The 144,179-nt window shown below is 36.2% G+C and overlaps 2 protein-coding genes, 1 long non-coding RNA gene and 1 other non-coding gene across 8 annotated transcripts; 3 read left to right on the top strand and 1 right to left on the bottom strand.

The window, feature by feature from the left end:
- The first annotated feature begins 33,215 nt into the window (after nucleotides 1-33,215).
- LOC121737338 (diuretic hormone receptor) lies at nucleotides 33,216-120,255 on the top strand. Of its 5 annotated transcripts, none has more exons than XM_042128997.1 (10): nucleotides 33,216-33,327; nucleotides 46,186-46,279; nucleotides 56,098-56,200; nucleotides 63,562-63,642; nucleotides 65,931-66,010; nucleotides 71,132-71,257; nucleotides 72,420-72,608; nucleotides 97,017-97,183; nucleotides 115,996-116,110; nucleotides 119,188-120,255. In XM_042128997.1, exons 2-10 carry the CDS (start codon nucleotides 46,226-46,228, stop codon nucleotides 119,233-119,235), a joined length of 963 nt encoding a protein of 320 aa, XP_041984931.1. In that variant the 5' UTR covers nucleotides 33,216-33,327; nucleotides 46,186-46,225; the 3' UTR covers nucleotides 119,236-120,255. The 5 variants fall into 5 exon arrangements, with proteins under 5 accessions (XP_041984931.1, XP_041984930.1, XP_041984935.1 ...); XM_042128996.1 differs by lacking the exon at nucleotides 33,216-33,327 and adding an exon at nucleotides 33,655-33,732; XM_042128998.1 differs by lacking the exon at nucleotides 33,216-33,327 and adding an exon at nucleotides 33,757-33,867.
- LOC121737343 lies at nucleotides 53,426-54,325 on the top strand. Its single transcript, XR_006037128.1, has 2 exons — nucleotides 53,426-53,613; nucleotides 53,848-54,325. It is a non-coding gene; the product is annotated as an uncharacterized LOC121737343 (long non-coding RNA).
- An 11,428-nt stretch (nucleotides 120,256-131,683) lies between the features above and the next one.
- Nucleotides 131,684-131,756, top strand: Trnav-aac. The gene has a single exon. It is a non-coding gene; the product is annotated as a tRNA-Val (tRNA).
- A 5,898-nt stretch (nucleotides 131,757-137,654) lies between these two features.
- Nucleotides 137,655-143,869, bottom strand: LOC121737334 (cytochrome P450 6k1-like). Its single transcript, XM_042128990.1, has 5 exons — nucleotides 143,224-143,869; nucleotides 142,027-142,251; nucleotides 141,569-141,843; nucleotides 140,649-140,829; nucleotides 137,655-138,136 (listed from the first exon to the last, which is right to left on the bottom strand). Exons 1-5 carry the CDS (start codon nucleotides 143,867-143,869, stop codon nucleotides 137,961-137,963), a joined length of 1,503 nt encoding a protein of 500 aa, XP_041984924.1. The 3' UTR covers nucleotides 137,655-137,960.
- Between the last annotated feature and the right edge of the window lie 310 nt (nucleotides 143,870-144,179).

The raw sequence follows: 144,179 nt of genomic DNA, 5'->3' as shown, positions 1-144,179 counted from the left end.
ATAAAATAAATAATAGTTTAAAAAAAACTAAAAAAAACACGTTTTTTTTTTTCAAAAATTATAACCGATTATTGCATTGTCATTAGCTCTTATTACGTGTGCAAAGTTTCGAATTAATTAAACTACTGGAGATAGGAACAATCGTGCTCAAAGATTCCGTTACATACATACAGCCCACGCTAGAAAAACGTGTAAATATTTGTTACAATGTTCATAAATGCATGAAAAAGGCCTAACGATTACGTCTCATACACGCCCTTGTGAGAGTAAATATTTATGTATGTATGTACAAACAAGAAGGGTATATTTACTCCGGTCAAGTGGGAACACGAAATTCGGTCGTTGGCCTTTGGTCGCACGATTAAGGAGTGAGCACACTGAAACGGGCCGTGCCGGGGCTCAGCGTGCCGGGGCTCATCGCAAAAATCCGCCTACATACAATTTGTATGGAAGCGGAAATCCGCTGCGCCCCGACACAGTGTGCGATACGCGCATCCGCTTCCATACAAATTGTATGGAGGCGGATTTTTGCGATGAGCCCCGGCACGCTGAGCCCCGGCACGGCCCGTCTCAGTGTGCTCACTTCTTTAGGGTCAATTTATATTGCGCGACGAAACAGTGCGATGCAAATTGATTCTTGAAGGACTTATTAGAACAGACAGCCCAGAATAGGAAGGTATGTCAACTTAATGTATGCTATTGTTCATTAAATTAATTTCAGAATGTCTCATTTAAAAATATAGCATATTATAGCATCGCCGCATCACATTGCAATGTGAACTCGCCCTATTCTAGAAACCAAAGGTTGACTTAATTTTGTGTGACTACTTGACCAATTTAGTAGGAAATCTCCTTGTGTTGTTAATGATATTGTAAGCATACTGCGTACTACAATTAACATCCCCTATAGCACATCGCGTACTTTATGAACCTACCCTGTTATAGGGTATTTTTATAAAATAAGGGGGCAAACGAGCAAACGGGTCACCTAATGGAAAGCAACTTCCGTCGTCCATGGACACTAACAGCAACAGAAAAGCTGCAGGTGCGTTGCCGGACTTTTAAGAGGTAATAGAGTAAAAGGGTAGGAGAGGGTAGGGAAGGAAATAGGGTAAAGGATTAGGCCTCCAGTAAACTCACTCACCTGGCGAAATACAGCGCAAGCTGTTTCACGCCAGTTTTCTGTGAGCCCGTGGTATTTCTCCGGTCGAGACGGCCCATTCGTGCCGAAGCATGGCTCTCCATATACGTTGCACGCAATGCTACCTGTAGCTCATGATACAGGTAGCATTGCATACTACATGAACACCCCGTCTACCTCAAATTGGGTTAAACTTGTTAGGCCCACGGCGTATGAGCTGCATGCTCATAGTAACTTAGTTACACATCAAACAGACGGTAATAAGGGCGGAGTATGTAGCCTAAGGGCCCACGTACAGAACAAGTAAATATTAAAAACACTACTACGTAAATTATTATGTTTCTTACCAGTCTTGCAGGTATTTTAGAAGATTAAAACGACAATGACTTCATTAAGAACAGGGTGTAAGCTACGCGGAAGTAATTTTTATAGTGCCCAAGTATGTGTGTAATTTTTATAGTGTCAAGATAATATAATTACATCAAAAAACGATATATCAGTTACGGCGTAGACCGTACTGCTACGAAGCTCTACGCATTGCCAAAAGAACTTGACTAACAGAACTATCGAGAAAAAAATAAAACCAGTATTGAATTCTTCAGTATGATGATTAAAATGAAAAAATAACCAATTGAATCACTGAAGTTGCTTCCGCCAAATAGTCCAAATTTTCCACCCACCCACCCACCCACCCACCCACCCACCCACACACACACACACACACACACACACACACACACACACACACACACACACACACACACACACACACACACACACACGCACACACACACACGCACACGCACACGCACACACACACACACACACACACACGCACACGCACACGCACACACACACGCACACGCACGCACGCACGCACACGCACACACACACGCACACGCACGCACACACACGCACACGCACACACACACGCGCACACACACACACACACACACACACACACACACGCGCACGCACGCACGCACCGCACACGCACACGCACACACACGCACACGCACAGGTTCTACCAAATAGTTTTACATGTTTCTTCCATAACGAACAAAATACTATGTAGCTTTATTTACTAAGCCTAAAATTTTAATAAACGTCGGTGAATTAATGAAAACTTTTAATAAGCCGTGTAAGCTTAAGTTTCCAAGGCCTTTATTAATGTACAAATTGTAATTTTCTACCAAAACTTTACATACACGTAAATACAATATTTAATTTTATGATGTAGATAAGTTGCCACATTTTCATTTGACTATAACGAAACCAACAGAAAGGATTTTTTCAATCTTCGTATGATAATAATTTATGTAAGTATGTTTCTTTCATAGTTGGTAACGGATAAACTACAATTTTTACTTAAATTCTGCAGTACCTGGCACAGTATACGGAGGAGACGAAAAATCGGAAATTTTCTATTTTCTTCAATTTTGAATAGGCATTAGTATAATGAATGCGAGAGTAGAACACCCGCGTGTCAATTCGCAATAGTTTTGATGCTACGAGCTACCAAAGTTTCGCGATTTTTTGCGGCCCGGAAGCGAAAAATCCATATTTCTCCAAAATGTTTACGTAATTAATAAAATTTTGTATTCCACCTGAAAGCCTATTAAATAAGGTATATCCTATAATAAGGTATATATATGAGTTCCCAGGGGTGACTTTACAGTAAAATGATTTCTAAATAAATCAGAAATTTGGCATTTAATATATTCGTATTTTTCCATAAAGCTCTAAAATCTTTTGCAGAATGATTGGTTGCCAGCATGCCCATTTTTAATTGCTCTTGTCTATTTTGACACCATTTTAATTTCCACTTAAAAATTTTACGCGTCCTCACCATTTCTTCATAATATATTATACCACTAGTTGGTTTTTCGCTAACACCCATCTCTGAAAATTAACTCTAGCTTCCCTATGAGCGCCGGCTACGTACTTGTTCCAGCCGGCTACATGTTTATTTTTACGCTTTTTAACAGTATAGTTTTGTTTAGCTGCAATCGATAAAGCATTTACAATATCATTATACAATATATCTATAACTATATGATGATCAGTATTTTTACATGATATGCCACTGCATTGTTCTAACTCTACAGGGTAATTAATGTCACGGAGCATTGAGTGACAGATTTCATTATATTTACGAACTTGGTTTGGCTGCCTTTCCCCCCAAATAATGTTAGCATACTCATTTTTAAAAGACGACTGAATTTTTTCGTTCAGCTTATTTATGTTGCATTCTATCATAAGTGGGAAGTGGTCAGACCAAAAAACATCGTACTTTACCAATATATTATTAACTGTTGCCCTTGCTGACTGGGTAACGATGCAATGGTCTAACCACCTTACACATCTGTGCGCATCACTACGAAAAGTAAAACTACCAGATTGCGGTCCTAGAAAATCTATATCAGCACAATACAAGTGATTATCAGTACAAAAATTTAATAATTCATTATAAATTAATTCATTGGGATGCGCATTAAAGTCGCCCAGAATGTAAAATGCCTCGGTCCCACAGTTCTTTTCAATTTCTATAACAGATTGAATATTGCTTAAACATTGAGTAAATTTTCAATACAATTAGTGGGCATATATAAACTAAATATTACAGAAGAATATACGTGGGAAAGCCATGCTTCGGCACGAATGGGCCGGCTCAACCGGAGAAATACCACGTTCTCACAGAAAACCGGCGTGAAACAGCGCTTGCGCTGTGTTTCGCCGAGTGAGTGAGTTAACCGGAGTGCCTCATTACTAAATGACTTAAAATTAAAAGTAGTAATACAACAATTAAATTAATATTATTTCTAGTATTTATTTAAAAAAATCAAGGTAAGGATGGTCACGCGAAAACGAAAAGACTACAAAATATAATACAGCGTTGCGACTTGCGTCGTTTGATAACCCTGTTGACAATTAAGTTTGTAAATTGAATAAATTATTATAAAACTGTTAGTAAACGGATCTCAAGGGTGATTTTTTTTTGTGTGTATAGAATGCTTGTATACCTTTAATTTCTCGACATTTACGATTGCGCGTTTTGTTTGGGTTTGGATCAAAAAAATAAAAACCTAAAAATGAAAATTATTTTATTGTAGGTAAAATATCGAATCGGCGGATCAGGAAAAAAACTCTTACAAAATAGTAATATTATTCGCCAATAGATGTCAGGAAGAGTCATATTTTTCATTTTATCGGGGGCGATAAATCGATCTAGCTAGGAATCATTTTTAGAAAGTGTATTTTTATTCGTGTTGTATGTATATGTATATTTAAATAATTGTTTAAATACAAGATTGAAGATAGTCACAAAAACCCATAGACTTAATATATACTGTCAAAAACCTATATATTGTTCGTAAAGGCATTTCTCGACAAAAACTTTAGGCTCACAGCAGCCATATTGAAAAAAAAACAACAAAGGATGAAAGCAGATGAAAGCATTTCAGTGAGCACACGATCCAAGGCGTAATCTCGACTATCGTGTATCGCACACGTGCCAACAATAAACAAATGCAGCTGGCTAGCTAGAAAAAGGAAAATATTGAATATTCGATTTTCGAAATTTGAAAAACTTCTTGCACTTTTTTGTTTTTGCTTTTGGCATTACTGTGCGGTGTTATTTGCCGTAAATATAATAATTATGTTTAAAGGTTTATCTTATGAATAAATGAATATACGAAGTTAGAAAAATACTTATTGTGTATTAAACTTATAATTTGGACTTTTTATTCTTACACTACAAATACTATTCGAAGTTAGGTACCTAATACTTATTGTACGTATTAAACTTATATAAATTTGGACTTTTTATTCTTGCACTACAAATACTATTAAATATTATTTTATGTTACGTACTACCTAGTACCTAATAATATGTTTTTTAACTTATCCCTCTTCTGGCGTCGTCTCCCGGTTAAAGCAAAAATAACTCATCCATAATAAGTTATCTTTAAGAAAAACCGCAAGTAAAGGCATAAAAATAAAACCAAGCCAAGTACCGTTAAAAGCTGTGGCGGTTATAAAGAACCTTTTTTACTAAATCACCTTTTTATCTTTATCTCTCTTTTTTACCCCAACGTTTTAAATAAAATGCAACGAAAAGAAATTTATTAGGAAAACACGTGCATTGTACTCTTTATTATTTTAGTTAAGTACAACATAATATTATTGTGAACAAAGAATTCTAAACACATGAGGATAAAATAAATGATGTTCATTTGTTAGAATATCAGTCGTCATGATCGTAGAATAAAGACTGTTCTGATTTTTTTCAATTTTTGGTTTATTGCATAAATCGACTTGTATTTATGTGTTTTATCGACTGACTATATTTTTTTTTAAATCCACTAAATGCCTGATTTATAGACTAGAAAAACGACGGATTTGATTGTGTGACCGTAGTACAACGACGGATTAAACAATGCGTCTGAGTTCGGTGGACGGCGTCCGTCCCCCACCCCCCGCTCACCGCGGCGGATGGTCAATACCACGGAGCTAATACAGAGAGGAGGTGTGGTAATCAAATTTCCTTAAGAAACAACGCGTGACAATTTGCGGGGTGAGGGGGTGTCAAGCTCCGCCCACTTTTCCATATTTCACCTATCGTGTAAAAGCAAAACTACTAGCTTAGGTCGATGTTGATGTTACTACGTAGTTCAGCTATCTTACACTAGATGTCAAAATTCTTAAATATTATGGGACGTACTCAGAACTTTAAAAAATGTATATTAATTATAATAAGGTCAATCATTAAAATTAGGGTTAGAATTTTGACCGAATTTTTAATGTAAAATAAGGAGACAAACGAGTAAACGGGTCACCTGCCTGCCTAGCATACGCCAACGAGATATCTCACTCTCGAGATAATTAAAAACTACTCGTCTCATAATGTCAAAATCTCGACATTATCTCGACAAAACTCTATAAAAATGTGTTATTTCGATGATATATCTGCGCGGGAAACAACGTTTGTCATTCTAGGGTCAATAGAGATGAAGAAACAAACCATCAAACATCGAGAAAACATGTAGAGTGAGATATCTCGTTGGCGTATGCTAGGCAGGCTGGTGGAAAGCAACTTTCGTAGCCCATGGACACTCGCAACATCAAAAGAGCTGCAGGTGCGTTGCCGGCCTTTTAAGAGGTAATAGAGTAGGGAAGGGAATGGGGTGGGTACTAGGTAATAGGTAAGTACTCTTTTTTTTAAATTTCATGAAAAAAATTTTAATCAATTACCTACGGCTGGCCAAATGTCAGCGCGCGTCAACATTAGCAAACAAAACTGTCATTGCGATACTTAACCGATTCAATGTGGCGCACATTTTTGAAGACTTTCAGTCGTGGCGGCACACAATTTTCTCGTGACATACGCCATAGAAGTAGATGACACGGCTACCGTGTCACCCGCCACGTTCAAAAAGGTTTATTGTTTAGTTGAGCCCAAACCATTAATGTTAACGGAAGGCTACGTTGTTTTGAGTTGACTTCGAGTAGTTTTACTAAGTGTTAACCTGAAAATGGCAGGTAAGCGATTTTTTTATTCAGATGTTGCAAACCTTAAGTAGGTTTCAAAGTTAGAAAAATTAGTATACTAAATATAATCGGGGTTTCCGATGTAAATTATTATACATTCGTAGATAAATTTAAACAAGTTCGTTGTTAAGTTTTTTAACCGACTTCCAAAAAGGAGGACAGTTCCAGTAATAAAGCTCATAGGTACGAGACCACTTTTAACCGCAGGGAAACGTTTTATTCCTATGGATAAGGAAGTTTGCGGTAACAGCTAGTTAAAAATATTTTCGAAAGAAACCACTTAGATTAAAACAAAAATCGTTAGTGGATTAGTAATACTTTGATGTCAACGCATTACGTGGAAAATTAAGATGGTTTTGTTCGGAGTAAAATCTTCTAAAGTGTAATTTAAGGGAGATGCAATCGCTTTCTAAATGACACGGCTCACGTGTCATATGCCACACGTTAAAAACCCATAAAACGCGGCTGCCGTGTAATCCGCAATTTATGCACCTTTAAAAAAGGTTGACGGCCCCTACGTTTTTTAATTCACAGAATATTATGAGGCGAAGCCTATAGGCTTGTTCTAAGTGGAAAATTAAGATGATTTTGTTCAGAGTAGAACCTTCTAAAGTGTAATTTGAGGGAGATATAATCGTTTTTTAAATGACACGGCTCACGTGTACGTTTCAAATAGTTATCATAGATGACGACAGATGGCGGTTTATAAGTAGTATAATAGTAAAAGCTATATAACTACGGTTTTAGCTATTAAATGTGTTTAAGACTAAGTGTATAACAGTTACCAGTATAAAAATATTTTTTGTAGAGGAATTAAGATCATTAATTTTTTTTTAATTTTCTAATACATCAAGAATTTGATTATATATTATTGTTATTTCTTACTAAGCTTACTAAATAAAACTGTTGTGAAAGTAATTAATGTTTTTTATTCCATTTCATAGACCTATACTTTTCAAAACCGACCATAAAGTTTTGTACATATCCCTAGAATATTGACGGAAAGTTTCAACCGTCATGCATCTAAAACCAAAACTCCATACAATAACGTCGGTTCATTACATACGTCGCATTATACTCCAGGAAATAACGACTGATGTGACTTTTTAAAAAAACTACACAAATTAGGTATTTGTACTGTGAATCACATTATAAAATTCATAAAACAAAACCACATGCCCAAAGTTCACGTCAACTAAATTACTAGTTTTAAAAATATGAAAAAAAAAACCGATACAAAATCTTTGAAGGGCTCTCCTGTAAAATGGCTAAATTGCAGATCTGTCTTTGTTCTACGATTGCGACGATCTATACTAATATTATAAATGCGAAAGTTTATGTGTGTCTGTATTTTACCTCTTCACACCCAAACCGCTTAACCGATTTTGCTGAAATTTGGTATGTAGATACTTCGAGTCCCGGGAAAGTACATAGGATACTTTTTATCCCGGAAAAATGTACGGTTCCCGTGCGGTAAACGATTTTTGGCGCAACTGAATTGCGGGCGTCATCTAGTACTACATAATATATAGGCATTAGGCCACACCATAAAGTAAAATATACAGGGTGTAACAAAAATAAGTGATAATACTTTAGGGTGTGTACGTGTTCCTTGTAGAGAGTTCACTGTGAAAGTAGCAGCGCTGAAAGACCAAAATTTTTTTTCACTTTTGTATGGGGAAACTCGTGACGTACGGGCCTATGCCCATACAAAAGTGAAAAAAAAATTTGTCTTTCAGAGCTGCTACTTTCACAGTGAACTCTCTACAAGGAAAACGTACACACCCTAAAGTATTATCACTTGTTTTTGTTACACACTGTATATCTAGCGGAATAGAGAAACAAAGGCCTGAGCAAGAGAGATGTCACTATCAGTAGCACTGCGTGGTAAAAAGAGGCGTGTGATACGTCGGCACGTGCTGCAAGTTGACAATTTAATCTCATAGAATTTATGTTCAGTGCATACGTAAGTACCACGTAAGTACACATATTTTTCACACAGATGAAAACCAATTTCGGTTTTGTTTGACAGCTTGAGGTTGTTGCTCTATTCCGCTAGGTATATTAACTTCATGGTCGTGAATCGTGATCTATCAAGAACGAGATTATTCATCACAAGCGTATCCTCAAAACTGACATTGCGTTTTAATTTCCGAGCGATCTGAATAGGGTTGCCAGATGTCCGGTATTTAAGCGTACAGTCCAGTATTTTCGAGGCCTGTCCGGTAAAAAATAAACGGTCATACCGGACAGAACAATGTCCGGTATTTTGGTGAACGTCGGTCTGGTACCTAGTTTTAGGTGATTTTGATTTTTTTAGAAGCTCCTACCTTTATTTTTACGTTGTCATGGTAACATACTTATCTAGTCACTTCAATAAAATAATATGGGCGAAATACTTGATTTATATTATGGCAAAGCGAAATTTTTGCGACCTACCAAACAAACAAGCCCCCCCCCCCCCCCCCCCCCATTTGGGATTGTCCGGTATTTTTTCGTGACTCACCTGGCAACCCTAGATCTGAAAGTAAAGTTCAATTTTAAACCCTAAACACACTAGGCTGAAAAAAAACCGAAATTACGTCGCCTATATTGTATGCGTTTGGCATTGCTGCATTGATATTGCTGCGCATTCCACTTGACGTTAATAAACGATCAAAACGCTCAAAATAGGGGGCATTTTAAGCATTTTGATCGTTTTTAACGTCAGTGGAACGCGGGGTTAATGTCCAAATGAATCTAAAATAACCTCAAAATAGCCTTTCATTCTTTATACGGACAAGTCATGTCAAGTATACACTATTACAAGTCTACGACTGTGTTAAAACAATATATTTTTTCTTGGTTAAAATATTTTCTATTTTTAAACGAGCAACGTATTCTCTGTTCAAGCATAAATTATATTGTCGATGTCATGAACCCGATATTTCTTATTTCAATATTATAAGTATTTTCATGCATAAATAGATTTGTATTTGTTTTTCGTCGTGGAATATTAGTTTTTATTATTCGTAATCTATTCGTAGTGGAATATCATTAGTTTGTGTAAGCTAGGTCCATTTATAAAAGTATTAAGCAGCTTTATTTTTCACTCGGTTCATCAAAATACTCATCTTCAGCGAAATGTATTATGTATGCGACCAAGGTCAAATCAAAAGGAGTTGTAGTCAATTAGTAGCTTAATTGACATTACAATTTTGTGCAGTAGAAGATACTACTACTAATAATTGTCGTAGATGACAGTTTGCACTTAACAAAATAAATTACTGACACATTTTTAAAAAGCTCAATAATACCCATGGCTCCAATTATAATTCGGTTCTCAGTCTGTCACGCCTGCAATTCTAAACTAAATCGGCAGTCCGACCACGTATCTTGCGTAATTGAGCAATAGGCATTTGACAGCAGATATAGGAGAGAGAGAGATATCTGCTCTCTGTAAAGCTCTGTTTCCTCCAAGAGCGGTGCCGTCGTCGTCGTCAGAACGTTGTCTATGTGGGCAATATGGCGCGGTTTCCTAGAGAACAGTGACAATTACTGTTCTCTAGGAAACCGCGCCATGTTGCTTTTTTATTAAATAAGGGGGCAAACGAGCAAACGGGTCACCTGGTGGAAAGCAACTTCCGTCGCCCATGGACACTCGCAGCATCAGAAGAGCTGCAGGTGCGTTGCCGGCCAAACTTGCTTAAACGGAAAACGTTCTAGTGACATAATTCACCTCCGTATTGCGGCCGCTGCATGACGGCGCCGCTTTTGGAGGAAACCAGAGCTTTAGATTTTTTTTTTTTTTTATTTAACATTTATTGTACACAAGACACTTATTCTAAAACAATTGACATGGAAAGACGACACAAAGAAACTGCTTATTTCAATAGAAATTTCTTACAGCAACCCTACGAAGAGAAAATGCGATATAAGAAAATGGACAGAGCGTGCACAATCAAAAAATATTGTACTTATACGAAATTTTTGACATACAGCAAATTTTGTACAATATCTGCTTTACGCGTTGCTAACTTGTCGCAAGACACAAGACCCGTGATCGACCTGTAGCTTCACAGAGATCACGTGTCTCGCAACAGGTCGGCTACCTTATCACGTACAAATAGCGATCAACAATCCACGAGCAATAATCGCGCGAGCGATTGCTGGGTGTCATGAATGTCACAAACAATGCAAATGGTGTCATGTATAGTTGATGATCTCTGTGGCTCAGTGGTGAGCGCGTCGGTAGCTCAAGCCGGGGGTCGCGGGTTCGAATCCCGCCGACGGAACAAAAAGATTTTCAAAGTTCCTGGGTCATGGATGTGTATTAAATATGTGTATCATATAATAAAAATCTTAAATATATGTATAGTATAAAAAGTAATTAATATATATCCGTTGTCTGGTACCTGTAACACAAGTCCTTCAGGTACTTAGCACGGGGCCAGACTGACGTGGTGTGAAGCGTCCATAGATATTATTATATTATTATATTATAGTGATCGATTGCAATCGTACAAAAATTCAATTGAAATGCCACTTTATGACAGACTATAGTATATGTCATAGAGTATGATATTGTTTGAAATAAGGCCTATAGTCTGTCATAAAGTGTCATTTTAATTGAATTTTTGGGAATGAAAAAAGATCGGTGCGCTACCTTTACTTTATCTCCACAGTTTGACCATACTTTCGCATTTCTACTGGTGGTCATGCTAGGGCTACAGGTCCAATATCCTTAAAATATGATAAATTGTAACCCGCTGAATATTCTCCGTCACGTTCCCAGAATATGGTTTTTAATTTTATAAAACGCTCACAATTTAGGTGATTTTTATGAAAAAATGTGATATCGCAGCGAATATTATCTTGGGCGTAAAAATTTATGACTTTTTAAGTAATACTTGTGGAATTATGGGTTTATTCACTTTATGTCTAGGGAATTTGATATCGATGCAATGTGCTGAATATTAAATTCTCTCTTTTTTGTTGCTGCCCAAAAAATTAAATTTTACTATGAAACATCTTAATAACACAAAAAAATGTTTTTACAATACAGGATATAAATTAATTAAAGTAGAAAAAAAACGTTTTATACAAAAATATTTCCAATTGGCATATACCTACTTTACTTTTCGTAAATAATATGTGATACCTACGAAGAAACTAGCGTCCTCATTTTTAGGGTTCCGTACCCAAAGGGTTTAAAACGCGACCCTATTCATGAGACTTCGATGTCTGTCTGACCGTCTGTCTGTCCGTCTGTCTGTCTGTCTCCAGGCTGTATCTTAAGAACCGCTATAGCTAGAGTTCTGAAATTGTTACAGATTGTGTATATCTGTTGCCGCTATAACAACAAATACTAAAAATAAAATAAAATAATATTTAAAAGGGCTCCCATATAACAAACGTGATTTTTTGGTCTTTTTTGCTCGATATCAATAATGGCAACAGGTAGGCACTTGATATTTTCACAAAGGCCTTAATTATATGTCTACTTCAATATTTAAGAATTATATTAAAATAAAATAAAAAAAATTAAGGGGGGCTCTTTTCTCATTTTACCTCTATAACGGTACGGAACCCTTCGTGCGCGAGTCCGACTCGCACTTGGCCGATTAAATAATCGGCCAGGTGCATATAATCAACTATATCGGTATAGCCAAGTTTTAGATCAAGCTATAGAGTTGAAGTACTTTAATATCTCATTTGCAGACAGTGTTAAAGAGTAGACTTTTGTTTTTGTTTTAAAAAAAATCTCCTTTTCCAATGTTTTATACGACTACAAAAATATTTACTGTGACTGTAAAATTAATTAACGAAGAAAATATAACGAAAAAGTTTGTAATTGTCACTGGTAATTGTTAAATTTTTCGTACTTACCTTTTTGATTGATTGTATAGTGTATACTGTAAGTTAAACATTTACCCAATTAAGTAACTGAATGTTTGTGAATGTAAAATACTTTTTTATAAAATAAAATGTAAAATACTTTTTTATGATTGTATTGTAATTGTCTACGGCCTACGCTGTTTGCGTTAAACAAACTACTGTGGCGGTACCCACAATTCGCCTAACATTCCTGCATCGCGCTATCGAAGTTTCGGAGAACGGCATAGATATATACAACGTCTGAAATGACGTCAGTGGGCTTCGGCCTGACCGAGCATGCTATCTCGCTCGGTCGGAAGATCTTCCTTTTCGGCCGCCACGAACAAAGTTAAACTACGTTTAACAAACTACGCTTAAAATTGTTTTTAATTTTCCATTTTGTAAGTCCTACCAGCTTTATATTTCGCAAATTTTATGTTGTAAATCTATAAACGTATTTTATTCTAACAATTTTACACTACAATCAAGAAGACTCTTTGTTGAAATAAAAAGGTGTGTTAAAACGCTAAAGCATATTAGCCTTTTGGTTGCACAAAAATGAACTATTATCATATAAGTCGTATTTTAAGCAATTAATATGTTTTTAGTTTGCCTACCTATACCTTTTCAATTTATGGTGATTTAAAACATACAGATAAGTTTCAGTTAAAAATCTAAACTACATAAAGAGGGTTTTTGATATTCCATTTGCCACCAGGTGCTGCTATGTAGCCTGGTGGCAAATGGAATGAAAGTGATTTGATACGGAAGACCCTAAGGTCTATCGTATCAAACCACTGTTGTCAGAAAAGAGTGTCGCAACACGTCTATTTGACACGATAGACCTATATAGTAGTGGCAAATGAAATATCAAGAACGGTAGGTATGAGTCCCCTGTGTAGAATTCACTGTACTGTACTGTCCGAATAAGGCTATATTTAAAACAAAATGACAGCGCTGACAGAGTAACTTTTTTTACTTTTGTGTGGGCAAACTCCTGACGCTGGCTGGGGCGCTTGCCCATAAATCGCAAAAATAAGTTCTTTCAGCGCTGAGTACCTTCACAGTGAATCCTAACATGCACACCCAAAAGTATTATCACTTAGTTTTGTAACACTCTGTAATACAGAGCAAAGTGTCCACAGAGTCTGCATACACTTTGCCGGCTGAAAATTTCCCCCAGGCGCATCAAGTTATTAAATTAGCTGTACATGACAAGTTAGTTTCTTACCGACATTAATTTCGCGTTGGGATATGTTTCAGCACTAAGAGGCAATTAAGTCTACGGGCACCGCGCCAACTTAGCTCTAGCGGACTGGAAACGCCGACGGCCATTTTGAACTCCGTCTACCTAGCGGAATAAACTTATGTGAAAATATTATAGACGTTAGGTTAGCTTGGCTACTGCTTTTAAAACAACTTGTATGGGCAGAAACTAACATAAAACATAATTTGGGTACTTAAACGTACATAAGGGTATTTAAAAGAAAATAAAAATACGTACGGCACTCGAGGACTGCCGCGGTAAAGCCCGCCTGTATGCAGTAGCTTAAAAATAAAATCATGCCACCAAGTTGGATTCATTTCAATAATTTGATTTATTTCCTATTATTTTCATATTAACTAACCTAAACCAACATCTAAACTATGAAATATACATAACGAATTCTACAAAAAATCTTCTAATAAAATGTGTGAGATTTCCATATCCAGTAATATGACATCTATGACGTACGTTTTTACTAACTACCCCGTTATTTTAACCTAAATACAATTTTAAATATTTGGTGACAATATTTAGTATTTGTGAGGTTGGGTTGCACCAACTAACTTTAACTATAACTACAGTGCAAAATGTCAAATCTTTGGTTAAGTTAAATATGGCATCCAAGGACGCCATGTTTAACTTCCGCTCATACGTATATCTGAAAATTTACTATGTTTTACAGTGTTATATTTTTACTGTCGATTTTTACGGATAATTCAATTTTTTATACCCTCAATCCCGTTACCTGTAGCTTCAATAAAAAAAATAAACGCAACAGACATCTGTGAATTTCTCCGGTTAAAGTTAAAGCTAAAGGACGCCATATTTAACTATAACCATAACTTTAACTTTAACCAAGCCTATGGTGCAACCCAACCTAAGTCTTTACATGCAGTAAGACGGGTGACGTGATATTTTTCAATGTGGCGGCATCACGAAGAAGAATATTTGTAGAATTCGATAGAATCGAGTATCACGTACTTTTCAACCGACTTCCAAAAAACGAGGTTATATGTGCTGTGGATTTTTTTCTTGTATGTTCAACAATTACTCCGCCGTTTGTGACCGATTTTCGAATTTTTTTTGTCTTAAATTTCAGGAGACAAATTAAAATTTTCTTAAGTCCTTTTGAACCCCAATGCTTTGTGCCCTCGGAAAAGTTTTAAATGGTATTAAACGCTTGTCAAAGAGTTTTATACTTAGATCAAAGTAAGTATTAATTTCTTTGAAAAACACTAAAATACTTTAATTAAACTCGGTTTTAATAGTCCTTAAATAAAGTTTTGTAATTAAAGTATTAGAATTAGTTTTATTTTTAGTCATGTACTATTTTGCTGAAAACTAAGCAATTTTAATTTTAATATTCCGAATTTTTTGATTGCAATTTCAATTTTCATGGTTGACTAACAATAAAAATACGGCCCAACATTATACAATTAGATAATGTATTTCTTTCGCGGAAGCCAGTTGTTGTACCTATTTCTTATTAGCTACTTTTGAAAAAGTTATTCATAACTAACTAATATGACCCGCCCTCGTATCACGTATCTTGCGAGAGCAATGCGATAGCAATTATTGCGCGATAATTGCTCCAAAATCGCAATTTCGTATCACGTATCAGCCAAAACAATACGATTGCAATCGATCACTATACATGACACCATTTGCATTGTTAGTGACATTCATGACACCCAGCAATCGCTCGCGCGATTATTGCTTGTGGATTGTTGATCGCTATTTTTACGTGATAACTAATCCGGTAAACTTCCCTGTTCACATCCCGCCTTTGATAAACCATAATACTAACCTTTCCTGTGCGCCGAGCATGCGCCAACAAGAAAAGGTCTACTTACATGTTTTCTCAATGTTTGATGGTTAACTTTGTCTCATCATCTTTATTGACCCTAAAATGATATACATTTTTTCTCATGTAGATCTGTCGTCAAAATAACACATTTTTATCGAGTTTTGTCGAGATTATGACATGTGTCGAGTGTAAGTTTTAACTAGTGAGTGAGACTCGTCGTACGCATGCTAGACGCACAGGACTTCTCCGAGCATTCAAAACTCAAATTAGCTAAATCGGTTCAGCCGTACTCGAGTTCTAGCGAGACTAACAAAATTAAAAAAAATAAATAATATAAGTAATATAGAACATAAATATTTACTTATTTTAACAAAAATAATGCAAACAAATATAACTTATTTTTCGAATCGGTTTAAATGTTCTCACGTGAACAAACATGAAAAATCGCTCTTTATTGCGCTGAATAATGGAAGATATTAGTCTGATACATAGCTAGTCCCTAATAATATCTAGACCTCAGCGAACCTAGACTTATGTAAGCTGACCTATCCAATATGTTATGTCCCAGGTCACTGGATATTATGTCCTTAAAGGTGAGACTCGACCGCACTGAGTGTAAGCTCTTTACCTCCCCGCCAATGTAACTTACCCTTTTCTTTTTACGCCACAGTCGGTTAAAAATAATAAATTTAATTTATTATTTGCTCTGCCCTAAAGGTGAAATTATACTACGCTACAATGTCAAACTCACCCACATTGGTTAAGTTTAAGCTGACGCCTTAATAATTTGGCTGCAGCGATATCGATTTTTCTCAACAATGACTAAAACTAAGAAATTAAAGTTCATTGTCAGTATTCGTCATGTCTTTATTTTTGAATTATCCATAGCATAACACGATTGGTCAACTTTTATAACACAGAATAATTAATCAAAAATACCTCTATAAAACAGGGATTCTAATTTAACAGGGGAGAGTGATTTAAAAGCTTCCAAAATTTGTACATAGATTAATTCAAGCATACACCATAATTTGCCCATAGCTTATATGAAATATATTTATGGTTCTTAAATTACTCGACAAAAACTATTTTATCGCTTACGCCCTTTCCATTTCTTGCTGTTCCATTTCTTGTTTTCTGTGAGTGACAAGCGATCTAAAACATATCCAAAACAATTTTTTACTTTAACTGCTTTAACGCGGCGTCACCTTAATCGTTAGTTAAATAATGTTATCTCTCGTACACATTTTTTAAATTAACTAGAAATTTCCGTCGCGTAAATAATATCTCTCCCAAATGTCATAAAAATCGGTCCAGTAGTTTGTGTGATTGACGCGTTCAAGCAAACAAATTCCTCCGCTTTATTTTATAATTAAAGATTGAATAGCAGTCATGATATTCGATACACAATTGACACTAAAGGTACGCGCACATTGTGACATTTTTCATTCTAGTTTTATGACCGAGTGCGCAATTTCTGATGGATGGATGGATGATAAAGACGTATAAAATGCCGCCCGCCCCGCTGCACTCGTAACAATGTGCGTGTACCTTAACAGTAGTTAATAAAATAGTCAAACAAAAAATAAACAGTTTAATATTATAATAGGTCAATAGGTTTAATTTAACAAGCCAATCAACTCACGTTCGCGCCATTCGTTCCAAATTCAAATTAGCGTTTAATGAAACCCGCATCACTCAAATTAAGTGTTGTTTGTCAAACTTTAACCGTTTTTGTTGAAGTTGATATTGTTTTAATTACTGTTACTGATAAAATTATCGAGTATACAAGGTGTAACCAAACAAAGCGATTGTACTTTTGGGTACGTATGTGTCCCTTCTGTTTTCTATAGCGTTTAATGCGAAAATAGCAGATATTTTTTTTGTGATTTGTAGGGTCAAGCGCTCCATCGTCATGAATTTTCCCATACAAAAGTAAAAAAGGGTACTCTTTCAGCGCTGCTACTTTCACAGCGAAGTCTATAGGGGACCCATTATCACTTAGTTTTGTTACACCCTGTATAGTAGTGTATAGTATGGCCAATTTACTTTAAAAAACAGCAAGTTATAGAGGTAGTTTACGCAATTTTTCGAGGCGACACAGGTCATTGACCCCTCTTAAAAACACTAATTGACGTATTTCATAGTTTTCTATACATACCACGTTTTACACCGCTAAAGAAGTTTTCACTTCAAAAATGCACATATTTTAGGGTTCCGTAGCCTAGCCAAATGGCAAAAAACGGAACCCTTATAGATTCGTCATGTCTGTCTGTCTGTCGGTCCGTATGTCACAGCCACTTTTCTTCGAAACTATATTTAAGAGCTATACTATTGAAACTTGGTAAGTAGATGTAGTCTGTGAACCGCATTAAGATTTTGATATAAAAATGCAAAAACCATAAAAAATTTAGGGGTCCCCATAGGTACAACTGAAACAATTTTTTTTTTCATCTAACCTATGCGTGTGGGGTATCTATGGATAGGTCTTCAAAAATCATATTGAGATTCGTAATATTATCTAAATAGTTCGCAAGAGAGAGTCTTCCAAAGTGGTAAAATGTGTGTCACCCCCCTCTAACTTCTAAAGTAGGGGCAAGATAAGTCTTTAAAAAATATGTGATGTACATTACAATAAAAACTACCAACGAAAATTGGTTTGAACGAGATTTAGCAAGTAGTTTTTTCTATACGTCATAAATGGTAAACCTTAAACCAACAAAAAAATTTTTTTTTCATCTAACCTATGCGTGTGAGGTATCTATGGATAGGTCTTCAAAAATCATATTGAAGTTTCTACTATATTTTTTTTCTAATCTGAATAGTTTGCAAGAGAGACACTTGCAAAGTGGTAAAATGTGTGTCGCCCCCCCCCCCCCTCTAACTTCTAAAGTAGGGGCATGATAAATCTAAAAAAAATATATGATGTACATTACTATAAAAACTACCAACGAAAATTGGTTTGAGCGAGATCTAAAAATATATTTTTTTACGTTATAAATGGTAAACATTAAATAAACTTTCATTAAATCAACTGAAATATAAAAATAAATCAAAAACTTTTTAATTTCATAAAAATAAACCTTATTTCTGCTGCGGAACCCTTTATGGGCGGGTCAAACTCGCACTTGGCCGGTTTTTTGTAAAGCCCGGCCAACGCGGAAATTAGGGATTGCAATCCGGATACTTCGAAATCCGAAAAATCCGGATAATCCGGATTTTTCGAGCCTACGAAAAATCCGGATTTTTAGTTTTGAAAATCCGGATTTTCGGTTTTTCGAATAGTTGGTAAAATTATGAAAAATAAGCTTTTACGTAGTATAAAATTAATTTAGATGTCTTGTGTAGCATCTGACATACAAATTCACATTTGCTTAAAGTCACAATCACAAATTTGCGCGCTCAATAGGTACCTATCTCAGTACTTCGTATGTCCAACATTGCATTGTTTAGTTATTTGGCGGTTGTAAATTATTGTGTATTCACATTTTTTAATCTTATAAAGAACGTCATTTTTAATATCTTATGACCTACCGTTTATTTTACCATACATTTTACTATTTAATAATATGACTGCAATCATGATAAATGTACAATAATTATTCTTTTAGGATATTGTCAGTATTGAATAAAATGGTTTTCTATAAAATCTTCTGATTTGTAAGTTTGTCTAATATAATAAAGGAAAAGGATTTATAAAATATTAAAATGTTGATTTACAGTTTAAAGAATTATTTAAAGTTTTCTTATTCTGTACTATTGTATAAGCCTATCGGGTCAAATTTATGCTGGGCAAAGGTTCCTCTAGGATATTCCACTTATCTCGCTCCAGCGTCACTGCTGATATACCTCCAAGGGAGAGTTTGCAACCGTGTGCTAGTCTGAGGTCTTTGCAATAATCGGTTGCTCACAAGAGAGCCAAGAGATGATAGTTAATAAAAATATATTCATCTTCTCTGACAGTCAAGCTGCACTTAGCACTGCAGCAGAAATTTCGTCAAAATTGGTTCTAGATTGTGGTTATACGTAAAACATGCTGGAAGAGAACAACAACTTCGACTAGTATGAGCCCCGGGTCACATTAACGTCTTTAGGCTTAGAGCTGAGAATCTCATATACGGTCCAGAAGCGGTCTGTGAAACATCTCCCATTACTACAAAGCAAGTGCTCGAGGCATGATGTCGCAAACTAAGAAAAGAGCAATGTAATTAGACTCCTGGCCGTGAACATTCTAAAACTATTAAAACTATATAAATAAGAATAAAGATAAAAATCTTAATAATCTTAAACTTAAAGAAAAGAATAAAAATCTGTACGTTCACATAATAACTAGTATATCTTGCATTACGACTTGCAGATTCTAGGAAAAGGGCCGAGAGACCTTTTAACTTGTTTTGTTTTTACCTTGTTGACTATACTACTTTACTCAGCAGCTGTAGCTGCTGCAGCTCAGGCAGCTCAAACTCACCTTCTCTACTATAGAGGAAATTGATGGCACCAATTCCAACCGCATCGTTCAAATTATGAAGATTAAGTAGTCACAATAGATCCTCAGGAGTCTTGATGACTTCAGGGCTATAGAGTACAGCAACCTGCCTTCAGAGGGAAAAAATGCCTCCAGGGCATCGAGCTATATTTTCCTAAGCCTAGGCTAGATATCCACTCTGTCGATATCCAGCCTAGATGCATGTGGATAACACGACCAGCCCAATGCTACTTTAGCCGCCGTCTTGACTCCTACGTCTGAGATTCTTGTTTGGATGGATTTTTTGTTTTGTCGAGAAGACTTACTTCCAACTTACTGCGATTCATTGCTCTTAGGCAGGCCCCAAGTTGGATTTTTGTAAATTAGTCAATGACCGAGTTTGCGCTCTGTTGGTTAGGACGAGTAAAATACACATGTCGACGAATCTGTGGTTCCCTGAGAGGGGTTTGTCTTCCTTCATCATCTTCTTCATGGACTAGTTTCTCTGTATTTCCTTGTCTGTTATCAAAAAAAACTAACTGGCCCAAGTACGTCCACCTCGACCTTACATTTCGTGCTGTTGGTCATTGATTGTGCCCAAGATAATTTTTATTATCTGTATTCGTAGGAGCAAAAAGGGCTTAGTCGTCCATTAACCGGAAATTGTTTATGATTTTATTGTTAAGTAAAATAGCTAGCGTAGCGTAGCTAGCACGGGGTTTCCCAGTCGATTCTTCGGAAGAAAGTAATGGCAGTTTCTTTCCCATGTCTACATATCTTATTCCCGAGCATGGCACCACCCATCGACTTGAGTTTCAGTGGACAAAGACAAGAAACTCTTTCCATAGCAACCATTAAAGCAACGGCAATTATTTTTTTTTGACATTTAGTTTCTTGGTTCTTTTTTTTTAATTATGGCACCTCGGCTATAAAACCATGGTCAGTGTCGAGTAAATGGCGGCAAATTCAAAAAATCGACGTGTAGCAACCTTGTCTATAGCCGGAATTATAGTTTTGATCTACGAAATACGAATAATAAAAACTAAGGAACTTTATTATTCGTAGTTTGTAGATCAAAACTATAATTCCGGCTATAGACAGGGTTGCTATTTATTCGACACTGGCCATGGTTTTATAGCCAAGTGCCATAATAAAAATAAAAACAGAATCAAGAAACTAAATGTCAAAAGCGGATCGTCATGCTTGACATATAGATTTTCAAAAGCGAAAGATATCGAGATACGAAAGAAACTTTTACTCCAATGTTTTTCCGGTAAAACTGTCAAAATTTAGTTTCTTTCGTTTGTCTAGGTGCTTGTGCTAGCTATGCTGATACTGTTATTTTATTTTCTTACTTCATCACGCCCATGTGAAAACCACTAACTTAAGAAAAATGTTAATTGCTTTAAGACGTCTGATATTGCGCTTTTAAAATCAATGTTTAATAAAAAAAAAACAAGAAAATAACTCGCATTTAAAGCTTTTAATCAAAAATATTAGAAAAATTTCATAAAATCCGGATTATCCGGATAATCCCTAGCGGCAATGTGTAGACTGTACTAGACTCGTAGAGTATGTCGTTCCCAACTTATGGCCTGGCCCCCTAGCATACGCCAACGAGATATCTCGTGGATATCTCACTCTCGAGCGTAGTGATATTGTCGATATCGATATATATCTCTTTTTTGCTAACATGCATACGTCGAGAATCAAGAGATAAATTTATCGTTCGTATATAGTTCGTTAGTATATATAGACAAAAATAGTGCATATAAAAAAACAAAATTATTTCTAATTTTGACGACAGACGTACGAGAAAAAATGTATGTCATGTTAGGGTCAATAGAGATGAAGAGATAAACCAGTTAACATCGAGAAAACGTGTAGAGTGAGATATGTCGTTGGCGTATGCTAGCACAGCAAGTAGGCCTTTACACTTTGGCCCAATACACTGGTTCCATGCGTTGGCCCAATGTGTATAGCCTTGTTAACAATTTCGTAGTCAGCAATACTTTTTACTAGCACTATATTATATTATACTTAATAATTTATACTATATAGCCTTCTTACTCTGTTATTTACGCGGTAGCGTTGTAGTAAATTCTTATCTTACGATTATTTGAGATACTATTATACGAGCGTAATGAAACAGTAGCTGTTTGGCATGCATGTCGGCTGCTTCATTGATGGTTTGAGTGTTAATAGCATAAGTTACGCAGACGACATGGTGCTTCTTAGTCCCTCGGTGGCAGGTTTGAGGAAGCTGTTAAATGTGTGTGAGGCATATGCTGAGGCACACGGTCTTATTTATAACACTAAATAGAGCAACATTTTAATATTCCTAACGCCAAAGCAAATAGTTCGCCGTGTGCCTCCGATATGCCTCAGTGGCACTCCCCTGGAGCTGGTCAGCAGGTTTAAGTACCTGGGTCATATTGTCACGAGTGACCTCAGAGACGATGAGGACATTGAGAGGGAACGCAGGGCGCTGGCGGTGAGGGGCAATATGATAGCTCGCAGGTTCTCTCGCTGTACTACGGACGTTAAAACGACTCTGTTCAAAGCGTTCTGTCAGTCGTTTTATTCGGGTGGCCTGTGGCTGACATATCTGCGCCGAACCTACAGCGTCCTGCGCGTCCAATACAACAATATCTTCAGAATGCTGCTTGGGCTGCCATGGCGCTGCAGTGCGTCAAAAATGTTTGCTGAGTCTGGCGTTGACGGCTTTCACGCAGTGATGCGCAAAAAGGTAGCGTCGTCATTGCATAGACTTCGTAGCAGTGAAAACAGCATTCTGAAGGTCATTGCCTCTAAATTAGACTGTCCCATTCAAAAATACTGGATGGAGATAGGGATAGGCTTGATGTCGTAAATATTATACAGACTCTACTAACACTACTAACATATTTATATAAGATAATTGTTACTAACTATCTCTAACAAATCTATGGACAAATTAGTCTGAAATAAAGTTTTATTTATTTATTTATTTATTTATTTATTTAACCGAGCTTTGCTCGGTATTCAATAAAACTCGAATAACATTTTCAAAATGACATTTTCTAAAAATGATTCCTAGCTAGATCGATTTATCGCCCCTGAAACCCCCTATATACTAAATTTCATGAAAATCGTTGGAGCCGATTCCGAGATTCCAATTATATATTATATATATATATATATATATATATATATATATATATATATATATATATATATATATATATATATATATATATATATACAAGAATTATTCGTATACAAGAATTGCTCGTTTAAAGATATAAGATATTTTCTTACACTACTATTATAAAGAGGAAAGATTTGATTGTTTGTTTGTCTTGAATAGGCTCCGAAACTACTGGACCGATTTGAAAGATTCTTTTACCATTGGAATCCTACATTAATTCTGCTGAGCATAGGCTAAATTTTATTTTGGAAAAAATAGGGTTCCGTAAGATATTTGGGATTTTCGGACGCAAGGTGTAAAAAATCAACCAGAAATATTACTTTTTTCGCGTACGCTGCCTAAACTATAAAAGATAGAACCATAAAATGTTCTAAGTAATTGTAGATCTTTTAAATATCTACAAAAAAGTCCGCAACACACTATACATATCTATGTTGAGTGAGGCACAATAACCATTTGTTTATTAAAAAAATCTTGAAATGTTTTTGGACTACATTTAAATGCCTTTATTTTACTCATGGCATTAATTCTTATCAAAATAAATTATTTCATTACTAAGTACAGTTAATGTAGATAATATTTGGTCTTTGAATGATTAAAATTGGACGTTTGGTTTTAATGTTATGGCGAAATTAAAATATTACGATTTCTGCTGCACGTTGCGAATTGGGCGTCGTCAAGGCGCGCCGCGCGGGTGTGCTCGCCCGGAGAGTCCACGTAAATATTAATCCCACCAAAAACATTTTCATGTAAAAATGTTGCCAAGATGAGAAAATAATATTATAGTTCGTCGTGGCAAAAAGTAGTGAGATCTCATGTAGAGCCAAGTTTCTTACCTTACATACTCAGCCCTAAATCTAAAAACCTTAATTTTACACTAAAGCGCCGCAAAATATTTGATAATAATACGAGTATAATGTGTCAGCCGCACGAGGAGAATCTAAAAACTCTATACATTAGTCAAAATCGGTGGCCTGGCCATTTATCATTAGTTACGGTATATTAAGTTCAAAGCCCTGACGAATAACAAAATGGCCAAGCCACCGATTTTGACTAATGTGTAGAGTTTTTAGATTCTTCTCGTGCGGCTGACACATTATAATATTATTATCAAATATTTTGCCGCGCTTTAGTGTAAAATTAAGGTTTTTAGATTTAGGGCTGAGTATGTAAGGTAAGAAACTTGGCTCTACATGAGATCTCACTACTTTATGTTTTTGGTGGGATTTCATTTCTTTTTGTAAGCTGGTTTACGTTGTTTTTTCTTTTAGTTCATTTTTTAGGGTTCCGTACCCATAGGGTGAAAACGGGACCCTATTACTGAGGCTTCAATGTCTGTCCGTCTGTCTGTCTCCAGGCTGTATCTCAAGAACCGCTATAGCTAGACTTCTGAAATTTACACAGATTGTGTATTTCTGGTGCCGCTATAACAGCGAATACTATTAATTTCTCCGGTCAAAGTTAAGGTTAAAGTTAAAGCTAAATTAAACCTTAACTAAAACCATAACATTAACCTTAACTTTAACTTTTACCATCTTTAACCTCTGGTGCAACCCACACTAAGGGTGGGTTATTAACCTTAACTTTGACCGGAGAAATTGACAGATGACAGCTGGTCCAACAAGGTTATAAATGAACGTGGGCGGGGGCGCTACTGGTAAAGGAGAACTGTCAAAAATTGCGTTTTTGTATGATGACAGCGTTAGTTCCTTTTTTCGCCACGTGCATATAAAACCTTGTCGAGCTCTATGGTTATGGTTAAATATGGCGTCTTGATGGCGTCCATTTTTAACTTTAACCAAAGATCTGACATTTTGCATTGTAGTTAAAGTTATAGTTAAAGTTACAGTTATAGTAAAGTTAGTTGGTGCAACCCAACCATAGACACTTGAAATTTTCACAAAATCCTCAATTATATACGTACTTTAATATTTCATAATAAAATTGAAATAAAATAAATAATTAAGGGGGGCTCCCATACAAAAACACAATTTTTTCCCCTACTTTCGCTCCATAACAGTACGGAACCCTTCGTGCGCGAGTCCGACTCGCACTTGGCCTTTTTTTTTAGGTGTACTTCTTTTAGGTTTCCGTATCCAGAGGGTAAAAACGGAACCCTATTACTAGACTTCATTGTCTGTCCGCTGTCCGCCATCGATTATGTATTTCTGTTGTCGCAATAGCAATAAATACTAAAAACAAAATAAATTTAATATTTCGGGGGGCTGCCATACAACAAACGTGATTTTTGCTATTTTTTCCTTTTGATAATAATAGATGTCGCTGCTGGTCGTCTACATCGCGATATAGCTTGCCCGAACTGTTTCATATAGTTGTTAATACACTCTAATCAACAAGAGATGTTACTGTCGGGCACCTACATCGCACTATCGATGGCGCGAAAATGTTTGGTATACCGTTTAACTTTCGAAGTGACGGTTTTTTGTTTTTAACTAACCGTAAACGGATGTTGTTTGCATAAAAAAATATACTTTAAGACCTACTATACTAATTATCCTAAAATTCCTAATCAATCTGTTTCAAGTTTATGTCAACTTGAAATAGATTGATAGTTAAGTAACTAATTATTATTATCTGGTTATAATTAATGAAATATTTTTATTAATTAAATATTTGCAAAGAAATGCTAAGACTACGTCTATTCTTTGAACTTACGTACTTACGTACCCAAAGGGTAAAAACGGGACCCTATTACTAAGACTTCGTTGTCTTTCCGTCTGTCCGTCTGTCTGTCTGTCTGTCTGTCTGTCTGTCTCCAGGCTGTAACTCAAGAACGGTAATAGCTAGAGAGTTGAAATTTTCACAGATTATGTATATCTGTTGCCGCTGTAACAACAAATACTAAAAACAAAATAAAATTAATATTTAAGGGGGGCTCCCATACAACTAACGTGATTTTTTAGCTTTTTTTGCTCTATATCAATAATGGCAACAGGTAGGTACTTGAATTTTTCTCAAAGTCCTTAGTTATATGTTTACTTTCATATTTAATAATAATATTAAAATAAAATAAAAAATTAAGGGGGGCTCCCATACAAAAAACACAAATTTTTGCCTAATTTTGCTCTATAATGGTACGGATATAGGTTAAGTTGGGTTCGATAATTTTTTTGTTGTTTCAGTGCTAATATTATGTTACATACCAAATTTCAGCTTTCTAAGACTTCAGGAAGTACCCTAACAGTTTTGATGATCGGTGAGTCAGTGACCAACATGTGGGTTTTGGGACACCTATATAATAGCTACGATATTGAAACTTTGCGCATTTAATAACTATACCCATGTCATTATATCTTCAAAATTTCAACTATCTGGCATTATTCAAACCAAAGTTACGAGGGTTCAAAAATACGACGAAACGTTTCGAGAAAAGGTTTAGTGCCCTTGCGCGCTTCGCTTGGCTCATCTTGGCGGGGGCACTCCCGTGCCCCCATATTATTATTACCTCGATCATGGGAATCGCAGACACAATAGATTTATAATATTATAATAGTTATGCGACAGCCGGGTTGCCGCTTCATTGATGGGATAATATTATAGTGCTTCATTAATACATTACGTTTTGAATGACTATTATTTTTGATTGCTATTATAATTAATTTCTATAACTGCAAATCAAACATAACATTTAAAATATTAAAAAAAATACAAAAAAAATGTGTATAATAATTATAACATAGTAGTTACAGGCTAAATAGTGTAAACCATTTTTATGTTCTGCTTAACATAAAGATTGACTAAAAAATAAAGATTGAAAAAAAAATATTTAAAAATCAATGTCCACCCGTGAGAAGCCGGGGCGGGCCGCTAGTAGGTAATAAAATTCTGACAAGTACAATAACGTATTTTTTCGAGATTATAACGTTTTTGTAGCCCATACAAAAGTGAAAAAATTGCTCTTTCAGCGCTGCTACTTTTATAATGAACTCTATTCAAAGGACTCATTCTAAAGTATAGTCTGTCAAGAAAGTCATTACAGGCAGGAAAATTTTTAAATGAAATAAAAAGTAAGAAAACTTTATTAATTTGAGATAAAAATGTGCAAGATGACAATATTTCAAATGTAATAAGAGTTATCTGTGAAAATACAAAGAAAAAAAATACACCGTTTAAGCGTGATTACGTTTAGAAAATTTTCCCGCCTGTCATGACTTTCTTGACGCACTATATAATATCACTTTGTTTTTTTTTTAATTCGTCCCGGTCGGGACAGGCAAAGGGAGCGTTGCGCGCGTTACCCATACAGCCATTATCACTTTGTTTTGATATATGAAAAAAAAAAAATTCAAATTTTGTTAGTCTCGCTTAAACTTGATAATGGCTGAACTGATTTGGCTCATTTTACTCTTGAAATATTCGCGAAAGTCCAGCGAAAGTTTATGTCACGTTTATGCGAAAAGTACAGGTCATGTAGTCAAACACAAATATCGGTCATTACACAATGGAAATTCTGATTAAATCTCTCTTTGCAGGTCGCGCGGGCGTGTGAGTTCCTTGCTACATCTAATGTTTACTCGCTTATCTGATAAGAGACACAAGCCGCGCGCAAACATCATTATCATGGCTGCCTCAGTGATACCTACTTGAGTATGGAGTAAACCGTCAAACTGGAGGACCTACAGACATTGGAGAGTGCTGAGGGGGGGGCGGGGTTTGAGGAGGAGTGCCTGGCCAAGAACCTCAACAGGACAGACAGTTTCTGTCCAGCATACTACGACGGCCTGTTGTGCTGGGACCCCACGCCCTGGAATACCCTCGCAGTCCAGAAGTGCTTCAGTGAGTTCCATGGAGTGCAATATGATGATACACGTAAGTTATTTTTTTTTATCAAGTGTATAGGGATCTGTATTCCAATTTTGAATAAACCATTCAAAATTGGAATACATCAACCAGTTTACATGGCATGTAAGAAATGTGATGCATTTTGAAATAAGCCATTCAAAGTTGGAATAAGCAGCCCAACACCGCGGGTGCCAGTCAATTGAAACTCTATTTTCTTGTGTAGCAAATAAAGTTCAGTTTCAATTAATGGTTAATTAAAAATGCATTGCATTGCATCGCGTTGCAATGTAAAAACATCTATAAAGTAAGTATAGCGTTTTCTGCCTTATATTTTTGACAGGAGTCAAAAATATAAGGCAGAAAACGCTATACTTATGTATTTTAAGGTTTTTTATGAATTTATGTGCCTGAGTGTAGTTTTAGCACACCCGTGAAATAAGTCACAACATTCTTCATAAAACTTTTAAAAAGTTCCATGCCTGATATTTTTACTTACATTTTAAACTTTTTATTGCTAAACAATGTATTGTACTCCATTTCAATTCATTTTATTTTAAATGCAAACAAAGAAAGAAAACAAAAAACTTCAATTAACTGTGCCATTGTATTTTTTATTGCGTGGTAAACGTGACATTTACGTTTTCAGAACTTTGTTTACATTGAACAAGTTTACAGTTCCGAAGTCGTGAAGTTAGACTGCTCAATAATCGCGTAGAATGTATCATTCTGGATTTTCCATATTCAACCCCCAAAATTTGTACCCCTTCTCACTTTAACCCCTAAATACTCTCCAATTTTTATCCCCTGGGTAAAACACCCTTGTAACCGTATATCTGTGAAACAACTCTCATATTTTTCGTATAATTGCGATACTAGTGATAAATTTATTGCCATTATAAAGTTCTTTCACCTTAGACATAAATATTAAACGATAAGGACCAATAAAATATCTTCATACATCAAGTCTCATTCATGTCATACAAAAAATGTATAAATAAGAAGTGTTTAAAATCTTTGTTATGATTTCAAAAAGAAACGTAAAGAACTTTTTTTTTCAGAAAGAAACGTAGGAAAACAAAAAGTATATCCGCGTTGAGAAATCATTAAATATGCTAAAAAAAAGTTCATAAACGATATTTTAAAAAGCCTTGCTGCAATTGGCTTATTATAAATTACGACTTTGACATCATTAGCTACATTTAAATTAATTATTATTTCGAAATTTTACTTTATTTGGTTGCGACTGTACCTGTTCAGCAACTTTGCAAGATTTCGTGAATTTTTTTGTACAAAAACTTTTTAAGGACAAAGAATCTTTATGGCAAATACAGTCAAACACACTTTCACATTCATAATATTATATACAGTCATATTGTACATAAAGCTACGTAGTATATAACTATGATATCAGGTAAATGTGTAAATTTTTATCGGTACTTAGTTAAATATTTACGTTGATATACATACACAAGGTGCGTCTAAAGAGAGCATTCGCCTGATAGTATACAGATCCATAAGATCTTTTAAAATGTGGGAGAAGTTTAAATATGGGAGATGCTTCGGCATTCATGGGTCGGCTCGATTAGAACAATATCACAGCCTTGCAAAGTTCTTTACAACCCTCACGGTTCGCGTACATTGTTACGACTTACGAGTGGTAGCGGGCTAGCGGGGCGGGTCGCAGTTTTCATACAAGTTTTATAAATCCATCGCACACTTGTTGGAACCTTAAGAGGAGTCCACACCGCCGTTTTTCCATACAAACGCTGTCCCCTGTTTCCTCCCTGGATAATGCCGGTAGAGTTATGATTTTTTTCCTGAATTCCTTAGCATGTCCCTATGTTTTCTTTTTTTCATAACTTTATTATTAAAAAAGATAAGAAGGTCCAAAAACCCAAAAAAATGGCCAGATTTTCCTCTGTGTTCAAACAGCCAGAAAACAAAACTGGCTAGAATATACAAAAAAAATAAAACAGGAACATAGCTCAAGCCTTGCTTTAATTCTTAATGAAAAAAGGACTTAAATCGGTTAAGTTTTGGAGAAGGAATCAGCGGACAACGAATCGAAGATTTTCTGTTCTTTTATTAGAACTTTTGTCGTGTTGTCTCTATCGCGCTCTGCGGTGGGAGACTTGAGATTGGTGAGACAGCAATACATTTTCAAATACCTATTTTCAATTTTTCTCGCCCCTGGTTTATCCTCTTAAGTGATGTAGGAAATCAATGCCCCTAGGGCTTAGGGGGTGAAATTAGGACTCAATGCTAGCTTTCCGGGAGTCCTAATATACGCAGGCGAAGCTACGGGATAAGACTAGTATTGTAGATTCTCAGTTATACTAACGAATTCCGAAAATTGATACGTCTTATTTCTTTGACATAAGGTTCTGCGTAAGGGTAAAATAACTGTAAACGTTACATAGAGAATTCTGTTACACCATAAAGGCGAGTGACCGGGATAGATCATAGGCCTGGAATAGATAATAGAGGATGGATTTCAAAGGTAGACGTCCTGGTTGCAGTGATACTTACATTCATATAGGTACTATGGAACATGGATACACTAAAATTATTATTATGTACCATCTAAAAATTGATTAATAGCTTTGTCCACACTGTGCCTTTTTCTGTTCGTCAAGGGCATGCGTTATAGCGCAGTCAACAGCGAACGTGAGGCATGCCCGCGACCAATGCCCTCTGACCGTATCCAAAACTTCTAAAGTGACAATATTGGCGTTGCGTTTCTTGACGCATTCAATTATTGAATGCGCCAATATGAAAGTTGATGACGAAAATTTAAGATGAAAGTGCACAGAGATTAGTGCGTTCAAATGAGCCCTTTTAAATAATTTTTTTCCACACTTTCCTCTATTTCTTCGCTCCTATTAATATTAGCGTAATAAAATATAGCCTATAGCCTTACTTAATAAATGGGTTATCTAACACTGAAAGAATCTTTCAAATCGAACCAGTAGTTCCTGAGATTAGCACGTTCAAACAAACAAACAAACAAACTCTTCCCAGATATTATATTAGTAGTACCAAGTATAGATTGAATTGACATAATCCGACCAAATGACGTAGGTCCGTCAACTGCCTATGAATCAATTTCTTCAATGGTACATTTTTTAAGATCTTTCTATAGTTTTGTGTATAGGTAGTTAATAATTTTAAAAATAGAATTGTATACCTCATTATTATTATCATATTATGTACACATAATATTTGTGATATGTACAATATTATAACAAACATAAAAATAGTATGCTTGCATCAAACAAACTGTTCTTTATAAGTAAGTAGTTTGATATTATTAAAATTCGAATTTCGAAGCAAAAAAAAAATTGCATTCAAATAATATAAGAATTATTGGGGGTATACTCGGGTATGGACTATCTAAGATGTTCCCCATAACATGTGAAATAGGCTTCTTTAATTAAAAGTAGGCTTCTTACCAAATTTTATCATTTTTTTTATTTCAAACTAGACGTTCCGCACGGTTTCGCCCGCGTAAATTAGATATTTCACTGACAAATTAGTCCACAAAAAATAGCCTATGATCCTTCACGTAATCTACTCCTTATCTGTGCCAAATAACAGAAAAATTGCTCCAGTAGTTCGTGAGATAAACCCTTTCAAATAATTTCCCCCCGTTTTATCCACATTTTCCGCTGTTTCATCGCTCCTATTAGTTTTAGCGTGATAAGGTATAGCCTATAGCCTTCCTCGATAAATGGGCTATCTAACACTAAAAGAATTTTTCAAATCGGACCAGTAGTTCCTGAGATTAACGCGTTCAAACAAACAAACAAACTCATCGGTTTTATAATATTAGTATAGATTCAAATTCTTTCTTTATTAAAATCTATTGAACGGCTTGAGAAGTAACATAGAAAAAGCTTACGCATCTAATATTAGTACGGATACTCGCAAAATCAACTTAAAATATTGGATTTCAACACGAAATAATTAACAACCCTAGTTTGTAGGCCCCAATATTACGCCTACAAACGTTCGGCAAACAACCATATTGTTATTGTAATGGCAAAGTAAATATTTGATTTTGTATAATTATTTTAATATTAAACTTGATTCAACAGAATTTAATATTTCATGCGGTAAATTTTATGGTTATAGTGGCAATAAATTTATTTAATCTCGTGAAACGACTGAACTATAACAATTTGCTGATCTGTAAAACAGTTGAAAGTTTAACTCTTCATTTTTCACATAGGATTTAGGAATGATTATTGTTTATTTATTTTTAACGTAGGAATTACTATTCTTTATGTTATGTGTTTTTTAAAACGAAGTTCCATATCGCGCGTACTAAATGGGGGCTAGACGGAAAAAGTTGTAACGACATGACACAAAAGTGTCGGTATATTACAACTAGAGCAAAAATGCTACAGTTGTAAGCCGTGCGGTAACGCGGGTTTCTCTTTCTCTCTCTCTCTCTTTTTTGTTTATTTTTTTATAAATTCGTTCTATCCGGGTGTCCCTTGACACCTCTCAAGTTTTATTATTTTTTCTGATTATTTTTCCGACCCAAATATCGACCAATAGAATTGCACCATTCGACGTCACGTGGTACAACCTACATGGTATTATACTGATAATTTTTTGAAAATTTTCTCTGGTAGTTGCTATATATAAAAAACAAATTCTAATTCTATTGGCCGACATTTGGGACGGAAAAATAATCCCCCGAATACCACACGAGCTTCAAAATTATCTGGCATTTCCCTCAAGGTTCCCTGCAAACAAATAAAGTCGTCAAGTTTTTCAGGAAAAATCACTCGCGCTTCGCGCTCGTGATTTTTTAACCTGAAAAACTTGACTCCTTCATTTGTTTGCAACGAACCTATCGGGAAATACCCGATAATTTTGAAGCTCTTGTGGTATTATAAGTGAATATCTTTTGAAACTCTAAAACAGTTTCTTCCTTTGAAAGAGGAGTGCAAGACAATAATTTGTCCATTATTATTACCAAATTGTTGTGGTAAAATTACCGATATTTCAATAGCGGTGCTACTTTCAATGATGCGGATATAAATAATGACGTCATTACAGAGAACGCGTCACGGCTCTGTCTGGAGGGGGAGTGGCACAACTACTCCAACTACGCCAACTGCACGGAGCGCATCGCCAACGTGTCCCCCACCGACGTCACCAGCCTCATCTACATCGCCGGCTACTCTCTCAGCCTGGCCGGCCTGTGCCTCGCCGTCTTCGTCTTCCTTTACTTCAAGTGAGTGATCAGTAGCCGCACGGAGTGCTTCACCAAAGTGTCTCCCACCGACGTCACCAGCCTCATCTACATCGCCGGCTACTCTCTCAGCCTGGCCGGCCTGTGCCTCGCCGTCTTCGTCTTCCTTTACTTCAAGTGAGTGATCAGTAGCCGCACGGAGTGCTTCGCCAAAGTGTCTCCCACCGACGTCACCAGCCTCATCTACATCGCCGGCTACTCTCTCAGCCTGGCCGGCCTGTGCCTCGCCGTCTTCGTCTTCCTTTACTTCAAGTGAGTGATCAGTAGCCGCACGGAGTGCTTCGCCAAAGTGTCTCCCACCAACGTCACCAGCCTCATCTACATCGCCGGCTACTCTCTCAGCCTGGCCGGCCTGTGCCTCGCCGTCTTCGTCTTCCTTTACTTCAAGTGAGTGATCAGTAGCCGCACGAAGTGCTTCGCCAAAGTGTCTCCCACCGACGTCACCAGCCTCATCTACATCGCCGGCTACTCTCTCAGCCTGGCCGGCCTGTGCCTCGCCATCTTCGTCTTCCTTTACTTCAAGTGAGTGATCAGTAGCCGCACGGAGTGCTTCGCCAAAGTGTCTCCCACCGACGTCACCAGCCTCATCTACATCGCCGGCTACTCTCTCAGCCTGGTCGGCCTGTGCCTCGCCGTCTTTGTCCTCCTCTACTTCAAGTACACGTATTACCAACTATTTTACCACTTCTCTTCCTCTTATTTTAACATTTATCATGAAGTTTTGTGACTCTCTTCCTCATTCTTACTAGTGCAGTTCTAATTTCCAAACTATCAATTACCTGCAATGCTTGAATGAACCATTTTTGAATAAGTTTTAATATCAGGAAAGGTTTTAAATAAAAAAAAATTAAAACTCTTAAAAAATTCTAATGATTAAAAAAAAAGAGGAAATGTTCGGAATCATACCACCTGCAACTTTTCGCTATCGTCCCACGCGAAAAACATACCATCCTCATCACCTTGATGAGTGGCAGTCTTCCACAGTGCGTTTTTCGCGTAACTTTCTGCCGCGCACTGTAAAACTCTGGAACGAACTGTCACCAGCAGTATCTCCGGACCTAAGTGACCCGTTTGCCCCATAGACTTAATATATACTGTTATGGTTTGCCCCCTTATTTAATTTAAAAAAATAATAATCATAATATTAATACGTGAACGAAAAACTTTGTAACCCTTTTTACGAAAAATGGGGAAAAGTAGGTGCATGTAATTTTGCACAGTTATAGTTTATATGGTGAAGGAGTGCATCGAACTAATATTATTTTGAAATTATGCTTTTATCATACATATTTTTAACAAATAAAACATTACACACACTACAACACACACACAATATGAGAAATGACAGATTTTTGAGTGACAAGCCTATACATACGAATCATACTCTTTTATTTATGGTTGAAGTCTGTTGACAACAAGTTGACAAATTGAAAATGCATTAGTGTTTTTTTATTGAATCTAAGATACTATTAGACAATGCTAACACGGCCAGTCTGAGATCAGCTAAGTCCCAGAGACAAGAGTTGAAAAAAAAAAGATAAAGTCAATATTTTTTACAAAATATAGGTAGTAGTCCTAATGTCGTTAAACTAAGGTCGAATTTCGACCATTGGGCGATCTCTAGTAATAATAATAATGAAACAACTCGGTACGCTAAATTTAAAATATAGGATTTTTCACCAATTTTAGGCACTTCTAACAAAGAATTTGGCTTTGTGTGCCCAGTAAAAAGCGCTTTACGCCATTCCATGGTCGAGGGTCAATAAAAGTGCTCTACGAGGTTTTATTAAAAATTCGGTAAAGAATTCTGCACGCATAGGATTTAATGAAATTTTGCGTGTAGCTAACTCTATAGTCTCCGGGATAAAAGGTACATGAAACTGAGTACCTATGTAATGTTACCGTACTTTGAATTTTGGACTAATTGAAAGAATAACTCGCCCATGACTATTAACAATGTCGTATGTGAAAAACGACAACTTTACAGGAGAGCGATTCAAAGTCGAAAATTGTGCATAACTTTTTACTTATTTCAAGTAGGATCATGAAATTTCAGGTAACTATAAAAGTTATTTACGTTTTGACATGTTATTATGAGTATCTCGTATTTTATGCCTAAATATGAGAAAAGTCACTTCTGACCTTCTTAACGGGGTACGAGTAATGCTGATTTGTCGAATTGCCAGAACCGATATTGTTGCTTGTAGAAAATCGATGATTGCTTGTCGGAAGTGGCATTTACGTCATTGTTAAGTGATAACTGTTAATTTAAAAATATGTCGCATGTAGAAATTACCAACAAAAACGACAACAATTTAAAGAAAAAAAATAGTTTTATGGACTTCTGTCAAATAAAACGTAAAAACAATGTACGTATGAAAATACAAAACATTTCTTATGATTTAAATAATTCAGAAAATCAAATTTTCATCCGAAATGAAAACTTACTTAAAACATTGAAATAAAAAATTATTACCAACACTATTTTGTTGACTTTTTATAGCATAACATAAATTAACTAAACAAAGTAAAAAATAAAAATATATATTAATTTTAAAGAGAAAAAGTTTGTTTTAAATTATAAAGAGAAAAAGTTTTGTTTGTATTGAATGGGCTTAATAACTACTAAACTAATTTTAAAAATTCTTTTACTTTTGGAAAGCTACATTATTTGCAAAGAACACAGGCTATGTATTATTCTGAAAAATATTAGGGATCCTACCGAAAATAGCAAAAATATAACCCAAAGTGGTAGAAATTTGCTAAAAATTTCATTATTTCGCTTCCGCTACGAAAAATACTGATGAGACATCAAAATAATGTTATACATATTTATAGTACTCATCATTATCTACAAAAATCCCAGGGCAGCTTATGTCTATCTTTTATGGTTTAAAAATAATAACCATTACTTTCATTAAAAAATTTACTTCAAATCATCTCCTTCTAGCGTGACTTTTTTTGCATATTCGTTATTAATCCTTACCTACATAAATATCAAAATATTAATTGGAATTATGTGAAAAATAGAATTTTCCTTTAAATTATTACCATGAGCCAAATATTTTAGATGTAAGGACAGTTTGATTAAAGCTCAAAATAAGGCGCCCGCGCTGACGCGGCAACGGCGGCGGCTACCACGAATGTGTAATGGAAAATATTATATTTGCAAGTCGAACGACCGGCTATCGATCTCATCTAGATCTTCCAAATATGCTGGAGAGATGATAGTGCCTAAATGTGTGGAGAATACAGAAAGTACTGACGAAGGACTGACTGTTTTGCAGGCCCATGAAAGAAGTTCGCGGAGTCAAGTAGTTCTTAAAAATTTCTACATTTTAGGTCACTTACGAACCACCACAGCCTTTGTTTACATGAAAAATTGAGATTAGTATTTATTAGATTAATTATTCAAAAGCAGTCTTCTTTATCCGAGATTTTCTCTGATCCATTGTGGTATTTTAAATAGCATTTTAGATATTATTTTTGGAAATTATGTCACTTTTACATATTTTGAATAAATCTTTATGTTTGTTGTATACCTGCTGAATAGCAAAATGCCAAGAAAGTCTGGCTTTATTGCGGCTACTAGTCACCAAATCGCAAAACCATGAAAAATACGATTAATAAATAAAAAATTATATTAATTCATTATGTATGACATGTGCCAACAAAAACCTAATTTTCGCACAAAAAAAACCCTTCTGAAATTTCTTAAAAGTTGGTAAGCAACGACAGATATGGTACAAACTACAAGCGCCATTTAATCAATAAGAAAAGTAAATGAAATGATTATGATTTAGTATTACCGACATTTTACCAATTTATAAATCCACATAATAATGTCAGAAGTGGCACTACCGACAATTTAACCATTTATAAAATCGATTAAAAATGTCGTATGTGGTACTACCGACATTTTACACATTTGAAAAACCAGTTAAGAACATTGGATGTGGCACATCCTCCAGTTTTAAGTTACCTACGATAAATTAATGTTGATGAAGTTAAGAATTCATCTCATAATCAAATTTAAAGCAATAAAACATAAGCTATACTGTTAAAAATATTTAAAAAGATTATAAAGAATAGTAACTACCATTTTCCGCACTTGCGTTAGCTTTGGACTTAATATTACCATCAGCATTTTTTGTCTTTTACTATATTTTTCTTAATTTTGTTGAGTACCAAGTTTTAATTGGCCGTGCTGATCTTGTAGACATTGAAAATGGCGTCGAAAAGTAAAAAAAATATAACTACGGTAGCAAAAAATCAAGTGACAGCGCGACGTCCATTCCCTCCGTTAACATAGTCGGATGTGGCACATCGTGCGCTCTTACTCGCTTCCGCGTTCCGTTAATAACGTAGGTAGTGACTATCCGACATTGTTAGCGGGCTATCTTAGTAATATACGACATTTTTAATGTGGCTATTTCAGAAACTACGCATAATATAGATTTTTTCTTTTCAGCTCACGATAGCCTTGGTTACAAGGACATATTTTATGAAATAAAACAAAAATGACGATTTTGCACATCCGACATTGTTAATAGTCATGGGCGAACTATATTAGTGACTAGATGATGCCCGCAACTCCCAAATTCGTTTATCGCGCGGGATCCGTATATTTTTCCGGGATAAAAAGTAAGTATCCCATGTCCTTTCCCGGGACTCAAAGTATCTCTATACCAAATTTTAGCAAAATCGGTTCAGCGGTTCGAGCGTGAAGAGGTAACAGACAGACAGACGGAAAACGAGACAGGGAAAATGCATACAAAGTATACTCATAATTTTGCGACTACAATGTAAAAAAATGGTCCTTTATTAATTATTATAGACGAATTATGTCTTATTTTCAATATGGCACCAATATCGTAGTATGGCACTGTATGCCGTGCTAGACAAACAAACGAACTGATTTAGCCTGATCTTGAATTAATAAGCTATGTCCACACTGTGCACTTTCATCTTCAATTTTCGCTTTGGCGCATTCAATAATTGAATGCGTCAAGGAACGCAACGCCAATATTGTCATTTTGAAGTTTTGGATACGGTCAGAGGGCATGCGTCGCGGGCATGCCTCACGTTCGCTGTTGACTGCGCTATAAGGCATGCCCTTGACGAACAGATAAAGGCACAGTGTGGACAAAGCTTATTATAGCCTAACTGTGCTTACCCCGCTGTTTTTGTTGCGACCGACATAATATGATCTGTCTGTGGTTGCGACGATATGCAATAATAATTGTTCTTCGAATAACAAAATACTTATTGTTGTATGGATGATGGTATACCTAGATAAGTAAACAACAGACCTTGGTAAATTACACCTAGTCAAGTTGTCAAACAAATACACAACTTTTACTTACGTTTTATTGACAGTCGAAACAATAATTTTCATATCGCCGCGCTCGTCAATCATCGCATTTGTATGGCACTGACAGACGACATAATACCGCAATAATACGAAACAAGACAAACCTTTTTTGGCTGTTAAAGTGACCCATTCACGGCAGGACTGCACGGCAGTCCTGCCGCCGTGAATGGGCCTTTTAAGGACCCTCGACACGGATGGCCGTGGTGGACAGCAGATAGCCATGATTATGTATTATTATAATATTAATACGCGAGACAAAAACAAAATAGTGGATTTACATTGTCTAACTGTTACTTTGTCTTGTCTAACTGTCACTTTGTCTCTTCTTCCGTAAAAAGAAACCGTTTCTATGGTGACCATGCTACGCCTGCTGGTGAAAATAGAATATGAAACACCCTCATTTAGAACCTCCTTCTTGAAACGTCGTTTAAAAACAAAGAGCAACAACAAATCTAAATAAAATATTGCCTCCTTCACTGATAAGTTGGTGTGAGTGTGACAGCACTTAGAGTGACAAGGACAGCTAAATAGGTCGATGACCTATTTCCCTAAGTGCCAATCAATGGCTACTCTATTATTAACAACAGATTACCTCCAGAACGACTACTTAAAACAGAGAAAAATGCCCACTTGTCGAAAATAGCCTCTTTGGTTAAGGCGAGCACTTACCTCAATTCCAAAACGATAAGCTTGCGCACAACCGAAGTCGTGTACGCATCGCATCGCAATAAGATTCATTTTCTATGTTATTTTTCATGTGTTTTTTTAAATATCTTTGGAAATAAATATTAAGAAACAAAATTGTTCGGTTTTTAATTTAGATTCACTAACATTTAATTAAAATAAAATATATGTTACCCTAGTTAATACTTATATTTCGATGATAAGGATTTTTGTCAGAGGTGAGTTTGTAAATTAATTACAGCCAAAGTATTACGTTTTATTAAAATGTTTATGATTTAAACCCTTTTAAATATTGTGCTTTATATCTCATATTTTTTACATTTCGTTATTATATTAGAACTAGCTGTTGTCCGCGACTTCGTCCGCGTGGACTTTAGTTTATAGCGCGCAGTGTCAACAAAATTTGTGTCAAATTTAAAAACTTTTTAAAACCCTGGTAAGTGGTACCCCTCTTAGGGCCGCGCTACACCGGAATGGCAGCGCTGAAAGTGCTCGCCTCGCCGCTGCCATTCCGGTGTAGCGCGGCCCTTAATTAATCAAAATACCCAAAAACAGCTGTGCAGTGTGCACATAATCTATACTAATATTATAAATGCGAAAGTATCTCTGTCTGTCTGTCTGTCTGTCAGTCTCACTTTCACGCCAAACGCCAAAACTACCGAACCGATTGTAATGAAATTTTGTATACAGATAGTCTAAAGCCTGAGAAAGAACATAGGCTACTATATATTTTTTACTGGAAGAAAGGGTTGTCAGGGGGTGAAAATACGTAAATTTGTTCAAATTAAGTTAGTTCCAAAAATTCATAATAGATGGCGCCGTGCGTCTTCTACATCGCGCTGACGCTTGCTCAAAAGTCTTTCTATAAGAGGTGGTATCATCTTGCAATTAGGTTTCGATTTCTTTCGATTGTTATATCTATTCTACGGTATTAAATAACTCAGTACTTTATCTGTGCAGTGACGTAACCTATCAATGATAAATAGTTTATGGGTAAAGTTGTGTAATTGGGGGGCTAATTATTATTATTATAAACTGAAGTCCACGCGGACGAAGTCGCGGGCAACAGCTAGTAACTAATAAGTATGATAAGTTCTATGTTACAATGAAGTAAAAAATAAAACGCCATCTGTTGAATCGTATTAGAACTAAAATGTTCATTGCATCGATATATTTCTGGATTTTTTATAATATTATACATAAAATATATTTTACTGTTTTCATATATTAGAATTAAAATGTTGATTGCATTCATATATTTTCTGGATGGAATATAGGCCAACACGGTACACTCGAACTCCTTTATTTTAGAGCGCCTTCTGTTGTCAACTTGTCACTTAAATTAGAAATGCAGTAGGAGTTCTATAAGATAAGAAAGATTGATTATTATTATACCAAGTGATAATATTATTAAACATAATATTCTAACGTATTAAAAACTATTAACAAAAACATAATAACTAATAAGTATGATTAGTTCAATGTAATTACAATGAAGTAAAAAATAAAACGCCATCTGTTGAATCGTATAAGAACTAAAATGTTCATTGCATCGATATATTTCTGGATTTTTTATAATATTATACATAAAATATATTTAAGATTTTTGAAATTTTATTTTAATACACATCCAAGACCCAGGAACATTGAAAACTTTTTGTTCCGCCTGCGGGACTCGAACCCAGGACCCCCGGGATGAGCGCTGGCCACGCGCAATGCGAATTAATTTTCATCGATATTTTCATGGAAATAAGATATTTTCCTACATCAAAATGTAGCCTATGTCCTTTCTCAGACTCTAGAATAACTGTGTACAAAATTTCATTGCAATCGGTTCAGTAGTTTTGGTGTGAAAGCGAGACAGACAGACAGACAGACAGAGATACTTTCGCATTTATAATATTAGTATGGAAGTATGGACTAGGGAAACCGGGAGTCAATAAATAACAAAATGGGGTTTGTCCTCGCCTTAAAAAGGATTTACTTTATTTGCATCGAACACTATCCGAAAGTACGCACTCGACAGATTTTGATCAGTTCCGAATTTCTAGGGTATACTCGTAAATACACCAAGGTTTCCGACAAAAAAATATTGTGTATCTAACTACTTATAATATCAATCTTTACCACCAAGTTCAAACACACACATTTGTTTCCAAAATCCGAAACGGCACATTCGGAATTTTTTCACGTTTAACAACGTCTCGCGCGTCTCTATCAATATTCTGCACTGATAATATGACGTGTGCAACATGTCGGTCGGATTATTTACTTTGTTAGCACACAAAGTAAATAATCCGACCAAAAACCATAGCACTGCAGACCTCCGACCTTTGCGTAATATTTCCTATTCTATGACGTTTACTTTCACGAGGCCATATTATTCATCAAATTATCAGGTAGCATTATTAATAAGCAACTAACGAATTAGCAATTTCAATTTACCTAATCGTTAATATCATAATAATTAATCACTAATAACTAAACGTGAACTCGTAAAACCATAATTAATCATCTGAAGATATTAAAGACAAACCACTAACATTGATGAAGGTGAAATTGTCTGAATGACTGATGGCTGTTAAGCGGTAGATACACTGTTGAGGTTAAGTCCATAAACTGTGGAACTTTTGTGTTAGTAGTAACTTATATATGTATGTATTCCTTTATAGAGCGAAAACCGTATTACTTTCCGCAACAAAAACTTTCCCGGGATTCAAAGTATATCTATACCCAGCAAAATCGGTTCAGCGGTTTGGGCATGAAGAGGTAACAGATAGACACACTTACGCATTTATAGTATTAGTAATATGGATGTGCACTGCGGATCTTCCCGCTGCGACTCAACATAATAAGGTTTCAAAAAGAAAAGTTGCCTTTCAAAATTTCAATAACAACATCATGAAGATTCTTGTAAACTAATTTCCCGCTGCCACTCAACATAATAAGGTTTTAAAAAGAAACGTTGCCTTTCAAAATTTCAATAACAACATCATGAAGATTCTTGTAAACTAATTTCCCGCTGCCACTCAACATAATAAGGTTTCAAAAAGAAAAGTTGCCTTTCAAAATTTCAATAACAACTTCATGAAGATTCATAGTAACCAATTAAAGTAAGCTATTTTGAATGTAAGTATGATTTATTATTATTTTCTTAGTGCGAATATGTCGTGTAATTATTGTCTCCTTACTTTGACTACTGAAACTCTGTAAAAAAGTATGTCTAGAATAACATTAAAAATGTATTAAAGACAAAAACATGTGTGAAAATGTACAATCTCAAATATTTATTCCGAATCCGGCTCAAAGGACCAAGCCCATATTTATATCCCGCATCCCGCTCAAACGCTCATTGTTCTGGGATAAGTCGCGGGATAAATATATATGGATAAGGACTAAGGCCGCTTAATTAACTTTTTGATACATTTTGAAACGGTCTTTGGTGGGGCGGAGAATTTGTGACGCGTCGCTTCAAGAAAATTTTAAACAGAAGCTGATCATAATAATTTTAGCTTTCATTTTGACGATTTTATTAAATACTAGCTGTCCCGGCAAATGTTGTTTTGCCATAATATAAAGTATTTCGCCCATATTATTTTATTAAAGTGACTAAATAAGTATGGCACCATGGCAACGTCCATCGCTATCCCTTCGCACAAACAATGGTCGCCGTCAGTCTCGAGTTATAATAATTTACTATTATTTATTCAACAAATGCACTTATCAATATAAAAAGTAGCCAGTAGCCGATTCTCAGACCTACTGAATATGAAGATAAAATTTGGTTAAAATTCAGTACAGCAGTTTCGAAGGAGTACGGTAACTAACATTGTGACACGACAATTTTATATATTAGAGATAATTGAAAATTAATGTTATGTCATAACTCATAACTTTCAAATTGATTTCCAAAATTTAAAAAAAATATTTTCATTTTCACTTTCTAGGATGAAAGCTTAGACAGTTCGTAAAGATATTTGCAGCAATACAACAAACTTTGTATACTTTACGTAAATATGTGTCAAAAATTTTCAAAATCGGTGTAGCAGCTTCGAATCATTTTCAATTTAAAAACTTGAGAGGTGTCAAGGGACACCCGAATGGAACAAAGTTATTTGTTATGTTCAAAATACATATACACTCCAAAAAATTATTTAAAAAACCCATCTATTGACGCCCAGGAATACTAACAACGCGTCGCTGTTTATTCTCAAAACCGCCATCTAGTTAGACGCACAGGAATATTATCAACGCCCTCTGCCCCTACCATGAGGGTACTAATAAAAAAGTATCGAGGTCAAATGTCGTTCTGTCTAGCCCCCTTTACGCCAAACGCGCGATAAGGAACTTCGTTCCAAAAACAACAATATTAATTATTCTTTGATATTATTAACTTAAAGTAAATCGCTTTCGAGTTAAAATTACGGAACATTCCCCCAATTCAGAGACTCTTCGGGGCTCTTACATAAATTGTTTTCAAGTTTATAACACAGTACCATGTTTGAAATTTGAGAGACTTGATTAGCGCCATGTAAGACCATGTGTTACACGCTTTGTCTAAGAAGGCTTTTAGACTATCCGATCCGATTTAGGTCGCCGATACGATATCGAAATGTGTATAAAAAAGTAACATAATATTATTATGTCACCTGGAGGGTGAGCCAAGATCTTGTCTTTGTCGCTTCTTTATAGAATCGCCGATCAAAATGTATGGAATTGACATAAGACGAGTCGAACGTCAACGTCATATTAACGAACGCTTTATATATTGCAATTCCATACATTTTGGTTGGCGATTCTATAACCAAGCGATAACGAAAAAGTTTTAGCTAAATGGCCTGTAGCTCTGTTCGTGAGGAAATACGTATTTTGCGAACTATACAGAGCTCGTAAAATATTTTGCTCACGTACCAGATTTTATAAAAATCCATATTGCTATTTGCTCGCGATTGTAATGTGACGTAGTTTTCTTCGCAAGCATATTAATAATAATCATAATAAGCGTGTAAACGACAGCTACCTAATTTTCCCAAAATGTTTTACTAACCCCAACATTAGCAATACCTATTGGATATCGTGCCCCGTGTATTATTTTCCTCTATGGGATATCGTATCGAATGCTGTTAAGAAGCTATAAATACAAACCTCAAACACGACTAATATTATATGTTGAGCAAATACCTTGTTGTGTGAAATTAACATAGTATATATTCAAAGCATACAGGTACTAACTACGGTTAAGTAAATAATAAGTAATTTGTGGTTTAACTCTGTAAGACTTTAAGTTAGTAATAACATGATTATGGGTAAACAGTACACACTATACAGTATATACGTTGTTCTCTCGTATCTATTTATTAATGTACTTAGTTTAATATTTTTCCCTTAATAACAAAAAATACTATTACTTTTTTCAATACAACTTTTAAGTCCAATTTTTTTTGTAATATTATTATCATTATCTATTAGCTTAATATTTTTTAAAACAATAAAAACTTGAGAGGTGTCAAGGGACACCCGTATGGAACGAAGTTATTTCTTAATATTATGTTCAAAAAACCAGTATTACATATTATACATATACACTCAAAAGAATTATTAAAAAAACGCTATCTATTGACGCCCGAATACAATAAACTAAGATCGGCGTGAAATCCGTAAAAATGTAACAAAGAGTATTTTAAGCAAAGGTCACTTTTACCGTTGCTTTTGTTTTGGCGTAAAAGGGATTTTTCATTAATTTTAATTGTTTCTCCAACTTAAATCAACCGCCGAAAGGTTAAGCTACGAAAGTAAAGTGATTAACCCAAATAGCAAAGAGGATCGAAAAGTTAAAGGTGCGAAGTTGTAGCGGTAAAGATTTAATTACTCGTAATCACAAATATAATATTATGTATTTTCATCAAAATTAGCCCTATTGAACGAACTTTCAAAATTCTGACAGTGCGTTTTAAATCTTTTAAAACCAGTTTATGTTAGTACTAGATGACGCCCGCAACTCCGTTGGCGCCAAAATTAGTTTATCGCGCCGGGAACCGTACATTTTTCGGGATACAAAAGTATCCTATGTCCTTTCCCGGGACTCAAAGGATCTATGTACCAAATTTCAGCCCAATCGGCTCAACCGTTTAGGCGTGAAGAGGTAACAGAAAGACAGACAGACAGACACACTTTCGCATTTATAATATTAGTATGGATTACGTAAGTATCCAATATATTCATATAATATTTTAGGCGTGAGGAGGTAACAGACAGACAGATACACTTTCGCATTTATAATATTAGTACGGACTTAACTCCGTGGCGCCAAATTTCGTTTTCGCGTGGAAACCATAATTTTTTTTTTTTCAGAATAAAAGTTTCCTATGTCCTTATACAGTGTGTAACAAAAATAAGTCATAATACTTCAGGGTGTGTACGTGTTCCTTGTAGAGAGTTCACTGTGAAAGTAGTAGCGCTGAAAGATGATTTTTTTTTTCACTTTTGTGGGCAAGGGCCCGAGCATCACGAGTTTCCCCATACAAAAGTGAAAAAAAATTTTGGTCTTTCAGCGCTGCTATTTTCACAGTGAACTCTCTACAAGGAACACGTATACACCCTAAAGTATTATCACTTATTTTTTTTACACCCTGTATACCGTATTCTCTCATATTATTTTAATGCTATAACTCCCAAGCGGCCACATGCGGCCGCGATAACAATAGATAGATATTGTGTCCACGATGTGGTTTTTCCACGATCGAAGAATGTGCAATGTTGCTAATGATAACTGTTTGTTACAGAGATCTGCGTTGTCTGCGCAACACGATCCACACGAATCTCATGTCCACCTACATACTGTCCGCCTGCAGTTGGATGCTGAACTTAGCTTTACAGGTAACACAGCTGTTATTAATCAGGGGGCGTCCAGTGCGTGAGGTGTTCAAGGGGGGACGGGGTCAAGCTAAATCTTTCCAAATCTCACGGGAGGGGGTGTCGAGGGGGCACAGCCAGAACATAGATTTTGAAAATCTCGCGTGAGATTAGAGGAGTGGGGGAGTTGGAGAAAATCTTACGAACTCTCACCGAGGCGAGAGAGGAGGTAAAAAATGTCCTTATAACTGATAATCATTATAGTTTATACACGACGCGAAGTGATAATACTTTAGGGAGTGTATGAGTCCCTTATATTAAGTTCACTGTCAAGTCGCAGCGCTTAAGAGGATACACCAGGGGCTAGAGAAATGAAAAAAAAGCACGTGTAATATCTATAGCTGTCTCCCTTACCTCAAGCCTATACCGCAGAACGCGATAGAGACAACTGCAGAAAATCCAGAAAATCAACGATTCGTTGTCCCCTGATTCCTTCTCCAAAACTTAACCGATTTAAGTACTTTTTTCATTAAAGATTAAAAAAAGGCTTGAGCTGTGTTCCTATGTTTTGCTTTTTTTTGTATAATCTAGCCAAATCTGTTTTCTGGACGTTTGAACACAGCGGAAAATCTGGCCATTTTTTTGGGTATTTGAACGTTCATATCTTATTTAATAATTAAATTATGAAGAAAAAGAAAACATAGGGACGTCGTATTAGTGGTCGTAGATATTCAGGTAAAAAATTATAACTCTACTAGCATTATCCAGGGAGGAAACAGGGGACAACGTTTGTATGGAAAAAAGGGAGAGCAACTTTTTTTATCCTTTGTATGGGAAAATTCCTGACGCACGGGCACTTGGCCATACAAATCACAAGAAATGCCTTTTCAGTGTGGCTCGCTTTGTAAATGTAATATTGTGTTTAATGGCATTTGGTAATTATTGGGGATATCACAGCCGTCATATTTATGAGCATGGGAAGAGGCTAAAAGGCCTGAAAGAGCTCGCGAACTTACTCGGCCCGCGTCGGTGACACACGAGAATCGCTCACACTGGATTACCATACCCCCAGGCTCGCGGCTCGCGGCTCTTTGCTGACACACAGGCGATTAATATCGTCGAGCCATAAGTCCGCGTACTTACTCGCACTTTAACTTCAGTAATAAATAACCTATGAAGTGTTAAAATCTTTGTGGAAGTAGTATAGGTCAGCAAAATCGTATAACGTAATATTTTGTTAAAGCACAATAATAAGTAATGATGCTTATTATATTCGAACATATTATTTCGATGATTTCGCCACCGGAAAATAAACTAATCGTTCATATTTAGCGAAATTGCTGAAATCGGGATCACAAAATCAACTCCTATTGTTTCGTAGTCGGTATTTTGTTTAATAGGGTATAGTTCTGTACGTGACAAAACTGTAGGTCCGATTGTTATATGCCAATTCGCAATAATTCTTGCTATAAATAATACCTTTGGTAAGCAAAACAAATTATAAATCGTATTGATAGAATTGTGTATAGACTTTATCTGCTTTATGTTTGTAAAAGGGTTGAACTTTAGAAAATAAACTTTAATATGTTATACTCAATTGTTATAGACCGATAGGACTATGATAATATTATGAGGTACAATGCTCCCAATGCAAAGTGATAAAGCGCATAGAAATTTTCGTAATTTTTCGGCAACGGTCATATTTCCCGAGCGTCGGAAGACGTCGCTGCAAGCGCTGTTTTGAATCACTTTAAACACCGCTTTGCGACGACGTAGAGGCGCCAGACGTTGCTTGGCGTTACTATGGTAACGTCACTGGTCATGTCACGATGGCTTCCCGGTGAGTAAATAGCACTTATTGACGGACCGGCGACAGCGAACAGCCACCGGCTATATGATATTTACTTTTATTTCCTTTGAACAAGGTGCAAAATGCAAGTGCATAGTTTGGGGCTCTTACGTTTCATAGATTCGGGTGTTTTCGTGATTACGACAATTAGCGAAGATTTGCATGCGCATTATTAATTTGGGAGTACTGTATTAAGTTTCAAGACATCTGAACTAAGTTTCAAACCTTGCTTTATCGGTCTATTTTTATTGGATTTTTTCATAAAAACTATAATTCCTTCTTCCTTCCTTTTTTCCAAAAGTAATCTACATACCAATTTCATTTTGAAATAAGTTTAGAGGTCACGTGAATAATAGAGACAGACGAACACAATAACGCATTTAGAATACTCATACAACGTCAAAGCACATTATACTTATTGCTTTTCAATTCAAACAATACTAGAAAACTTGGGGAATAAAATCCTAGTTTCCAATAGAATTAGTCTCGGAGCTGATATTACTTTTACGAACAAACAATATGTGACCCCCACTTGAGAGTTCGCATGTAGTTCGGAAATTGTTGAGGATTCTGTAACCAAGACACGCAAAAAAGGTACTTGAGTGTGTCAAACTTTTGTGCTTCACCAAAAAAGAGCCACCATTATCATCAAAACTTTGATGTGATGTAATAATATGGTGGCCATACACCATCCTTCCTATCGTCCAATCGGCATAACGCTACCGATTGGATCAGTTAGAAGTTTAGAACTGACCGTGTGTGGGAGTGGATTGGCATGACAGTTATACTTGATGGAACAATCGAATTTCGATTCTTTTGGCTTGATCATGCACAATTCAAACTGATTGTGTGTGGTGTATATAGACGAAATGCAGATTGGATCAAGCCTGCAGCGTCATGCCAATTGGACGATAGGAAGGATGGTGTATGGCCAGCATTACTGCAATTTTTTCACGCTAGTGGCAGCACCAGCATAGTTAGTAAACAATAAGTTTTGTTCGATGTTTAACAACGTTTCTGTCAATATTCTGATAATATGATATTTGCAATATGTCGTGTTTTGGTCGGATTATTTACTGTATTAGCGTTCTTTGCTCCGACCTTTGCCTAATATTCACTATTTCAAACGAAATAGGAGTTTTTACCAATAACAATAACAGAAAATTTACGCCAAGATTATTATTGTCTGACAACAGCGCGTGGGTTGAAGATTAACTAATCAACAATAGTTGAATAGATAAACTCCTGTCCAAAACTTTGGAAATCGTACAACTAAACGAATAGTTCTCCACATAAAGAATTCATATATTGCAACTAGATGACGCCTGCAACTCCGTTGCGCCAAAATTAGTTTATCGCGTAAGAACCGTACATTTTTCCGGGATAAAAAGTATCCTACATCCTCTCCTGGGACTCAAAGTATTTCGATACCAAAGTTAGCAAAATCGTTTCAGCAGTTTGGGCGTAAAGAGGTAACAAACAGACAGGCACACAATAGCTTTTATAATAATAGTATGGAAAGATAAACAAATGGGTAGATATCACGAAATCCAACTTAAATCAAAATATTGTTTATGTGCGAAGTCATATCAAAGTTGTAGACAATTCCACTAGCGGCTAGACTGGAAGTTTGACAATACATAATCCCCACCAACGTCATCAGCGCAGTGAAGTTGGCCACAGTTTGCTGTGAGCAAACAACGAAATCCAATAAATCTAAGATATAGAGACAAGAGATTATTATACCTTTCTACCGCAACATGATCGTTAATCGAGTGGAAACCGTACATTTATATGTTGTATTTAGCTAGACTCAAAGTTTGACAATACATAATCCTCCGCAACGTCATCAGCGCAGTGAAGTTGGCCACAGTTTGCTGTGAGCAAACAACGAAATCCAATAAATCTGATATAGAGACAAGAGATATTACAAGTATACTGCTAGATGTTTCGCAACTTCTTTCGCCTAAAAATTCGTTTATTACGGTATTTTATATTTTTACGGTATTTTATTCGTTTATTTCGGGTTATTCGTTTATTCGGTACCGTACATTTCCCAGATATTAAACTTCTAGATGTTTTGCAGAGTTGCCGGAGACGTACATTTTTCTGACATAGACGTCTGTCTATGTCAGAAAAATGTACGTCTCCAAGACATAGTTTTTCAAATTTTCAAATTCATTTAAGTATATCTTATTTCTAAACATACAATTTCGCAATTTTTATAATATTAGTGTGGAAGTATGGATTAATAGTTAAGCCGTAACTGTTATAAGCTCACAGATGCCGTGCGGTTTCGTCTGTCAATACAAAGTAGCCAATGTCCGTCCCCGTGGTCTCACTCTGCGCAGAGTTACATCAAATTCTGTACATCAGTTGGTCACGGGTGATGCAATGAGTTGTGACAAAGGAAAATATAATTTTTAAGATACTAGATGATCCGGTGAACTTCATATCACTTTCCTCCTAATTTTAACCTTCCCTGGTCTTCAAGACTAAACTCAGCCAACTCGGTTCAGCCGTCCTAAAGTTTTAGCGATACTGTGGCGGTACCCACAATAGGCATGAGGACTATTTTTTTTTCTTATCGGTAATTGAAAGACACTTAAAAAATAGAAACATCGTTGAAAAAATGATTCTGATAGCTTAAAAATTCACCAAGATATGACAATTCAAATATCTCATAAAAAAGACCTGCCCGAAACGCTCCATACAAAGTGCTACGAAAGTATGACGTCAGTCTTTCGTAGTTTGTACGCATCGGGAGACAACTTTGTTCGACAGGTATATTAAATATTGCGTTTATGAAAGTGGTTTCATAACAAAAGTTGCTTTTAATTGCATAAGTTATCGAATTGTATACAAATATTAAGAAATTTAATTAAAAAAAAATCGACTTCAATATCCAACTTTGAAGGCGCAGAACAAAAAAATTACAAATGCTATCATGCTGAAATTTTGGGAACACTTATTTTTTACCGTGATTTCTTTATTTTATTGACAAAATTCGCTAATCTTTGGCCTTGTCATCATCCCTATTCGCCTAACATTCCTGCATCGCGCTCTCGAAGTTTTCTAAGTGTGTCGGTAATCGGTATATATACGACAGCTGAGAAGTATCACGTGGGCTCCGGCCTGACCGAGCATAACACCTCGCTCGGTCGGAAGATCTTCCTTTGACCGCCATGCGCATAATATCCCCACAATACTAGCAAAACTTAAAATCCATTTTTATTTAAACGGATACGATTTTTAAATTTTACATGCCATATCTGCCAGTTTCTTCGGTACCTATACACAATTGGAATTCTTTTCAATAATATTAGTAATTCAGCCTTTCATCGAACAATTTTCATTTCATTCGCAGTTCCAACAAGCTCAGAAATGAATTCCTGTAAATTTTAAAAAGTATTTTATCGTTTGTTTGAAAAGATATTAAACATATTTTTCATACTTGCGGTTTATTAAAATAATTTGTGTATTTTGTGCTTGATAGATGATTTTTAACACCTTATTGAATCGACACAAGACATAATAATATTACGTCATAGGCTATTTTACCCGGCTACGGCAAACCGCAAAGCCAATAATCGGCCAAGTGCGAATCAGACTCGTGCACGAAGGGTTCCGTACCATTATAGAGCAAAATTAGGCCAAAAATTGTGTTTTTGTATGGGAGCCCCCCTTAATTTTATATTTTATTTTAATATCATTATTATAAAATATTAAAGTACACATATAACTAAGGATTTTGAGAAAAAATCAAGTAACTATCTGTTGCCATTATTGATATAGAGCAAAAAAGGCCCAAAATTTCACGTTTGTTGTATGGGAGCCCCGCTTAAATATTAATTTTATTTTGTTTTTAGTATTTGTTGTTATAGCGGCAACAAATCAAATCAAATCAAATCAAATCAAAATTGTTTTATTTCTGAATAAATTTAAAATAAATGTTTTCAGAAAGTCCTACATGATGCCTACCACCGGTTCGGGAACTAACCCGGCGAGAAGAACCGGCGTAAGAACAGATATCCATAATCAGTGACAAATCTCTAGCTATTACGGTTCTTGAGTAACTCAAGAACTCAAGCCTGGAGACAGACAGACGGACAGACAACGAATAGGGAAAAAGGGTAATTAATTTTGGGAGTCTATATGTGTTTGTATATTATGCTATCGTAGCGACTAAACTTGTGATTACGTTTTAACAAAACATGTACAATATCGAAAGATTAGTACAGAATAAAGATACCGCGGGTGCCAAAAGCTATATTTTTTCCTCAAAATTAGTCGTCTCAAAAAAAGTCGGGTTATAGCTTTTAAAATAATTACTTCATCAGCTCCTTTTGCGCACCCAAAATCGACAATATCACGGATCAAATCAAATAAAATAATAATATATTTGTTTGCATTAGTTTGTTTGGAGTCAAAGCAAGTGTCGGTCTCTGAATAATATAAACCCTCAGTCAGTATTTCCATTTTCTTTATAAATTATGTCCTTATTCCGCTTGTTTGACGACGGATCTTTCTTGTAAATAAACCACACTGTAATAGCTAAATTGAGTGTAAATGTTACGGGTTTTATTTAGGTGAATAAACAGACAAAAATGTTATAGGGTGAATCTTAGTCCGTTACGGAAGTTTGCAAAATCCATACTTCCGCATAACGCTTCCGTGGTCCAGTGGTTAAGCGTGTGGCTCTTGACTCGGAGGTCGTGGGTTCATTCGCGTTGGAAACATGTTATTTTCAAGTTTGGTTAGGACAATGCAGGCTGATCACCTGATTGTCTGACGAGTAGGATGATCCATGCGTCGGATGGGTATGTAAAAAGTCGGTCCTGCGCCTGTTCTCTCGCCATTTCCGACACAACTGGCGAGAGATCAGACGCAGGGCCGTCTTCCGTCCTACTGGGACGAGAAGTAAAAGGTATAGAGAGAGCTCTTGTGTACTGCGCCCACACTTGGGCACTATAAAATTACTCCTGCGTAACTGGCATGTTTGCAATGAAACCGGCCACCGCCGCAGAAACCGGTGTGGGATTTATTATTATTATTATTAGGCATCCATGCTTCCATACTAATATTATAAATGCGAAAGTGTGTCAGTCCGTCTTGTCTGTCTGTTACCTCTTCTGACCGCTGAACCGATTTCGCTGAAATTTGTTACGGAGATACTTTGAGTCCCGGGAAAGGATATAGGATACTTTTTATCTCGAAAAAATGTATGTTTCCCGTGCGATAAACGACACAAACAAGGAACACGTACACACCCTAAAGTAGGGGAGACCGGGGCAAGAAGAAGCTCGGGGCAGGACGGGAAATCTGCTTGTGTGCGTGATTAGTTAATACAACAGCACCTGACACAGCACCATTCGTGCGATGTTCAGTCGCGTCGCACGAGTCCGAGCGGCGGGTGCATGTCGCTACTTGTTTTGACTGTGCGGCGAGTAAAAACACTTTTTTGGAGGATTTTTACGAAGTTTACCGTTTTAAATCGATGTGCACCAAGGTAGGTATCAGGGCTATTGTAACATTTTACAACATACTTGTTGTAGTATTGTTAAACTAATGAATTTTAATTGAATTTTCGCAGAATACTTTGTAGGTTAGAAATGTTGACACTTTTGCAAAAATATGTCCGTTGGGGCAAAATGATTGGGGCATAATGGGATATATCCCGTTTTGCCCCATATGTGTATTCTCTACCTAGAAAAAGTTATATGTTTTTTTTTCTTGTTTGCAGTTAAAATGGTACGAAATTATAAAAGAAAGACAGATCGGGCAACATGGGAAGAAGATGATATGAGAAGAGCCGTTAGAGCGGTGCTTTCTGAGACGATGGGATTTCTTCGAGCCTCGGCTACATATAACCTTGCATATATTGTGGGTACTTATATTCACAGTCCACTGAAGGATGGGTTATTTGTAGCGTGTGCTTTGGCTGGGCCCATAATTCCTGCGCAGGCGTAGACGATGACGATGAAGAGGCACATATATGTGAACGTTGCCAACCAGATTAAAAGTGTACTCATTATGCCCCATGGCGTTTCCCATTTTGCCCCGTTCACGGGGCAAGACGGGAATTTTGACATGTGCCATTTATTTCTCAATTGCCAAAAAAGTATGTGATTTAGCGCCAAAAAAGATTTTAATTATGTTAATTATAAATGTAAGTGTTGTTATACTTGAAAGAGATTTTTAATAAACAGTATTATTCTCATTATATGACGTTTTTTCTCTTAAGTATCCCATATTGCCCCGGTCTCCCCTATTATCATTTATTTTTGTTACACACTTTTTTTTTTTAATGAAATAAGGGGGCAAACGAGCAAACCGGTCACCTGATGGAAAGCAACTTCCGTCGCCCATGGACACTCGCAGCATCAGAAGAGCTGCAAGTGCGTTGCCGGCCTTTTAAGAGGGAATAGGGTAATAGGGGAGGGTAGGGAAGGGAAGGGAAGGGAATAGTTGAGGGTAGGGAAAGGAATAGGGTAGGGGTTAGGGGATTGGGCCTCCGGTAAACTCACTCACTCGGCGAAACACAGTGCAAGCGCTGTTTCACGCCGGTTTTCTGTGAGAACGTGGTATTTATCCGGTCGAGCCGGCCCATTCGTGCCGAAGCATGGCTCCCCACGTATAGACACTGTATACTATAAGACGTAATCATATTTTATTATTGCAGTAATAAGATATAACATTTATATTATTATCCCTCAAAGCTGTACTAATATTATGCCTGGATTATCTAAGGGTACCGTCTTGTTCGAATGCCAAGGGCTCAGTAATCTAGGGTTCAGGGATTATTGTATCTCAAACACAGTCCGAGGATTACCCCAAAAATTACGTAAATATTGCTTTATTACATTAAAGAAAACTATATCTTAACAATATTTCAAACGAAAGTTATATTATTAAATGAAGTTTTGTAATAGATTTAATACCTACACATTATACATGTACCGTCGAAGAAATTGGCAGATCTACATCATTTGGGCGGGTTACGTCAATTCAATGTTAGTCGTGATTTGTCGGCTGGGTTTGACATAAAACGACCAAATTACATAGGTCCGGCAACTGCCTATGAAATATGAATCAGCTTCTCTGATAGAAAATTGCGTAGAGCCTGCTACGGCCTACGGCTACGTCTACGCGTGCTACGCCCGTAGCAGCTCCATACATGATCTGTCAAACTCTTCATTAAATGGCAGTATAATCGTCATTAATTGTTTCTAAGTGCAACGGTTAACGTAGTATTTTTATGTTGAACTTTTTTGATTATTAAGCTTCTGTAGATTTAGGAACCTTTTTATAAAACCTTTGTTGCAATAGCTTATGTACAGTAAATAAAAGCTCATCTTGGCGCGGGCGTGCCCCTAGATGTAGAACGAAATCAAGACCTTGGGGGAGGCCTTTGCCCAGCAGTGGGATAGTATAAGCCCGTAAAAAATAAAAATAAAATGTTATTATGTAGGCCGACTGACTCTCAAAAGATGAACTAGATAACCAAATTAAGCTCAAGTGAGTGTAGTAATGGTATATACATTCTCCTGAAACATAACCTAAACCTAAAAAAAAACTTTTTTTTTTCTTTTTGCCAAAAGAAATCAACACTACTTTTAAAACGTTATATGCTGACGTGGGAGAGCCATGCTTCGGCACGAATGGGCCGGCTCGACCGGAGAGATACCACGTCCTCACAGAAAACCGGCGTGAAACAGCGCTTCCGCTGTGTTTCGCCGAGTAAGTGAGTTTACCGGAGGCCCAATCCCCTACCATTTTCCTTTCCCTACCCTCCCCTATTTCCTCCCGTACCCTCCCCTATTCCCTTCCCTACCCTCCCCTATTACCCCTTAGAATGCCGGCAACGCACCCGCAGCTCTTCTGATGCTGCGAGTGTCCATGGGCGACGGAAGTTGCTCTCCATCAGGTGACCCGTTTGCTCGTTTGCCCCCTTATTTCATAAAAAAAAAAAAGCAATATTCTTCTTTTCCAGAACTGGTCGGACGAGGCGCAGCAGGAGCAGACCTCGTGCATGGTGCTGGTCATCTGCATGCACTACTTCTACCTCACCAACTTCTTCTGGATGCTGGTGGAAGGTAAGAGGAAAGCAGTCAAAGGTCTCTTTTCACGTTAGGCCATAGGCCATGATTGTCACCATTAGGGTGTAACAAAACTAAGTGATAATACTTGAGGGTGTGTTTGTGTTCTTTGTAGAGAGGTCACTATGAGGCAAGCGCCCTAGCGCAGCGTCACGAGTTTCCCCATACTAAAGTTTAAAAAATTTTGCTCTTTCAGCGCTGCCACTTTTACAGTGAACTCTATACAAGAGACTCATACGTACCCTAAAGCATTACCACTTAATTTTGTGACACCCTGTATACAGTGTGTACAATCCACGTCGATCATTTCAAAGACGAATTGTACTCGTGTAAAATTAACCATGAACGTAAAAAACCTTTATATTTTGACAATATTTAACTATTATTCACCATCGACTGGTGATACTAAACGAAGAATTCTAACGTCAGAAACCAATAGAATAATCTAGTACATAAGTGCATCTGGACTCCACAAAGTCTGAATAAGTTTATGCCTCAAAGTCCGAACAGATAACTTCATTTTATATTCCAATAAAGTGAATGAAGTATCGCTCCTGCAACTTACCCGCCACTGCAGATATCTGGAATGTCCAATGGTACTAAAGTTTTATAACCTAGTATAATGGCAACGATATGATAATGTATAGCACGAACAAGTACTATTATAATAAAAGTCGGGTGTTATGCTTGCACAGTATAAAAATCAGTCAAGTGCGATTCGCACTCGCGCACTTCCGTAACGTTATAGAGCAAAAATAGGCCATAAGGCCTTGTGTTTATTGTATGGGAGCCCACCTTTAAATTTTTAATTTATTTTAATATTATGATTAAATATTAAAATACACATATTATATTAAAGGACGAAAAGGAGAAGGATTATTGATAAAGAGCAAAAAAGGTCGAAAAATTACATTTGTTGTATCGGAACCCCCTTTAAATATTAAATTTATTTTCTTTTTAGTATTTGTTGTTATAGCGGCAACAGAAATACACAATCTGTGAAAATTTCAGAAGTCTAGCTATAGTGGTTCTTGAGGTACAGCCTAGGGACAGACAGACAGATTGACAGACAGACGGACAGACAGACGGACAGACAGATGGACAGACAGACGGACAGACATCGAAGTCTCAATAGTAGGGTCCCGTTTTTACCCTTTGGGTACGTAACCCTAAAAATTAACTTTATGACTTAAACTTTTGCTCAAAACTTACTATACCAGCCTACTTACTACCTATTTCCAGACGAAATGGCTGTTTGGCTTTATACAAGACATTTCGCGCGTCTTCGCCCGCGTAAATAAGGATTTCATGGGAACCGTACATTTTCGTACAACAAAATACTATGTGCTTTCCTGTGGTCTGCTCTATATCTGTGTCGAATAACAAAAAAATCGGTGCAGTGAGTTGAGTGCGTTCAAATAGTAATTTTCCCTGTTTTCTCCACATTTTTATCTGATTTTTCGATACTATTCGTCACACAGTGATATTATAGTGCGTTAAGCCTTCCTCGTTAAATGAACTAACAGTCTAGCACAAAAAAATTTTTTCAATAAGAATTAGTAATTTCTGAATACTGAGATTAAGAGCTAAGCTAAGCTAAGGCTAAGCCGCTCGTTTGTGCGGATGCATACAAATCAAGCTTTGTATAAAATCTCTAATATATAAAATTCTCGTGTCACAATGTTAGGCCGCGTACTCCTCCGAAACGGCTTTACTGATTTTAACCAAATTTTATATGCATATTCAGTGGGTCTGAGAATCGGCTTTTGGGTACTTTTATATTGATAAGTGCATTTGTTGAATAAATAATAGTAAAACTATTATTTATTCAACAAATAATATAATATAATAATTATTACAACTCGAGACTGACGACCATTGTTTGTGCGATGGGATAGCGATGGACGTTGCCATGGTGACATACTTATTTAGTCACTTCGACAAAATAATACGAGCGAAATACTTTATATGGCAAAGAAACGTTTGCCGGGACAGCTAGTATAGTATAAAATTCTGACGTCCTTTGAGCCTCGTTCTTTTGAATATACCTAGGTATGTATTGGTGCGGTGACATAACCCATTATGTTTCATTGTTATTATTGTTGATTCAGACCGAAACGCAACGCGTAGATGTATTTCTAAATTTATACGGATTTGACAGATTCGCAAGCGTCTCACGCAATTAAAATCTGTCAAATCCATACAAAATTCCGCGCCGCCTCACCTCGCCTCGTCGCGTTGCGGTCTGATTTAACCCTTAGTTTATTGGTATTGAGGGATTCCATATCGAAATAGCTAAAGCGCAATATTGTCAACCACGAAGCTCATTATTGGGCTTGATTTTGATTGCGCGGGACTAATTCCATTTTAATGTCACAAAGCAAACCACGCTAAACCAATATTCTAGGCCAAAATTATGCAACTCAAAGGGGACTGACTGACTAACTGACATAACAATAATAATGAACTCTTTATTTGCACATAATAAAATACAAAATGCGAAAGAGAAACAATTTTTAGGAGGAGCGCAAATTGGCGGTCTTACCGCTTTAAGCGGTCTCTTCCAGACAACCATAAAAAAGGATATTTAAAAAAGAAATAAGTAAAAGGATTCTGACAAACAACTCTTAAAAGTAAGTTTTTTTACGTAAAAGATATAACACATAAAAGTAATGTTATTATTATTTGTAGTTTCATTGTTTGTAGTATTATATAATATATAAAATAAACTAGATTTACACATATAAAGCATATAATAATAATCATATAATATACATAAATATAATACACTAGCTGTTCCGGTGAACTTCGTGTCACCCTGTTTAAAACCTTCCCTGGACTTCTACGAATATTTTAACCCTTCAGTAAGTGCCAAAATCTTTGCAAAAATGTAGGGTACGTGGTTTGCAAAAAAAAAAATGGCCCCCGGCCTACCCTATTTGTACAAATAATGTAATAACCTTACATCTAATCCATATTTTATGTTTGTGTGAAAAATATTATAATATATGTTCAATTTTCTATCTATCAAGCCATCATAATATAGTATTTAGTCAGATGTGATATTTGTCTCACCACTGTAAACTTTGAAATCAATGTTTCTAACTATTTCGCAACAAATATATTAATACATTATTATAATCTCAATAACACAGAGCTATACAAACTGTTTATGTAAACAATTCTTTGAAATAACTTAACTTGTTATCAATAAACAGATAAGAGATAAGAGTAATAAAAACCGGTTTTGGTATTATACACAAGCAAACTTCGTCCTTAGTGCAATACAAATAAAGTTCAAAATGGCCGCGGCCGGCAAAAAGCCGTTATAAATAGGTAATTTTTATCTTGATTATTTTACTAAAACGATACTATTATATACTTTTACTAGGATCTAAATCGTTTTGTACACGATAATATACGCTTTTAACGTCAATTATTTACAAAAATATTAAACAAATCGCGTTCAAATCACATAAATAAAAACCAAATTTTCTCGTGTAAACTAGAAGTTATTACGATGTAAGTATTTCTTTCAAATGATTATCTAAAACTATTTATAAATTATAATTAATAAATTAAACTATTTTACTACTTACATTCGTTAAATCCATCAATAATATCAAACATACAACACAACATGGCAGAACACACACGAAAAATTCACGATTTTCAAATGACTGACAAATATTCGTCGACCACAGATTGTATAATATTTTGCATTCAGAATGTGGCAAATTTATCGTAGATCATAACTAACCAAACTTCTTCATACAAAAGTAGTCTCTAAGTCGACGAAATACGTAATTCAATCGAACGAAAGAGCGCGGCCACATCCGGCCGCTTGGGTGTAGACGGAATGGCTGCAGTATAATCTGTGGCGGCCGGATCCGGCCGCTTGGGGATTAAAAGGTTAAGACGAAAATTAGCCCAATCCGTTCAGCCGTTTTCGAGTATTAGCGCGACTAACACATTTAAAAATCCATTTTTATATATAAGAAGAAGACTAGCTGTCCCGGTGAACTTCGTGTCACTTTAAAACCTTCCCTGGACTTCTACGAATATTTTAAGACGAAAATTAGCCCAATCCGATCAGCCGTTTTCGAGTTTTAGCGTTACTAACAGGATTGAAAATCCACTTTTATATATATAGATATCATAATATCTTATATCCACTAGTGATTTATCAATGCACAGGCCAAACCACTGGACGGATTGTACTGAAATTTAGCGTGCAAGTAGATGTTATGACGTAGGCAACCGCTAAGAAAGGATTTTGATCAATTCCACCTCCAAGGGGTTAAAATAATGGATGAAACTTTGTATGAAACTTTGTCAATTAAAACCGATCGGGCTGAGACTTTTCATGCATAAAGCTACTATGACGTAGGCATCCCCTAAGAAAGATTTGGATAAATTCCACCCCTAAAGGGATAAACCCCTATTTTATCCCGATTTTAAGATTGTATAATATAATAATACTTATTAACGTGAGCGAAGCCGCGGGCAAAAGTTAGTAAACTATATATTATAATATTCGATTTTGCCCCCAATTTATTCACGCCACTCAACCGATTTTACAGAAATTTGATGTGGAGATACTATTAGTCCCGGAAAGGACATTACAGGGCCCGATCTAGGGGGGGCAAACCGGGCAATTGCCCGGGGCGGCAAAAATGAGGGGCGGCAAATTGAGAGCGGCGCAGTGTCGCGTCAGTGGCCTTCGTACACGAGTCCAACTCGCACTTGGCCGGTTTTTGGGGCGGCAATTATTATTTTGCCCGGAGTGGCGAAATAGCTGGATCGGGTACTGAGGACATAGGATACTTTTTGTCCCGCAAAAATGTACGGTTCTCGCTTGGCTAGTAGTCTCGTCATTAGACATACATGTAGATATCTACTATACTGTACTCGGCGAAACATGGCGGTAGCGATCAGTGACTCCCCGTCCAAAAACTTGTCCTTTTCTATATAAACCGCGATTGACAATGAAGTGTCAGATATTGTCAATCGCGGCTTTGTATAGAACATGACAAGTTTTGACAGGGTGTCAATGACCGCTACCGCCAAGTTTCGCCGAGTTGAGTATAAGATATTATATTATGGATGTAAATCGAATAAAGGATACTCCAAATCTTTCAATACAAACGGTATTATAGCGAATAAATTAGATATTTGTACAGTTTGAACCCATTCCGGGTTACATTGTGAAAGAATCCCTCGGAATCCTTTGAAGGACCATATTACATACATACTTATAATATTACCCATGTCTGAATACAAACTCGACCCAACACGAAGACAGGCTTAATTCTGACCCTTTTCAATCTGTTTTTAAATTTTGGGTCTTTTTAGGTCGTAGTTTTACATTTCGAGTATCTACTTCGTTTTCAGTGGCTTTTTAACCGACAAAAAAGGGTATTATAAGTTTGACGTGTCTGTATGTCTGTTTGTCTGTGTGTGTGTGTGTCTGACTGTGGCATCGTAGCATCCAAACCTGTGGACCGATTTTGATCTAGTTTTTTTTTTGTTGAATTTTGAAACTATTTGTTGAAACTATATATCCTAGATCCGACCGTAAAATCCTGCATGAATCGTTTTTTTCGATCAAATATATTTTAAAATAATCTTTAGAACGTATAGAATGGATTAATGTTGGGTTGCCTTGTTAAAAGTAGCCGCAAGTACCTCTAATTGAGTAAAATGAAAGCCCGTAATACAAACTTGCGTGTATTCAATGGAAAAATTATTATTTTTAACAAAAAATTAAAACCAACTTCCAAGGTAAAAACAATAATAACATCCTTATAATATGAACTAAAAAGTATTAAATAATTTTTCCTATCTAATAGTGCCTTTTTCCGAATTCGGCTAAAACTCAACTATTTCTGTACTCAATCTTCATCATTTTGAAGTCGGTGCCAGTTCCCCAGTAAAATCACTAAGTACAGTTTATGTAGATTATATTTGCTCTTTGAATGATTAAAATTGGACGTTTGGTTTAGAAGTTATGGCGAAATTAAAATATTGCGATTTACGCCCGTTTCGAAGTGGGGGCTACCAATGCCACAGAATAGATAATAGTACAAGTACCAATGCAGGGGTGCGCATTGTACACATTGGAAAGGTCTACAGAACACTCCGCGATGGTATATATTTTTTTTATGAAATAAGGGGGCAAACGAGCAAACGGGTCACCTGATGGAAAGCAACTTCCATCGCCCATGGACACTCGCAGCATCAGAAGAGCTGCAGGTGCGTTACCGGCCTTTTAAGAGGGAATAGGGTAATAGGGGAGGGCAGGGATGGGAAGGGAAGGGAAGGGAATAGGGGAGGGTAGGGAAGGGAATAGGGTAGGGGATTGGGCCTCCGGTAAACTCACTCGGCGAAACACAGCGTAAGCGCTGTTTCACGCGGGTTTTCTGTGAGAATGTGGAATTTCTCCGGTCAAGCCGGCCCATTCGTGCCGAAGCATGGCTCTCCCACGAAGCTTTTATGGATATATGCCACAATGACATATTTTTTTGTCATTTACTTTTAACTTCAAATAATGGCTAATTTTCGAAGCGATTTTAACCAATACGGCAATAATCATTATTCAATTAAATACTTCAAATACATTATTGATTTTGGCCCTTTACAGCATAATTATTACGATTTTAATTTTAAATGAATATTTTCGAAGATATTACAGATTTAAAAATTGCGGGACGTAAGTAGCTTTTGCGGCAGTACCGACCAATGCGGGCCACGGCCCACGGGTAGTAATGAATACTGAATCGATTTTAATCATTTTTTCAGTGACTTAGGCCATAATTTATTTTATACCCGTGCGAAGCCGTATAAGTTTTTGTAACTTTGTATTAAGGACGTCCCCCCAGTAAACGACCTTGACCATACATTTGCCGCGTTGCCGAGATCGCACCAAAACTCTATTCTTTTACTTATCTTAGTTCAAAATTGACCTAAAAAAAATTAAAACGTGGATTATGTAGTTTATATTATTGTCGATCTATTGGCGTGTGTTTCAAATAAAAGTAATTTGTAAATACTAAAGGAGATGCATAATGTATGCTTGAATTTTAATAAATTGGTTTTACTTTGGAAGCTGATATCATGAGTATGATAAACAAAAATAGAAAATTTAAAACTTGGAAAGAAATTTTGATATACTGAAGATTATTGCTGTATTTTTATTATACGAGTAACTTTGTAGCTTTCAAATTATGAGTTTATAAGGCTGTAAATACAGTAAATTACGGAATCTCCGTAGGGGAAGGGACTTAATTAAGCGACCGATTAGTTTCATTTATTTATCACAATATTCATTTAATATACAGTTTATAATATTGTTGCAGGTCTATACCTATACATGCTGGTGGTGGAGACGTTCACAGCGGAGAATATCAAGCTGAAGGTGTACACAACTATAGGCTGGGGTGAGTGTTCCATACATCAACTATGGACGGTCAACAGATACAACTTGTAAAATATATTACACAAACTTAGCTCTTATCTGTTAAATAATATTCTGCGGGGCTAAAATCGCATTGGAGAATCATATTATGAATCATAATATGATTAATTTCTTTAAAATCGCAAAATGTTACTCTGCTTGCAATTCATGTCTAGTAATTCGTACTAATTTGACATTCGTCAGTCTGACAGTTTTGACAATTCATCTGCTGAATTGATTGAGAGGAATTGCTATGTGACCATTTTAGCCTCGCAGACATCATATACCATCGAGGAAATTGATTCTAAGCAGTTGACGGACCTACGTCATTTGGTCAGCTTATATCAATTCAAAATCATGCCCCTTACAATGCGAAACGCATGAGTACGGCGCGCGCCGGCCGATATGACATACTACGTCAAACGTATTTTCGAGATCTCGTCTGAGTCGGCCTACTCGTTAGTTCAGTTTACTCTGGCAATACTGTGTCCCGTTGTGCACGATTTAAATCAGTTTTAGATTATCCCCCCAGCTACCTTAGATCATATAAAAGAGTTTGCGTAGTTTGTTACCGCTGTCGACCCTGCTATACAGGAGCAGATGTGGAAATATGTGGTGACAATGCTCTTTATAAAACAGTGATGAAAATTCACAGTCAGCTTTCTATCACTACAAAAACTTAGCACACAGTTTTAAGTAAATTGTCATAAAATCATTTTAAAGTACGTAAACAACTAGTACTATTTATGTACTACTAATTACTACTAGTACTACTAGTAGTAATTAGTAAGTTTAGTGGTCATTTATAAGTTTGATGTGTCTGTATGTCTGTCAGTTTGTCCGTGGCATCGTAGTTGCTACGCCGTAGCAAATCCGCCCACCCGTTTGGATGCTACGTCGTAGCACGCCCGATTTTTGAAACGAAGTTTCTTCAAAGATTCTTCGTCAGCTTGCTTGCACTTCTGAAAAAAATGTGGCACTCTGGGACTGCCGCGGTAAAGCTATTGCAGCTAGTCTACACGTATACGAAGACCGTGCCAAAGTCTGTTGACTGAAACGACGTTAGACGAATGTTTGGTGTTTTTCGTTATCGAATTTCTCGAAATTTATACGTGGGAGAGCCATGCTTCGGCACGAATGGGCCGGCTCGACCGGAGAAATACCACGTTCTCACAGAAAACCGGCGTGAAACAGCGCTTGCGCTGTGTTTTGCCGAGTGAGTGAGTTTACCGGAGGCCCAATCCCCTACTCTATTCCCTTCCCTACCCTCCCCTATTCCCTTCCCTTCCCTTCCCTACCCTCCCCTATTATTCCCTCTTAAAAGTCGCGAAGCCTTACTCGGGGGGTCGCCGACAGATAGAAAAAGCTGCCGTACAATAGATAAATATACCAAACTAGAAAAAAAATCATTACCTAACGTAGGTAGCCTTTTAATAAAATTATTTCTTTGGCTTTCTCTGACATGAGGGGGTCGCCAGTATATTTCAATCTGTAAAGGGGTCGCGAAATCAAAAAGGTTGAAAAACACTGCAATTGATTAAAAATGTTGAAATATAAATTGACTAGTTTTGTATGATGTCTGTACGTAGCACATAATGTCGCGGTGACCCACAACAGATTCCTCCCTGTATTACGTTGTCTATATTATTCACGTTCATTACGTGACGTAGGTACGTTAATATCAACGTAACCGTTTCAAACCCCCCATTACTGTTTAGTGCGTAGGCACTTCAAAGTGATTTGCGTCTTTATTAATTACTTAAATATAATTAATAATTAATTCCTCTTGTATCTTTTATCTCAAAGAGATTACTTTGTAATTTTCTTTTAATTAAGTGAGTCAAACGAGTATCGTATTGAAGAGAAAATGTGGCATGCAATTTTCTTTTAATTCGTTAACTTTTTTTAACGTCAGTTGGAATAACAATAACGACCAACTATTAAATTATTATTACTATTTCAATACATCTTATCATGATAATGCGATGCTACTAAAAGAGTTATTAACCGTCATAATATAAGAGAGCTTAAAATTAAGGTTCTAAATAATATGGCCTCTCTACCTTGGCCCACGAGAGTCCAACACAAGTCCGAGAATATTGCCCCGTGCGAGTTTCTTACGCCGGTTATTCTCGCCGGGTTAGTTCCCGAACCGGCGGTAGGCCTCATGTAGACCTTCTAAAAGTATTATTTTAGAAACCTTTTTGGAAATAAAAAGATTTTTTATTTTCATATTTTATATTAAAAATTATATTAGTCAATCTATTTCAGGAGCACCAGCAATATTCATCATCGTGTGGGTGATAGCACGATGTTGCGTCTCTGTCGTACCCTCTACTGGCCCGGATGGGGTAAGTGTGATAAAATAAAACATGGGCCTAGATTCTTGAAATAAATGGTAAAATAAAGTTAAATAAAAAATTAAACATGGAATGAGTTGACGGATCGCCTAAATGGGAGTTGCGTCCATGATGACACCTGCAAGACTAGAGCAGTTGCAAATACGTTTTGGTCTCTATGTATTGGGCTTCTGGCATTCCCACTCAATAAAAGCAACAAAACTCTAGTTTTTCATGAGGCAATATAGCAGCAGGCGATCCAGAGATCCTAGTGTAAGCTTTTCCATATTAAAATGTCAATTAAGGGTTTTTACAGACGAACGGCACGCGTCAACTGCCGTCGACGCGTGCCGTTTGTCTGTAAGAAGCCATTATCTTATGACAGCCGTTGCAAAAATATTTGCGAAGCTGTCAATGCAGTCTATATCTATGATAAGCAATCATAAAGTCATAAACACAAATGTTCGTCATCACTTGTCCATCATCCATGTCCTAACGTGTAGAAGCCGCATAAAGTTGTGAGGGATGTTTTGTCTCTGAGTTTTGAGATTCGCTTCACGGCACTTGGAATACATGAATGCGATTACTAGTTCCCAACTAATACCGACAAACAACTTAAGACTAAGTTTACTCAGATATGATCCTACGAAGTCTGCCAAGATTTTGTACATTTCTTTCTTAATTTTCTTATAAAAGGAGAAACTATTTGTTCGTTTGAATAGGCTCCAAAACTATTCTAAAACGCGTAGCTTGAAGTAGCATCGTAGATTTTATGATATTGTAGACTAAGGGTGGGTTGCACCAAAGGCGTGGTTAAAGTTAAAATTAAGGTTAAAGTTATGGTTATAGTTAAGGCTAAATTTAGCTTTAACTTTAATCTAAACTTTGACCGGAGAAATTAACAGATGAAAGCTGGTCCAACATGGTTATAAATGAACGTGAGCGGGGGCGCTGCTTGTAAAGGAGAACTGTCAAAAATGGCGTTTTTGTATGATGACAGCGTCAGTTCCTTTTTTCGTCACGTTTATTTAAAACCTTGTCGAGCTCTATGGTTATGGTTAAATATGGCGTTTTGATGGAGTCCATTCTTAACTTTAACCAAAGATTTGACATTTTGCATGGTAGTTAAAGTTAAAGTTATAGTTAAAATTACAGTTATAAGTACCCTTCCTTACCCTCCCCTACCCTATTACCCTATTCCCTCTTAAAAGGCCGGCAACGCACCTGCAGCTCTTCTGATGTTGCGAGTGTCCATGGGCGACGAAAGTTGCTTTCCATCAGGTGACCCGTTTGCTCGTTTGCCCACTTATTTAAAAAAAAAAGTTAGTTGATACAACCCAACCTTATATTATTTCACATAATATTTTTATAAAGTATCATAATTTAATTTATGAATGAAAAACTTACGCACATAAAAATTAAATGAACTTAATAAATAATTAACTATTAAAGTTTATACCAATTATATAGTATAGATTGCAAAAAAATGCAATTTAAAACGATGAAGCGAACTTTTATACTTCAAAACCATAAATTTTAAATCTCTCGACAACCACGAGCAAAAACCTTTAATTTATTGCGGATATTTTAAAGTCTTCTTAATAGGATTTTTCTCTGGTGTTTTTAAGTCAAGGAGTAGATCGCCTCTATTGTCTATTTTCTCATTATTTGAATAAGTTATTTTTTAAATAAACCTTCTTAGGGTTCCGTACCCAAAGGGTAAAATCACGGTAAAACCTATTACTAAGACTTTGATGTCTGTCCGTCGGTCTGTATATCTCCAGGCTCTATCACAAGAACCACTATAGATAGACTTTTAAATTTTTTTACCGCTATAACAAGAAATACTAAAAACAAAATAAACAAATTTTTTTGTATGTGAGCCTTCCTTAATTAATAATTAAGGGAGGCTCGCATACAAAAAAACTAATTTTCTCGCTTATTTTCGCCATATACCTGTAAAACCCAGGATAAGGTTTCACGTTACTATGGGGGAGAGCTGTACCCTAGCACTAGGATCCCTAACACCTACCACCCTAATGCCCCAAGGTCCTAGCCCTAACCATAGGAAACCTGCTACCATGAGACCTAAGGTAGCAGGCGGATAGTTAAAGGGAATAAAAGGATGGAAATGATTTTCTCACTGTCAATCACCCAGGCTCAGCTGACTGTGGTTAGGCTAAAGGTGTCTTGGCCACAGTGAGAGGTTGTCGGTAGGGATTTGGGAGTCGGTCGGAACACTTCCAGAGAGTAGCCCTGGACGAGTGTTTAAGGGTAGGAAATGGGAGATGAGTGAGACACAACTAGAAGTTGATACCTATCTGATTAATTGTAACTAATTCTTACAATATATACTTCTTCACTTTTACGCACACAAATATTTACAATTCTCCTAAACACAACACATATATGTACAAATTATGCTATTCATCACTTTATTTTGAGTAGGTTGAGTTCAGTAGTTTAAGAATGTGATGAGTGTGCGACAACGCGAACTAGTTCACATGTTCAATGCTGAACAATACCTATAATACGGAACCAACTCGCACATGGCCGTTTTTTATAAAAAGCGGCGTTTTAACTGTTTTATAAAAAAGCTCGCGTCAGAATTTTACATTTTTTTACGAGCTTTTATTGGCATTCTTAGAGCGAATTATAGCGAGTATATTCTTATAGCGAGCACTTGACCTGACCGAAAATTCGTACGTAGGGAGAGTTCACTGTCGGTGGAACGTAGGAGAATAAATATCACCCTTTCTTTCTAATGTTCAACTTTTCTACGGGTAATCCCGAAGTGCAACTTGTTATTTTTTTACAAAAACCGTCGTCAAAGACTTCACAAGAATCCAATATAGACTCTTTACTATCAATTTGCCGGTAGACAAAATTTCAATGGAACCTTTTGTTTCATATTACTTTCATACCAGGTTTCAACATCGTGCTATGAAACTGTTCTCCGTTGCACGTTAATTAATTAATATTAAATGAAAATATAAATAATATGTACGGTGCACCTAAATTACGTAGAAAATATTAAATTATATAAACTTAAAATCACCTTGGCAATAGAAATACTACATAGTAGCTTTTAGAACGTTACCCAAAACTTTTTTTGTGTTACGTTAGAGAGAAAGACACAGTTTCGCGTTTATAAGTTCGGTATCAATTAAGGGGGCGACTAACCCTAAATTGTCGATTTTATAATTCATTTTTATACTTGAAAATAAGCCCCGAATTGTTTCATTTTCTAAACATAGATACTACTATATGATATTTCCGAGGATCCGACCTAGCGAAAACAAGATATCTTAAAATTTTCTCGATAGAAAAAAATCAAAAAGATGCATCTAACTTTCATGAATTTTTCATATATTGCCATAACCGTGCATTAAACTTAGTTAATATTTTAACAAATTGTATAAAATTCCATAATTGAGAATTTGATCTAGCGAATTTTCCAAATGTTGTATATTTATTGAGTTATTGAAGAAACACTAATTTGGCGATGAATCCGCGTCGTCCTTTTTCACCTGGCATATGAAAGACGGGCGTGAGTGTGAAGAGAGAAGGACGATGTTTGATTTTTTGCGTTAGTCGCTGTGGCAAACACTCACTAATTTAATAATTGTTAGTTCATGCGGCATGCCATAATTAGTAGCATTTACACTACATATTATTCACTTCAACACAACATATTGTTGTTTATTTCATAGTGCACAGAACACAAGTGTGTTTTATGATCTACAGCTATTATTGCCAGCAATATAAACTTTATATGACAAGGGAATAGTTCACTGAGTAGTAATTATTAATAGTCGTTGGTGTGAGTTATTGTATCAGTTGTGATTTCTTTCTTATAAGGACCTTGACAATAATTCACACTTTAATAATAATAATAGCTCCCACACCGGTTTCGGTGACAGTGGCCGGTTTCATTGAAACCAGGCCAGCTACGCAGGAGTAATTTTATACTGCCCAAGTGTGTGCGCAGTACTCAAGAGCACTCTCTATTCCTTTACTCTCATTACCCAGTGGGACGGAAGACCGACACGACCGGCAAGAGATCAGGTGCAGGACCGACTTTTTACATGCCCATCCGACGCATGGATCATCTTACTTGTCAGACAATCAGGTGATCAGCCTGCATTGTCCTAACCAAACTTGGAAATAACATGTTCCCAACGCGGGAATCGAATCCACGACCTCCGAGTCAAGAGCCGCGCTCTATACCACTAGACCACGGAGGCGTCAACTTCAATACTCATATCATAAATGCAAGTGTATTTGTCTGTCTGTCTGTCTGTTACCTCTTCACGCTTAAACTGCTGAACCGATTTTGGCGAAATTTCGATAATTTAAGTCCCGGGAAAGGGAAAAAATGTTTTTGTGGCGGATAAATTGTGGGGTGCAACGTCGTAGCGGACGTTTTATAAAGGTAACTTAATGAGATACTAATATAACTCAATACAATTTTTAAAGAACGCAAAGAAAACTCAAAAAAGCCGGAAACATAAGTTAGCGTTTGTTTTACCGAACTATTTAAACCAAAAGTTTTTTTACGCCAAAAAATCTTATCAACGGAAAGACGCAAAGACTTTATGAGGTTATCTGCATTAAAATCACACCAAAAATGGTTTCATCCTGATATCCAATGATCCGAATCCTATTATGTCTTAAGCGTTAAGTTTATTAGAAATCGTGTGAACGACAGTCATATATTCCAATCACAGCAATTCCTTCTGAGCACGTTTTATGACTGAGCTCGCACAAAAGTGCTGCAGCTAGCAGGTAATGCGAATTAGGGTTGCCACTGATAGAAAGTTTAAAAACCTAGAAAAAGTTTTGAGATTTTACAGAGATTATAATCAATGCGATTGTGTCTGTCTTAATACGGGTGTCTATATCTTTATGTCTGCTCCTACTTCATACTTAAATTTTTTATCCGATTTAAGTTGAAATTATGAGTCCCAAAATATATCTAATAGTTTCTTTATCTGTACAAAGAATATCGTTGTATTTGATTTTAATAATAATTAGTGTGCACGAATAAATTAATGTATTATCACTATATTCGTTGCAACTTGTACCTTTGTGTATTATTTTCTTCTGTAAATAATGATGTATGTCCACCAGCTGGCGATAACAGGCGAGACGAAGATGTGTCTGTGGATCCACGAGCACCAGGTGGACTGGATCCACAAGGCGCCTGCGCTCGTTGGTCTGGCGCTTAACCTGTTCTTCCTCATTAGGATAATGTGGGTAAGTGTGCAAAATCTATACTTCCAACTAATATTATGAATTCGAAAGTGTGTCTGCCTGTCCGTCTGTTTGTCTGTCTGTATGTCTGTTACTTCTTCACGCCCAAACCGCTGAACCGATTTTGCTGAAATTTTGTATGGAGATACTTTGAGTCCCGGGAAAGGACACAGAATACTTTTTATTCCGAAAAAATGTACGGTTTCCGCGCGATAAACGAATTTTGGCGCAACGGAGTTGCGGGCGTCATCTAGTATTTTATAATTATAAATTAATGCTTGCTTACTTTACTTGCTTCAATGTACTCACTACTCAGTGTCACTCTTTTCTAATGATACCTCTCAAGTTCAAATGTGATAGCTTATTGAAGACCTATATACCAAAGAAATTTTGCATACATGACCTTAATTCTAGTTCAGTCATATTTTAAATTAAATATTTCTGATACTTACATAAAATTTAAAAAGATAAAAATAACAAAAAGATTGTGGCAACCCTAGATAATTAGATCTTTTGAAATGTTTGGCGACGCTCATTGTAGTGCTTGAACGGTTACAACTGCATTTTCTCAGAAAATGGTGGCAGAATCTCGAATACTAGTCTAAGTTGAGAAAATACTGAAACTGAAAGCATACAACAAAGAAAGCTTACCACAGAAAAGTACAAAGAAAAGCACACAATCTACTTAGAGATAAGACCTAAGTAAATACAGAATCGAGTAATCTAAAGCAAGGGTGGCCAACCCTTTCGACATTTGGGCCGAAATTCGGGTGTAGAATTTTACCCTGGGCCGCACTACCAAATTTTATGTATACTCGTTGTGAAATGAAAATCAAAATCGGATACTAATTTTTCCTATTAGAACTTAGTTAGAGCTTTTATTTTAAAAGTAAAAGAAAGTAAATGTTTGTTTGTTTTTAATAGTAGGTATGATAAGGTAATTTTAATATTAACTTTTTTTACTTTAAAAAAATAAGCTCAGCTCCGCGGGCCACAAGGTAACAGACGGCGGGCTGCATGTGGCCGCGGGCCGCGTGTTTGGCCACCCTTGATCTAAAAATAAGGAAACTTTTTATCCCAGAAAATGCAGATCACGCGCGATAAACTAATTTTGGAAAAGTTGCGGGCGTCGTCTAGTATTCTATACTATATTTACTTCTTTCAGGTCCTTATCACAAAACTCCGGTCCGCCAACACCCTGGAGACAGAACAGTACCGGAAGGCGACCAAGGCGTTGCTGGTGCTGATCCCACTGCTGGGCATCACCAACCTGCTGGTGCTGTGCGGCCCGAGTGACGACTCCTGGTTCGCGTACACCTTCGACTACACTAGAGCTCTGATGCTGTCTACGCAGGTTAGTTGAAGTTTATAGGTTTAGGGGAGTCTGGGATTATAGAGCCTTTAAAGTATCAGGCGCAGATCATGATAGATACCGCATGTGTATGTACTTCGCGTGCCATATCGCGCTCCCAAACGACGAGCAATGCTCGTCTTTCGAAAGTCTGTTCTTTAGTCTGCTATCGGAATCGGACGACAATTGGAATTTTAAAAATGCCTAAAAGTGCCGTATTGAGCTGTAGAAATTCAAATAGAAACGTTGGCCTAGATAATGGGCACTTTTCTTATCATCGGTACGTCACAGTAGCTATAAAAAAGTGGCCTCACTCTTTTTCATACAAATGGAGCGACATGCGGTATCTATCTTGATCTATATCTGTGGGCGTATTCTTTCATAAATATTATAGAGCAAAGGAGATAACATTATATTTAATTCACGGCTAAGTTACCACTTACAACCCAAATCGTGTTGGTGTGTTGGTTTTTGCTAATCTTTTGTAAAAAACATTATCTTCATAATATATTATACATATCATTTTAATATAGACTGAAGCAAATGGCTGAATTTGAACGTGACTACTTTCCAAGCGATGGGCAGTTAAGAATTAAAATGTTGTGGCAAGAGACCGTGATATTTTTTCGCAATGTTGATGATCCAAAAAGCGAGATTCCAAAAAAACAAATTCAAGGAATTTGTATATTTGTTTATGACAGTAAACAAAACACTAAAGCCAGTAAAGTAACATGAATTAATAAGTAATATCAAGTAATAGGGGCTTAACACGCACCGCTGCTTTTACTACATTTTCCTGGCGATGTCACTGTGTACATCTACGTCATTTAAAGTTAACTAGAGATCGCCCAATGGTCGAAATTCGACCTTAGCTTCAAGGACATTAGGACTACTACCTATATTTTGTAAAAAAATATTGACTTTATCATTACTTTTTTTTCAACTCTTGTCTCTGGGACTTAACCGACTTAGCTGGCCGTGTAAGCATTGTCTAATAGTATCTTAGATTCAATAAAAAAAACTATAATCCATTTTCAATTTGTCAACTTGTTGTCAACAGACTTCAACCATAAATAAAAGAGTATAATTCATATGTATAGGCTTGTCACTTAAAAATCTGTCATTTCTCATGTGTGTGTGTTGTAGTGTGGGTAATGTTTTATTTGTTAAAAAAATGTATGATAAAAGCATAATATTATTAGCTCGATGCACTCCTTCACCATATAAACTATAACTGTGCAAAATTTCATGCACCTACGTTTCCCCATTTTTCGTAAAAAGGGTTACAAAGTTTTTCGTTCGCGTATTAATATTATGATGATGATATACCTCGGAGCCCACAAAAACAATCCTCATGTTATCCACATAAAGGCTATTATGAAATTCAAAACACATTTCATAAAAATTTCACTGTATCGTATCACTTTTAAAACGGTTTTCCGTTAAAATGTGTTCCATAATTGATTGGCTGACAAATTTTAATATCAAATTGCTCGCCAAAAATTCATGATTTTTGGTGACTTTTATGTGATTTTCCGGAACGAAAATTTTAGTTCGTTGTATTATTTTGGTTTGCAACTTTGCAGTAATTTTATTAGGCAAGTTTGAGTTCTTAAAATTTTTTCCCCTTAACAATAAAGGTGCCTCTTCACAATGGTCCATACTGGCCCACTACAAACCATCGCCATTGAGTGGACGGAGTAATGGTGTATGATGGCGGACGATGGCCAGTGCATTGCCAGGCTGTAATGAGCTATGCGTCAATGTGTTTAACATCAAGTGATCGTGATCTACAGTTCACGATGCATCGTGGGTTATCGTGTACTGGGGGCTTTTTTTTTTATGAGATAAGGGGGCAAACGAGCAAAGGGGTCACCTGATGGAAAGCAACTTCCGTCGCCCATGGACACTAGCAGCATCAGAAGAGCTGCAGGTGCGTTGCCGGCCTTTTAAGAAGGAATAGGGAAGGGTAGGGATGGGAAGGGAAGGCAAGGGAATAGGGTAGGGTAAGGAATAGGGGATTGGGCCTCCGGTAAACTCACGCACTCGGCGAAACACAGCGCAAGCGCTGTTTCACGCCGGTTTTCTGTGAGAACGTGGTATTTCTCATGTCGAGCCAGCCCATTCGTGCCGAAGCATGGCTCTCCCACGTATAAAACACACGCTTTGCAGTTAAAGCTTCATTAAAAATAGATTTATTTGACGTTACTTATGTTGAACTATAGGAACTATCAAAGAAATAAATTCATAAATAGGTCCAATTATTCTCTCTCATACTATTAGGTTTCAGTATTTATTAGAAGCGAATATCGCCGAAAGTAGGTCGAAGATTTCTCGAAAATTCTCTACATAAGAGACAATAATTAAAGTCCGTCTGGACTTTCACAATCTCATTAAATTTAGTCGGAATGTTTGTCCAAGTTAGATTGGTTTCATATTACTCTGATCACGATTTACGATACCTTTAGCACGTTTAGATGGAATTTTTGACAAAGTTTCAGGAAATGAGCAGACGAATTAGCTGATATATTTTTGTTTACTACAAAAGTTTCGTTCGACGTTTGACAACGTTTCTGTCAATATCCTGATATTATAACGAATGCAACATGTCGGATTTTTGTCATAAAGTTAATATACCTAGCGGAATAGAGCATCAATCTCGAGCTGTCAAACGAAACCGAAATTGATTTACATCTGTGTGTAGAAATATGTGTACGTATACACTTACACAAGCATGATTGAACATGAATTCTATGAGAATAAATTGTCAACGTGCCGATATTAGTGCTGACTGGACGTCAAAAAAGGGTTCTGTCGTCATGTATCACAGGTAGAGATGGGCATTTACCCGGTAAAAACCCGAGGCTCGGGTAAATACCCTTTTATACCTATTTTTACCCACCCATTTTCATTTTATACCGGGTATAAATTAAAATCAGTTTATATCTCTAAAATATTAGCTAAAACAGATAATGTGACCCTCCTGATAAATAAAAATGACTGTTAAAAATGGCGTTTACGCTAAATACGCCGACAATCACGAGCGGCCATTGCTTACGTAGTCGATGTTGAGGAAACGAAATACACTACTCGTGATTGGTGGATTCAAGTGGTGTCCTATACAACTTAAATACACAGTAATTATTGATTTGATTAAGTTATTTTTTTAATTAAATTATGAAGACTAGATATTATTATATGTATGCACGAGTATGCGTAAATTTTATTTTTTACCTGTACTATTATCTAGATTATTACTTGGAAGCGAAATTCAAAATCATTGCTATAGTAAATATTCACATACTATATATTTTTGTTATTATTTACATTCTAAATCTTGTATGTAGCGATTAAAAAAATATTAAGTACATAATAAATAATAATACATAAATCGTGCACGACAAGAGTTGTAAAAATTATAATAATAATGATTGTTATGTGTTCTTTATTTTAGATGAATAATAATAATAATGATTATTTTTTTTATTTATTGTGCCTTTTTTTATCTGTTGCATGTTATTTTTAATATTAAATTAAAATTTTGAGTTTTATAACTCAAAATTTTACATAGTAAATCGCAATATTAAGGGTTTAGCCAATAAAGTAATGTTTTACATATATTTAAAGACTCATCAATATTTACCCGGTATTTTTAATTTATACCCGGTAAGAATGGGTATTTTTTAATTTTTACCTATTCCACCCATTTTTACCAATTTTTACCTACCCGATTTTTACCCACCCGCCATCTATAATCACAGGTCTCTTTTTACCACGCAGTGTTACTGATAGTGACATCTCGCTTGCTCAGGCCTTTGTTTCTCTATTCCGCTAGGTAGGTATAACTTTATGATTATTATAGAGTTAACTAGCGCCCTCTGCTCCGACCTCTGTCAAATTCCCTATTGAGTACGTCATTCTTACATAATATATTGTTTGTATTTACATAACATAACATATTCCAATTTCTATAGAATAAAAACCTCGTGTAGGTCTCAACGACATTTTTCATACGAGCTTACATCATTTTACAACACAATTTGTTCGGGCATTTTAACACAAGCATTAGGCTGCCTTCACATTAAGTCGACTTAATGTGAAGACAGCCTAAGGTATTGTAGACGTTACTGAATTAAATATTAACATGAAAACGAGTAAAATAAAAGACGTGTAAAATTGATCTATAAAGGTGGCAATACACATGTAGATTGTAAAAGTTCTGATGAAATCCATACTTAATATTATAAATGCGAAAGTGTGTCTGTCTGTTACCTCTTCACGCCCAAACTGCTGAACCAATTTTGCTGCAATTTGGTATAAAACACTTTGAATCCCAGAAAAGGCAAAGGCTACATTTTATTTGACGACCTCTGCAGTGGCTCAGTTGGTGGGCTGTTGCAGGTAGCTCTAGCCGGGGGTCTCGGGTTCGAATCCCGCCGATGGAACAAAAAGTTTTCATAGTTTCTGGGTCATGGATGTGTATTAAATATGTGTATCATATTTAATAAAAATCTTAAATATACGTATAGCTTAAAAGTATTAAATATACTTACCTAGCGTACTATACCTAGCGTAATAGCGTTGTCTGGTACCTGTAACATAAGTCCTTCAGGTACTTAGCAAGGGGTCAGACTGACGTGGTGTTAAGCGTCCATAGATATTATTATTATTATTGCGGAAAAATGTACGGTTACAGCTGCGCGATAAACTAAAAACTTATTTTGGCGCAACGTATTTCTTAGTTAAATCTATAAAGGTGGAGGTACACGTGTAGATAATATAACTCCTACGCGATTTCTAATCCCCTCGAGATAAAAATCTTGTTAGAATTTATCAGAAGGCATTGAAAACAAAGTAAGCAATGGAGGTAAGCAACGAGGCTCGATAAAAAAACATGGCCGCAGAGAAATTTGGGGTAAAATGACACTTGCATTTCCTGAATTTTGAATCAACGAATATAGTTGGGGAGGGGAAGAGGGGATTTCGGGAGTAGCTCCAGCGTCTCAGATTAAGCTTGTATAGGCTTCCGACATGTGTCTAGTTATCATGGTGTAGAAATCAGATTTCTCATGTGGTGGGTTAAATAAAATTAATCCTAAATACGGCTTCTTTTTCTTGGGTAGATAAAAAAAATAGGGAAATGACGGAGTGGCTACATTTTTATAAAACTGTAGTGTGTGTAAGTGAATTTGTGATATAAGGCGTTGTTAAGTTTATTAATACTAGAGATCGCCCAATGGTCGAAATTCGACCTTAGTGTCAACGACATCAGGATTCAGGACTACTACCTATATTTTGTAAAAAATATTGACTTTATCATTTTTTTCAACTCTTGTCTCTGGGATTTAGCTGATCTCAGACTGGCCGTGTAAGCATTGTCTAATAGTATCTTAGATGCAATAAAAAAAACTATAATCCATTTTCAATTTGTCAACTTGTTGTCAACAGACTTCAACCATAAATAAAAGAGTATAATTCGTTTGTATAAGTTTGTCACTCAAAAATCTGTCATTTCTCATGTGTGTGTGTTGTAGTGTGTGTAATGTTTTATTTGTTAAAAAAATGTATGATAAAAGCATAATTTCAAAATAATATTAGTTCGATGCACTCCTTCACCATATAAACTATAACTGTGCAAAATTTCATGCACCTACGTTTCCCCATTTTTCGTAAAAAGGGTTACAAAGTTTTTCGTTCGCGTATTAATATTATGATTACGTCATGTGGTCGGCTTATGTCAATTCAATGTTAATTACAGTACTCCCAACGAATGCGCCTGGAGATCTTCGCTACTAATTGTCGTAATCACGAAAACACCCGAATCTATGAAACTTGCATTTTGCACCTTGTTCAAAGGAAATAGAAATAAATATCATATAGCGGTCTGTCAATAAGTGCTATAACTCACCGGGAAGCCATCGCGGCGTTACCATGGTAAAGTCCAAGCAACGTCAGGCGCCTCTACGTCGCTGCAAAGCGCTGTTTTTCTTAAAGTTAAGTTTAAAACAGCGCTTGCAGCGACGTCTTCCGACGCTCGGGAAATACGACCGTTGCCGAAAAATTACGAAAATTTCTAAGTATGCGCATTATCACTGGGAGCACTACAGTGTAATATTATTAATACAATACATTGTAATCTGACGGCTAGGTTTGAGTAACGCGACCAAATTATGTAGGTCCACCATCTGCCTAGGAATCAATTTCTCTGAATATACATGATTTCTCAGCATTATTAAAAATATCAGCTTATTCCAGTTCTTCCTCCTATCAACTTTATCCGTGCCGAATTTCGAATTATGCCATACGCAAAATTCTCATATCTTCCTTAATTTAAACATACCGTAATAAATATATGATTAAACTTATCTGTTACAAATTACAATATATATGTAATATAAAGGAACAAAGGGCTTACTTATCTCCTAAGTGATTCCTATCAAGGGACGCTTCTGCCTTTTGATGTTCCTCTTACAATATTTCCATGAATAATTTTCAAAAGCGCACAGATAAAAGTGCCAAGCAATTATTATTTCAATTGCTTTTATTGTTATGAAATTAAGCATTCGTTTTTATTGTACCAGTAATTAACAAAACCTCGACAGTTAAAAGAAATTAAAATAGGTATTTAAAAATTAAATAAAGGCCGGTTTACATCTACACTACTATTATAAAGAGGAAAGATTTGATTTTTTGTTTGTTTGTTTGTTTGAGTCGAATAGGCTCCGAAACTACTGGACCGATTTGAAAAATTCTTTTACCATTGGAATCCTGCATTATTTCTGCTGAACATAGGCTAATTTTTATTTTGGAAAAATATAAGGTTCCGTAAGATATTTGGGATTTTCGGACGCAAGGTTTAAAAAATCAACCAGAAAAGTTACTTATTTTGCGTACGCTGCCTAAACTATAAAAGATAGAGGCATAAATGTTCTAAGTAATTATAGATCTTTTAAATATCTACAAAAAAGTCCGCGACACACTATACCTATCTATGTTGAGTGAGGCACAATAACCATTTTTTTATTAAAAAATCTAGAATTTTTTTGGACTATATTTAAATGCGTTTATTTAAATCATGCTATTGACCCTTATCAAAATAAATTATTTCATCACTAAGTACAGTTAATGTAGATAATATTTGGTCTTTGAATGATTAAAATTGGACGTTTGGTTTTAATGTTATGGCGAAATTAAAATATTACGATTTCTGCTGCACGTTGCGAATTGGGCGTCAAGGCGCGATGCGCGGGTGTGCGTGCGGTAGGGGAGAGATTTAATTATCAGTGCCACAGACTCGCCCGGAGAGTCCACGTAAATATTACCTCGATCGTGGGAATCGCAGACACAATAGATTTTCAATAGTTATGCGACAGCCGGGTGCTGCTTTATTGATTTGATATAGACTATCGTGCTTCATTATTATAATCCTAATTTCAAAAAAGCTTTAAAAGTTATGACTACGAAAGTAATATTTTTAGAACTTTTTAAAATAAGTTTTGAATGACTATTATTTTTGATTGCTATTATAATTAATTAATTTCTTTAACTATAAATCTCCAATAGCTGCAGCCGGCTGCCAGCATAACAACTGAAGATCTATTGTGTCTGCGATACCCACGATGCCGATGCACGATGGAAGTATTAATGCATATTTTTTAATCCACACTATTTCTGCTGAATATAGGCTATATTTAATGAGAGAAAAAAGGGAACCGTATTAAGTGTTAATAATTGTGTGAAAAATCTACCAAAATATTCCTTCTTGCTTATGCTTTATAAATTATAGACTATACTTACTTATCGCAAAGTGATGTACTATAGTCTTATAGAGGACATTAATATCAACGTAAAAGTCCGCGATATCGTATGTCTGACTACTACAATTATTATTATCTTACAATAACTACTTTTTAATCTAAAAATATGCAATAGTAACGTTGCGCTGGTACAAACCATGCCAAACTACTTATCAGCAGGTATTAGTACTTACCAGATTTAATAATCTATACTAATATTATAAATGCGAAAGTATCTCTGTCTGTCTGTTTGTCTGTCTCGCTTTCACGCCAAAACCACTGAACCGATTGTAATGAAATTTTGTACACAGATAGTCTAAAGCCTCAGAAAGGACATAGGCTACTTTTTAACTTGAAAAAGGGGTTGTAAGGGGGTGAAAATGCGTAAATTTGGTAAAATTAAGTTAGTTCCAAAAATGCAAAACAGATGGCGCCAAGAGTCCCCTAGATCGCGCTATTGCTTGCTCATGCGTATTTCTATAAGAGGTGGTACCATGTTGTACTGGGTTTTTTTCGATTCTTTCGATTGTTATACACGTTACTAACTAATAACTCACCTACCTAACTTAGATATCAAATTCAAAAACAACAGCGCCAAAACTACTGAACCCATTGTAATGAAATTTTGTACACAGATAGTCTAAAGCCTGAGAAAGGACATAGGCTACTTTTTAACTGGAAAAAGGGGTTGTAAGGGGGTGAAAATGCGTAAATTTGGTCAAGTTAAGTTAGTTCCAAAAATGCAAAACAGATGGCGCCAAGAGTCCCCTAGATCGCGCTATTGCTTGCTCATGCGTATTTCTATAAGAGGTGGTACCATGTTATATTAGATTTTTTTCGATTCTTTCGATTGTTATACACGTCACTAACTAATAACTCACCTACCTAACTAATAACTCACCTACCTAACTTAGATATCAAATTCAAAAACAACAGCGCCAAAACTACTGAACCGATTGTAATGAAATTTTGTACACAGATAGTCTAAAGCCTGAGAAAGGACATAGGCTACTTCTTACTGGAAAAAGGGGTTGTAAGGGGGTGTTTATGCGTAAATTTGTTCAAATTAAGTTAGTTCCAAAAACTGGAACAGATGGCGCCATATGTATTTCTATAAGAGGTGATACCATGCTGAGTTAAGTTTTGATTCTTTCGATTGTTATACATGTTATTAAATAACTCACTTACCAACATAGATATCAGAAACAACAGTCTACCAATAATAAAATATACTAAATAGTTTATGGGTATTGGGCAAAGCTAAAGTTGTGTAATGCATTATGCAGCTAAGTTGTGTAAGTTGTAACGCTAAATAAGCTTGATATAAGGGAGTCTCGCGACGGTCAGCGTGCGAGTTAGACGTGTGCGCTCCGATCCCTTATCAGTTTCACAATCCGTAGGTTGTTTACTAGTTACTGCCGATCGCCTCGCGCACCGCGGCCTGGCCGTGCCGGCCGGTGTCGTCGCGTAGATAACATTGTCTTATCGCTTAGTTTTTGCGTTATGTCATAATGCAAGATAATGAAGGTTGCGTTGATGAGGATGCCTCCACGAAGGATAAAAGTTTAAGTTCATATTTGAATCAGCTTATTAAAGAAAAGGAGTGTAAAAAATTAATTGAAGGAGAAATTATCGATTCTAGTAGAAGTGTTGAGATTACAGAAGATATTAGTATGGAAGAAGATAAGATGTATATGAAAAATGTGGAGGAGAATATGACTGAAAGTGAAATAACGCCTAAAGAAGCTAGTAAGAGAGTTTTTCAAGAGTTATGGGCTGATGAGAAAGAAGATGAGGGAGAATGGGAAGTACAAGAGAAGAAAAAGTCGAAACAAGATAAACTGGAGGTCTACATATCTTGCAAAGAAAAACTTCCAAAACAATTTGCCCTAGCTAAGTTGTTTAAAGATTTAGATATTAAAGAAATTAAGAGAATAAAATATTTGACACCTTATAAAATACGTTTGGAATTTGAAAGCATAGTACACATGGAAAAAATGGTTAATTGCGATGTGTTGATTAACATGGGATGGAAATTTAATGAAGCTTTTAATGTCAGTCACTCCTATGGAATTATCAGGAATATAGACCTAGACTTGAAGGAAGATGAGATTATTAATTGTATTTCCACGGACGAGCGAGCAGTTTTAGTTTCCGCGTTACGCCTAAGAAGAAAAAACGATGAAGGAGAATGGATCCCCAGCGAATCTGTCAGGCTACGTTTTAAGGGTGGTTTTTTACCCGCTTATGTATTAATTAACGACTATCTGAAGGTTAAAGTTGAAAAATTTATATTTCCCGTATCACAGTGCTCGAGATGCTGGCGCTTTGGCCACGTTGTTTCTAAATGCCCATCTACACGAATCGTCTGTCCTAAATGTGGTCAGTTCCATGCTAATTGTGATAAACAATATTTTGTTTGTGTCAACTGCCAGGGTAATCATATGGCTTTAAGTAAAAGCTGCCCTCTATACATTAAAGAAAAAAAGATTCGTGAGATAATGTCGGATTTCAATTGCACATACAGAAAGGCGTGCTCTGTGTATACTTCGAATTCTCCAGTTCAAGATAATAGTAATAATTCTGAAGTACATCTGGACCAGGAAAACTTGTATGACTTCCCCCAGCCTGATAATAATGCTCTTTTCCCGCCCCTGTTTCAATCTTTTGAGGATATTTCTCAATCTCAGTCACAAAAGTCACCGACTTTTGCTCAAGTTGTGTCAGTTAAAGCCGATGTTCATCAGTCTAGACCGAAGCGGCGAATCCAACAAAAACCGAAAAAAGAAGTACGTTTCGATGGTACAAATAGTTATCGTGAGCTGGATGTTGAACAGTGTCAGCAAGATACCATGCCGGAAGAAAATAAAGACGCTAAATTAAACGAAAAATCTGTTAAATTTTCTGAGTTACTTGAAAGATTGAAAGAAATTTTATTTTTAAGAGATTTGGCATTTTCTGATAAATTTAAAAGCATGTTAAAGATTTGTGTTCAGTGGTTAATATTAGTCTTAGTTGAAAATGTATCAGAGTGGCCGTTGTTGAAATTTATTATAGAATACTTTAATGGTACATAATCATAAAAATGTTGAATTTAGAATTATTCATTGGAATGCACAGAGTTTGAGACCGAAGTTGTGTAGTTTTGAAAATATTTTAATACAGGAAAAGATCCACGTTGCTGCTATATCCGAGTCATGGCTGACACCGGGGAGTTTTTTAAAGGTAAAAGATTATACAATTTATAGGTCTGATCGAGATGATTCGCGAGGGGGTGTTGCGATGTTTGTTCATTCGTCAGTGCAGGCTAAACTCTGTAATCTTACATTTTTAAATTCTAGTATTCAGGTTGTTCACATTGAGTTATTTAATATCGATTCAATCAAAAATATTATTGCGGTCTATTGCCCACCATCAGTACTAATTCAAAAATCACAATGGGAAAACTTATTTGATATGTTTTCGACTAAAACTTTAATAATCGGGGATTTTAATGGCCACCACACCAACTGGTCCAATAAAGTGGACAGAAGGGGAATAGATATTTTTGATGCCCTAACGGAATCTAATTTTGTATCGTTAAATAGTTCAAAACCCACGAGGGTCAAGTTGGTGAATGGCTCCTTACAACAGTATTCACCTGATATTACTTTTGCTTCTTCGGATCTAGCACTTAAATTAAACTATGACGTAATGAACGAAACACTAGGTAGTGATCATAGAATTATTCAAGTTTGTATCACTGCTGCAGTTAATTATGTGCCATCCTCTAAAAGGAATTTCAAAAAAGCTGATTGGCCTTCCTATACATTATGTTTAGAAAAATTATTCGATAATTTTAAAATTTCTTCTGATTTGCAGTGCAATTATAATCGCTTTGTTGAGATCGTTAATAAAGCTGCCGATCTACATATCCCTTACATTAAGTTAAATTCTGTTTCCACAAATAAGTTTACTCCGCGCCCCTACTGGAATAGTACATTATCCAAAGCTGTAGCAGAACGTCGTTTAGCACTTTCAAAATTTCGTCGGAATCCTACCCCTCAAAACTCTGATATTTTAAAAGAAAAAATCCATGTAGCTCAAAAATTAATACGTAGGGCAAAATTTGATAATTTTAAAAGTTTTTGTTCGTCCTTAGATCACTCTTCTTCGGTTCATACTGTTTGGTCTAGAATGAAATGGGTAAAGGGCTACAAACAAGTTAGACTTCAATGTAATGAGAAGTTAGCAAGAGAGTTGCTTTATAATTTAACTCCCGACTATGTCTCCCCGGATGTTCCTAATTTTTTTTCTAGCAATGACATTCTCGATACACCTTTTTCGATGTCAGAGTTAACACACTGTATTCCCTCAAAAAGTACGGCCCCAGGAAGTGATAATATCTCCTACTTAATGATTAATCACCTGCCTAGTAATGGTAAACTAATCTTATTAAAATTATATAACATGTTTTACGCTAATAGCTTTGTACCTTATCAGTGGAGGGATATTAATATTATACCTATTTCTAAACCTGATCAAGATCCTAATTCAGTTTCGTCCTTGAGGCCTATTGCTTTGATGTCCTGCCTATGTAAGTTATTTCATATTATTTTAAAAGTTCGTATCGAGTGGTATTGTGAGAAAAATGGTTTTTTGGCTCAATGTGTGACAGGGTTTAGAAAAGGATTTTCTTGTTACGAGAATATAAGCAGTTTAGTTTATAGAATTTTAACTGGTTTTTCGGAAAATAAATTTACAGCGGCCTGTTTTGTCGACATAAAGAGTGCCTATAATAATGTGAACATTTCCTCCCTACTTAGAATACTAGATGACCTTGGATTGGGTTCAAAATTTTGTTTATATTTATGGAATTTCCTCAGTTGCAGGAATTTAAAAATTGAGTTATTAAATATAATTATTTCACGATGCACAGACTTAGGCTTAGCGCAAGGGGACCCCTTATCGCCTTTACTATTTAATTTGGCAACATACAAGATATGTAGGTTTATTATTTCAGTTTTTATGTCCCAGTACGCCGATGATTTTATTATATATTACACTGGTAATAACATTGGTGAGATCTCACAAAAATTACAACTCGCTATTGATAAATTACGTAGCTTCTTATCACAAGTGGGTCTGGAGTTATCGAGTACTAAAACTAAATTATGTCTTTTTAATAAAGGATACAAAGAAAAAGTTATTAAAGTTAAAATTGATGACAATATTTTAAAAATGGAACCAGCGGTTAAGTATCTAGGTATTTGGTTGGATAGCTCTTTAAAGTGGACTAAACACATCAATGAAACCGTAATCAGAATACAAAAATTAATCAGCTGTTTACAAATCTTAAGGGGATCTAATTGGGGGGTCCATCCGTCCCACTTGCGACGTCTTTATTTTGCTCTGATTAGAAGTAGAATCGACTACGGGTCGATATTTTATGCGAATACTTCTAAAACTAACCTATATAAAATAGATAAGTTACAAAATCAATGCTTACGTTTATTAGGTAATTTTATTAAATCAACTCCAATCCATGTAATGGAAAATGAATTATTTATCCCTCCGTTATTTGTTAGAAGAAACTATTTAGCGGGAAAATATTGGTTAAAATGTAGGTATAACGATAATGAAAGTTTTAGACTCTTAGGTACTCTCGAGCAGGTTAGCAATAATTCGTATTGGCGACGAAAAAAACTTCCTTTATTAGTCGAAATTCATAGGAAATTTTGTAATCTAAATGTGCATACGAGTAATAACGTTTTATCGGGTCTCTTTTCTTTAGATACATGGATTAGTAACGTAGATCTTGAAATTAATTGTGATTTACCACATATAGATAAAGGCAAACGCAACTATACAGCTTCATGTCTCAAACAGAGTTGTGAGGAATATTTACATAAATTGTACTATAATTATTATAAAATATTTACTGATGGATCTAAGGAGTCAAATCGAAGCGGTTCTGCATTTTTGGATCCCCAGACCAACATAAATCGCCGATTCAGTGTTAATGTTAATATCTCCGTTATGCGCGCCGAACTCATTGCAATACATAGGGCCCTATTATATATAAATTCTCTCGATGTCAGTCACGTAGTTATTTTGTCTGACTCGAAAAGTGCGCTTTATCACATAGCTCGGTGTACCTCGACGTCTCGAGGAACACCGATTGCTTATCAAATTATACAGTTAATGCTGGACTTACAGAGGCGCGGAAGGCGCGTTGTGTTGCAGTGGGTCCCCGCGCATATCGGCATTGACGGTAACGAGCGAGTCGACCTGTTAGCTAAACAGGCGATCGATGATGGGGTCTCCTTGGATTGTTTGGGTTATGATAATGAGTTTATGCATGAAGTTAAAAAGATGTGTAAGATTGTATGGAGTGAATACTTTGATGAGAGGTCTCGATCCAAGGGAATCTGGTACAGAACTATCCAGCATACGTTGTGCAGATCCCCTTGGTTCGAGAACATAAAATTGAATCGAGAGGAGGTCATCACTGCCTTTCGGCTTAGGTCTGGACATATTCCATTGAACGCTTTTGGTTTCCTTATGAGGAAGACGCCTAGTCCCAACTGTGAGGAGTGTAACGTTGTGGAGGACGTATATCACGTTCTGATGGAGTGTGTCCGGGCCGAGGCCGAGAGACAGGATTATTTTTATGTATTTAATTATAATTTTCAAGTAGGTTTCTGTAATACAGTTTTGTCTTCTCCAAATTCTATAGCTGCCAGAGGTCTTTATAAACTTTTTAAATATTGTGTAAGTCGGCGTTAGCATGTCTTGTTTTTGTATCTTTATTTTTTTCTTTTTTCTTTTCTCTTTGTGTTGATTTTGTATTGTTTGAACTGTAATAATTTATGTATCATGGGGGTGATATTTTCCGTTGGGAAAAAACCCCTGCTTAAAACAATAAATTATAAAAAAAAAAAAAAAAAAAAAAAACTTGATATAAAAAAGTTTAATAAAAAAAAACATATTATGTGCACACTACACGGCTGTTTTGGGTATTTTGATTTAAGGGGTACCAGGGTTTCGAAAAAGCTTTTGACACCAATTTTTTTGACACCGCGCGCTATAAACTGAAGTCCACGCGGACGAAGTCGCGGGCAACAGCTAGTTATTCTAATAAAACTGTAAACGGGTAATGCATCGATTTCATTAAAATAAAAATAAAACTAAGTATACCTAGGTCTACCAGAATCTGATGGCAAAAGTGAGAAAATAAACTGACTCTAGCAATACCGGGTTAACTGGAATAAAACATTTATCACACCGCCGTATTGTTCACCTGACTTCTGAACAACAACAATTTGACCTGGATCCCAGAAGGATACGACATAACTTACTATCTCATGGATGAAACCATAGGTTCTTAGTAGTGCCTCGTGCCTGAATACCTGCGAATTTGTGTAGCTCTACGTGAAAATTAATCTTACTTTACATATTTTGTCAATATTTAAATATAATTTGTAGAATATTATTCTGAACCAGTATCATGTAGTGCAAGACACTTTTCAGTGACCAAAAATTTAATCAACAGCTTTAAAAATAACTTTGTTGCTAATATTTCTTGAAGGCGTTATTTTTATTTTATAAATTAATAAAACACTTTAGAAAACAATATTGCAAGAATTTATTTTCTACTAGCCGTTGCCCGCGACTTCGTCCGCGTCAGCATAGTATGCTACACTCATCCGTCAATGTCATATAAATATAATTTGGCAATTCGCCATTAAATAATAGTTATTTGTAAAATAGTGCTAGTGGCGTCTATGATACCTACATCATTGAGTGGCATTATGAGTGATAATTATCTATTAGTAAGTTAGTAGCAGAAATGTGTACTTAAATTATAGAACTATAGAGATGAATAATTAAGTGTAGGCATAAAACGCGTCGCGACGCTTCGAGTCTGCCCCAAACATCCCTTCACTTGCTGGTCTATATTTCCTCAAAGCCAGAGACAACGAATAAAAAGTAATGTTATGGAAGTGACAAGAATAGAACTAACGAATAAATAACAAAGTTAGTCGGCACTCGCTGCACAATCAAAACAGTCTGTAACATATCCCCGACACGAAGTTCATATATAACTTGTAATTGTGTTCCCTTTCTCACTAACTTTGAACTACTCGTACTATGGAGGTGCAAACGAGCGATATTTTACAAGGCAAAGACAAAAATCTATGCATCCGCCGTAAATTCTCTTAAGAGTGTTTACGGAATTACCGTCGCCCCTGGACACTCGCAACCTTAGCAGAGCTGCAGGTTGAGCAAGAGGAAGAAGAGCTGCAGGTGCGTTATCAATATGCTCTTTTGCAGATAGTAAAATGTTATGCCTTGCCAATTTAACGTCCCTTCCTTGGTGTAAAAAGTTCCATTCTGAAGCTTTTAACATAGCTTAAACTTTTTGTGGCAGATCGCCAGAGCATGACTTACATCCGTAAATTGAAACCTTAAATATAATTAAGGCTCAAATATTTAAGAAGCTTAAATAGCTAGTTATAATTAAGCCCGGCCGCACATTGTCCGAATTCTGATCAGAAACAGTTGAATTTCGCCGGACCGCCACCCCGCACACTATATCCTTCCTTCCGAAATATCCTTCCGGCGAGTTCGAGCTCACTCGGTATCAGTACAAAATGTAACAGACAGCGCGGACGTTCAACTGTTTCTGATCAGAAATTTCGGTCAATGTGCGGCCGGGCTAATTCGTAAGTCATGTTTTTCAAGCGCTTCAAAAAATGTTACAGCAATTGTTAAAGCGAGGACCAACCCCATTTTATTATTTATTGACTCCCGGTAATAGTGCAAATATTATAATAATGAAATGTAAAAAATATGAGATATAAAGCAAAATATTTATAAAAGGGTTTAAATCATAAACATTTTAGTAAAACGTAATACTTTGGCTGTAATTAATTTACAAACTCAACTCCGACAAAAATCTTTATCATTCAAATATAAGCATTAACTAGGATAACGTGCATTTTATTTGAATAAATTGTTTGTGATCTATATTAAAAAGGTTTGAACCGAACAATTTTGTTTCTTAATTTTTATTTCTAAAGATATTTAAAAAAACACATGAAAAATAACATAGAGAAGATCCGCCCCTCGAAACTACAATTTTATGATAAGCTAAAATGAATCTTATTGTGATGCGTACACGACTTCGGTTGTGTGCAAGGTTATCGTTTTGGAATTGAGGTAATGCGATCTCTTAGAGACCGGAACTACATAACTCTTCAATCAAGCTGTCTTTCAAATTTTAATCGAATTCGGACATCACAAAACATTCATTAGGTACGTAGCTCAAACTTTTGCAAAGATTGCGCACAATACGCGACAAACATTTCAATTTATTACGGACTAATTTCAACTCCAAATCAAGTTTTGAAGTTCGAAGTGTCACTTGCAACTCGCCGGCCAAGGAAATGAAAGTGAGAAATGGGAAATCATGGGAAAAAAAGTGGGGAAAACATGGGAGAGCGAGGAACAGGAAGTGCCCAATTCAAATAAGTTTCGGGTCTGAGTTACGACTTATGACAGATGCCCATACATTTGCGTGTTACTTTTTACCGTTGTCAAATATTACTTTCCCTGTAGTCCCTGCGATAAGCGAAGATATTTTGAGTTTATTGAAGGGAAGGGAAAAAAAAAAGGACAATGCCATTTCTTTGTATAGGCCTGTCAAGGGTCTGTCACTTTTTTATTTTAATGAAATAAGGGGGCAAACGAGCAAACGGGTCACCTGATGGAAAGCAACTTCCGCGCCCATGGACACTCGCAGCATTAGAAGAGCTGCAGGTGCGTTGCCGGCCTTTTAAGAGGGAATAGGGTAATAGGGGAGGGTAGGGATGGGAAGGGAAGGGAATAGGGGAGGATAGGGAAGGGAATAGGGTAGGGGATTGGGCCTCCGGTAAACTCACTCACTCGGCGAAACACAGCGCAAGCGCTGTTTCACGCCGGTTTTCTGTGAGAACGTGGTATTTCTCCGGTCGAGCCGGCCCATTCGTGCCGAAGCGTGGCTCTCTCACGTATTGCTATTTGCTACATTTTTTCCGTGCCCGATGAAAAGCATAACTATTATACTAGACAGTATAACGTACATTTTTTATTATCCGTAGCGTAACTCATACAGAGTCCCCTTTGGTTTTTAAGAAAGGTGCTCCGGGAGGATTTATTCGCTTGTAGTGTAATGTTACAGAATCGAGCATTACATCAGTGAGGGAGGAGAACCGAGCATTACAAGCGCACCTTGAAATGATTCAACGTAATATCAAGATATATTACAACTTGTAACATCAATGCTACGACGCCTCCATGGTCTAGTCACTAGTGGTATAGAGCGCGGCTCTTAACTCAGAGGTCGTGGGTTCGGTGGAAACATGTTATTTCCAAGTTTGGTTAGAACAATGCAGGCTGATCACCTGATTGTCTGACAAGATAATCCATGCGTCGGATGGGCATGTAAAAAGTCGGTCCTGCGCCTGATCTCTCGCCAGGCCTGGTTTCAATGAAGCCGGGCACCGTCACCGAAACCGGTGTGGGAGCTATTATTAATGCTACGTAACAGTAAAGTCAACTTGCTATGGAATGCTCTAATTGGAATCTATAATGTTCATTACACGCGAATGCTCGTCAGTCAGGGAGGCAGTATTAAATGTGATGTTCAAAGTCTGCAAACTTTTTTTTATTTGGTGATGAGCATAAACTATTTTTAATTACTATTACTTTAGTTACTATTTTTAATAACCAAATATAACACGGTTAATCAAAGTTTAATTATATTTATAGTCGAGGAGCCGGTGGATTTTTGTTTAAAAAGTTATTAAGATTAATAATGTTTAATTCTATTTATAGTCAAGGAGCCGGTGGATTTTTGTTAAATAAAGTTATTAATTATTCAAAGTCTCGGTCGAGTCATCTCCTACACAATGGGAGTGCACATCAAGAATTCATCAAAGCCCGGATTGAGGTCGGGCTTTGTCGCTAAGTCAATACAGGGGAAGTTTTCTTACCGACTTTGTTTTAACAAGTTACCGAAACTTGCTGTCTTATTATATTTGCGTTATATTCGGAGCGAAGATTTTTTCATATACTAATTGGATAAATCTATTATATTTACGATTACGATTAAAAATTTTCAAAACTGATACTATTTCCACGCCTGAGAGGCAGAAATTTTGTACCACAAAAAACTGTGTACCACCTTGTAACAAATTTCTTGGAAATAAGTAAATTAAAAAAAAAAAGAAATTAATCGCAAAATAACCGTTAGCAGGACGTAGATTCCTAATCCTAGTCGATACTAATATCATAATATTCATGTGAAAGTGTGTCTGTTTATCATGTTCATGTGAAAATGGGTCTGTTTGTCTGTCGGCTGAATAGATTTTGCTGAAATTTGGTATGGAGATACTTTGAGTCCCGGGTAAGGACATAGGATAGTTTTCATCCTGGAAAAGGTACGGTTCCCGCGCGATAAACGAATTTTGGCGCAACGGAGTTGCGGGCGTTATCTGGTCGTTTTATATTTGAGTTATATTTGAAGCGATGAATTTTGAATTTGTCGCATATAAACAATTGTATATTTTATTATAAATTGTGATTATAAAAATGTGTGTATTCGGCACTTATTGCCACACTCATAAACGTGAAACTTAAATTTAATAAGAGTTTGACAGATAATGTATGGGGCTTATGTCAAATAGGGGAGTTGAAAACTTTTTAAAAATAGTTTTAAGCGCTTCAGTTGTTTATATAATACCTGTAAATTAATATTTTATTCATTATTATGCCCTAGAATGAGTTAAAAATTATTTTAAATACTGAATTCAATATATGTCACAAAAACGTGGCATTATGGTCACGTGATCACGTGTGACGTCATCGTTCATGAAACAAAACAAGCGTAGACAGAGCAAAAGTGAGTAAGTGTTTAACCCATTGAGATACTATGGTTTAATCTAACAACTTGTCAATTTTGTTTGACACTGAACGATGACGTCACTGCTTCAGATTGGCGTTTCCAATCATGTAACTTACAGTTAATAAATCCTATTTTTTTCAATGTAAAATAAAATAAATCAATAATTATTTTTTCGTTTTTGTATTGTTTTAGAGTTTTTATAAATAATTCTATAAAATTTAATAACTATTTTAAAATTTTAAACATACTGTCAACTCCCGGATTCTTCATTTAATTACAGTTATGTAATTAATATTCGTTTCTGCGTGCAGTTAGCGTCATTTCACTCAAGAAAACGACCCCGAAGATTATCAGGGCGAGCGAAGCGAGCCCTAGTAATACATATATCCCATAACCTGAGCTGTGAGCACATTGTGGTACAATTTACGGAAAAACTACCACGCCTAATGATTTGTGCTTTAACATAGTAATTTATATTAATGTGTAGATGTGTTATCATCGGTCAGTCAAGGTTTGGTAACTATTTATAGAAAATATTAAAAAATATATTACCACGCAGAAAAACGACGCGAGCTCTCACAAAGCTCGCTTTTAGCTAGTTATCTATACTAATATTATAAAGAGGTAAACTTTGTTTGTTTGTTTGTTTAATTGTAATGAATAGGCTCAAAAACTACTGGACCGATTTTAAAAATTCTTTCACTATTCGAAAGCTACATTATTTACGAGTAACATAAGCTACTTTTTATTTTGGAGAATATAGGGTTCCGTAAGATATTTCAGTTTTTCGGAAACAACCAGAAAATTTACTTATTTTGCATACGCTGCCTAAACTATAAAAGATAGAACTATACAATGTTCTAAGTAAAAGTAGATCTTATAAATATCTACAAAAATGTCCGCGACACAATATACCTATCTATGTCAAGTGAGGCACAAAAACCATTTTTTTATTTAAAAATCTTGAATTTTTTTGGACTACATTTAAACGCATTTATTTTACTCATGCTAATAATCCTTATCAAATTAAATAATTTCATCACTAAGTACAGTTTATGTAGATTATACTTGCTTTTTGAATGATTGTAATTGGACGTTTGGTTTAGAAGTTATGGCGAAATTAAAATATTGCGATTTACGCCCGTTTCGAAGTGGGCGCTACCAATGCCACAGAATAGATAATAGTACAAGTACCAATGCAGGGGTGCGCATTGTACACATTTAAAAAGGTCTACAGAAAACTCCGCGATGGTATTTTTTTTTATGAAATAAGGGGGCAAACGAGCAAACGGGTCACCTGATGGAAAGCAACTTCCGTCGCCCATGGACACTCGCAGCATCAGAAGAGCTGCAGGTGCGTTACCGGCCTTTTAAGAGTGAATAGGGTAATAGGGGAGGGCAGGGATGGGAAGGGAAGGGAAGGGAATAGGGGAGGGTAGGGAAGGGAATAGGGTAGGGGATTAGGCCTCCGGTAAACTCACTCGGCGAAACACAGCGTAAGCGCTGTTTCACGCCGGTTTTCTGTGAGAATGTGGTATTTCTCCGGTCGAGCCGGCCCATTCGTGCCGAAGCATGGCTCTCCCACGTATCTTATGGATATATCCCACAATAACATATTTTTTGTCATTTACTTTTAACTTCAAATAATGGCTAATTTTCGAAGCGATTTTAACCAATACGGCAATAATGCTTATTCAATTAAATACTTTAAATACATTATTGATTATGGCCCTTTACAGCATAATTATTACGATTTAAATTTTAAATGAATATTTTCGAAGATATTACAGATTTAAAAATTGCGGGACGTAAGTAGCTTTTGCGGCAGTACCGACCAATGCGGGCCACGGGGCACGGGTAGTAATGAATATAAATTATTTAAAATCAAACTACTGAATCGATTTTCAGCAATTTTTCAGTGACTTAGGCCATAATTTATTTTATACCCGTGCGAAGCCGGGGCGGGTCGCTAGTAATTTATAAGCCAATAGAACAATCTGTAAAAACTTTATACATGACCATAAAAATATATCATGTATTATATTTGTTAAGATTTTGTTGCCAAATCCTTACGAATGCTCTCTGCCTACAAAATATGCTTCTAAAAAATTTAAATGCTTCTAAACACAAATCAAATCTCGTCGATAGGAGCATGTCTTATTATATTAAGTCAGCATTATATTCAAGATTCAGTATCTCCTTTTGATAAACTTCAAAAGAATGGAAATCTATAATAATATCATAAATTCTAAAGTGTGTCTGTCCGTCTGTTACCTGTTTACGCCCAAGCCGCTGAACCGATTTTACTGCAATTTGGAATGGAGATGCTTAGAATCCCTAGTTAAAGGGAGGATACTTTTATCCGGAAAAATGTACGGTACCCCGTGATAAACGAATGTTGGTGCAACTGAGTTTCGAACATCAACTAGTTTGTAAAATTTTTCATCACGAAGTTTTGATCCATATCTTTTAAGATTTTATTTTTCTTTTCAATTTTCGGAAATTGACGGTGCTCAATTTACGATGCAGTCTAACAATCACCTTTAGATACCCTTTTAATATCTTGTATTCAGGGAAAATCAAACATGACTTGATCTATAAATCGTAGGATTTTCAAGAATCGTATTTCTCATGGAAATTTTTTGAACGAATATTTTAATTAACTGCACTTATATTTGTATACAATGAATAAACACTGAGTAATTTTAAGTAGCAATGTAATATATTTGTTACATAATGTCACAGTTATCTAGTTGAAGCTGATATTTGATTAAATGACTATAGCGCGTTTATTGAATGAAACCATTTGATTGACTAAAGGATAATTCATTACGTGGTAACGTTTAATGTAAAAACAAACTGCTCAAGTAAATTAAATGGTTTCATTCAATGAGTTTGCTAGTCATTTATTAAAATAGCAGATTCAACCAGATAATTGCGAAATGTATACTAAATATTAATTACAGTTAAATACAGTTAATTTATCCCTTATCGTGTCGACGGCCCGGATTCCGGACGCTATTATTATCGTAACTCAAAAATTATAATATTACTAGCTGTCCCGGCCAATGTTGTTTTGCCATATAAAGTATTTCACTCATATTTTTTATTGAAGTGACTAAATAAGTATGGCACCATGGCAACGTCCATCGCTATCCCGTCGGCATGGCAGTCGCACAAACAATGGTCACCGTCAGTCTCGAGTTGTAATAATTTACTATTATTTATTCAACAAAATGTGCACTTATCAATATAAAAAGTAGCCAGTAGCCGATTCTCAGACCTACTGAATATGCATATAAAATTTGGTAAAAATCAGTAAAGCCGTTTCGGCGGAGTACGGTAACTAACATTGTGACACGAAAATTTTATATAATAAGAAGAAAATATTTGTTCGTAATTAAACTGTAGTATTAGTAATGCCCTGGAGAGTCTAAATCTCACTTTATCTTGAGGGAAATTATTATTCGGCTAATTTGAAACTAACTTATTTAAGTTATGAATTATTTAAACGGGCTTTAAATTTTTGCCCCCCGAGAGTATTTGGAGTAAGCTGGGATTAGTAAATTTTTAATGTATCATATCTTATTCAAACGAATTTCAAAGAAATACTTTGATCTCAGTTAGAAAATGTTTTTAACGCGTAAATCTTAATCTAGATCATTTTTTTATGAAATAAGGGGGCATACGAGCAAACAGGTCACCTGATGGAAAGCAACTTCCGTCGCCCATGGACACTCGCAGCTTCAGAAGAGCTGCAGGTGCGTTGCCGGCCTTTTAAGAGGGAATAGGGTAATAGGGGAGGGCAGGGAAGGGAATAGGGGAGGGTAGGGAAGGAAATAGGAGAGGGTAGGGAAGGGAAAAGGGTTTGGGCCTCATTCATGATTTTAAACGTTTAGTTGTAATTTTAAACTAACATAGTACGCGACGCCGTGAATTTCTTCATGCTAGAGGCAGCACCAGCAGAAACAGTGAGAGTACCGACGAATCTTCTTTCGATTCTGGCTGATGGATGTGGTCTACCGGAGGTTCCGGGGGAGACTCCGGAACGAAGCGCGTCACGTAGCCGTCAACACGTGACAAAGTGTAGTTTTTAAGTATATAATAATAATATGTATTTTAGTCCCTAAGGTATTTATTATAATATGAATATGTATGTTAGTCTGTAAGGTATTTGTATTATGGGCCTAGATGCCTGAAATAAATGGTCAAATAAAATAAAAAATAAACAGTAAACAAAAAGTCATGTCGGATTTTGTTAGGATTATTTACTGTATGTGCTAGGAGCGCCCTCTGCGTAATATTTCCTCTTGAATTATATTCACTAATGAAGATCTTAGTTGATAGAACCATCAATCCCCAAGCGGCAACCGGCTGCCGCATAACAATCGAAAATCTATTGTGTTTGCGATACCCACGATGGAGCTGTTAAAAAAATTCAAACAAACCCATCAGTCTGAGCCCGGGCGCGCACTAGCGGCCAAGCGGCCATCGAGATAGATACCTTAATATGAAACCACCATAGACCACGCGCACCTGGCCGCACGCTGACAAGCGGCCACACCATACTTTCGATGGCCGCCGCGACCTGGCCGCTAGTACTTTCGCATTCATAAACATCAGAATATGATCAAAGATTACTCACCCATTTTATACTAATATTAAACCTCCTTTTCTCACCTCCAGGGTTTCACAGTGGCTCTGTTCTATTGCTTCATGAACACGGAGGTCCGTCACGCCATCCGCTACCACGTGGAGCGGTGGAAGACCGGGCGGACGGTGGGCGGAGGCCGGCGGCGCGGAGCCAGCTACTCTAAGGACTGGTCTCCGAGATCCCGGACTGAGAGTATTAGGTAAGCTTACTAGAAGATTTAAAAAATAAAATATTTTTATACAGGCTGTAACAAAACTATACTGTACTCGGCGAAATACGGCGGTAGCGGTCATTGACTCCCTGTCAAAAAACTTGTCATTTTCTTTATAAACCGCGATTGACAATGAAGTGTCAGATGTTCCTAGTCAATTGTCAATCGCGCTTTATAAAGATTCAATGACTGCTACCGCCGTGTTTCGCCGAGTACAGTATAAGTGATAATACTTTAGGGTGTGTATGTGTTCCTTGTAGAGAGTTCATTGTGAAAGTAGCAGCGCTGAAAGACCAATATTTTTTTCACTTTTGTATGGGCAGGCGTCCCAGTGTCACGAGTTTCCCCATACCCAAGTGAAAAAAAATTAGTCTTTCAGCGCTGCTACTTTCACAGTGAACTCTCTACAAGGAACACGTACACACCCAACTAAAATATTATCACTTAGTTTTGTTACACCCTGTATAGAACAATGTTTTCAGAACGATTGATCTCTAGATAGATCTACATAATATCGTGGGTCTAGATGTGATAGTTCGTCACTAACAAGTTTTAGGGTCTGTTTCACCACTACCTGATAAAATGACGGATAGGCTATCCACAACTTTTTTGACAGATTCTCCATACTCTATCTGTCAAGTTTATAAGTGGGGATAGCCTATCCGGCACTTATCAGGAAGTGGTGAAACAGGCTTTTAGTTTATACATTTAAGGATTATCACCAGATAATACTATTTGAAACCTTCCACATAAAATCTATTTTAACTAAAAAATATTTTATTAAAGTCAGAACCTTGTGAAGCACAGAACTTTATAATGCAACAATTCTATAAAAATGTGTGTTACGTGGCTTTCACTGTAGAAAGTTACAATGTTAAACCTTAAAGAGAGACTGACTAGAATGTTGAGTACAGTCTATCATCTAGATAGAGACAGTTTTGTTAAAGCGAGGTTATCCGAAATAAGCTCTATGCCCTTTTTTTTAATATGGGGAAATGCTTTACGCATCCCCGGCAAATTGGGGATATCGGCCCGGGTATGTGGTACTCCTGTATACCCACTAAAACCCCATGGTGCTCTCATCGCGGCAGAGTTGCGGGTACGATATAACCTATCGCAACTCTACCAGCGATCATCCACCTCGCTACACGGGAGGCCGCGATGCGCAGGAACACCTTGCGCATCACGGCTCGCTCTCTAGGACTCGTTGCAATGGGCGGCGGTGTCCCCACACCACCCCGAGTACAAGCTCTATGCCCTACGCTTAAAGGTGCCGGTTGGCAGCGGGCGATATGAAGCAACCGCAGACGACGTGTCGCAGCGACACTACTGGTTTGTATGTACCTATTTCTATGAATAAGTGTCGCTAGCTTCGTGTCGCTAGCTGCCAACTGGCACCTTAAGTCCCTTCCCCTACGGAGATGCCGTAATTTACCGTATTTAGAGCCTTATAAACTCATAATTTGAAAGCTACAAAGTTATAATAAAAATACAGCAATAATCTTCAGTATATCAACATTCCTTACCCGTTTTAAATTTTCTATTTTTGTTTATTACACTCATGATATTATCAGCATAATTAATACAACAGCATAAGTAATACCAATTTATATTATTTTTAACAAAAAATTAAAACCGACTTCCAAGGTAAAAACAATAATAATATGAACTAAAAAGTATTAAATAACTCTTACTCTGTAATAGTGCCTTTTTCAGAATTCGTCTAAATCTCAACTATTTCTGTACATACTACAGTCTTCATTATTTAAAGTCGGTACCAGCTAATTTTATCGTGAGTTCAGTCAATGTCAGAATATCTGAAGCTTTTGGGACTGGTACCGACTTCAAAGTAATGAAGACTGTAGTATGTACAGAAATAGTTGAGATTTAGACGAATTCTGAAAAAGGCACTATTATAGAGTAAGAGTTATTTAATACTTTTTAGTTCATATTATTATTGTTTTTACCTTGGAAGTCGGTTTCAATTTTTTGTTAAAAATAATAATTTCACTCTTTTTAGTTATCTACAAGATAAGGCTTTATGCGTAAATAGCCACTACGAATGTTAACTATTCACATTATGTTACTGTAAGCGAAATTGTGGTAAATGCTTGCAGTTATCTAAGCGATGCTGCAATTTAAAAACATTTATCTTTAAAGGTTCAGGAGTTCTGTTCAGTGCCTTTGGACCAGGAGACACCTTCGTATGAACTTTCTCTTATTCGTAACATATGTTTAAGTTACTAGAAACAACATTTTAACCACTATGAGTCTTTTGATAAATTTCAAGGATTTCCCTCGATTGCTCATAGATCCCATCATCAGCTCACCACTTTCGTAATTATTATACAAAATCAAGATTATATCCTATACAACAACACAAGAATTTTGAAAATCGGTCCACAAACAGCGAAATAATCATCAAAAACATCTGCTTGGATGCAAAATATCACGAAAAGCATCAATAATTGGGTCATAATGTGATGACCCATGGCATAATTATGATTTTTATGATGATGATCAAATAAATTGATGTGTTGGCTTATGCTTTCAGTCGTTAAAACAACGCCGAAATACCCGAACCTGTATCTATAAGGATTCAAAAGTTCTGTCGGGTACCTTCGGATCCAAGCTATAACCTGGTGCGAAATCTTACTTTTTGGTAGCATTTACCTCGAATGCTTCAGAAAAAATTGAAATCACTATATGTTTCCATACAAATTTCAAGGAGTCCCCTCGATTCCTCCAGGATCCCAACATCAGATCACCACTTTTGTGAACATGGTACCAAATTCGATTTAAACCCTATACAACACCAAAATAATTTTGAAAATCAGATCACAAATGGCTGAGTTATCGTTGAACATACAAAAAAAAAAAAAAAAGATACATACAACCGAACGTATAACCTCCTCCTTTTTGGAAGTCGGTAAAAATTGAAGCACACTTTCAGCATCTCATTAGTATTTACAAATTACGTTTATTTGAAACACACAACAATAGATAGACCGTTTTAATTTTTTTTAGATCAATTTTAAACTAAGATAAGTAAAAAAAATGGATTTTGGTGCGGTCTCGGCAACGCGTCAAAATGATTAAGGTCGTTTGCTCGAGGGATGGCCTTTAGTGTAGATTATTAGAGAACTTAGAACTTGATTTGAGGATCATTCCCTTTTAATAAGTGGGCCAAGTTTTAGGTAGCTACGCTATCCCAAAATCAATGTACGTAAAATAAAAAAGATATAAAGATTATGAAAATCAGTATTATATTTACTCAACAATAAACAGCCCGACATTAAAAACTTTCAAGGAAGTCCATAGTTTTACTAAGTTACTTTTCTTTCTTATAAGTTGCAATCTATTTTAATCAGTTTACCAAGATTAAAGAGAGTATCTTTAATGCAATGTATTAAAGCTCATATTACAACAGTAATACACTTTCCTCGGCAAGTGTAATCACATGGGACGGACGGCAGGAAATAACCATTTTTCACTACGCTGAGTCGTTTTTCTTGTCCAGTATTAGGTGATAAAAATAGTAGAACTAGCTCCGGCAAACGTTGTTTGGCTATACGGTGTGGGAAATGCTTGAGCATAGTTATAATAATTTTAAAAGGTACTATGAAGACATTGTATGTCATACAGATCTAAGGGCCAGGCCACAACACTGCGTTGCGGTGTCGCATCGTAAAAATCTACGACGCCGCAGAACGCATCGTGGAAATATCCGATGCGACAGTGACTTATTTCCAATGAAATTTTGCGCTCCGACATCGTATCGCATTTCTGTACGATGTTGTTTTTGCGATGCGACGCCGCAACGCAGTGTTGTGGCCTGGCCACAACACTGCGTTGCGGCGGCTGCGTTAATTGAGGATGAATAAAAGATATTGGCGAATCTGAGACCCATAGAATAAGCACACAAAATTTAAACGAAATCGGTCCAGTCGTTTAGGAGTTTGGCAACAAACACCGCGTCATAAGAATTATATAGTGTTTAACTAGTCGATGCCAATTTATGAGTGCCTAGTTCCTATAATTTGTTTCTTCGCGCGGGAACCGTACATGTTTCCGGGATAAAAAGTAACCTATGTCCTTTCCGGACACTCAAAGTATCTCTATACGAAACAGCAGTATCAGTTCAGCGGTTTGGGCGTGAAGAGGTAACAGACAGACAGACAAACTTTTGCATTTATAATATTAGTATAGATATAATATAACATTTTTAAATGCAGCACAATCTTAGTTTTCAGCATCGCATTTTAGTACGTGGCATAATGCAATTCTGGCACGCTGTGCATATAAAATTTAAGGAGCGGTCTGAGAAACTTTGGTGCTTCAAATATTATGTTGACTAGCTTTCGTACTTAAAACAAAGACAAGATAACATGGTATATAATTGCAATAATTATTATTACGCCCAAAACTAGAATATCTATCTATTCTGTTTCGAGATTTCGTAGAATATGTCTGCTCCTGAAAAGCGACTTATTGTATAACCGCAATTTTTCTTGTTGGAAAAAATGCTAGCTTTATACTAAAGTGCTAAGGCGCTTTAGTATAAAACTGTTATTCTTTTTATCAAGAAAACTGCTTTTGTTTAGAATTACTGATTCTGCAATTTCTTGAACGAAATAAATATTCACCCTATAGCAACGCAATCCTTTTTAATACCTCTAGTATTTGATTCGGCAAAAACATATCTGAAACTATTGTAGTGTATTGTTTCGCAAATATTAGATTAGACGCCAAAAATGCTCTTTTCACAAATAACTAGCTATTTGACCGAGCTTCGCTCGGTATTCGATAAAACACGAATAAAATGACATTTTCTAAAAATGATTCCTAGCTAGATCGATTTATCGCCCCCGAAACCCCCTATATACTAAATTTCATGAAAATCGTTGGAGCCGATTCTAAAGTTCCAATTACATGTATATATACAAGAATTGCTCGTTTAAGGATATAAGATTAAAATTAAATTTTAGTATGACCTTTATCTTTTTATTCACACAATTTTATTGCAAATAGGTAGTACTTTTAGATCTCCGCGGTACCTTAAATTAATTCCAATACGGAGTTGAAACAAATATTCAATCTATCGAAGCTCGTAGAAATATTACTGTTCTTCGATATTTATTCAATACAATCACTACATTATCAGTATTCTCTACCACTGCGAGTATTCTGTATGAGAAATCATAGTATGTCGGCATGCTGCATGTATTACTGTAGCCTGTAGGTAATAAACTAATAACATACAAAACAAAGTGATAATCATAATAGTCTAGGGCCTTTAGGCCTCTTACACACTGCGACTTTTAACAGCAATGCAGTCGCGCGTTTTTGAAACGCGCGACTGCATCGCGACACCAGCAATTTTTGTATCGATGCTGTCGCGCGTTAGTATCGATACAGTTGCGCGTTAGCATCGATACACACGCGCGACACCATAGATTTTTGCATTGATTTTGCTTTTGCGTCGCGACAGCATCGCTACTGTATCGCGACTGTATCGATGCTCAAAGTAGCGCAAGTGTGCAAAAGGTGGACCATTTGCGACTGCATCGATGCTGCATCGCAACAGCATCGCGACTGCATCGCAGTGTGTAAGGGGCCTGAGAGTTCGCTGTGAAAGTAGATGCGCTGAAAAAGTTGTATCTCTCTTAGTAATTATTGTATAGGCAAACTCAAAATACAAAAAACGTAATGTTGAAGCATTTCTCATAGAAACATGGAATTGAAAACTTACTCTTTTACCGCTGCCACTTTCACAGTTAACTCTGTATTATAACGCAGCTACACGCACGCACACTAAAGTATTATCACTCTGTTTTGCCACACTCTGTTTATGTGAGGTAAAAATGTCACTCGTATTTTTTCAACAGGAGTCTCGCATAATTTATTTTATAATTGCATGCGCTTTATAAAACTTTAATTTTATTTTCCTCCACATCATTTTATAAGCTTTTATTCAGTTGAATGGAATATTAGAAGCCTGAGCGTCTAACATCATAGCAATAAAGCTATATTAGCGTTTGATGCGTATAAACAATATACAGGGTGTTAGGTTTAACACCGTTATCCTTAAAACCATCAAATGAGCCCGTCAAAATGAACAACTTGTCTATCAGAACAATGTTGGGAACTCAAAAAAATCCGTCTTCATACCCATACGAATTGCCCGGATCGGCAATTTGTGGTTTTAAGGATAACGGTGTTAAACCTAACACCCTGTATATTGTTTATACGCATCAAACGCTAATATAGCTTTATTGCTATGATTTTAGACGCTCAGGCTTCTAATATTCCATTCAACTGAATAAAAGCTTATAAAATGATGTGGAGGAAAATAAAATTAAAGTTTTATAAAGTCGGGTACACGGGGCCGAACTGACGTGGTGTAAAGCGTCCATAGATATTATTATATCAATAATTATGCAGCTTATAAACATCAGCCCTAGTAGACAATTTGCAAGCGATTATGGTAAACGCCAACAAAATGTTTCCGATTTGACATAAGTCATCGTTTCGCTAGCGAATACTAATGTCAAATCCTATACATTTTGTGGCGTTGGCGTTGGCGTTTACGATAATCGCTTACCGTTCTAGTCTAGTCTCTCAGGCTAGTCCTATAGTATAAAGTAGTCGAAACCAAATCCATATCTGACCATACATTTTTGTTTAGGCTGACCGTATGAAGATGGAGTCGGGTCTTTTCGGATTTACGAAGATAGTCCAGGACACATGTGGATTTGGACGAGCATTTATATTTTGTTACATAATACTATGTTGCTATTTAATAAATTATCTGTATACCCTTATGTAGTTTCCTTAACCTTGCTTCTTATTATATCGCTGGGACAATATTGGTTTATGATGGAAAGCCAGGATAGCGAAGCTGTCTATTGCATGCTCAATCGTCGTCAATATTATCAGCAATCATGGACGAATCTTTACACATTCGTAATCGCTTGTATTAGTCCATCATACGCCAACGTGGAGAGATGTTTTACTCCGTTTCAATTCATTTTGTTTAGATGTAAGCATAGTACAGTATTATGGTGCGAATTTAAATAGTATGTATTAAAATTAATATTGGCACATATTTTATTTATTCAACGCGTTTAATTTTTGTTACCATTTAAATCAAAATGAATTGAAACTAAGTATACTTATTAGTTATTACACAAAAGCTTATATTTTATTTTATATAAAGTCCATCTTGCTCTAACTAATAGCAATTACAGTCAGTTACAAAACTGTACAGTTCAGCCACAGAAGGATTATAATTTATTAGGGCGAAGCCAAACGAACGTAGTTTTGTGAGTCGCAGAATTTCGGTCGCGTAAATATCTTTTCATACTCACAAAATTACGCTCGTATGAATCAAACATGACTTTTGTATGAAACTGAATGCAGCAGAATTTCTGTCAGCCGAAATTCTGCGACTCACAACTCTCAAATTACGCTTGTTTGGCTTCGCCCTTAGAGTACAAAATCTTCATACTAAACCGCTGAATTCGGCGTACGCACACATACGCATTTTGTTAATAGCTGCTGAGGTAACTATTAGTTTTCCTTCTGTGGCAAGCTTGACCTACTGCATGTTTTATATATTAATATTTATTATTATGCCTATAAATTGCTAAAAAGTACTCTATGTAGTAAGTACTCTATGCACATTGAAAGGGTATTAAAATGTGAACACTGAAGAGGTTTGTATGAGAAGGTGAACATAAGAGCAGACATTTATTTCTCATTTGTAATATAATATGTGAATGGCATTGCTATTTTCATATCGTTTAGCTTTAAATAAAAGATATAAGTGAGCACTTAGGCAAGATTCGATCGCCTATTATGATGGGCAAAATCATGGGATTTATTGATATACAACTATGCTGTACTCGGCGAAACATGGAATAGCGGTCATTGACCCTGTCAAAAACTTGTCATTTTCTATATAAACCGCGATTGACTATGAAGTGTTAGATGTTGTCAATCGCGGCTTTGTATAGAAAATGACAAGTTTTTGACAGGGAGTCAAGTCCGATATATTTTTAAATTTTACTATCGATAGCAGCGAAGGTATGATTGCTAAGGAGAGTCTGTATATTTATGAGTTACAACTTACGAGCGGCAACACAACTTAAGAGGATACACCAGGGGCTAGAGAAATAAAAAAAAAGTACGTGTAATATCTATAGCTCAAGCCTATACCGAAGAACGCGATAGAGACAACTGCAGAAAACCAACGATTCGTTGTCCCCTGATTCCTTCACCAAAGCTTAACCTATTTAAGTACTTTTTTCATTAAAGATTAAAGAAAGGCTTGAGCTGTGTTCCTATGTTTTTTTTTTTTTTTTGTAAAATCTAGCCAAATCTATTTTCTGGATGTTTGAACACAGCGGAAAATCTGTCCATTTTTTGGGTTTTTGAACGTTCATATCTTATTTAATAATTAAGTTATAAAAAAAGAAAACATAGGGACATTTTATTAGTGGCCGTAGATATTCAAGAAAAAAATTATAACTCTACTAGCATTATCCAGGTAGGAAACAGGGGACAACGTTTGTATGGAAAAAAGGGCGGTGTGGACTCCTCTTAACGATCTTTAAGATGCTATTCATAAAGGCGGCACCACCGCGGGGTTAAAATGGTCACATTTTCAATCAATTCAGCAAATGAATTGTCAAAACTGACAAATGTCAAATTAGTACGAATTACTAAGACATGAATTGCAAACAGACTTGCATTTAGCGATTTTAAAAAAATGAATCATGTATATGATTCATAATATAATTCTCCAAAGCGACCATTTTAGCCCTGCCGCACGCTTTTTAAGGTTCTGTACCCAAAGGCTAAAAAAACCCTTTTACTAAGACTACGTTGTCACAAAAAGAACACTTTTTTTCCTACTTTCGCTCTACGAGTACGGAACCCTACGTGCGCGAGTCCGACTTGGCCGATTTAATTAATCAGGCATCGGTGCTTTGCATCTCCTAAAAGCTGACCCATTTAGTCAGCTTCGCGAAATTCTAGTAACCCTTAGCTAAGTAGGCGACGATTGAAAATTCATAAGGCTTTTGTTCAATCAAAGCTTTCTCTCAACACCTCTGAAATATTCAGCTGAACGCTTCGCCGCGGGGCAGGAGCGTTCCGAATACTATTTCAATCTCGATTACAAGTCAGAGCCTTTAGTCAAATCGTATTTGCAAGTTCCGACAGCGAAGTTACCTATCAAAGATTTTATCTATAATGCTTAATAACATACTTTGTAAATCTTTTTTGCTTCGGCATGAATGGGCCGGCTCGACCGGAGAGATACCACGTCCTCACAGAAAACCGGCGTGAAACAGCGCTTCCGCTGTGTTTCGCCGAGTAAGTTAGTTTACCGGAGGCCCAATCCCCTACCCTTTTCCTTTCCCTACCCTCCCCTATTTCCTCCCGTACCCTCCCCTATTCCCTTCCCTACCCTCCCCTATTACCCCTTAGAAGGCCGGCAACGCACCTGCAGCTCTTCTGATGCTGTGAGTGTCCATGGGCGACGGAAGTTGCTTTTCATCAGGTGACCCGTTTGCTCGTTTGCCCCCTTATTTCATTTAAAAAAAAAACTGGAGTCCCATATTACGATGATCTCGTAGACAGCGCAAGGAACTTCCGTGCCTTTAAGCGTTTTTGTCATAATTATTACTGGAAACAGTGTAACACAACAAATTCCAACATTAACTTAGATCTAGCTTAGTAGTCATAATTAACATTAATTATTCCCGTGGTGCTTTCCCTTTAGTTCTTTGACTTTTCGGTCATTGCAACTTTGTGCTGTCTCCCGCTTTTTATGGGGAGGGAAAACTTTATACTTCCTACTCCTCCTATCTTCTTCTGATTAATTTCGTTGTGTGTCGTCATCATGTCCCTCGGGCTCCCTGAGATCATATCAAAGGGTTTTCGTGATTGGATACCGCTGTCGATCCTGGCGATACAGGAGATACAGTGGTGGGAATGTGTGGTGGGCCAAAGCCCGTTTAAAAAAATTTATCAAAGATTTCCCTTTAAAATTATCGATTGCAAGTTGGCTAAGCTTAATATTGAGACAAAGTTGTCTTATATGCCAAATCAGAATTTAAGTAGGTATATTCTAATTTGGCATATTTATTCTTGGAATAATATGTTTACAATTTTTTAATATCTAATTTCGCTATCCGAACTTTATACAAATAGGAGAATGTGGAAAAACGGGGGAAATTATTTGAAAGGGCTTATCTCGCGAACTACTGGAGCAATTTTCATGTTATTTGGCACAGATAAGAAGTAGACCACGTGAAGGATGTATCGATTTATCGATCTATCGATTTAATAGGCTATCGATATATTGTTTATATGGATATTTTATACCCGTACGACGCCGGGGCGGGTCGCTATTCTACACTACTATTATAAAGAGGAAAGATTTGATTTTTTGTTTGTTTGTTTGTTTGTTTGTTTGAGTCGAATAGGCTCCGAAACTACTGGACCGATTTGAAAAATTCTTTTACCATTGGAATCCTGCATTATTTCTGCTGAACATAGGCTAATTTTTATTTTGGAAAAATATAAGGTTCCGTAAGATATTTGGGATTTTCGGACGCAAGGTTTAAAAAATCAACCAGAAAAGTTACTTATTTTGCGTACGCTGCCTAAACTATAAAAGATAGAGGCATAAAATGTTCTAAGTAATTATAGATCTTTTAAATATCTACAAAAAAGTCCGCGACACACTATACCTATCTATGTTGAGTGAGGCACAACAACCATTTTTTTATTAAAAAATCTAGAATTTTTTTTGGACTATATTTAAATGCGTTTATTTAAATATAGTCCAAAAAAAATGACCCTTATCAAAATAAATTATTTCATCACTAAGTACAGTTAATGTAGATAATATTTGGTCTTTGAATGATTAAAATTGGACGTTTGGTTTTAATGTTATGGCGAAATTAAAATATTACGATTTCTGCTGCACGTTGCGAATTGGGCGTCAAGGCGCGATGCGCGGGTGTGCGTGCGGTAGGGGAGAGATTTAATTATCAGTGCCACAGACTCGCCCGGAGAGTCCACGTAAATATTACCTCGATCGTGGGAATCGCAGACACAATAGATTTTCAATAGTTATGCGACAGCCGGGTGCTGCTTTATTGATTTGATATAGACTATCGTGCTTCATTATTATAATCCTAATTTCAAAAAAGCTTTAAAAGTTATGACTACGAAAGTTATATTTTTAGAACTTTTTAAAATAAGTTTTGAATGACTATTATTTTTGATTGCTATTATAATTAATTAATTTCTTTAACTATAAATCTCCAATAGCGGCAGCCGGCTGCCAGCATAACAATTGAAGATCTATTGTGTCTGCGATACCCACGATGCCGATGCACGATGGAAGTATTAATGCATATTTTTTAATCCACACTATTTCTGCTGAATATAGGCTATATTTAATGGGAGAAAAAAGGGAACCGTATTAAGTGTTAATAATTGTGTGAAAAATCTACCAAAATATTCCTTCTTGCTTATCCATACTAATATTATAAATGCGAAAGTATCTCTGTCTGTCTGTCTGTCTGTCTGTCTGTCTGTCTGTCTGTCTGTCTGTCTGTCTGTCTTGCTTTCACGCCAAAACTACTGAACCGATTGCAATGAAATTTTGTATACAGTTATTCTAGAGTCTGAGAAAGGACATAGGCTACATTTTGATGTGGGAAAATATCTTATTTCCATGAAAATTTCGATGAAAATGAATTCGCATTGCGCGTGGCCAGCGCTCATCCCGGGGGTCCTGGGTTCGAGTCCCGCAGGCGGAACAAAAAGTTTTCAATGTTCCTGGGTCTTGGATGTGTATTAAAAACGATGGAAGTATTAATGCATATTTTTTAATCCACACTATTTCTGCTGAATATAGGCTATATTTAATGAGAGAAAAAAGGGAACCGTATTAAGTGTTAATAATTGTGTGAAAAATCTACCAAAATATTCCTTCTTGCTTATGCTTTATAAATTATAGACTATACTTACTTATCGCAAAGTGATGTACTATAGTCTTATAGAGGACATTAATATCAACGTAAAAGTCCGCGATATCGTATGTCTGACTACTACAATTATTATTATCTTACAATAACTACTTTTTAATCTAAAAATATGCAATAGTAACGTTGCGCTGGTACAAACCATGCCAAACTACTTATCAGCAGGTATTAGTACTTACCAGATTTAATAATCTATACTTCTATACTAATATTATAAATGCGAAAGTATCTCTGTCTGTCTGTCTGTCTGTCTCGCTTTCACGCCAAAACTACCGAACCGATTGTAATGAAATTTTGTATACAGATAGTCTAAAGCCTGAGAAAGGACATAGGCTACTTTTTTTACTGGAAAAAAAGGTTGTAAGGGGGTGAAAATACGAAAATTTGTTCAAATTAAGTTAGTTCCAAAAATTCATAATAGATGGCGCCGTGCGTCTTTTACATCGCGCTAACGCTTGACTAACATCTTTCTATAAGAGGTGGTATCATCATACCTTCGAGTCCCGATTTTTTTTCGATTGTTATTTCTTTTCTACGTTATTTAATAAGTCAGTACTTAATATTATAATATACATTATACAGTGACGTAACCTTGAACCTATCAATGATAAATAGTTTATGGGTAAAGTTAAGGGGGCTAAATAAGCTTTAAAATTTGGCATAATATATAAAGTTTAATTTAAAAAAAATGAAATATTATGTGCACACTGCACAGCTGTTTTGATTTAAGGGGTACCAGGATTTTTTTTTATAAAAGCTTTTGACACAAATTTTGTTGACATCGCGCGCTATAAACTGAAGTCCACGCGGACGAAGTCGCGGGCAACAGCTAGTATATTATAAATTTGACCTAGGAATCTCTAATTTACATATTTTAATTCAACAGAAAGGGATCACCATACAGAACCTATACAAAACCCAACTATCGGAAAACACTTAACCCGTATCAACCACTATTTGTACACACGTGTAAATAACGTTTTAAATAATATGTCAAATGTACCCGACATCGAGAGGGTTGACTATTGAAGGCTGTCACAGACAGAGCAGGGATGTAGTGTTCGTACTTTATTTGTATAACTATCCTAATAGTTATAAACACCGTCTCGTGCTCACGGTAGGGTGAGACGCACGTCACTAGAGCGAGAGCCAAGGGCGAGAGCGGACGTGCGCCTGTGACCCGTAAATATCGTGTGTTGTCGAGCCTGTGAGACTCCTGGAACTGTGGTGATAACCGAGTACACTACAAGTGTCCGAGAGTGAGGCCAGTCGTGAGTCGCAGAATTTCGGTCACGTTTGTTTGTATCGATACAAACGCGTGTTCAAAGCGCGTTTCAATAGCGTTCAACTTGCGTCTATATCGAAACAAACGCGCGTTAAAGTATATTTCGTTAAAAACGATTACGAAATTCGTTATCAAAATATACGGGATCTAAAATTAGTCTTCGCAAGCGAAATGTCATTTAGCGATGACTTTTATCGAACCGCATACATTTTGATAACGAATTACGTCATCGCTTTTAACGAAAGTTACTTTGTCAGGGGACTGGATTGGTTTTGATGAAAAGGCAATAAAGAGTAAAGACTGCACTTTCTAAAACGGCAATATGGCGCCTTATTGCTGCTTTGGAAAATGGGACTTTTTCACTGTGTGAAGCCTAACTGTTTTAGACTACGTATATACTTAGTATATATTTCGTATATTTCATAACACAATAACAAACTCTACATAACAAACAACATATTAGACTACTGCATGAGTACTGCAGTAAATCGGGGCTAAAATGGTCGCTTTGGAGAATCATAACATTATGAATATAACTATATAGACCTGGATCCCAAAAGGATAAGACATAACTTATTTTCAAATAAACCCGCGTTGGTGATTCGCGGGTTTAAAAATAAATCCGCGAATCACCAACCGTGTGTTTTCAGCGAGCATAAAATAACTAGTTTCTAATCGCAGCGCGTCGGTGTGCTGCTGAGTATAAAAAATAGAAAGGATAAACCGAGCCATAGCCCACAACCTATGAAGTGTTGTGCCTTGGTTCGCCAGTTAAACGTCTTATTATCCTTAATAACTTGTTTTTGAAAAAAAAAATATATATATCTTTTGCTATATGGACGCTTTAGGCATTTGTGTACTAACCCACAAAAACTTACGTATTGAGTTCTTTAGATGATTTAGAACAAGACTGCATTCAAAATATTTTAATATCAAAAAATTGTGGGTTGGGGCACTAATGCTTAACAAGCGACCATAATATTATATTTAAGTACTTACATACTTAGTTGGTATCATAAATAGTACTATTGTTTAAAAAGAGCTGTCGAAGACGAATGGCCGTGTGCGGAAAAACCAGTAATGGTTTATGTTACACTGTATAAGATTAAGTTTGTGATTGTATTTTCTCTATTGTTTATTAAAAAAAAATAAAAAATGGATGAAACCATAGGTTCTTGGTAGTGCCTCGTGTACTTAGAATACCTGCGAATTTGTGTAGCTCCAGGTGTGACACCTGGTCAGGTACCAGGAACCAAAGTGGACTAAAATGAGTCTTACTTTACTTATTTTCAAATGGCTAATATTTATATATAATTTGTTATTTGAAGATTATTGTTCTGAACTAGTATCATGTAGTGTAAGTGTCTTGCATTCTGGCGCTCAAGTAGATGTCATTTTCACTGACTTTTCAAAGGCCTTTAATCGCATTGATCACTCCATTCTTCTCCAAAATCTACTTCACGCGGGAATCCACGGAAATCTATACCGATGGTTCACTTTATACATCAACAATAGGTCACAAGCTGTTGCTATCAATGGCTACTTGTCAAGATGGTCATTGGTACCATCTGGAGTCCCACAAGGTTCACTTTTGGGGATATTGTAAATAGCAAATATTTGCAATATTCCTAAATGATGTCTACACTTGTTTCCACTATTCAAAGTTTCTTCTGTATGCGGATGACAAAAAAATAATGAAAAATGTCAGCTCAACCCTAGACTGTCACCTATTACAAGAAGACCTGAACAGGTTCAGTGATTACTGCATTATTATACATACCTAAATGTATCAAAATGTTACGCAGTAACATTCAGTCGTAAATCTAATCTAATAAGTTACAATTATAAGTTGAAAAACAAAGAAATAGTACTTAAAAATTCTATGAAAGATCTCGGAATCATAGTGGACTCAAAATTATTATTTGATGAACATGTAAATTATATAGTAAATAAAGCCTCTAAAGCTCTTGAATTTGTAATCAGATCCAGTTCAAATTTTAAATCTATTAGGGCTATTAAAATATTATACTGCTCCTATGTACGAAGTATCCTTGACTATGGGTCGGAGGTTTGGAATCCTTCCTATGAAATTTATAAAAATAGAATAGAGTCAATCCAGAGACGCTTCCTAAGGTTTCTTCAATTTAAGTCCCATCTAAACCTTCCTTACTATGAGGCAAGATGTAATAAATTTCATTTAGTGCCCTTATATCATCGCAGAGACATTTCCGATTTGGTTTATTTAAGTAAGATTATAAACAACATTATTGATGCTCCAGATCTATTATCTAAATTCAATTTTAATGTCCCCAGAAGATACTTTCGCAATTACGTACCGTTCCATGTCCCACCCTATAAAACGTTCTACCGCCGCAACTCATTTGTCTGTAGAGCTAGCGCACGTTTTAATAATTTTTGTTTAGATAAAAATATTGACGACATTTTTAAAATAAAATCATCTGAAATCTGTAAGCTTTTATCAAATGCCTATTTTAAAAATCAAAAATGAAAATTGTTACATAATTTGTATTGAGTAATAATTTCAATTACCTACCTGTTATTGTGTTTTGTGAGTGCTGTGGTATATTATTTCTTAAGTTTTGTAATATTCTTACTGTTATTGACGGTTGTTTCTTAATTTTTTTACCTATACTTTTCATGTCAAGTCACTTGACTCATAGCTTATGTTATACTTTACGTCTTACCTTTACTTGCGAAAACTTTATAATTGGCTTTATGTTTTCTATTATAATTGTACTCTTACTGTATTTTCTGCAAGCTGTAAGTTTTCCGAATAAAATAAACTAAATAAAAAATAATTCATGTCTAGTAATTGGTACTACTTTGACATTTGTCAGTTTGACAGTTTTGACAATTCATTTGCTGAATTGATTGAGAGGAATAGCTAAATGTGACCATTTTAGCCCCGCTGCTGTGTGAACGTGTACCTTAAGAATGTATGGTGTGCGATAGCCGATAGTAATTACTAACTATTATTATATGTACAGTAGTCTGAAAGCAGCTTTACTAAATTTACGGTATGCAAAAAAACATGTTAGTAAATCAATAACGGTGAAACCCAAAATTTATACGAAATTCTCCCATTATTTTCTTATAATGTAAACCTTAATACTGAAGACAGCTTTCTAGGTAGAGTAGTTGACACAGCTGCCTCAATATGAGTTACCTAGACTCGTGGCTTTTATTATAGACTGCATAAGTGACTTGCAAAATATTGGAAGCAGTGCCGAGAAAATTACTAAGGCAAATGTTAAAGCCAACCTGTTTGACTGATAATTCAATACATCAATGCTATTTTCATATTGCATTCAATGCCAAACCAGTGGTAGGTACTCAACTTTCTTTTACTCAACTAGGCGCGCGCGCGGAGACGTGCAAAATACCACATCGCATTCAACAGAATTCAAACAGGTTAACAAACTTTAAAAAATGTGAATTCTAATAGACAAAGATTAATATAATAATTTAAGTATTCATTATTCATCATTACGATGCAGATTTTGCATCTTACATTTAGATTAATATTAATCTGCAACCTTTTAATTTGCAAAGCAATTAAAATTTAAAACAAGGCACTGACTGGTAGCGCCATCAAATACCCTTTCTTCTATAATCTTACGGCGTAAATTCAAAAAGCATAAAATCTCAACCGTAACCATGGCAACTAGTTAACCCTAAAGCATCAGATAATATTAATCGCTACAGTCTAAATTATCTATCAGTGTCCATCCCTCGTTACGGGGCCTAACGTACCGTGCGACCGTTAATCGATCGGTCAAGGGTTAATGCTTTAACCAAGTGGTACTCAACCTTTTTTTATTTGGGCCACAACACGTCCTGGTGTCGCGGGCTGCATCGAAAATAATTCGGGTGTAGGAAATGTCGCAAAAATTTGCGATTTAATAGTAAAAAAGGTACATAGTTATGATTCAATCCATCCTAATATTAAAAATGCCAAAGTGTGTCTGTTTGTCTGTTACCTCTTCACGCCCAAACCGCGGATTTTTCTGAAATAGCGTAGGGAGATACTTTGAGTACCGAGAAAGGACATAGGTTACTTTAAACCCTGAAAAATGTACGGTTGCCGCGCGATAAACGATATTGGCGCAAAGGAGTTGCGGGCGGCTACCAGTGAAACATAAAATTTTATTCGAGACAACGATACCACATAAACTAAAATATATTATATTAATGATAATTAATCATAAATCATCATTGAGATTCTTAAATTGTGAACGCTTTTTAATAACTTTATCCAGATTTAGTTTGTCGCTGCATGCAAATTTTATTATGAAGTGAACGTAATTTAAAATGCTTTACAATAATTATCTTTAACTACACGCGGGCCGCTGATAAAGCCTCGGCAGGTTGAGCATAGCTGCTTTAACCGCTACACTGGTTTTTGCCAAGTCAATACCAATATGATGTTTTTTTGAGAAAATAATCGGATTACTTTGAAATCGATCGTTTGGAATGGAATTGATGGATTAAATTGAGTGGTTTACTTGCAAATACACTAACGCCTTTTTAGGGTTCTCTAGTTTAGAGCGAATCCGTTCATTGATAAATAAAGAATTTTAATTTTGTCTTTTATCCGTACACATAGAGAGGGGATATTTTTTTATTTTCACCCCATTTATGTGTTGTGTATTCAGATGATGAGAGAAGTCATAATATTTTGACACGACTATGACTAACAAGCGTTTAAACTTAATTTCATAATTGAGTTTTGGTTCATTTATTATTATTTCATCCTGGCCATCTAGAAGTAGCTTTCCAGAGCTTTTCTGCCTTCAAAATATGTTTTATTATATTTTGGTTTAAATTTTAACGAATAATAATGAAGCTGAAAATGTTTGTCGTTTACTGAGTTAGACCCAAAAAGTTAATATACCTAGCGGAATAGAGAAACAAAGGCCTGAGCAAGCGAGATGTCACTATCAGTAACACTGCGTGGTAAAAAGATACGTGTGATATATGGCAGCAGAACTCTTTTTTGACGTCCAGTCGGCACTTATCGGTACGTTGATAATTTAATCTCATAGAAATATGCTTGTGTAAGTGTATACGTATTACGTACACATATTTTTACACACAGATGTGAAGCAATTTTGGTTTCGTTTGACAGCTCGAGATTGTTGCTCTATTCCGCTAGATATATTAACTTTATGGTTAGACCGTAAATTTACTTAAAGAAGGTCTAGGAACAGTAGACTTAGGAATACTTGTACGAATTTTGTCGCAACGGAGTTGATGGCTTCATCTATTTTACCATAAGGTTCAACTCACTCTTGCACAGAGTCGAAGCAAAGCGACGGGTCATACTTTTCCTGTCAGTGTGAGTTGAGCCTAAACCATATACCACCATTACACAACCACATCACAATCAATGGTTGCACAACCACAGATAACTCCTCTACCTATAGGTTGTACAGCCACCCGTCGAAGCGGGAGTCAGCGGCTTCGGAGACCACCACCACCACTCTGCTGGTGCCGCGGATGTCGCTGGCGCCGCACCACGATGGACGGCATCTACATCCGGTGAGTATGTCCCTATATATATGGGAGGGTACAATTTTATACACTCTCTTAACTCAATGACGTTAGCGGGCGCCTAGACGATCAATTATATTGTGCAATATCACGTATTGTGCAATATTATTGACCGTCTAGGGTTGATATTGAACGCGCCTGTCTTTCAATATTATTGTCAAATAAATGGTTCAATAATATTGTTCATTGATATTGCACAATAAAATTGATCGTCTAGGGGCCCGCTTACGTTAATACCTTGTATAATGTAAGTATAGTCACTCACAACTTTAAGATCATCATAAAAAAGTTAATTAATACTGTTGTACTTTCGCCCATTTTCCCCTCCAATTTTAGTGCGCTTACAGATGAACGGCACTTGTCGACGGCACTCGTCGACGGCAGTCAAGTGTCGACGGTTGCCGTCGACAAATGCCGTTCATCAGTAAGAAGCCTTACCAGGCGATCGGCTCGATCTATCGCGTGACAGAGCGGTATGTGTTGAGACTTGAGAGTATATTCAAATTCTTTAAATTGGGTTGCTCAACAATGTAAATAATATATTTTTGAATATTATAATCGCCTTTTTAAAACTATTATACTTATAAAATTACATGTCCTGATTGACTGACTGACTGATTCATCATCGCTGAGCAAAAACTGTAAAAGTTACAGCCACGAAATTTGGTGAGTAGGGTTGTTTTATTAAGTAGACACCCACTAAGGAAGGAATTTTGAAAATTTTAACCCGAAGGGGGTGAAATAAGGGTTGAAAGTTTTAATGAAAGTCCGTCATTTCTTGAGTTAGAAACATGAAATTTTATTTTTGGGTTACTGATTAAAAATGAATGGATACGTATTTAAGCGTTTTTGGAAATTCTACCCCTAAGGGGCTGAAATTGGGGTTGAAAGTTTGAATGAAACTCCGTTATTTCTTGAGTTAGAAACATGAAATTGTATGTTTGGGTTACTGATTAAATATGATTGCATATGTGTTTAAGCGTTTCTGAAAATTCTACCCCCAAGGGGGTGAAATAGGGGTTGAAAGTTTAAATGAAAGTCCGTCATTTCTTAAGTTAGAAACATGAAAGTTTATTTTGGACTGCTGATTAAAAATGAATGGATAGGTATTTAAGCGGTTTTAGAAATTCTACCCCCAAGGGGGTGAAATTGAAGTTGAAAGTTTGAATGAAAGTCCGTCATTTCTTAAGTTAGAAACATGAAACTTTATTTTTGTGCTACTGATTAAAAATGAATGGATACGTATTAAAGTGTTTCTGGTAATTCTACCCCCAAGGGGGTGAAATTGGGGTAGAAAGTTTCAATGAAAGTCCGTCATTTCTTGAGTTAGAAACATGAAAGTTTATTGACGTTTGCGTTTGACGTTTGCTTAAATAGGGTCCGTTTTTACCCTTTGTATAGGGAACCACAAAAACAAAAAGGAGAAAACTATCCATCTTTGTTATTATACTATGTTAACGCGGATGAAGTCGCGGGTAACAGCTAGTCTTTATATATAAAACTCAAAGGTGACTGACTGACATGGTGATGGAGCCCAAACCATTGGACGGATCGGGCTGAAATTTGGCATGCAGGTAGATATTATGACGTAGGCATCCGCTAAGAAAGGATTTTGATCAATTCCAACCCCAAGGGGTTAAAATATGGATGAAAGTTTGTATATAATTATACTTCTTAACGCGAGCAAAGCCGCGGGCAAAAGCTTGTTAAATATATTTCCGTGCAAAGCAGAGTTAGGAACGCTCGTATTACTAGTCTATATTCTGTTTGCAATATCTTAATTAATACTACGAGTTAACCGGGAATATGAAATAATTGCTACCAGGTAACGAAGCAACGGAAATCCAATCATATTAATTAAATACAAATCTATGTTATTGGGTTATTTTACTTTGTACACGTCTCATATCTTTTATATATTTAGTTTTTGTTGAGAATACTAGTTTAAATTTTAATATTATAATTACAGGTACAGGTATGTCTTGTATATTATTTAGTTTTTGTTGAGAATACTAATCTACATTTTTTTATACAGTGTGTAACAAAACTAAGTGATAATACTTTAGGGTGTGTACGTGTTCCTTGTAGAGAGTTCACTGTGAAAGTAGCAGCGCTGAAATACCATTTTTTTCACTTTTGTATGGGCAAGCGCCCTAGCGTCACGAGTTTCTCAATACAAAAGTGAAAAAATAATTTGGTCTTTCAGCGCTGCTACTTTCACAGTGAACTCTCTACAAGGAGCACGTACACTCCCTAATGTATTATCACTTAGTTTTGTTACACCCTGTATAATATAGGTAAATTGTTATTTTAGTGGGTATCTTCTATGAAATATTGAGGGAAAGAAAAAGTGACTGTTTCTCAAACATGTAAGTTCTAAGCGTTTATCCATTTTTGTTTGAGGTCTGATTTTTAATCCTTAGTCTATGCCTTTTTTTGTAATAGACGTTTTGCCATTTTGAATACAAAATCTTTTGAGTCAGTTATCTGACCACTGTAGGAAACTTAGGCTGGTATAAATAGTCAGTACTCAAGATGCATCTCGGTCTCAAGACACGGTTCAGGCTCTGTGATTGGTTGGCTGTCAAAATTTAGAGTCTTGAGACCGGGTCGCATCTTAAGTAAGTACTGACTATTTATACCAGCCTAAGTAGCAGTAAGTTCATGTCATGATTCTTATTTTACTCTCTTGAGTAGTGGATAATAGAAATCATAATATTAAGTGGCAATAATTAATATTAATCCTGTAGCAACATAGTTTACGAATGAACCGATTTTGATGTAAATATATTAGTAGTATAGTAGTAAATATATAGTATAGTCACTATGTATGTGTGTGAGTAGTTTAGTGACTATACGAGTATATATAGTCACTAAACTACTCACATACAAACTCAAAATTGCATACTTTAAACATTTCATATAAGGTTTTCTGAGTCGTGGTTAGGACCATTCTCATCATCAGCTCACAATTACACAATTACACAGCAATTGGAGTTCCCTACATTTTAATTTTTTTCTTTTACTTTTCTCAACAACCGAAATCAATTTTTTTTTCTCACCAGGACTTGATAACCAGCGGCAGCGCCAGCGGCGACCAGTCCCCGGTTTGAGGCTGCCGGCGGGGGCGGCTGCTGCGCCTGCGAACATTGCCCGAGGAGGAGCCCCCTGCGTCCGCCCCCGCCGATCCCGCCGCCCCCGCCGAAGACGACCCTGCACGCGCTCGCGACTGCACACAGTAGGCAGTGTGACTGTAAAGAAGAAGATACTCGCGACTGTACACAGCAGGACACCTGTGCACGCGATTGTACTCAATATACTGTGTGACTGTACAGAAGAAGATACTCGCGACTGTACACAGCAGGACACCTGTGCACGCGATTGTACTCAATATACTGTGTGACTGTACAGAAGAAGATACTAGCGACTGTACAGTAGAAGACACTGTTCGCTACTATACGCAGCAGAACACCTGTGCACGCGATTGTACTAATAACATAGCTGAGTGCGTGACTGTACACAGTGAAACGCTTGTGCACGTGACTGTACGTCCTGTGTCATGACTCATGTCACATGTGTGTCTTCTGACTGTACACAACGAGATACTTCATACTGCGCGCGAGTATACTCAGAAGGCGACTGTACATTGTACACACTGAAACACCTTTTGTACGCACCTGTACACAGTGCGCAGTGAAACACCTATCCACGCAACTGTACCGAGAGATTGATGACTTCAAATTCCTTCGAATGCTAAATATTTAGCTGCTAGCAATTCTTTATCTACATAACTGTATATATGACACTGTACCCAACTTCTCCACGCGATGATACAGTGCGAAACTTTCTTAGCAACTGTGGACATTAAAGTGTATACTTACAGAAAATGTTTATGCACAGTGCACACTGAACAAAAAGTGTATTTCTTACCCCCGCTGCCAGCAATTCTGGATCTATATCCACTACTGGACTATACTGGACAGTTTCTAAAGCCATACTTGCAGCTATTGAGAACCTAAAATAAATGTATACTTAATATTAAGCTTTATGATAACAATTTTTGCAACAGGAATGTGCTTTCACAAATGCTTGCAGCAAACTACCTCATACAATGTACTTTCAGAGAAATCGATTTAAACGCAGAAGTCGGGCCTACGTTTCGCCGACAATCAAGACATTGACTTGACATAACTCGACTAAATTACGGAGGTTCGCCATCTTCCCATCAACATGAAGAGGTAACAGACAGACAGGCAGACTCTTCACGCCCAAACCGCTGCATCGATTTTGCTGAAATTTGGCATTGAGATACTTTGAGTCCCGGGAAAGGACATAGGATACTTTTTATCCCGGAAAATGTACGGTTCCCGCGCGATAAGCGAATTTTGGCGCAACGGAGTTGCGGGCGTCGTCTAGTTTGCTATAAAGATATTCATTAAATTAAAGTTAAGTGATCATTTAGGTCTCTGAGTAGGGCCGTCAAAGATGTTGCTTAATATTATAAACTGTATAACTTGTATAATAACCTTTGTAATTTTGTATTTATTACATTTCTTTTAACCCTACATAAGGTTACACTTAACATTAATGTAAGAAAATATTTCCATAACTACTGTAAATAAATAATAGTAGCCTTTAATTTAATTTCAATGTTAATCGTACTTGGTGTAAGATAATAAGCTAGAAATAAAATTAAGTTTAGAATGTAAGTATAGGCGAAATCAGTCATAACTTATAGGTCACTTTTATTAACTAAGTTAAAAGTTATTAATTAACACAATATTTAATGCTTATATTATATTAATTAAATGTAAGTTATAGCGATTCGTAAATGTGTGTCATTACGGAGGCTTCATGATACCTCAGTAAGTTGTAATAAAGCTTATGAAAATTAAATCAATTTTTTGCGACAATTTCAACATAGGCATGTTGAAATTGTTTTTTTTTTTCGGAAAAAATATATATGTCGGAAAAAAATTCCGATATAAAATTAGTTTAATTAAAAATCTTCTTCATATTCTAAAAATATTTTTGTGAAAATATACTTTGCTGTTTGAAAATAAATTACTTAGAGCAGCTTAAAATTAGTAAAATTTCTTCATATAATATTTAACGAATGTGTGACTCAATGTTATAATATAATATAATATTATTGTAAAAACCCAACAGGGCCCAAATTAGATTTAGAAATGTAATGTCAAAGATCAGTGTTGCCAAATGTGCGTAAAAACCTATTTATATTAGCAAAATATTGGGAAACGAAACGCTGAATAATATTAAATATTGTACATGATATAATATACTCGTATGATAGAAATATTGTACATGTAGGTGTCCGTAAAAATATTTTATAACCTATGTACCTATCGTGAGAAAAAAATCATAATATTATCTGCATTAATAATTTTAGTGTATTTTTCTTCTTTAAGTATTTAAAATCTAATTATATAAATTTCACCCGAACATACATACATACATACAGAGCAAGTTAAATAAAAGCTTTTAAAATAAGTCGGGTTTTCCTTCCTGACGCTATAACTCCAGAACGCACGAACCGATTTCCATGGTTTTGCATTCGTTGGAAAGGTCTCGGGCTCCGTGAGATCTATAGAAAAAAAAACTGAAAAAACTTCAAGAGAAAAGCAGGAAAACACGTCTAAAAGATGTCTTTTTTTATCTAAAATTTTTACACAATGACATAAACTTTACTAGTTTTAAGGCTTTAAAAAGATTTATTAATGTAAGTGTTAAATTTAAATCAATAAAATATCTCACTGTATATTTACCTCATTGTTATACGTAGTAAATAATATAATATTTATTTGTGACTAAGTAGAAAATATAATTATAATAATATTATAGTAGACACTCATTTCGTATTAATGTAAAATGTCGTAGTAGTATTAAGAAACAAATTTTATTTAGAAACAATTTGCATTTAAAAAATCATTTGTTGTGAATTTATCTTGTACAAGTTAACTTATTTAATTTTAACTTAATTCATTAGTTATTTACTGTCGAGTTGAAAAATAAAGTCATTTAATATTACTAATTTACTGTTATTTTACAAAAAATAATATGTTAAATGTTTTTAAATTTATTAAAATATTGCACTCAATTGTTTTGTCTTGAATTTTATTGACATACCAGATTTAAAAGTCTGTTTTCTAATTCACCGTTTTTCCGCAGCCAAATGGCAAAAAACGGAACCCTTATAGATTCGTCATGTCTGTCTGTCTGTCTGTCCGTCCGTGTGTCACAGCCACTTTTCTCCGAAACTATAAGAGCTATACAATTGAAACTTGATAAGTAAATGTAGTATGTGAACCGCATTAAGATTTTGATACAAAAATGGAAAAATTATTAAACATTTTAGGTACAACTAAATAAAATAAAAAAATTTCATCCAACCTGTATGTGTGGGATATCTATGGATAGGTCTTCAAAAATCATATTGAGGTTTCTAATATCATTTTTTTCTAACCTGAATAGTTTGCGAGAGAGACTCTTCCAAAGTGGTAAAATGTGTGTCCCCTCCCTCCCCTCTAACTTCTAAACTAGGGACATGATAATTCTAAAAGAAATATATGATGTACATTACTATAAAAACTACCAACGAAAATTGGTTTGATCGAGATCTAGCAAGTAGTTTTTTATACGTCATAAATGGTAAACCCTAATTTAACTTTCATTATATCAACTGAAATATAAAAATAAATCAAAAACCTTTAAATTTCATAAAAATAAACCTTACTGCTGCTGCGGAACCCTTCATGGGCGAGTCCAACTCGCACTTGGCCGGTTTTTTTTATAATTCACCCCGTATAACTTAAGTATAGTTTCGGATAGGTAGGTACCCCAGCCTTAGAGAACACACAAACATAACAATACTCATTTAATATCCACCAGCAGGAGGCAAATCACATCAGAATATTATGTTCACAAGAAAGATTAAATTTAATCCCGCCGCTCCACAATTCCGAAGAAAATTGGAGACGTGTGTGGAAGAACCGCGTAAGTAACAGTTAAAAAATTGCCGTTTTTTGCATAAATGAAGGCTTTAGGACCGGAAAAATGATTTGAAATAAAAACAAAACTGTGGATGTTAAGTGTAGCCAGATATTTAGCCAGATGATGAAGTAGGTAAGTAACAAGGTTTGTTCTAATTATAAGGGGAAAAAATGGAGTAATTGTCCTTATGTCATAAATGTTGGTTATCCGGTTCTTCCGCTCACGTCTTCAATTGTGTTAGCGAACGCTCGAGGAACGCTCCGACGATATAGGACAAAGTAAGTATTGTTATTATTAAAAGTTTCTAGCATACTTGTCTATTTAATCCATAAACATATAAACAAGAATAATTTATCGGAACTACCACAATATTAATGGCCCTGGTATTAGTAATCGCAGATTTCGGTGACAGTGGCCAGTTTCATTTTTTTATGAAATAAGGGGGCAAACGAGCAAACGGGTCACCTGATGGAAAGCAACTTCCGTCGCCCATGGACACTCGCAGCATCAGAAGAGCTGCAGGTGCGTTGCCGGCCTTTAAGAGGGAAAAGGGTAATAGGGAAGGGTAGAGAAGGGAACAGTCGAGGGTAGAGAAGGAAATAGGTGAGGGTAGGAAAGGGAAAAGGGTAGGGGATTAGGCCTCCGGTAAGCTCACTCACTCGGCGCAACACAGCGCAAGCGCTGTTTCACGCCGGTTTTCTGTGAACCCGTGGTATTTCGCCGGTCGAGCCGGCCCATTCATGCCGAAGCATGGCTCTAACGCGTAACTTGAAAGTGCCCGAGTGTGTGCGCTATGTACTAAAGCATTGTCTCTTTCTATGCTCTCCTAAGTCATAACTGTGTGGGACTGATGACCAAGGCGAGACCTGAGGGGCTATAATGGTCGCTTTGGAGTTTTTTTTAAATCGCAAAATGGTCACTCTGCTTGCAATTCATGTCTAGTAATTCGTACTAATTTGACATTCGTCAGTTTGACAGTTTTGACAATTCATTTTCTGAATTGATTGGGAGGAATTGCTAAATGTGACTATACCTACTTACTATACCTAGCGGAATAGAGCAACAATCTCAAGCTGTCAAACGAAACCGAAATTGATTTACGTCTGTGTGTAAAAATTTGTTTACGTATACACTTACACAAGCATCTTTCTAAGAGATTAAATTGTCAACGTGGCGATAAGTGCCGACTGGACGTCAAACAGATGAAAAAAATTGGTTCTGCTGTCATATCACACGTCTCTTTTTACCACGCAGTGTTAGTGATAGTGACATCTCGCTTGCTCAGGCCTTTGTTTCTTTATTCCGCTAGGTATATAATAACTTTGTGATGTGACCATTTTAGCCCGGCAGAGATCAGGGACAGGACCTAATTTTTACGCACTGACGCATGGATCTTTTTTTTTCGCAGAATCAAATGATCAGCCTCAAAAATGAAAAAAATATATGTGGCTCGGAGACTGCGCGGTATAACTATAATGATGATTTTTCAATTTAAGGCGACGCCTTGATAATTTGGCTGTAGCGATATCGATTTTTCTCAGCAATAACTAAAGTTAAGAAATTTAAGTTCATTGTCAGTATTCATCATCTCTTTGTCTTTGAATTACCCATAGCATAACACGATTGGTCAACTTTTATACCACAGAATAATTATTCGAAAAGAACTCGGTAAAAAAAGGGATTCTAATTTTGCCAACAGAGGAGAGTGATTTAAGCTTCCAAAATTTGTACATAGATTGGTTCAAGCATACACTTCAATTTGCCTATAGCTTATATGAAATATATTTATGGTTTTTAAGTTACGAGACAAAAACAGTTAACGAATAGTTTGACAGATAATGTATGGAGCTTATGTCTAAATCTTTATTTAATCACAGTTAAGTAAGTTAATATTCGTCTCGGAGTGCGGCATTTTGTGTGTTTTCCAACTGCAGCACTAGAGCGCATTATGCGGCATAATCCTCAACTAAAGAAAGTATAATAAACTCCGTTGCGCCAAAATTTGTTTATCGCGCGCGAACTCAAAATTTTGTCGGGACATAAAGTATCCCTTGTCCTTTCCCGGAACTCAAAGTATATCCATAACAAACAGCATAAAAATCGGTTTAGCTGTTTGGGCGTGAAGAGGTAACAGACAGACAGACAGACAAACACACTTTCAAATTTATAATATAATAGTATTTAGTATATACCTAAATGACTTCTTATTCTTCATCCTCGAATATTTACTACATAATATATCCATTTGTACAAGTAAATGGTCTGGAAAGGCGCATAATTTACAGTATTTTATCACTATTTCATAAATGTAAATATGTAATCGAGTGAAAAAGTTTCACTGATTGCAATAATTTTTCCCCAAATTTCCATTTTTTCATAACATAAGTGACAAAGGCGGTCGCCCCTTGTTTTTGCTCAGTCGAAAAACAAATCAAATATTCATAACTGTGAGTGGAATCAAAGTTCTATCAGATTTCATTAGGACGTTTGATAGGATCTCTTTCATATTTTTGTGAGCATTTAGTTATTCACAAATTGAATTTATGAATGTTATTTTATTTAAAATATTGAGATTTGATGTTTGTGCACCTGTGGTTATAGTTTTTTTTAATATCTATTAGATAATTATTTTTAATATCGATTAGATAGAGAAAAATCTAGCCGAATATAATTTAAATGCTCTGACTGAGTTTTTGTCAAATCGTCATTCTATTTAAAGTTAAGTAGTAATTTAACACACGAGTATTTAAATTAAATTCGGCTAGATCTTCCAACTATAGGTTCAAATTAAAAAAAATTAAATGTTTCTTTTTGTGGGCGACCAACCCAAAAAAATCAAACATCGTCGTTCTCTCTTCACACTCACGCCCGTCTTTCATATTATGTCAGGTAAAAAAGGACGACGCGGAATCATCGCCAAGTTAGCGGGCAGTTATAGGTATTCTTTTTTTTTAAAGGATATCTATTAAGTTATTAAAAAAATATGAAACATAATCCCTGCCTTACCTATAATGTATTTTTTTTATATGGACGTTTCACAGTACGTCAGTCTGGCCCCGTGCTAAGTACCTGAAGGACTTGTGTTACGGGTACCAGACAACGGAAATATATTTAATACTTTTATAGTTTACATATATTTAAGATTTTTATTATATAATACCATAGAGGAATTAAATATATAGGTCTCTGATAATACACATATTTAATACACATCCATGACCCAGGAACTTTGAAAACTTTTTGTTCCGTCGGCGGGATTCGAACCCGTGATCCCCGGCTTGAGCTACCGGCAGCCCACCCACTGAGCCACAGAGGTCGTCAATTAAAACTAAAAAGTTTCAAGCTTTATTTTAATGTATTACTCGAATACTAGCAGTTTAACGTGTTAATTATAGGTGATTTGGAAGCAACTTCGCAATTTTTTTCTATCGAGAAAATTGTATGCTATCGTGTTTTTGAGTAACATAGTCACTAATGCTAGTCCTGAAGTTTGCTGCATCTTAATTTAACATTCAGTTTTCCATTAATATTGATGTTACAGACGATCATGTAAAGCAATTTGTTATAATGCGCGCCCTTAATTTTTTTCGTTATAAAAAAATAAATACATCCTACACCCTTGCATCAGTTAAGCAGGGTAGCGGGTAACACATAAAATATTACAAAATATAATCCGATTTTAGCCCGACATGAAAAATATATTTCAAACGGGGAAAGAGGAAATTGTAATGGAGTACATTTTAACTTTGCATCATCTTTATGTCTACGATTAAGTCATAAAATATCAATTATTACCCACCAAAAACATTTTCATGTAAAAATGTTGCCAAGATGAGAACATAATATAGTTCGTGGTGTCAAAAAGTAGTGAGATCTCATGTAGAGCCAAGTTTCTAACCTTACATACTCAGCCTTAAATCAAAAAACAAAAGGTTTTTAGATTAATATTTTGCCACGCTAAAGCGTGGCAAAATTTATTGATAAAAATTAATTGATAACAATAATTTAATCTAAATTGATAAAAATTGATAATAATTTAATGTGTCAGCCGTACTGACACATTACTTGTAATTTATTTATTTAGTATTGGGTTTCGGGGGCGATAAATCGATCTAGCTAGGAATAATTTTCAGAAAATGTCTTTTTATTCGTGTTTTATCGATAATCGATAAACTGAAAAATATGACTCTTCCTGACATCTATTGGCTAATAATAATACTATTTTGTTGGCAACTAATTCTTTTAACGACCAGTAGATGGCGTTATTAAGTAACACGACAAGTCAATGAGTGTTTGCTATACCGAGCAAAGCTCGGTCCTCTAGGTACTATAATATAAATCCGTCGTCATACCCATACAAATTGCCGGTACCATACAAATTTGTATGGGTATGACGACGGATTTTTTTGAGTTCCCAGCATTGTGCTCATATAAAAAGGTGTTTGACGGGCTCATTTGATAGTTTTAAGGGTGAATTAACCCTAACAACCTGTATATTATGAGTTATAGAGGTAATAATATTTTTTTACATATTCCTTACTTTCTTTATGTAAAATCCGTAGCATATTTGTTTTTTAATAACCCTTCTCTAACGCATTCGTGTAAAATTTGCTATATCATGTTTCAGTATTAACTTTGCTAGAAAAAATAAAAGAGATAAATAGTGTAGGAAAGAATTTACGGTGTACAATAAAAGTGGTCATATTTTATTCAAAACGTGAAAACGGGAAGAATACGAGACAAATTACATGCGAAGGTATATTTTATAAGGCATCGGTATTTTACGAGGGGTACGTGCTTGTAAAACGTATAGGAAAGGTATAAAATACGGTAATGCATGTAAAACTTTACGAACAAAAGATGAAGGCAAAATACTATACAAAGAGATAAAGATTTAGTTATAAAACTAGAATATTTTATAAACAAATCTTAAGTCTTTAGTATTTTATGAGAAAATCTGAAAAATCATTGATTTATTAAAAATTTGAAACTAGTTCGCGCAGGAACCGTACATTTTTCCGGGATAAAAAGAATCCTATATCCTTTTCCGAGACTTAAAGTATCGCCATACCAAACAGCAAAATCGGTTGGGCGTAAAAAGGTAACAAACAAACGGACTCCCAAATTTATAATATTAAGTAGTAGGATGTAGCGGTATCGATTTTTCTCAGCAATGACTAAAGCTAAGGAATTAAATTTCATTGTCAGTATGTATACATCATATTGTCTTTGAATTACCCATAGCATAACACGATTGGTCAACTTTTATAACACAGAATAATTATTCAAAAAGACCTCTGTAAAAAAGGGAATCTAATTTTGCCAACAGAGGAGAGTGATTTAAGCTTTCAAAATTTGTACATATTTTTTGATTGGTTCAAGCATACACTTTAATTTGCCCATAGCTTATATGAAATATATTTATGGTTTTTAAATTACGCGATAAAAACCATTTTGTCGCTTATGCCCCATGCTGTTCCATTTCTTGTTTTAGAAAACGAGCAATCTAAAACATATCCTACACGGTTTTTTACTTCAACGCTGCGTCACCATAATGGCCGGCTAACATATTATTTTTAGGCACTGGAATGCATTCCAGTGCCTAAAAATAATATGTAAGCCGCTATAAAAAAATTAAAAAATTGGAATGGAATACTCAAAATGGCCATAAACGGCCATTTTATAGCATTGATAGTGGAACGAATAGTTTCATATAGATGATAATGCACTCTAGTCAACAAGAGATTATATATTATTCCACTAGCAATGCAGCGCTTTGGATTACTGGATTGGAATAATCTAAATTCTAAACCCGCTATAAATAAATAAAAAAATTCCATTCAACTTGCTGGTTATTCTTTCGTTGCAACGGCTCAGGGTGCTACGGCGTAGTGCCTTACGTAGCGCCTGAATTTTTGCCTGAACTGAACGCCCGGCAAACGTTGTTTTGCCGTATAAAGTATTTCACCCATATTATTTTATTGAAATGACTAAATAAGTATGTCAACATGGCAACGTCCATCATTATCCCGTCGCACAAACAATGGTCGCCGTCAGTCTCGAGTTGTAATAATTTACTATTATTTATTCACCAAATGCACTTATCAACATAAGAAGTAGCCAGTAGCCGATTCTCAGATCTACTGAATATGCATATAAAATTTGGTAAAAATCAATAAAGCCGTTTCGGAGGAGTACGGTAACTAACATTGTGACACGAGAATTTTATATATAAGAGATACTTACAATTTTTTTCGTATTTTTTGTTTCCTTTTTTGGTCAGCGACGTAAGAGTCCAAATTAGTATTATTATAAATGTAAAAGTGTATCTGTCTGTTTGTCTGTCTGTTACCTCTTCACGCATTATTGAACCGATTTAACTGGAGGGATACTTTGTGTCCCGGGAAAGAACATAGGATACTTTTTATCCCGGAAACATGTACGGTTCCCGCGTGATTTTAGCGAAGTCACAGACTTCATATTGTCGTATATTTTGTAATAATCGTAATAGTGAAATAATAATTATAATACGTCTAGTATTACAGACTCGCGTGTATCGTTAAAACGATCTTTTTATGTTTTATGTTTACTTTCACCGTGTCCCTTCCGCGGGCTTTCGCTATTTAAATCCGATAGGTCGTCGGAAAAGAGGAAATCGAACAAAAAAACGGCGCCCGTAAAAAACGTCAAAAGCCCGTAATTATTCCGACTGGGTGACAACGAATTGTCTTTATTGCCACTTTATGTTTCAATTTAAAATATGATTGTAGTCTGCGACTCTGCTCGCCTTACAAAAGTTATGTCTAATCTATAGTTTTTTTTTATTCATAGTCTAGAGAAGTACTTGCAGCTAGCATTAGAAATCATCTTTATCTTTAAGAGCCTCGCATTTACAGCCACACTCAGAAGCGAATATTAATTAAACTAGCTATTTCGTTAGAGAATTATTTAGAAAATCGTTGGAGCCGATTCCGAGATATTCCAATAATCCGGTAATATAATATCCTTTTTAATAACTTACTAATCAACTAAGAGTCAGTAGCCAAATATAATATGTTTATCCCTATAACCCATCATATTTTCTCCATCCCTATGACGCCGTAACTATCAAAATTCTATAAAATACCATCACAGACCGAAAACACTATCACAGAACTATAAAAATTGGTATTATATTGACTGCATAAAATCAGTTAGCGAGGTGAAAGCAATATAATAGAACATTAAGGTTGGGTTGCACCAGAGGCGTGGTTAAAGTTAAAGTTATGGTTATAGTTTAGGCTAAATTTAACTTTAACTTTAACCTTAACTTTGACCAGAGAAATTGACAGATGACAGCTGGTCCAACAAGGCTATAAATGAACGCGGGCGGGGGCGCTGCTGGTAAAGGAGAACTGTCAAAAATGGCGTTTTTGTATGATGACAGCGTTAGTTCCTTTTTTCGCCACGTGCATTTAAAACCTTGTCGAGCTCTATGGTTATGGTTAAACATGGTGTCTTGATGGCGTCCATTTTTAACTTTAACCAAAGATTTGACATTATGCATTATAGTTAAAGTTAAAGTTACAGTTGTAGTTAAAGTTTGTTGGTGCAACCCAATCTAAGTGCATTTTGTGGAGCTTTTATGAGAAATCGCAGCATGTGGAGAGAATATAATAATAATCCTCTGAATGAAAGGTAATATCTACTTACACAGGTTACATTTTTTAAAAGCATATATTTTTTTAATGAAATAAAGGGGCAAACGAGCAAACGGGTCACCTGATGGAAAGCAACTTCCGTCACCCATGGACACTCGCAGCATCAGAAGAGCTGCAGGTGCGTTATCGGCCTTTTAAGAGGGAATAGGGTAATAGGGGAGGGTAGGGATGGGAAGGGAAGGGAAGAGAATAGAGTAATGGATTGGGCCTCCGGTAAACTCACTCACTCGGCGAAACACAGCGCAAGCGCTGTTTCACGCCGGTTTTCTTTGAGAACGTGGTATTCTCCGGTCGTGCCGAAGCATGGATCTCCCACGTATAAGCTCATAGTAGGCAAACTGTATAGGTAAGTGATAAAACGCTTACAACAAATATGCACTTTCCATAATATAAGGGTTTCGATGCGATTGTAGAGGTATTTGGTCAAAAAACCAAAAAATCGGATCTGTACCGTCAGGGTCCGATTTAGCTACTTTGCCTATTCGGGCAAAGATAATTTTGCTGCCCTTTACATACAGAAAATCATATAAGTCATAATTTTGCTTGGAATGGGGGGAATCTTTAAGGAAAATACTTAAATATTTCCACTATCCAACTGTCGAAGGTAAAATTCTCAAACTTGGATGGTGAATTGGATTTTGCCAGCATATGCCCGGCTCGATCGAACCCTGGGTGCCGTACTCATGCTAGAATTAAATAGCAGAATTTCGATTAAGTATTTATCTTGTTATCTACTCATAAACTGTGCGCCCATTCTTATTTTCGACTATTATCATAACAATTATATAAGCACGGTCAACTTCCCTGAAACCTGCAGAAACTGTGAGGAAATACGTGTTCTCAGTCACAAGTTTCCGTGGTGTAGCGGTTATCACATCTGCCTAACACGCAGAAGGCCTCCGGTTCGATCCCGGGCGGAAACATTTTTAATACTTCTTTTATTATTCGCGCAAAGACAGCGATATATAGCGCCTCCGTGGTCCAGTGGTTTAGAGCGTAGGCTCTTGACTCGGAGGTCGTGGGTTCGATTCCCGCGTAGGAAACATGTTATTCCCAAGTTTGGTTAGGACAATGCAGACTGATCACCTGATTGTCTGACAAGTAAGATGATTCATGCGTCGGATGGGCATGTGAAAAGTCGGTCCTGCGCCTGATCTCTCGCCGCCGTGTCTGTCTTCCGTCCCACTGGGTTATGAGAGTAAAGGAATAGAGAGTGCTCTTATATACTGCGCACACACTTGGGCACTATGAAAAATATCATACAACCACAAAAATTTACTGTTCCCGCGTGATTGATGCATTGAATTGATATGTAAAGAAATTGTTGACATTATCTAGTTTAATAAAAAAAATCTAGTGTGTCTGTACCCCCGATTCGAGCGGCATAATAATCTAGTATTAAAAATCGAAATAGTCTAAATATTGGTGAAGACACATATGGACGCTGTTAAGCATTCGTGTATTAACCCACAAAAAAAGTACGTATTGACTTATGAATGCAGTTATGTTTTTATTAGATTTAGAACAAGACTGACTTCAAAATTTAACAAAAAAAATTGTGAGTTATTTGTTAGTACACAAATGCTTTTAACAGCGAACATATTATACATATTATAAGACTTTAAAGTCTAATATGTTAGTATATACTGACAACATTTTACAGCAACAGCGTGCAATCATGGCCAATAATGTGTTTAGCGTCCCCGATGGCTCCACTAATTACTGGCATGGCTGACTCGACCCAATTCCACTGTAACTCTTGTTTAACTTATAACGCGGACAGATTAAACTTTTCTCTGCTCGCCGCTTAATATACCGCTTCGTTAAGCAGCTATTTCAAAGTCAGATTATTTTCAGAAGACATGAGATATGGACCTATGGACTAAAATCTAAATGATTTCAGGCCGTGATTAGTAATCAGGAGAAAGACAGCGACTGATTAGTGCAAGTCCTTTATTTTCTCCTAATCACTAACTATATCACACTAATCAAAGTAAATAAAGGTCCATAAGTATCATACATACCCATTATAGTGATCCATTAAGATGTTTGCTTTGAAGATACTTTAAGGGAAGGAAAAGGAGGGGAGCTTTATTGTCGGAATATAATTTTATTCTCGCGCGACAAACGAATTTTGGCGCAACGGACTTGCGGGCCGCGGGCGACATCTAGTATTTATTAATTACTAGATGTCCCGCGCGGCTTCGCCCGCGTAAATTAGGATTTTTACGGAAACCGTACATTTTTCCATAAATAATAGCTCTTATGTCCCTACTCCCTTCACTTGGTTTACTCTATACCTGTGCCAAATATTGCCATAAAAATTGCTCCAGTAGTTCGTAATTTCTAATATTTCCCTTGTTTTTCCCACATTTTCCTGAGTTTCTTCGGTCGTATTAGTCTTAGCGTGATAATATATAGCCTATAGTCTAACTCGATAAATTAGCTATCTAACACTGAAATAAGTTTTTAAATCAGACCAGTAGTTCCTGAGATTAGCGCGTTCAAGTAAACATACTCTCAAGCAATATTAAGTATAGATTTTTTTCAATTATCGCTTGACAAACTCGAGTCTCGATCTAAAAGACTATGAAAAGTACCAATAAGAGGGTCATTATAGGCTCATAAGTCATAACCATGGGACGATGTATGGTATAAAATGGTAGTGATGATGATGATGAATGTAATTTGCATAGTAGCATATGCTTTCCGTTTTTAAAATAACGCCGAAACTCCCAAACTTGTATCTATAAAGAATCAGGAGTTCTCTCAGCACCTTCCGAACCATGTATGCCAGGTATACCTCGGTGCAAAATCTTACTTGTTGGTAGCATATGCTTATAATACTTCCCACGAAACCGAAGTCACCACATGTTTTCATATAAATTTTGAGGAGTTCCCTCGATTACTTATGCATCCTTCATCAGATCACCACTTTTGTGAATATTATACCAAATTGGGATGATACCCGATATACCAAAAGAATTTTTTTTAAAATCGGTTAACAAACGGCGGAGTAATCATTGAACATAAGAAAACAAACATAACACCGGCCCTATTTTGAAAGTCGGTTAAAATTGTAGCCTATGTGTTATTCTGATGTATAAGCTATATTATTGTTAAGTTTCATTAAAATCCGTTCAGTAGTTTTTGCGTGAAAGAGTAACAAACATCCATACATCCACACATCCATACATCCAAACAAACTTTCGCCTTTATAATATTAGTAGGAAGTAGGATTAGCTTTGTCCACACTGTGCCTTTTTCTGTTCGTCAAGGACATGCGTTATAGTGCAGTCAACCAAAACCGTATCCAAAACTTTCGGTTTGTTATTAAAAATGACAGTTGGCGTTGCGTTCGTTGACGCATTCAATTATTGAATGCGCCAAAACGAAAGTTGAATGAAAGAAGATGACGAATATTGAAGACGAAAGCGCATAGTGTGGACATAGCTATTATCTATGAATACGAAAATGATAATATAATAATAACCTACGCCTAAAGCCGCTGAAGAATGAATCTACACGGAATTCGCAATGGAGAGGCTTTGAACCCTGGGCTAGGTAACTCGCTTTAAGGTGCCTGATTAACGAAATGTCCAAAATAAATTGCGAGCTACACTAAAATAATATTATATTGCTCTTATATCGCACGTGGAAAATACATAAAATTATGCTCTTACTTCAACAAATTTAGCTTAATTTCCCACGGGTTGTGTATTGAGAAATGTGCATTTTGCATATAAGACCGCAGCTGTTGATGCCTTTTCTATTTTCATATTTGAATAAGTTATTTAAGAAGCTAAAGCTTTTGATAAAATAAAGGCGATACTTGGCTCATGTTATTGCAATTCCATACATATTACTGTTAGGCTACACTATGGGCTATTTGGCTTGAAATAAAGATATTATTATTATCAGCTATTCTATAAAGAAGCGATGAAGAAAACGTCTTGGCTAGAAGCACTCTTTACGATGAGCTGTCCCATCGGAAATTTTCACGATTCTACGCTCCCTGCTGTCACATTACTGTCGTATTCGAATTCCTTCACTTCTCCAACAAAAAGAAGTCCAAACTTCTTTTTAGGCATTATGCGAGTTTTTTGGATGGGCGAAAAATATTAATCCCATGACTTTATTGACAATTCATAAGAGGGAGGGAAAGTAGACCTCTAACGCAGCGTAAAAATGGAATTAAATCCCGCTTTCTAACAAACAATCAAGTTTTAATTTCACTGTAGTTTTTTTTTTCAATGGGACTAGCAACAGCCTAGACGGGCCCCTAGACGATCAATTACGTATTGTGCAATATTTTTGACCGTTTAAAATTAAACTAGCTCAAACTGTTCAATATTACACATATTGAACCGTTTGTGCTAGTTTAATTTTTATTGCACTATATTATTGTACAGGTTTAGGGGCCGCCTAAGAAAATCACTCTCACGTAATGAAGCTATCTTTTGCCATTTTCCATCAGGCGAATCTGCTCATTTTCGGGGTAAAATGTTGCTTATTGGGCATTTATTTAATAGCACCTATAAACACCCTAAGTAAGGGATTTCCTGTGATAACCCGACACATAAATAAAATGCACGTTACATAAGATTACTTGAAGGCTGAAGCCCCTGTGGGCCAGGCCACAACATTGCGTTGCGGCGTCGCATCGTACAATCTACGACGCAGCACGTCGTGAAAATTTCCGATACGACGCGACGGCACATCGTAAAAAGGGTAGAGCTTCTAGCCAAGACGTTTTATTTATCGCTTCTTTATAGAATCGCTGATAAAAATGTATAGAATAGACATAACATGAGTCGATTGTCGATTTTTTTTATCTAACGCTTATGTCTATTTCATAGATCTTGATCGGCGATTCTATAAATAAGCGATAAAGAACGTGTTGGCTAATTACTCTGGTGTGTCTGATGAAATTTTTGCGTTGCAACATCGCATCGCATTTCTCTGCGATGTATTTGCGATACGACGCCGCAACGAAATGTTGTGGCCTTTTCCGTCAGATTATGTGATGAAAATAATTTGTCCTTCTTATAACCCCAACAAGCTTTCTTTTAAGCTTTCTCGTAACCCCAACGATTCTACTTGTAATATGGGAATGTGATAAAAATATGGCAAGGGAAATTGGCACCAACGTTGCAAGATTACAATTTACACGTGATAAAATGAATTTCAATGGCATACTTCTTGTGGTTCTTCCATCGCATTACTGGCTTATAAACAAATGAATATTTTAAATTAAAAGCAAAAAATTCCATAAAAGAATTTACAGTAAAATTGTTATAACTAGTACTAATATAATTCTATTTTAAAGTTTTATTACTAGGAATACTTTTAAATAGACGTTATTATATAGTAATTATCACGAATATTATGTAGGTACCTACTATCACTGATGATCAAAAGGGCAAAATAAAACAATTTCCAAAATAAAAATATACTTCGTATTTTCATTAATAAAAGTCCAACTCCGTCAATAACAAAAAAAAGAAATATCCGCTGCCTGCAGCATATTAATTTTAAAACAATAATAGTGTTTTGGTAGTGTTTTAGAGAGTGTAACTGCCGCACTCAGAGACTTACGGCCGTTCCCAATATTTGATCTATCTCTGGTTTTGCCCTACTAGAGATAGGAATAGCTCACATTAGACATTAGAGCCATATATTTTATGTCAATTGTGAGCTATTCCTATCTCTAGTAGGGCAAAACCAGAGATAGATCAACTATTGGGAACGGCCGTTAACCGTAATTAAATGATGGCATGAGCCCCACACATATTTGCAAACTCTTAATTTAATTAGTTTAACTAGATATTTGTCGATAAAACACGAATAAAATGTCATTTTCTAAAAATGATTCCTAGCTAGATCGATTTATCGCGCCCGAAACCCCCTATATACTAAATTTCATGAAAATCGTTGGAGCCGATTCCGAGATTCTAATTATATATACAAGAATTGCTCGTTTAAACATATAAGATTACAATAATTATAGGTACCGAATATTCGTCTCTGAGTGCAGAAGTAAGAATATTGGTCTAGACGTTATGTTATTCATATTGTGCAAGGCAGTAACAAATAATAACAAATAAATAAAAAAGCACCTTAAAGCCCAATCGACCTTAAATAAATAATAAATTACTCAGTTCACGACTACACAATTACCTAGATATTGTAACCTAAGGATGTAACCTCTTTAAGGTTGTTCAGTTATTGCTACATATTAAAATACTCAACTTTATATTTTCCTGTGTCATTAAAAATTACCTTCAACTTACTTATCGACATAGCTAAATTATTCATGAATAATTACAATAATAATTAAAGGGATAAATAACTAACATATAATCAAAATGACGAGATTTTACAAAGAATTTAATATAATTCTCCCATTTCCACATATTTTATGTAGTTTTGTACCTCGACTCATCGTTTGGAATTTAACAATTTATTAAAAAACCGGCCAAGTGCAATATATTTTTATACACTTTAGTTGCTCTAATGTAGAGCCTAAAACACTTAAAGCTAGCTTTATAAATATAGTCGTAAAGTGTAAACCATTAGTCCTCGTGACTTGTGAGTACCTATCATAATGGGTAAATTAAAGCACGGTCTTGTCCATAAAGTGAAAACTTCTAAATCAAGTCCACGGTCCTTGTCTGAAGCCTTCAGAAAGTGAGCGACGCAAAAACAGACTTTTCTCCGTCCATTTTTCATCTGTATCTTGCATGTGTTGAGGTATGTTATGTAATTTTGTTGTCATCACAACAACAAATACAAAACAATAATTAAATGAAGGCTCGCCATTGTCTCGCCATAAAAATTTTAGCGATCACTGCGACCCTTGAGGATCTGTTGTGACTCCTTTTCATTAGAGTAACGTCCCCAACCCAATGCTGCTTATAAATTGAACCATATGGTTGGGATTGGTGCCACAAATTTCCTCCGTGGATCATGAGTAATCGTGGCGACCAAGGTGCCTCTTCCTTCTCTGTAGTAAAGCAGAACTGTCAAGGAGAAGGTGAAAAGAATCGGATTTACACTTGGCCGGTTTTTGCACCTTTTGCGATAATTCATCCCCCCTCCCTTACACATCCTCAGACCCCCTATCATTAATTAACCAGGGACTCAGCTAGTCTCCTCAGCTGTAGATTGATGCCGTCGGCGGCCGCGGTGAGGGTGGCTCGGGAGTCCAGCTCCGTCACCACATGGGGTTCCTGGTGAAGCTCGTACTGCGACAGGATGAGTGCCAGGATCACCTTCACGTGGAGCTGACCGACCTTCATACCTGGGGAAACAGGTGCGGTGAGTACAGCAATACGACAGTGATGTGACAGTAATGCGACAGTAAAGCGACAGCACACTATAGTTTATACTGTAGCTGCTGTCTGTTAGAAATGCACGTAGATTTGTGATAATGTAGTAAACTGCATAATATTATATTGTGAAACGTAAGTTTGAAATAAATTTTATTTTCATCTAGTGCACATAAATCAAGTCAAGGTTTTACACTAATTAAAAGGCAGCTTATAAGAGCACTTTAATAAGGAAAATAAAATTAATATGGAAAAGGATTAGAAGTTAATTAATTAGATGTTATAAGTTACAACTTAACAGTAAATGATTTACTGAGTTTACGGAAGTGTAGTACGGAAGTGTGTATCTTATACAGTGTTTATATCCTATTTGGTCAGGTTGCCTTGGCCTTGCACTTGATATGTAACAAGCCAAATTAGAAAAACATTTTTAAATTCAACTAATATATAGGTAATTACTTAATTTAAAATTTATATTCACTAACCAATAAAAGTTGTCTAGCTACATCTGTTTATTTAGTAACGGGTAATTCCTATTTTAAAAATTTAAACACAAAATTGCTTCTTTTTAAAAACTTACAAATCTAGATCAAAATCGGTTCATCTGTTTGCATGTAACGATATTGCCGATAGACAGATGACATCCTACTATCCTACTAATATTATAAAGGCGAAAGTTTGTTTGGATGTATGAATGTGTGGATGTATGGATGTTTGTTACTCTTTCACGCAAAAACTACTGAACGGATTTTAATGAAACTTTACGATAATATAGCTTATACATCAGAATAACACATAGGCTACAATTTAACCGACTTTCAAAATGGGGGAGGTGTTATATTCGTTTTCTTATATTCAACGATTACTGAGCCGTTTGTAAACCGATTTTCAAAATTTTTCTTTTGGTATATAGAGTATCATCCCAATTTGGTATTATATTCACAAAAATGGTGATCTGATGAAGGATCCATAAGTAATCGAGGGAACTCCTCAAAACTTATAAGGAAACATGTGGTGACTTCGGTTTCGTGAGAAGTATTCAAAGCATACGCTACCAACAAGTAAGATTTTGCACCGAGATATACCTGGTATACTGTGGTTCGTAAGGTGCTGCGAGAACTCCTGATTCTTTATAGATACAAGTTTGGGAGTTTCGTCGTTGTTTTAAGAACGGAAAGCATATGCTACTATGCAAATTATATTCATCATCATCATCATCATCACTACCATATTATACCATTTCATAGTCTTTTAGATCGAGACTTGAGTTTGTCAAGCGATAATTAAAAAAAATCTATACCTACCTAATATTATACGCGTTCAAGCAAACATACCTGAAGAGTATGTTTGCTTGAACGCGTCAATCCCTGAGATTGACTCAACTGAAACTACAGGTCCTATTTAAAAACTTATCTCAGTGTTAGATAGATCATTTATCGAGTAAGACTATACGTTATATTATATTATCACGCTAAGACTAATACGACCGAAGAAACTCAGGAAAATGTGGGAAAAACGGGGGAAATATTTTTTATGGGAAAATGTACGGTTTCTGTAAAATTCCTAATTTACACGGGCGAAGCCGCGCGGGACATCTAGTTAACAATAATATGACGATTCTTAGGGAGTTTACTTTCGCACACAGAGATATTTAATGATAACTTTAATTTATGTTAACTTTAATTTATTTAAGAATTCGTTAAAAAGGTCTAAATATTATGTCAAAATCTTTTTGAAATAAAATTAATAATCCTTAAATATCTCTGAAAACGGCAGTAAAAGATTTAAAAAATAGAAAAGTATTTTGATAGGAGTTGTACAGGCAACTTAGTGATAACTGATAATACTTAAGTTTAGGGTACCACATATTTTAAATATAGAGTTCGCTGTAAAAGTAGCAGCGCTAAAAGAGTAACTTTTTTTAACCTTTGTTTGGAATAATTTATGACACGGGACATTTAGACGTGGGAGAGCCATACTTCGGCACGAATGGGCCGGTTCAACCGGAGAAATACCACGTCCTCACAGAAAACCGGCGTGAAACAGCGCAAGCGAGTGAGTGAGTTTACGGGAGGCCCAATCCCCTACCCTATTCCCTTCCCTACCCTCCCCTATTTCATTCCCTTCCCATCCCTACCCTCCCCTATTACCCTATTCCCTCTTAAAAGGCCGGCAACGCACCTGCAGATCCTCTGATGCTGCGAGTGTCCATGGGCGACGGAAGTTGCTTCTCATCAGGTGACCCGTTTGCTCGTTTGCCCCCTTATTTCATTTAAAAAAAAAACACGGGGGTGCTTGCCCATACAAGTCTTTTTCGTGACTTGTATGGGCTTTGGGCAAGCGCCCAATTTTTCAGTGCTGCTACTTTCACAGCGAACTCTATATAAGGGACACATAGTACTAAAATATTATCACTGAATACTAGTTTTGTTACACCTTGTATAAGTATTAACGATTTTTTAGGTCCTTATGTATAGGACTTACCTACACACATGCGGGGTCCGATACCAAAGGGTATATTGGCGTCTGACACCTTCTTCCCTTCGGCGAATCTCTCGGGGTCGAAGAGTGTGGGGTTCTCGAAGAATTGCGGGTCGTTGTGGAGGCCGTAGAGCGAGATGAAGATAGGTGTCCCTTTCTCTATCACTATGTCGGTGTCGGGGATCTATAATATTATGAAAAGTTAACGATCATACCCAAATAAAAACATAAGTAGAAAATTATTACAAAAAAAATCCCACGGAAACTGTACTGAAACTGTTTTTTTAACTTTTGTATGGAGAAATTCATAACGCTGGGGCGCTAGGCCATACAAATCACAAAAAAAAATACTCTTTCACCGCTGCTACTTTCACAGTGAACTCAATATAAGAGACTCATACCCTAAAGCAGGGGTTCCCAAACTGTGTGCCGCGGCGCCCTGGTGCGCCGTGGAAAGGCAAGAGGGGCGCCGCGAGTCAATCCTCCATCATTATCCATAACCACAAATATTATAAAATAAAATTATAATATTATTAATTATACAAAGCAAGCAGATGATTAAATATTTCTTTATTATTATTTACTTGCTTAACCTAACTATAATCAATAAAGGTGTTTATTTATATATATTTTGTTGTAATAGCTAGGTACAGAAGGGCGCCGTGACAAAATATTGACTTGTAAGTGCGGCGCAGGCTGAAAAAGATTGGGAACCCCTGCCCTAAAGTATAATCACTATGTTTCGTTACACCCTGTATAAAGTGCTCTCTGGGCCTATCCTAAACAATTATAGGTATCGCAAAGAAAGTTACAATTATTTTAAATTTCGAACTTACTAAAGATTCGCTGTGAAAACTATCCAATGCAATTGCACTGTACCTGTGAAAAATTACACAAATACAAAACTGGTGAATCCCAGTTACCTTATAATCCTCCTTAGTATATCTGTCTATGGTCGACACCGCTGGATGCAACCTCACGCCCTCAGCCACACACTGGTCTATGTACTTCATCTCGTTGAAGGCTTCTATCGTCCAGCCGTGCTTATCTATGGCCTGCTTGATGTCTTCCCTTGCCCGATCCTGCAATGGCTTCTGTTTGGCCAACTGCATCAGGGTAAACGCAACGGCTATTGAACTCGATTCGAAACCGGAAAAGAACTGGCCGATTTGAAACATCAGGTTTTCGCCTTCGAATTCTGAAAAAAAAAGATTATTCCATATTCAAACTGTAGAAACGGAGGGAGTGGAAGAAACTTTAACCTCAAAATATCTGAGACTTTAGCTTATTCTGTGTTTGAACCATAAACTTTTTAACCCCAATATAAAGACAATTATTTTTCAATCAGATTACTAACACTAATTGGCATATTTTTACTTACTGTAAAGACTATTCTGTTCCGAATTCTTAAGTTGAATAATCGAATCGATAAAATCTCCTCTTTTGACCCCGCTTTTTTCGCGCTCTTCAATCGTGCTCCAGAATAATTTCTGTACATATTTCGAATTGACGAAAACCGGGTTTCCAATGACTTTGACTAACTCCGGCATGAAAAACACAATAACCAGTGCGACCATCCGCTTGAAGCCTCTGAAGAAATCCATAACTGAAAGAAATATTAGAATTTACGTACTTATATTTTATACGTGGGAGAGCCATGCTTCGGCACGAATGGGCAGGCTCGACCGGAGAAATACCACGTTCTCACAGAAAACCGGCGTGAAATAGCGCTTGCGCTGTGTTTCGCCGAGTGAGTGAGTTTACCGGAGGCTACCCTATTCCCTTCCCTACCCTCCCCTATTCCCTTCCCTTCCCATCCCTACCCTCCTCTTGTACCCTATTCCCTCTTAAAAGGCCGGCAACGCACCTGCAGCTCTTCTGGCGACGGAAGTTGCTTTCCATCAGGTGATCCGTATGCTCGTTTGCCCCCTTATTTTATAAAAAAAAAACGGATACAATAATAATATTCTCTAATTTTTCAAGTGTTAAGTTTGATTTCTTTATTTCTAGAAATCACTGCTTTAAATAGTCCACTATTGCAAAATCCAGATTAGATTATTTTGCTTAACTTAAACGTTTAAATATCAAACCTTCCTTTTCATATATTCGAATGAAAAAAAAAAAGAATTAACCCCCAGACTGACCTGGTTTTTTTTCTAGTTTTACCCGGTGAGTAGGTAAAAATAAAAAATAAACCGGCCAAGTGCGAGATGGACTCGCGCACGAAGGGTTCCGTACCATTATAGAGCAAAAATAGGTAAAAATGTGTTTTTTGTATGGGAGCCCCCTTAATTATTTATTTTTTTGTTAATTATTAAAGTATTTGATTAATAAAACTGAGTATTCTGTGAAAATTTCAAAAATCTAGCTATAGCTGTTCTTGAGATACAGCCTAGAAACAGACAGACATCGAAGACTTAGTAATAAGGTAGGGTCCCGTTTTTATCCTTTGGGTACGGAACCCTAAAAATATCTTAACCAAGATAGTGAGACTTTTTGAAAAATTTTAGCACGTAGATTTAATTATTTAACATTCGAGACCAATATTTTAAACAGTGAAATATAACATCATACTCACAGAATTTATAGAAATCCGAGTTGGGATTCTTGAAAGTGTTAGTCTTGGTACCCAATACTATATTAGCGATGAGATCAGCAGTGTAAATATAATTAACGTCCTGTACATCCACAACTTTGCCATTATCTTTAACTTCTTTGTCAAGATACTCCATCATCGGCTGTCCAGTTTCCATCATGAACGGCAATATTTGTTTGAGTTTCGTCTTCGTGAGAAGTGGAGAAACTTTGCTTCTTAAATACTTCCAAGCGGGATTCTTCAAGCCAAACAAGTTCTTCATGCCAACGCTGTCTTTCTGCCATGGCCCCCCGAAATGACGGTCAGTGAAATTGTCGAAGTCCCTTATAAGGATCTGCTTGATGATTTTAGGGTCCTTTAGAAGGAGGCACGGCTTGTGGAAGATGTAGAAGCCGGCGACTGGCGCGTCTTTTGGTGCCTGCTTGTATACTTCGCCGAGATGGTACCCGGGTGCCGTGCGAAAGAGGAAGCCATTTTTAAAATGGCCGAACAGTAAATTCGCATTTGGTACCTCTCTCACCCCGCGCCTTCTCCAGTAACTCAGCCTATAACGACAGTAAATATAGAATAGAGCGAAAAATATTGGTAAGACGCTTAACATAGTCGTTTTTAAGTCAAGGTCCGTCATTTTATAGTATTATACCGTTATCGCAAACTATTTATTGTGTGTTGTTCTCACCGTGATATTAGTTATACTAAGATAAGTCTGTCTAAACCGTTAATAAATATCGCTCTATCTTAAGACACAACTATTTACATTTTAGGGTTTCTTAGGCGTCTGAGAAACCGATTGCCGTAAATTTTATTTTCAGGGTCCCGTACGTATCTAACAGATATAACATATACTCCAGCGTCCGTAAATAACTTCGTTACGTTCTTTGCGTTAAAGTCAAAAAACTAAATCATTAATTTTAGGTTGTCCCGTGTATTGTGAACAG

This window comes from Aricia agestis, chromosome 20, assembly GCF_905147365.1.
Source record: "Aricia agestis chromosome 20, ilAriAges1.1, whole genome shotgun sequence".
Classification (NCBI taxonomy): domain Eukaryota; kingdom Metazoa; phylum Arthropoda; class Insecta; order Lepidoptera; family Lycaenidae; genus Aricia; species Aricia agestis.
Note: the sequence above shows the minus strand (reverse complement) of the source record. Positions and strands in the feature narration are given on the sequence as shown.

Coding starts and splice junctions, on each gene's coding strand:
- LOC121737338 (XM_042128997.1), top strand. CDS start 46,226: ATGTCCACCTACATACTGTCCGCCTGCAGTTGGATGCTGAACTTAGCT. Junction 66,011..71,131: donor CCTCTACTGGCCCGGATGGG/GTAAGTGTGATA, acceptor TATGTCCACCAG/CTGGCGATAACAGGCGAGAC. Junction 97,184..115,995: donor TCCCGGACTGAGAGTATTAG/GTAAGCTTACTA, acceptor CTCTACCTATAG/GTTGTACAGCCACCCGTCGA.
- LOC121737334 (XM_042128990.1), bottom strand. CDS start 143,869: ATGACGGACCTTGACTTAAAAACGACTATGTTAAGCGTCTTACCAATA. Junction 142,252..143,223: donor CTCGGATTTCTATAAATTCT/GTGAGTATGATG, acceptor TATTTCTTTCAG/TTATGGATTTCTTCAGAGGC. Junction 141,844..142,026: donor GGAACAGAATAGTCTTTACA/GTAAGTAAAAAT, acceptor TTTTTTTTTCAG/AATTCGAAGGCGAAAACCTG.